Source organism: Fundulus heteroclitus, chromosome 16 (genome assembly GCF_011125445.2).
Source record: "Fundulus heteroclitus isolate FHET01 chromosome 16, MU-UCD_Fhet_4.1, whole genome shotgun sequence".
NCBI lineage: Eukaryota > Metazoa > Chordata > Actinopteri > Cyprinodontiformes > Fundulidae > Fundulus > Fundulus heteroclitus.
Genome location: NC_046376.1, coordinates 16,163,336 through 16,305,789, shown reverse-complemented (window position 1 = coordinate 16,305,789; position 142,454 = coordinate 16,163,336). Strand labels below are relative to the sequence as shown.

The 142,454-nt window shown below is 40.9% G+C and overlaps 8 protein-coding genes across 14 annotated transcripts in view; 3 read left to right on the top strand and 5 right to left on the bottom strand.

Moving 5' to 3' along the window:
- Positions 1-23,323: 23,323 nt before the first annotated feature.
- Positions 23,324-52,541, bottom strand: trip10a (thyroid hormone receptor interactor 10a). 4 transcript variants are annotated; one of them, XM_012878584.3, is made up of 16 exons: positions 52,378-52,541; positions 44,229-44,344; positions 43,565-43,621; positions 43,142-43,289; positions 37,770-37,832; positions 35,722-35,826; positions 35,502-35,630; positions 34,371-34,517; positions 34,070-34,255; positions 28,218-28,382; positions 27,929-27,952; positions 27,188-27,297; positions 26,810-26,942; positions 26,581-26,669; positions 26,352-26,485; positions 23,324-24,692 (listed from the first exon to the last, which is right to left on the bottom strand). In XM_012878584.3, exons 1-16 carry the CDS (start codon positions 52,399-52,401, stop codon positions 24,541-24,543), a joined length of 1,782 nt encoding a protein of 593 aa, XP_012734038.2. In that variant the 5' UTR covers positions 52,402-52,541; the 3' UTR covers positions 23,324-24,540. The 4 variants fall into 4 exon arrangements, with proteins under 4 accessions (XP_012734038.2, XP_012734039.2, XP_012734040.2 ...); XM_012878585.3 differs by lacking the exon at positions 27,929-27,952 and having other exon boundaries at positions 52,378-52,540; XM_012878586.3 differs by lacking the exon at positions 28,218-28,382 and having other exon boundaries at positions 52,378-52,538.
- A 426-nt stretch (positions 52,542-52,967) lies between these two features.
- On the bottom strand, positions 52,968-57,633 carry icam5 (intercellular adhesion molecule 5). The gene is made up of 10 exons (XM_012878630.3): positions 57,378-57,633; positions 56,229-56,576; positions 55,836-56,126; positions 55,432-55,737; positions 55,091-55,342; positions 54,546-54,887; positions 54,233-54,469; positions 53,918-54,142; positions 53,522-53,785; positions 52,968-53,342 (listed from the first exon to the last, which is right to left on the bottom strand). The coding sequence occupies exons 1-10, from the start codon at positions 57,427-57,429 to the stop codon at positions 53,164-53,166; spliced, it is 2,496 nt and encodes an 831-aa protein (XP_012734084.2). The 5' UTR covers positions 57,430-57,633; the 3' UTR covers positions 52,968-53,163.
- A 1,759-nt stretch (positions 57,634-59,392) lies between these two features.
- On the bottom strand, positions 59,393-66,008 carry angptl6 (angiopoietin-like 6). 3 transcript variants are annotated; one of them, XM_036148692.1, is made up of 8 exons: positions 65,928-65,946; positions 65,667-65,735; positions 63,061-63,545; positions 62,828-62,965; positions 62,523-62,715; positions 60,277-60,470; positions 59,798-60,068; positions 59,393-59,707 (listed from the first exon to the last, which is right to left on the bottom strand). In XM_036148692.1, the coding sequence occupies exons 3-8, from the start codon at positions 63,517-63,519 to the stop codon at positions 59,520-59,522; spliced, it is 1,443 nt and encodes a 480-aa protein (XP_036004585.1). In that variant the 5' UTR covers positions 63,520-63,545; positions 65,667-65,735; positions 65,928-65,946; the 3' UTR covers positions 59,393-59,519. The 3 variants fall into 3 exon arrangements, with proteins under 3 accessions (XP_036004585.1, XP_021180221.2, XP_012734045.2); XM_021324546.2 differs by having other exon boundaries at positions 63,061-63,465; positions 65,667-66,008; XM_012878591.3 differs by having other exon boundaries at positions 59,393-59,704; positions 65,667-66,006.
- Positions 66,009-79,208: 13,200 nt separating this feature from the next.
- ppan (peter pan homolog) lies at positions 79,209-85,896 on the top strand. Its single transcript, XM_021324552.2, has 12 exons — positions 79,209-79,445; positions 79,676-79,846; positions 81,300-81,401; positions 81,482-81,532; positions 81,714-81,884; positions 82,084-82,160; positions 82,380-82,487; positions 82,601-82,724; positions 84,600-84,678; positions 84,873-85,002; positions 85,112-85,269; positions 85,355-85,896. The coding sequence occupies exons 1-12, from the start codon at positions 79,431-79,433 to the stop codon at positions 85,765-85,767; spliced, it is 1,599 nt and encodes a 532-aa protein (XP_021180227.2). The 5' UTR covers positions 79,209-79,430; the 3' UTR covers positions 85,768-85,896.
- A 3,840-nt stretch (positions 85,897-89,736) lies between these two features.
- On the top strand, positions 89,737-90,996 carry p2ry11 (purinergic receptor P2Y11). Its single transcript, XM_036147883.1, has 2 exons — positions 89,737-89,818; positions 89,909-90,996. The coding sequence occupies exon 2, from the start codon at positions 89,933-89,935 to the stop codon at positions 90,851-90,853; it is 921 nt and encodes a 306-aa protein (XP_036003776.1). The 5' UTR covers positions 89,737-89,818; positions 89,909-89,932; the 3' UTR covers positions 90,854-90,996.
- A 4,231-nt stretch (positions 90,997-95,227) lies between these two features.
- On the top strand, positions 95,228-100,713 carry eif3g (eukaryotic translation initiation factor 3, subunit G). The gene is made up of 10 exons (XM_012878627.3): positions 95,228-95,345; positions 95,437-95,483; positions 96,601-96,692; positions 97,568-97,627; positions 97,709-97,813; positions 98,536-98,731; positions 98,828-98,938; positions 99,027-99,163; positions 100,438-100,544; positions 100,617-100,713. Exons 1-10 carry the CDS (start codon positions 95,323-95,325, stop codon positions 100,630-100,632), a joined length of 894 nt encoding a protein of 297 aa, XP_012734081.2. The 5' UTR covers positions 95,228-95,322; the 3' UTR covers positions 100,633-100,713.
- A 2,424-nt stretch (positions 100,714-103,137) lies between these two features.
- dnmt1 (DNA (cytosine-5-)-methyltransferase 1) lies at positions 103,138-131,370 on the bottom strand. The gene is made up of 34 exons (XM_012878588.3): positions 131,145-131,370; positions 130,677-130,716; positions 130,383-130,490; positions 128,980-129,220; positions 128,773-128,845; positions 128,115-128,196; positions 127,981-128,021; positions 127,846-127,900; positions 127,684-127,767; positions 127,481-127,590; positions 127,277-127,395; positions 127,100-127,192; positions 126,855-127,006; positions 126,580-126,767; positions 125,151-125,331; positions 124,965-125,062; positions 124,703-124,850; positions 123,969-124,084; positions 123,685-123,886; positions 122,830-122,963; positions 122,560-122,739; positions 121,092-121,316; positions 120,815-121,007; positions 120,641-120,731; positions 120,416-120,550; positions 120,046-120,328; positions 119,814-119,955; positions 119,559-119,725; positions 104,477-104,654; positions 104,202-104,397; positions 103,961-104,124; positions 103,691-103,807; positions 103,481-103,577; positions 103,138-103,393 (listed from the first exon to the last, which is right to left on the bottom strand). The coding sequence occupies exons 1-34, from the start codon at positions 131,189-131,191 to the stop codon at positions 103,359-103,361; spliced, it is 4,515 nt and encodes a 1,504-aa protein (XP_012734042.2). The 5' UTR covers positions 131,192-131,370; the 3' UTR covers positions 103,138-103,358.
- Positions 131,371-137,330: 5,960 nt separating this feature from the next.
- The window catches only part of s1pr2 (sphingosine-1-phosphate receptor 2), an 18,833-nt gene continuing 13,709 nt past the window's right edge, over positions 137,331-142,454 (bottom strand). Inside the window, exons 1-2 of one of the 2 annotated variants that reach the window (XM_036147882.1) lie at positions 141,290-141,513; positions 137,331-140,598 (exon numbers count right to left, since the gene is read on the bottom strand). In XM_036147882.1, coding sequence (XP_036003775.1) covers positions 139,323-140,483 — 1,161 coding nt within the window. In that variant the 5' untranslated portion in view covers positions 140,484-140,598; positions 141,290-141,513 and the 3' untranslated portion in view covers positions 137,331-139,322. Of the gene's footprint in view, positions 140,599-141,289; positions 141,514-142,454 lie in introns of those variants that run through there. The other variant, XM_012878598.3, reaches the window with a different exon arrangement.

Below are 142,454 nucleotides of genomic sequence, written 5' to 3'. Positions count from 1 at the left end.
TCGCCACACAAAGTCGTCTGTAAATGGTATTGACTCGCATGGTAAATTGATGAAAGGTTTTACACACTGTGCTCTTCCTGACTCAAGCCTCTGCATTTGTTCAGGCTTTGGACCGGCACAAAATAGGACACAGGACTTCTTGATAGCAATCAGTTATGTATATTATAGTCTGTGCATTGGCCTGAGGGAACAATGGTCAAACTCTGGCTTTGTTCTTTAGATGCCAAAACAAATTATTATGCTTTTAATGTGGGTTTAAAAAAAATCTGATTTTGTTTGAATTAAACACCTAGAACTTCCTTTAAATTGAGCCAAAGAGTTCATCACTGTAACCGAAGTTGCTCTGTGAGTTTAACACCCTGACGTTCTGCAGCACTAACAATAACAAGAATGTTAAAGCATTTCTTTGTTGTTGTTGCTGCACAAAAATACATATTAAAAAACAAATCTAACTGATGAACATTAAAAAAGTCCATGGTTAAGGCTAAAATTTGCAATTTCATAATTCTATTTTTCATTGATAAAACACTTTCCTCTGCATTGATAGACCCAGGTAAGAGGGTGACCACCTATATGAAACTAACAACCTTAAACTTAACTTTTTCAGACACTAGAAGTCAGCCAATGATCTTGTAAATCAGACAGTGATATTGTTTTAATAATCTGTTGTTCATTTCACACATTGTCTTAATTCTCCTTTGTGTTCTTTGTTCAGTGCATGATCCTTGTTGCTATCAGTCATCATTGTTGCTGTTATTATTTTTTCCCCTTTCTGCATGAAGTTAAGTCCTGTTATTGCCACCTTTCTATTCCAGCTTTCTGTTATGAAAGTTGCATTCCTGTTTCTGTAATTAGGTTCTGCCTTTACTTTGGATTTGTCATCTCAAAATAAATGAAAGAACACAGAATCATGCTCATGATCAGTAATTAGTTCTCACAACAGGCTTGGATTTTCTTGTTCTCGTAAAATACTGACTGAAGTAATATCTCTGCATAATGTAACATAGGTTTTATCAATACTATGGGTCGAGTCATATAGTCAGAACTCATTTTATCATTAAAAGATTACCGACTGAATTGCAGACTCTTTTTCTAATCATCTAAACATACTCTCTGGGCCTTGAACCTTTTCGAAAAGAATCATGTCCTGTCAGTTCATATCCTTTTTAACAGGGATTAGAGTTAGGACAAGAAAAGAACAGACAAGTCATTCAGGAATTTGCTATTCTATTTCTGAAAGGAATTTAAACAAACATGTTTTAATGGAAGGGTGTGTGCGTTTTCTCAGTTGTATAAATTAGAGTAGAAATTCTAAGGTGAACCTTAGAGTCTTCTGGAAATGATGCAACTCAAGTAAAGCCCTCTGGATCTTGAAGGAGGAGAGAATGAAAAATAGGAATTTTGATCACCAGCTTATATGATCTGGCTCATGCATTATGTATGATGTAGAAGAAAAGACTGTGCTGCTCGCTACACCAGGCAAAAAAAAAAAAATAACAGGAAACCGAACAGACGAAAAGAAAATATTTCATTACGGTTTAAGGTTTAATTCATGACACAAGTAGGAGTAACTTTCGATAGAGGGTTGTTTAATTAATGTCAAGATGCTTTTCAGATGTGCTACAATGATTCACATGATTTCAGAAGGACCATTGAGGCAGGAGTCCCACTCTTTCGGGCTTCACGGCCCGCCTTGCCTCTGTGTTCATCATTATCCGGAGTATTTCTGCATGAACAGGATAAAAACAGAAGCCAAAGTTAGCTCAAATGTTAAAATAAATACTAATGACGAAGAAAATTATATAAGGTTGAAAATTTACAACACTTTTTTTATATGCTCACAAAGTACAGATTCCAGGCATGCTTTTCAGTGTTTTTTTTTCTCCCAATATTATTTCTTGGTGACTTTCGTGGAACAAATGGCAGAAGGTAATGTAAATGACGCATGCCATAAGGAATATGGAGACAGAAACTAGAGGAGCAGGCCTGTGCAAATTCTCAGGTATTCGGGTCATCGCAACAGCAAACAAGCTTGAATCGGAAGCAACGGGACGTTCGTTCAGTTCTTTCTGAAAATGTTTCGACACCTATCCAGGAGTCTTTTTCTAGACTCCTTTGACTGTCAAAGACTCCTGGATAGGTGTCGAAACGTTTTCAGAAAGAACTGAACGAAAGTCCGGTCGCCTCCGATTTAAGTCTGTTTGCTGTAGAGAAGCGTGTGTGTGTGTGTGTGTGTGTGTGTGTGTGTGTGTGTGTGTGTGTGTGTGTGTGTGTGTGTGTGTGTGTGTGTGTGTGTGTGTGTGTGTAAGCGTTTCATGTAAAGTACATTTCTCACACGTTCTGTCACAGCATGATGGACTTTACTGGAAACACAAACTGACAGGCATATTTAATTTTCCTCCAATAACCGAAAAGTGAATGTAGTAGATAAACACTGACACCGTGTTTCATCAACGCTAAGTGCTTATGATTAACCATCGGCCACGGCAGAAACATTAACTTATGCTCGGTTCAATATAGAGAAAAGAGAAATGTATATGCTTATAACAGTGCAATACACCAGAACTATAATTATGATCAACGTCCCGCCCAATTTATCCATGACCCACCTATTTATGTTGAGATTCCAGTTGGTAGTGCTTGAAAAATGCTGTTAAGGGTTACTTGTACGGTAAGGTAAACTGTCAGCCAATCACAAGACTAAGTCAAAGAGATGGACAGTATGTAAACTTGCTCATGTTACAAATTCAATCATTTATTAAACCGACATTTATGAATTTTGATGAGAAAATCCCATCCAGTCAAAATGCAAATTGTGGATAGAAAAGGTCAAGTTAAACAGCTGGCTTAACCAATGCTTTGACATACCAATGTATTGCAAAAAAAAAAAAAAAAAAAAAATCACAAATTATAAACTAGAATACATTGTGATTGAGATGGAGCCAAATGCAGAATGGAGGATGGCAATCTCATACTGAAACTAAAGATTCCTTTAAATAAGGGCTTACAATGTGGAGGTGAAACAACCATCATGATTTATTTATTTTTTTTTGTCTTTAAAAACCAAAGTTCTGTATGGGTACATATAACTAAAAGAAAGATAAAAGTAATAGAGCAATAAGCTAACAAATACAATGTTGACAGTTTAAGTAATAAAATCAGCAATAAAAGGCAAGGGCTTTTTTTTTAAAAAAAAAAAAAAAAAGGCTGGCTTAATGGTTGTGCTCTCTGGAATTAAAAGCCTGTTTAAAAAATTTTTTTTAAAGAGACTTAAAATAATTTAATATTCCAGCAAACCTCAAAGAAAAAGAGAAAGAGGGAGACTGTTTCAAAGCCTAGGATCTGCTATCTAAAAAAGGTCTGTCACCCCTGGTCATGAGCCAAGTCCTAGGAACAACTAAGAGCGTTTGAACCTCAGTAGATACCTTAGAGATCTACTGGGCATACGTGGCTGTCAAAGCTCCTTCAGATAAAGAGGTACCAAACCGTTAGACATTTAAAAACTAAAAGCAAAAATCTTAAAAACATTTCTGAAAGAAACAGGCAGCCAATGGAGGGAATACAAAATCAGTGTGATGTGTTCAATGTCCCCGAAACTGAGCTGAGTTCTGAACCAGCTGTAAACAGCAAAGAAGAGACTAGTCCATCCTACAATAGAGGAAGTTGCAGCAGTCCAGTCTAGAAGTAATAAAAGCATGAATAACCTTCACATTATGAGGAATATAATTCAATTCGATTTTATTTATATAGCGCCCATTTACAACACATGTCATCTCAAGGCACTTTACAAAGTCAGTTCAATCAAATTATCCAGACAGATTGGTCAAAAAAGTTTCCTATCTAAGGGAACCCAGCAGATTGCATCAAGGCTACTGAATTCATTAATTCCTACTGAAAGAACGTATGGCCACAGTGGATAGTCATCTGCATTGTGGATGGCTTTGCAGCAATCCCTCATACTGAGCGTGCATGAAGTGACAGTGGCGAGAAAAAACTCTGCTTTAACAAGGAGGAAAACCTCCAGCAGAACCAGGCTCAGAGTGAACAACATCTGCCTTGACTGACTGAGGGTTAGAGAAGACAGAGCAGAGACACAGAAGAGCACAGAAGCACACACTGATCCATGAGTACCTTTTATGTTATATGGCAATTATGAATGATCTGCCTTACCCTGGATGGTGTCGCAGATTATCTTTGACTTTACCAATAAGCATCAGATTATAAAAGATAGACTGGACTAAAGCACTGATCTGTTAATTGAATTTAAAATCAGAGTCAAGAAAAGCCCAAGATTCCTGGCAGACACACAGCCAGAAGAGTCTAGTGATCCAACAGCTCTACTGCGTCCTATAAGCAGGTTAGATTTACCAAACAAAATGACCTATGTGTTTTTATCACTTAGAAGTTCAGCTCCATTCATGCTCTCACATCCGCTAAACATTTCAGCAGCCACTCTGCTGACTGGGATCTGCTGGATTTTAATGAACAATGGAATAATTAGACCAAAGGCAATGGTCTAACAATGGCATTGGTGAGGTAAGCAAGAATGGAAGAAGATGGGCAACAGAAGGATCTGAAGAGGAGATATTAAAACTGCCTGGCTTTTAATTGCTGGGGAGGTGATCAGTGACATTGCAACCAGGTGAGACTAGCAGAATGCAGAAGAGAGGAGTGAGGAACCAAAGTGGGCATCAGAAGGAAGAAGAGCAAATATATAAACATAAAAAATGAGATTACTACACAAAAGGATATGACATAAGAAAAAAGTTAAAGATCATCATCAAAGTAAAACCTTGGTTTAAGTTATTTTTTTGTTGTATAGAAAATAAGAAGGAACTAAAAATCTCAAAACAAAGGAATAAACTAAGTAGAGACCAAAAAGAATGACAAAAACTATCTGAAAATGATCTAAAAAAAAAAAACTGACAAAACACACACGCACACACACAAAGACCTATTGATAATAAAAAAAATTTGTAAACCTAAAGCATTACTTGGTATATAGAATCAGTCTAGTTTTGGATCTTAAACGATTGGCTTGAATTACCTAATTTAAAATTACTTTACAAATGTACTAGTAGACCTTTTTCTTGGTTAGATGCTGTTCTTCAAGATAATTTCATAGCAACATCGCTTTTTGCTGCATGTGTCGTTGCAGATGTCACATTTTGTACATATTGTAACTGTGAAGCAATATTAAGCTACATTTAGCATTCAGTAGGCAATCAGTGACATAATAACATTTCCTTCTCCACTGAGAGATTAAGACCAGCATTCTCTGCACTCATCACACTGTGGACATGTATGTTTGTATGTGTATGTGCACCTATACATCACTTCCATAATGGTAATAATATTTCACTCCTGTATCCTCTGCTCATTGCAAAACTGCAATATTGTCTCAATCTGTCAGTTTTGTTTATTGTGTGTTTATAGGTGTTCTCTAAATTGTAGACTGCGTTGGATTTTATTACTGCCTCATTGTGTTATTGCATTATTGTACAAGAAAGCACATTGTGAACATTGTTCAATCCAGAGTAAAATTCCTCGTATCTGTACACATACCTGGCAAATAGGGCTGATTCTGGTACATCCATCCGTCAATTCATTGCCTGCTGCTGGTGCCTGCAAGGTCACGAGGGAACTGGTGCCCATCATTAGACGGGAAGCAGGGTTCACCCTGAGCAGGTCGCCTGTCCATCACAGGGCAAGGCAGAGAGACAGGACAAGTAAACCATGCACGCACACACTCATTACCAAAGACAATTTAGAGTAGAAAAATACATAAAACAATCAAACTGAATTAGAATGTGAAAATTACCTGGGGGTTTTCAGTGCATCAGAAGCCTAAAAGAAAGAGTTTTATAGCCTACTTCTTTTCTAAAATGTCTAACCACCAAATCAAATCGTCCCACTGAGCAGGACTCAGTGGGAGGATCTAGAATAAGTATTAATTTTCTGAGTTTTAACACAATAATCTGGTTTCTTTCATATTGCAGACTAGATAGATTAATTTTGTTGCTATTCTTAGATATTAAAAGCCCCCCCCCCCCCCATCACTAAATACGTTTACGTTTTAAAACTTCAAAATATTACAGACATTCACGGCTTTTAGGTTGCATCTCGGATACATTTGTCATCACTTTTATATGAAGCAATACAATATTTATTTCAGATATCAGTGTCATCCTTAAAGCAATAATCTCATTATAGTATATTGCAGCAAAATTAAAAGTTAACCGTGCTATTGCGCTTGCGTGTACAACCCTGACCCATTTTCTGAACATGCATATGAGTCGCACATTTGTGCTACGACAGGGATTTAGCAGTCGAAACACCGAGGTAGATAAATGTTTATACTGAGGTGCCTGTGGGAGGGTTTGAGCAGAGCCTCCTAAACCCAAAAATGGAGCCAACTCTGCCTTCTTCTGTCAGTTCAAACAGTCCTTCAATCAATTATCAGCGCACGGGAAAAAAAAAATGAAACACCCCCATTTCCTCCTCTTCTGTGCACTGCATGTCCTATCCATGCATCAGAAATAAAACACCCACTTCAAGTATACACTCGAACATTTCGGAGAGGCCAAAAAAGGCTGCCCGTTGCAAGCGTGCGTGTGTGTGTGTTTTATTTCGTGTGATCAGAGGAAATTCGCAGCTAGCCATTTGTCCTCAGACAAAAGCGCTGGGCAGACTAAAAGCAAAATTGGAGAGTTTTCTGAAGCTGTCGACAAGGACCCAAGCTGAGACACAAATTGCTTTCCTCTTTTGCTCTGCTCACCCCTAAGATGGCTGGAGTCATATATCAATTACCAGCCACCTCAATGGAACATCTCTGCCACTGCAGTACCTTTTCTGGTCTAATGCCAAATGAGTGCAGCGTGCACTCCACATCAGAGACATCAAGCGGGCCCGCATGGAGAGGGCAAGTGTATAATAAATCCCCTGCCCATCCAGGGGAACTAAGTAGCTGCTGACTGCCCCCATCTCACATTATGACAGAGAAAGCTGACAAAGGTCTGAAAGCTCGAGCAGGAAGCGGCTTACAGATTTTACACTCTGCCCTTTACCAATAGGTTTTCAGGTTTTTCAGCGTCCTGCTTTCCGAGCAGTGGGTGTTTTACGACTGCTCTGTGTCCTCAGACAGAAGAGGCCTCCAACCTCACTTTGCTTTGAACAAGTGTTGTGCTTTTTACTTCAAACCCTCACTGACTTGAATGATTTAGTTCTGGGCAGTTGTCCATCAGAAAAGAGCCATTTTGTCCTGCTTGCTTCTTCCAAAGCCCTTATCGCATGCCTGGTTTCTTGCCAGGCAAACCAACAACCCCCCCCCCCCCCCCTTAGACACATGCTACTCTGTCCTCTACAGCACTTAAATAAAGTCTGAGAGCACCATCTTTTTTCATCATGTCAGTAAACTATGTTTTAGTAAATATTGTCGGTGCCGCAAAACATTTGAGATACATCCAATCAGAGCGTAAACATGAGAAATTGGAGTTATTATAACTTTGCAATGTAAGAGGAAAGTAGAACTAAGAAGAAAGTAAATGATTGATGACTCATGGGTCGCTTTATATTCGTCCAGGAGCATTGTAACGGAAGAGCAGTCGGCCTGAGGGGTTTAACCAAATGTTTATAATACATGCGGACAGAAAAGCCAGTTATCAGTTTCAGCCGTTGCTTGTTGAAGCGGCACGGTCCTGAAGCCTGTGTGAAAATACAAATGTGAGGGTGTCAGATGCAGTGTGCTTATAAATTCCTTCATGCTTGCTTTTCAGGACAACCACAGATACACATTAGTAAAGATTTTACAAGGTGGAACAAAAGACAAATGCTTCCTCAAGAGGCACCTGGAGATTGAGCCATAGGTTTCAAAATGAGACACCATTTAAACGCAGAGTATAATGCGACGTCTCCACAAGAGGCTTGTGTTTAATTGCTGTTCGCATGGGAGCAAGCTCAGCCCTTTGGCAAATCGAAAGTCTTCACAAAATTTGCCAGACACACACAAATTCAATTCCTCGTTCTATGATTAATTGAGCTTGCCAGCTGTCTAGGGGCACCTCAGTTTCAGAAAAAAAAAAAATCCAAAGAGAAACTTTTTTCTTGTAATCTAAGCAGTGATTGATATAAATGCTGTTGCCTTTCTTCACTTCAACGGTGTGCAGTCGGTGCATGGTAGAGAGGCGTCGAGAAAACGAATTGTGTTAGAAAATACAGTGAAAGGCGCAAACAGAGAAAACAGGAGGTTAATGCAAGTTAGGAAGCCCGAGAGCGGCGATCAGAAGGGTGCTTGAGTACTGTTAGTCTGCTGGGAACTCCTAATCTCTTCACGCCGGGGGAAAAAAAAAAATCCTTTCCATCTGGGACTTTTTGCACCAAACAGTAGCTTTATCACAATTTCACTCAGTGGAGTTTCTGTTGTGAAGGTTTAATAAAGTTTTCAGATTATCCTCATACTAAAGGTCCTTTTTCAGGCTGCGCGAGATAAAATAAAGCGTCAGTGGCTGAAAGTCTCAGCTGGGAGATCCAATGCCCCAAGCTTGTCTTAACTCGACCGTGTAGTATTATCCCTGGCTTGTGGCTCCGTCAGTCACTGCGTCTGTTAAATCGTCTTCCAATACCAAAACATGATGTTCTTCTGAGCGTGGAGCTTGCACTAATTTGTCTGACCATTTCTGACATGAGTAGATTCACCATTGCCTCAGTGAGAGTGAATTTGCTCTAGTGCCGACATCTAATCCATGACAATTTATCCTTAATACGTTCCACCTCGGCGCTATATTGCTTCAGAGCAAACCAGAGGCGCAGAAAGAACAAATCATCGTATTTTCTTTTTTTTTTTCCTCGTAATGGTTTTGTTTTTCTGTGCATGGGTTGCTGTTTGTGCTGCATACAGCCGTGATGTGAAAATCCTCTGACTTGCATAAAGAAAGAAATATGGACGTAAAAGGAGACCACTGTTCTCACCTTATAACGGTTGCGCGGAAGCCATCCAGTTTTACTGTTATGCAGAGACCCAATAATGGATCCTTCAATAGTCCCAGGGAGCTAACATTCTTTACAAAGTTTGTCGAGAGGTTTATTACTGTGTTGGGTGCACTGTGAGGATATTAGATGATCACATAAGGCCAGGGCAGGACATGTATTTTCTTTTTTTTATGATTCAGCTCACACTTACTGGCCAAGGCATTTGCATCTACAGTGCTAAACCTGTCGGACAGAATGTTCAACGAATATCATGATGTACATTTAAAAACATCCTTTGTGTCTCTTGTGATATAACAAAAATACAACGTGTATAATTTTACTGTGGGTTCGTTCGTGCTGCCTGTGCTTCTCTGTGATTGATTCCGCAGTTCATTCACTGCGGGAGGATCATCCCGTATGTGTCCCACAAGGCAGCATGAGACTTTTATTTATTTTTTTAGCACAAGATTATTGCAGGTCAAGACAGCTTCCAGGCTGTCACAAACTAATAACTACACTGACATTATTTCATTGAATCTAAGGACACCTGAAAAGAAATAAAAAACATGTCACCTAAGAGACAGACAATATCGAAGCTCCTCTGTTGGATCCGTCATTTAGGCTTATATGAAGCCATTTCCCCCATTCATCCACAGGCTAGTGCTAATCATAGAAATGGTTAAAGATACATGGCTTTGGTTAAAGGCTGTGTTCATCTAATCTGCTAATATGGAGATTTTAGCCAGGACAAAAACTCTGCTTTCAGATTCAAGACAGGAATAATAGGAATGTTGCATCATTTTCAATGCGAAAATATCAAATGTAATATTTATAAAAATCGCACATAGCCTGTTTTGGCCAGCAAAAATATGTGGTATTATGCCCTTAAGGAGAGAAATACAGGTCATGAGACATATTTAGCTCTTCCTTAAACTGTATCTCTGGTCTCTGTATTACTCCCTCCTGGATCTGTCACTTCACTCCCCCTCATAGCTTTGGGCTCATTCAGGTCCGTGACCCATCAGTCCCGCCAAGACCTCTAAGGGGCTATCCATCACCAAAGCAGCATTGCAACCTGGGGATAGATTTCCTCTGCCCTTGCCCAATCATCAATCACCAGGGGCCACTGTGCATACCCAAGGAGGCTGCGGGCAGTGAGAAAGGCCAAGCAACGTTATCCCCTCACCTCAGAAGTAAGTTGCACAATCGAAGGAAAAGAAAGTGTTTAAAGCTTTTTGTGAAACGACAAAAATGCTGCACAAACTTTTTAGTAAGGTTTAATGCACATCTGTCTCCAGGTGTGTTCACAAAGAGACCAATTGCTTTTTATCGTGATTTAAACAAAAAAAGGAATATATATATATATATATATATATATATATATATATATATATATATATATATATATATATATATATATATATTCATTCATACTGTATTAATTTAGTTTCTGCATTAATTAAGAAATTAAGATAAGAGTTGACACCAAATTTTCAGGAAATTTGCTTGATGCATTAACTGCATGACAAGTATTTGTTGCTGAACAATCAATTATATTGTGTAATTATTATTCATATCATATGACTGCAACTTTTAAGTGCCAAGGAACTCATTACGGGACCCATTTTTGTCTTTTCCGCAGACTTTTTTTCTTCAGGAGCCACAAATAATAGAAAATATATTGGGTACAAAATAATCCAGTAGGTCCAGACTGTCCAGTTCTTATTTCAATACTAAAACTTACTTTTGTCATTCTTTGTATACTATGAGGATAAACACATTTATCTCCTGACCTTAGTATAACTGACATTGGCCCTTTTTGCCACAAGGAAATCCAGTCATTTCCTTGTGGCAATGGTGGAAAACTCCACTTTATTTTTTCTTTCCACCAGTCAAATCAAATAAATATCCAAATGAATACATAAATAAATAGACACATACATACTTGTAAAGTTTTGGATAGTGGACTCGCTGCATACCAGAACACAGGATAAACAAAGCAGGAAGCAGATCTATAAATGATCAGCTTTGATCTTTTATTTATTGTTCAAGTGAATACTTAAAAGTCACATTTAGCTGACGCTACTAATAAAAATGTTGGGAAGCTGTGCAGGCTATATATTGTGTTTATGGTCTTTTAGATGTCTGACCATTTGTGTTCCACAAAGCAAAGCTCGTTCACATGTTGGGGATTATGAGATAACAGAGGCTAGAGCAGCAGAAAGCAGTAAACGGAAACAACAGATAAACCACGAACACTGGAGAATGACAGATTAGGGGTAAATGGGTCATCTTGGTTACATCTACATTATAGTATGATATTCTCCACCAATGTGATGCAAGGCACACTGGTGTCCTACTGTACACACCCTTGTAGAGGTGTACACAATTGGTCCTACGCTCTCTCGCATCCAGAAATATACCTGTCTGACATTGTTGTGTATGAGAGTCTTGTTAGATTAAATATGTTAACGTATGGTTTCTGTTTCGTATAGTTTCTGTTTCAAGAGTCTTTTTATTACTACAGAAGTCTCAGAAGTCTACAATAGGAGAATACCGCTTCTCTCGGGGTGAAGAACCTGGGGGGACAGCAACAGAGTACGGTTCTTATGACACAGGCAGCACACTCTGCTCCAACTGGAAATGCCAGTAAAATATCATGGTCTTTTAAATTTAAACATGATTGGAGTTCCTGTTATATTTGGTCAAAGTTACAAAGTTCAACAGAAGAACTAAAGATTTACTTTGAAAAACTGCTGGTTCTGGTGCTGGATGTTTTTCTCACAGCAAAGATAAGGAAACTGGTTTTGCTATTCCACTAGTTTTGCAGAAAGATATTGAAATGGCATAGATGTTTGGGAATTTCCTCAGATACCAAGCCAACACAGCTACCCATAATCTATAAGGACATCCAACCCCTGGCCAATCAGATGAAATCCTGTCTTTTGAAGGATGTCAGCAGTTATTTCTGACAAAAAAAAAATAATAATCCCACATGTGACACAAAATGATTCATTTCTGTTCTGGCTTTGTAAATTATGAAAAATAAATGTATTAAAATGTTTTAGATTGATCAAAGGAAACATATGACGTCACTCGATGTTGAGATCTAGCTCGAAACAAGAAACAACTCATCGTTTTAACAGTCCCTGTTCTCTAGAAGCTAAAACAAGGCCTTTTAATCCTGTGAACTAGAAACCAGCAATTTGTGGTGCGAACCTTGAGATGAAGGAGACAGGAATCATTCATAAATTTTGTAAGAGGCCGTATAACGGGGAACTTCCACAGTGATGCAAAACCGTGTAAGGAACAATGACACAGACCCGGCAGAGTTGGGAATAAATATGGTGCCAATTCTTCAACCTACAGAAGAAAAAAAGCGATGATGCAACTGAGCAGAAAGAGCAGCAAAGGAGAGAAATTGAAAGAAAAGATAAACTACAATTTTGAAGGGTGGGGGGGGGGGTCGGCTGGCATCAACAGGATAACATGTCCTCTGTCATTGACACCTGCAAGGAGCAGATGCAGAAGAGGAAAAAGCTCTCTGCTGTATCACATTGAAACAGCAGAGGCTGAGCGGCTGGTGGTACTGAGTCAGACAGCAGCGGGTGTCCTTTAGACATCTGCACACCCATCAGCGACCCGCTGAGAGAGCGTCGCGCTGCCACCAACACCCTTCCAATTACAACCAACAATTAAACAGTGCTATTTAAAGATGCCCATCCATCCCCGGCTGCAAGAAGCACAGTAATGGGGGAGAAAACAAACTGCACAGAGTCCCACTAATTTACCTGTTCTCTGTACAACCTTTTGCCACTGCTGCTGGTTTCTACAATATATTCTGCAGTTGTCAGATGAGAAAAGTATATCCCAAAATAAATGCAACTAATGTGCACAATATCCACTTTTCTTTTTTTTTTTTTTTGTTGGGAGGAGTGAGTGTTCATGCGGGATAAAACTTTTTCTTTTTAGAAAGTAGCATCTCTTCTTTTTTTCCGAACATTGGTGTATTAGTTCTTAATGTTTGTGTGTTTGTGAGTACGGTTAGGTTAGAGTGGCTGTCTTTTAAAAGAGGTTTGAGTGTTATGTCCATATACCATTTCTCATTAACCCTGGTAAGACTCCTTTTAAGTTATCTTAATGCAGCAGAGCAACCTCTCACCACTAGGCATGGGTCGGTATGAGATTCTCAGAACATGATAACTTTGAGTGAAAATACCCCGATTTCATGGTATTTAGACAAGAAGTTAAAATAAAGATCAATAGCATGAGCTAATTGCTTTTATTAGAAGAAAAAGGCTACAATTTCCCCTGCTGCTGCTAAGTAATGCAACCTATTGATTATTAAGGTTGCATAAGGTTATCTACAACATTTATTGTCTGTTAGACTTTAGTAAAAATAGAACATGAGCACGAGATTAATTCAGTAGCAGTTTCCTGCTCTGCTTTTCTAAGCTAACAATATAACAAGCAAATATTAGCTTGGGAATTAGTCAAGCTATCTGTTTAGTTAGAGCATACATGCCGCTTGTAGCTTGCCAATTGTAGTTTTGAATCAGCCTTTCCAAACTACAACTCTCCAAGCTGTTTGTGAATGGAACAATCATGCTAAAGCTAAATATCTCTTTCTTATAAGCGAGTAGTAGCCTTCTTTCAGCCAGTTGACCAGCAGTGCTCAGGAACTGGCGGAGGAGGGTGTAGCTCTGTACAGCCGGAAGGAAAAGGGAGGGGCTTAACACAAGGAACGCTGCAGTTGGAGCCCCTCTCCTGGACACGTCTTTGTGGAGGCTCTGTGTGCCCTGACTCTAGCCAGTGTCCACGTCTTAAAAAATTCCCCTAAACACCCATATGTACTATGTTTTACCATCTTGTCAAGGCTGCCGTTACCCATTTTGCTTGTGCACCTTCTTATACTACACCTAACAATTTCCTTGTACACAACTTTCCATTGTTAATCTTTTGGATCTCACCCTGCTTGGGCCCTGACTGTCTGCTGGACCGTTGTCAGTCAGGAGTGTTCCCCATGATCGTGTGGGAGATGGTCATGATATTACATTTATCTATTATTTTTTTTTTTAAATAACCCTATATAATATTACATTTCTAAGAACAAAATTTTCATTAGCTGTGAGTCATAATCGTCAATATAGATTTACTTTTTTCCTGTTTTCTAATTTGTTGAGATCCAAGCGCAATGCATTCTGTTTATTCTTAGGGAAGCTTCAGTCTTATCTGTATATCTATCTGTCTAAATTAAAATAAAAAAAATCTATATGTATCCAATATGTCTCCACTAGAATGGAAGAAAAACAGGATTTGGCTCAAAACTGATGGAAAATGGGATGCTGCTTGTGTTTAAATATAAAAGAAACAAATGTGAGAATATGAATAATGTGAAGGCAGACTGGCTAAGAGGATGATGAATCTGACTTAAAGGAAAAAATCTGCAAAGTCTAGCATCAAGATAGGGGTAACTAACATATGCATATTAATAGAGAGCAAAGACTACTCATAAAATACAATTAAAGAAATTCACTCACACACTAATCTTGCATTTAAAAAGTGAAGAAAACTCAACCATAAGAGGCAAAAGCGCGGGCTCAACAAAATAAAAAGTCCAATGAGGATTAACTTCAACAAAATACAAAGGCCTCAAGCAACTAGAACAACTGCTGTTTTAATACAAAGGAATGACTTTTTGATGTAACAGTTTTGCAATATGTGAAATTAAAGTTGCATGGCTTAGTCAGCTCAGTCCAGGATTTGAATTGTGTAACCATTGTCTATTTTAACATAATGGGCAGTCCAGAAAAACGCTTAATGTTTCTTTCATTTAGGCTTTTTGCTTATTACCATTATTTGTCTGGCAAACTCAAGTCTTTCTCAGCTATTCTACTTTTAGGAATAAACCTTTGTAAAGTATCTAAGTTAAGCAGCAGTAAAATGTGCCCCAGGATTTTGAAGGAGAGATAGAAACTTGACAACAACCCAACTATCTCTTTGTTCTGACCCCTGAAATTGCATGTTTAATTGCATGTTTTTTGTTTGGTTTTTTTTACTATCATTCTGTTCCTACCTATTTTTATTAATTTAAAGAATTATATATGTATGTTAGTAAAAGTTTATTTATTTAGCACCTTTCACAGACCTTGAGTGTCACAAAGTGCTCAATTAGACAATAAGATAAAACAATAAAACATCAGAGGAAAAATAAAACATCACTAAAACCATCACTACAGAAATAGAGTTAAATGTAATCGTCACAGTGGAAGAGCTGACACACTGGAGTTGTTAAAAATATTTGTGGATAAAAAAAAAGTTTTAAGTTTGCTCTTCAAAAGATTCAAAAGAACGTAGAGAAAGCGGGAGCTCATTCCAGAGCCTTGGTGAAACATCCTGGAAGGAGCGATCGCCTCGCGTCTTAAAACGGGGGTGAGGGACCATGAGAAGATTCTGATCTGATGACCTTAGCCTTCAAGAAGGGATATTTTGAATTTGCTGCAGAAGAGACAGCTCCTACTTGTTAAGACTAGAAAAAGACTGTTAGATTACACAAAAGCATGAATGATCAACTCTAGATCATCTTTGGAAACAAATCTTCTAAGTTTCGGTATATTCCTGAGCTGGGGGATAAAAACAGTTCCTAGTGAGCTGCTTTGAATGATGTTCAAGTGATATCTTTCTATCAGAAATCACACCCAGATTTCTAAGGCTTGATGTAGCAGATTAGCTCAAGTCACCCAAATACTGGATGATTCCCGGAATGACATTGTCAGGAACAATCACCAGCACCTCAGTCTGGTGATTGAGTTTAACTGCAGAGAGTTAACACCAAGCCATTGTTTAATTTTCATAAGGCAGTTCTTTAAAGAGTCCAATTTATGGATCTCAGTGGACCTAAAGGAGCAATACAGCTGAATATCGTCTGCAAAAAGAGGATAGGAGGTATCAGCAAACTCCTGAAAAATATTACCCAGGGGAAGAACATATAGGAAAAATGGAATAGGTCCCAACACAGAGCCCTGGGGCACCCCAAAACAACAAATCTGCAGAGTCAGAAATTAACTGGTTAGCTGAGACGCTAAAACTCCTACCAGACAAATATGACGAAAACCATGCGAGTACATATCCTGTCAGACCACCCAGTCCCTACTGTCATCCCAACAGGATTTCATGAATGATAGCGTCAAATGCTGAAGATAGATCCAGCAGGACCAAAACAATGCATTTCACTTGACACTTTGATCAGGGAAGTTTACTGTAAATATACTGTAAATTCTTTGGAAAACCACCTTCTCTAAAGGTTTGGACAAGAACAGAAGTTTTGAAATAGGCAAGAAATTATTTAACACAGTTGGGTCCAAATTAGATTTTTTAAGAAGTGGTTTGACGAAGGCAATGCTTAAGAGAGCTGGGAAATACGCCAGAAGACAGTGACAAATTTATTAACTTGGTAACCCTGGATCCAATGACATCAAATACTTTTAAAAACATTGTAAACAGGTTTTTCTTTTTACTTTCTGCTTTACCTATTTGCATTATCTGCCATGTTTGTTTTGTACATTTTAAAACTCCCTCTTTATATTTGGTTTTCACTCCCTGTGGGTTGTTTGCCTGATGTGAGGGGCAATAAAACCAAAATGTTATTTATATTCAACAAGCCACACACCAACAGTGTTTTCTGTATTTGCACATTCAGCACAGTGTGTGACAAGTAGGAAAGGGTTTTTTTTAAAAAAGGAGTAAAATAAAAATGTAAAACATTATTTTCACTGTGCCCACTGTCTGATATCAGGCAAAAGGCTGAGGATCCCAGTGTATATATATATATCCACATGCTCACATGTGTACCTCATCCCGCTCTAAACTTTCTGGTGTGGCAGCCTGCATTTTCTCCCGGTGAAAAGAGCTCATTAGCATCTCTTGCCCTCAATTGAGCTTCCCAGACAGAACCTCCCCTCAAGCTGAATACAAATTCTACCTCTTTATTTCTAACTGAGGCACCCAGGACCCAACATGTGAATCTCAAACCCTGTTCAAAAATAGAACCATCTAATTAAGTCCAATGTTTAGGGAAAGCTGCATAGAGAGACAAATATAATTTTATTCAGTATTTTATGTCTATTTTGGTTTAAACACAATTACAAATCCCTGATAGTAAGAGTCATATACTCAGATCTCTCATTAGCCAAATTGGCTCTGTCGTTTATTCAAACCCACAGTATTTGTGTTTAAAATCTGCTCAGTCTTCTCTTTCGATTCAAATAAAACCTGTCGTCCAGCATGCAATTATGAAAAAAAAAAAATGGGAGAACCTTTTCTGGATGCTCTGTTATTAATTTAAAAGGAGCAATTCACACAACTTGGTGTAACTTCTTGAATCTGAAGACTCACCCATCTTCAGTTTAATGGCAGTTAATTACCTCTGTCTTGATGTTCAAATACAATGATAGAAATCTGTACTTTAAGGGAAGAAAAGGCTTCTAGAAACCAGTAATTTGAATTTGATAATGGTCACTTCACAATAGTACCCCGTTTTTACATGCAATGAACCAAACAGGTGGACATTCATTATGTAACTTAATAATATCTTGTTCCATGTTGTTGTCATATAAGCCTTTTGATAAGAAGAAAGACCTCTAACAATCATAATACCATAATCATGGTGTTATTAAGTAAAGTCTACCCTTGCTTTCTTCCTTTGTGGAATAATTAGAATAGTCAGAGAGCTTTGTTAGATCACAATTCGGATGATTGAGGAATGGTTGGTCAGAAATGTACTAGTTTCTGTTTAGAAACTAGGGCATATCAGTGATTGGTGGTTTCAGTAATATTACTCAAATGAAAAAATATTTTGCAACTGATTGTCATATATTGCCATATCTGAGTAAATAATTCATAAGGGAAATAATACAATTTCCAGTTCCTATTTAGTCTTTACTTTATGACAGTTATGTGTAATGACTAATTTTCATGTGTACGTGTAAATTAATTTCCCTGAAAAATGGTTTTCACTTGGAGAATTAAGGAATCAATGATGTCAGAACATTTTTTCCAGCTCAGATCTGTGGTATTAGTAGTCATTCCAAAACTATCTTAACATAATATGCCCCCCTTGATCCTATGCGATGAGATTCTCTCTTAATACAAAACAGATTTTATCAGGATAAAAAGCCTTTCTGCAGAAATGGCAGAAAAAGGAAGCAGCTGTATGACGCATCAGTTCAGTTTTTTTGTTTTTTCATTTTGCTGTTCGTATGAGAATGACAGGCCATGTCACCACTGGGTCAGCCATCGCTTGGAGAATGTGTGTCCTGAAAAGGAAAAGACTGAAGAAAAGAAGAAGAAAAAACAACAATCGAACCATCCCTGTTCTTGTCAAATACCATTTAAGCAGCTCTGATCACAGCAGAAAAACAATGTGACATCTCATCTGAAACCAACAGGAATTTAAAGATCCAGTGAGAGATGACGGATGTGTTTATATTCCTTAGATTCCCAGCGGAACAAGGGCTATTCTCTCCCAGAGAAGCAGGGTTAAAGTTAAATTCTGGCATATTGTTTTCTTTTCCTTGTTTGCTTGATTTTTTTTATCTATGTATTACCGAAAAACAGGCGTTGTGTCTTGTTGCTACAGGGTAAAATAGGTTCCACCTTAAATCCTTTGACAACATGAAACTCATGCCATCTTCTACTTTTTATTCCCTGCATTGCTTTCAGTAAAACCCAGAGGGGACTGTTGGTGCAAATGTATCTACAAAATAAATTTTAAAAGAAATCCATTTGTCTTGATTTCTAAAATGTATTCTAAAATAACAAATAATTCCCTCAAATGTGCTGTGACGGCTTTAGAACTTTCAGTGGGCCCATTTGTTTTTTCTTCTCTGTGGTGATTGGTTTTGCTCGTTCCGGACCCAGTGGCACCTGTGTGGTCCTCTTTGTCTCCTTCATGGAGATTGGTTTGAAAAATGGGGCAATGTTTTTGGTTACAGTTCTTTGGTCCTACTTTCTTATACTTCAGACAGCAAGATATTGTTTTCTATTTGACCTAGCCCTCTTTTTCTTTCACAGTGAACCTTTTTAGTTAAATAAGATTGAACAAGCTAAGTTTTGTCTGTGGAGTCTCCTCTTTTGTTGCCAACTATGAGCCAGATTGGTAACAGTGAGCTTGGTGTAGTCTTGCCTCAAGGATTAAATTACAGTCCAAAAAATAAAATAAAAACTTTTTTCCGAAGTCTTCAAACTTCGGAAAAAAGTCCAGTTGTTTTGTTTGCTTTATTTTTACTTTTTTTGATCATGACCTAGATGACTGAGATTCTACACCAGCATTAAATGACAGTCTCACAGATTTTTATCAACCACAAACAGAGGACACTCCTAAAATCAATGATCGTGCTCAATTAAATAAATAAATAAAAGCTCAATGTTTACTGATTACCTCCGTTTTGGTTAAAACTGAAAAAGCAATTGTTATAAGGCAATGATCAGTGGTAGTTCTTACATGAATCCTACCCTGGATAAGCTCCACCTTCTGCACCATCTACTTAGGTTTTCCGAAGCACAAGGCTGTGTTTTCACATGTAAACAACACGAAACATTATAGTCTAGGTTAAACCAGGCTATATGTTGCAGTTTTCACACTGGTCTTAATCTAAGGTTCCCAAAAACATTGGAGATGCTCTTTTTGTGTATTTTAAAAACATAATGTAAGTTTCTTGAATTATAAACTATGTTTTAACACAGCTTCTTTTCTCTGTAAGAACAACGCAGTTATGATTTTATGAGGATAAATATTATATATTCTAAAAAAAAAATGCAATCCAGATTTCTTGGGGGGAGAAAGACTTAAAAAAAGTGGACAAATTCAGCACCATATGGGAATCTAATCAAACACCAACTTTGACAGCACTAAAATAGACATTTATAAAAATGAGATTTGAAAGATTGAGAACTTTAGGGCACAGCTGATATCTGACTTTTCCTTCCAAACCAATCTATCATGGAATTATTTCACAGATTGTTCTGGTAAGATTTGAAGAGTTGTTCTCTTCTTTATGGACAGGTCCAGTTAATTCTCTTCTAGACTCCACTGAGGCACAAAGAAACCTAAAGGCTACACTCACAATCCTTCAGCAACAGCTGGAAGATTGATTTCTAAGCTATTCAATCACCTGTGGTGCAGTAGGCAGAGAAATAATTGCTTGTTTTGTAACATCACCCACCTCAATAAAAGGGTTCTGATACTTAGTGTCTTATAAAGATGGAGTTGGTGACTTTTCGCCTGAAGATTGTTTATAGTAGCTTCTAGGTGTATATTACCACAACATCAAACTGGAAGGTGATGACCAGTTGTTGTTGATTCATGCATGTTTTGTGATGAAAGCAAATGAGCAAACATGTTTCATTACATGTTTCATGTTTCAAAACCAACCTGATAAAACCTGCTTCAAATGTCATATTTATCCACCAGAGACCATTACAATTAATAGAATCATGAAATGAATTATTTAAATGTTATATTTTATGATTTATGCAAGGCCAAATCTGATCATTCACAAGAATATACAATAACGTAAAATTCACCTCATTCACCAGTAGCATATTCAGATTTTTCTTAAATGTATTATTTTACCTGACTATGTATTCCGAAGACTATCATCCTCAATTTGGGCTAATTTGGCCTTTTTGTTTAAACAATTAAAAAGTGAATGACGGGAACAAGAAAAAGCCTACGCTACACTTAAAAAAGCAGCTCATTTTGTTATTGTAATATGCATCAAATATGAAGCCACATGTAGCACTAAAAACACTCTGTTGTTAATTTCTGCATGATCATTGTGAAGTTCCTCACTGATACCCCCACACGGGTGGGCTAGGGTGCCAGGATGTCGCATTGCCTCCCAGCTGCAGGCAGGTGCCAGATATCAGCTTAGGGAAAAGCTGACCTTTAAAGCATCTAAAGGGTTAAGGCTTTGCATGCAAATGTTGATCTGATTCCTCAGTCATCTGCCCAGAAATTCACTGTCACAGAATGTCACTGCTGGACTCTCCTCTTTGTTTAGTAGAGCATATCAATGTTCAGTTCTCTTTGAAAATATGGAGGAATATTTCATTTACGTTTTGTTAATATTCATGTTTGCGCTTGTTGTCATTTTGTTAACTTGCATGTTGCTGTGAATTAGATAATAATAGTGTGCAAATTCTAGGTTATTTAATCAGTCTTTGCAAACAGTATGGATCCGAAGGCAGTGCAATGTAATTACAAATGTAAATGCATGGAACTAGCAACAGGAGAGAAAAGAAAAAAAAACATTTTAGAAACTATGCAACATTGCCACCTACTGGCAATAAATTCTAAGAACCAAATATGGAGTCTGCAGATTTTTTACTACACTGAAACGATTACAGTCTGCAGAGATAAGAACAGAAAACAGAAAAACTGCACTTCTGTATTCATGGATAGAAAGCAGGCCCACAAAATCTCTCACCCTATGTAGACTCAAACAGCTTGAATTGCACAAGAAAAGCCAAACTATTTCTCTTTTTCATGATTAAAAGATAAAATGGGTGGTGATGTATTTTCAGCCCCGAACATAATTAGCGATAGCAAATTTACAAAACATAGTGTTTTGCAAAAGCAACAATACCCTTGAAGTTTTCCACATTTTGTCACATTACAACCAAAAACCTTTATGTATTTTATGGGGATTTTGTATATGGTAGACAAATACAAGGTAACACATCATTGTGAAGTAGGTAGAAAGAGTTGCACAAATATGTATTATGACCTCTTTACTCTACTACCACCAAATAAAATGCAAGCAATTGTCTTAAAAAGTCAACTCATTAGTTAATAGAGCAATCCTGTGTGTAACTTAATTCAAGTATAAAAAACAGGACTCGGTGGTTTGTTAGAGAACATCCATCCCATCCACTGTTTATACCTATTTGCCCGTGGGTGAGAGGTGAGGTACACACTGGACAGGTCGCCAGTTGTGAGACAACATTAATTAGCTAGTTAACTGTAAATAGTGAGGCACAACTGCAAGACTCCTAAGATATGGCCGTCCTGCTAAACGCACTGGCCAGGCATGGATGACATTAATCTAGGAACCGGCCAAGGACCAAAAGGTAATTCTGGAGGAGCTGCAGAAATCCATAGCTCAGGCAGGAGAAGCTGTTGACAGCTCCACTATTAGATGTGCCTTTAACAAATCTGATCTTTATGTAAGAGTGGAAAGATTGTAGAAAGAAATCCAGAAGAAGTCCCCTCTGCATGTTTGTCACAAACAATATACAGAACACAGCAAACATGTGGGAAAAGGTGCCCTGGTCACAGGAAATTGCCTGTGTAAAATGCACTGTGTTGCAGAAAAACAGAAACCTCCAAATACCACCCTGATGGCATAACACGGTGAAAGCAGCATCATATTGTGGGGATGCTTTTCTACACCAGAGACAGAGAAGCCACCCTTCAGAGGTGAAGGGTGGAGCTACAGTAGATGCAGGGTAATGCAGGACTGGGGAGGAGAGTTGGCTTCCAGCCAGACTACACCACCAAAACCCCCTCAAATATCTGTTGAGGATATTTGGCAATTTTAAAAAAAATGCTTTTTACCAAAACTGCCTCCAATCTGATCGAGCTTGAGCTATTTTGCTCTGAAAATAAAGTAAAAGGTTTAAGCTGGTGGAGTTACGCTTGAAATTGTCATGATTTGTCTTGAATGAACCCAGACACAGCACACACACACACACACACACACACACACACACACACACACACAGAGCTGGTCCTTGAAAGTTTATTTCAAACGGTGGATGATGAGAACCAGAGACAGTTACCAGACGGGAGTTAAAGGGCGCAGGAGCTGGCTGACAGGAACGGAGCGGAGATGATCGTCAGGATTCGGAGGAACTGGGCTGCTGCAGAACCAGGAGTGTAGACCAGAGAACATGAAGACGGAGACGAAGGAGCAGAACCCAGCATCGCAGCTAACAGGTACTTAACTGAACGGACGGGTAGCAAGACGTATAGGACGAGTACTGGAAATGACTGGCGAGGTGTTGGATTGACTGAATACGAAGCCGGCAACGAGGAACAGACTGAGGTGAGCTAAATAGTGGAGTGAACAGGTGGAGCCAGTCCAAGTTAATTGCAGCCTGACAGGTGCTCCCAATCAGAGCTGCACTGGGACAGGAGGAGGCAGGAAACGCCCAGAGTGCAGCCATCCAGGCTGCATCATGACAGAAATGACTTAGAACTGTAATTATGGGAAAACATGATAAAATGGGCACAAAGTTCAAGGATGAATTATTTCTTGCAGGGCACTGTAAATAACACACTTCACAACATTAGCACAGGCTTCACTAATTTATTTTTCAAGTTTAAAGTGAACAGAATGGCTTCTACTGTTGAAATGTGCTTTACAATAGGTATTTAAAAAGGGACAAAAGTAACTTAAAGGTATATACACATAATGCTTTAACCAGAAAGGCACCAAAAACACAGAAGTATTTAGCAGAAAGGTAGTAATCCTCGCTACAGGGGAAAAAAAATAAAGAAAAAAAATGTGAATCATCTTGTGAACTTTTATGTACTAAACACTATAAACTTCAAACTTTGCTGTTTTTCTTTTAAAACAAAATTTTATTAGAATAGTTTGAATGCTAATAAGACAATAGTGGTGTTATGATAGCTAAAATATATATATTATAAATACAATATTCTTAATGAAACATGGTTTGTGCAACTTTTCCTCCCTTATGTGGCTACTGTGTGTCCCACTCTTTGTGCAAGGAGAAAAAAGCAACATCAGAACATCCAAAATACATAGTAATTTTTTTTTCAAATATAAACATTTTTATTCATACAGACTTGAAATAAATTATGTCTAATACAATATCTATTAAAAAAACAGCAGCGGGTTTCTATCAGCTGTTGTAAGAAAATGACATCTGCTGCATTTTCTTTGCTGCTGAGGAGTATCTGAAAAATAAATGAAGATACGGATGTGATTGTCTGAACGTTTAACAGTTTGTGTATAGTCATGTTTTTTTGTTTTTTTTACCCAAGCAGGAGAATAATTGCTGAAAGCCAAATGTGAAACATTCTTGCACCAAAATTGTGAGTGAGCACACTTTTGAATCAACACGACACTCTTGCAGCAAATGAGAAATGAAAGAGGTAATACCTGATCTTGACTCTGGAGCATGAGTGGTTGGCAAAAAGTTACAACAGGTCAGGTCAGTTTTTCACACAAAATAGAAAAAAAAAAAAAAACTAAATCTTTCTCCTAACCAACACGAGCGTTAATGAGGAATATCTGCCCAAAGATGTGAGCAAAAATGGTATTGTGAATTTATACAAAAGGAAAAAGTGAGATAACCTTGTTGTTTATGTAGTGGGTAAATGGGATCACAGCGATGTGATCGACATGTATATGGTGCCTCTCTTGTAAAAGTTAAAAAATAGCACTTTTGGATAGTCCTGCCCCTTAATAACATGGCTTCATGATTGTTCCAACCGGCGGAGACAACAGCTTTGCAATCAGAACCTGGTTTTCTCTTTCTCCCTCATTTGTTTAGTGTGATGGCGACATAAGACGTAGGTATGTAGCCCTCATCTCCATTGTGTCTTCGGACCCGGGTCCAGCCGTCCCCTTTATCTTCTTCCACTACAGCCAGCTCCTCCCCTTCCTCCATCGAAATGGTCCCTTCACTGGCACCTAAAAAGACAAAAACGAACTTTTAATGCGATAGTAGATACATTTGAAATCAGATGTTTACATGCGCTTATTACTCACTGCCTAATATCAAATCAGACTAAGAGTTTCCCATTTAGAACAGTTAGGATTTGCTTGTTTTTTTTCTATTTGCTAAAAGGCATTAACAATAAGAGAATATCTTTTGCCACTTTTTCAAAATAGTAAGATTACAAAATAATCAATTGTGTAAACATTTACATGGTGATTATCTGTTCTAAGGGTTTCCGTAAGGTTTCAGAGTCCATTATAGTAATAAAACAGCCTTGGTGAAAGTCATTAATGGAATTGTGTATGTGCATGTCCTGTTAGATCTCAGGGCTGCATTTTTCAAAATATTCTCTTTAAAAGCCAGAGCATGCTTTAGGGATCAAGGAAAATGCACTAGGCTGGTGTAGATCGTATTTGTCCAACAGGTTTCAGTTTTTACATGTCAATGCGTTACACACCAGGGCTAGCAGGTGGGCTAATTCACTTTACTCAACATATGTGTCCACTTGGTAAAAGTAGCAGGGAGCACTGAATCCAAAATTAAATGGGTTTGTTGGACATCCTTCTTTGATCTCCACAACACCGACAAAAGTAATAAATGTCCAGAATTGTGAACCTGCACATTACCCCCGGGTAAAATTGTTTGATGAAATGTCCAGGAGCATGGGAGGTGCCACTTTCCTCTACTCAAGCAGTTGTATGCAAATGCCTGGGAATGTCAAGCCCTGATGTCGTACAGGTAGAACCCAGGTTCCGTCTCTGAGATGAACATGTTTAGCTGATAATGGGCTTTTTAAAACCCTCAACAAATGCAAAGGATGCTGGTTAATGCTGCTGAGGGAGTGTCAGTCTCCACAGTGAAATAAGATCTGTACAAATGCTGGCTGAAAGGCCACTCAGAGAAAGATGGCATTACTAATAAAGCAATGGAGTTTGAAAAAGCCCTCAGGGACAAGACCTTAATTTTCAGACAAAGGTCCAGTGGTCTGAAGACAGAAAAAAAATGTAATGTTTGGCCATAATAACCATTGTTACGTCTGGAAGAAAAAGGGAAAAGCTTGCATATGAAGTATAGGAGCGGCAGCATCCCATTTTGAAGGTCTTTTGCAGAAGGAAGGAATGATGCACTTTACAAAATATATGGTGTAGTGAGAAAATAACTTTATGTGAAGATATTAAAGAAACATCTGAAGACATCAACCGGAAGGTTAAAGCTTGGATACAAATGGATTTTCCCCCAAATGGAAAAGTTTTGTGGTTAGAGCCATAAAAGATGGCCAACAACCCTGACTCTGTTACAGCTGTTCTGTCGAGAGGAATGGGCAAAAATTTTCAGCAAACGATTGTCTGAAGCTTGTGGAAGAATATGAAACACTTCTCACCCAAGTCAGACATTCTAAGGCACTTTCACGAAACACTACGGATATGCATCTCTGAAATTTACTCTGGTGAATTCAAGATAAATAAAATTTTATTCATCTGTGTATACAGTATTTGCCATTACAATAAAATATGTATTTAAATTAAAAAAATTATTCTAAAGCGGATTTAATAAAACATTTATATTGAAAACATATAAAAAAATATCAACATTAAATATCATTTAAAAAACTAAATAAAAACAGGACATACCAGGGAAATTATACATTGCTGTGCATTTCCCAATAGGAGTTACTGGCTCTTCATCCTCAAAGTCGTCATCAAACTCGGCATAAATAGCTTGGGAAGAATCAGGAGTGCTTTCATCAGAATGAGCACCATCAGTGCTGCAAAGGGAAAATAAAATATATATTTTGGCAACAGAAGGATTAAACTTTGATTTAAATCCACCTCTAATGGAATAAAAAAAAAAAAACCTTACCTTAGCACTTCATGAGCTCCATTGTTGTTAATTGCGTGAGCTCTATATCGCAGTGTTTCGCCCCGAACACCTGCTTCAGACAGCCAAGTCTAATAAAAACGAGAAACCTGCTTAGTGTTGAGTCAGTTTCACCTGTATGACGGGTTTACACTGTCAGCAAGCTAAATATATATATTATAATTGAAACAAGGCCCTCCTCCTATGAATAGCGAACAGAGCAGAGAATTACCTCATACTTGTTAAGTTCTCCTTTGAGCCGCTCTATATTCTGAGATGTCTGACTGATCTGGGTTGCAAGACTAGCCGGATCTCCCATTTGAGGATTTTTCTCATAAACATCTTTCATCTTTCCGAGCGCTTCGCTGCAAAGGAAAAACAACGAAGACGACAGAAACGAGGGGGGGAGAAAAGGCAAAGTGACTTTCGTTGAAAATTTGATCCCCCAGAGCTCGGGGGTAGGTAAACAAATCACTCACGCACTGAAAACACAGACTTGTTTACACTGCATGAATACTGTATTCATGCTTCCAGCAGAGGGGTTCTAACACATTGTTACCATTGGGCAGGAAGTCGTCATGTATATATGCAGATGCACACACACACACACCTCTGATCTGCTTCTTTCTGCAGCTCTTTAGAAATTTCCTCTAATTTCTGTTGTAACCTCTTCCTGCGCTGCTCTGGGGGGAGATGGCCAAAGTCCTCCGTCACTGTAGGCTGCAAGACGTGGTCACAGGAAGGGTGGGTTAGCGCTAAACTCAAGACTCGCATTCGTCACCTTCATAAAAACGTGCCGCCACCGTGCATAGAGGAACAGACAAGTGAGAAGAAACGCCATGCCTGTGGTTTGAGATCAGCTCAAAGTTTAGCCCAGTTATGTGGGAGGTTTTAGACTTCAAATCGAAATTAGAAATTAGAAAAAGATGAGCTCATTAGTGAGCTGAAATCAAAGCCACTACCCATTCGCCGACAATTACAATGTAGCACCGGATTTAATTTGTTGCAATTCTTTTTATTGTATTTTTTGACAAAAGAAAACTTGATTTAAAAGGAGGTGACACACAGAAGTGACAAGACCAGAATGTAAAACTGGATTCCTGATTGTCGTGTATCTCCCTGAGCTAACAAGCGTCACCACTTTCCTCCACCAGATGGCCACCTTTTCAACACGTCAAGCAAACATAATATGGGTCATCATTGAGCACAGATACACTTGATGATTGTTGGGGGGAGAGAAAACAAAAAAAAATTAAAAATTAAAAGAGTTGCTGTGCAGAAAATGTGGCCACTTTTTTACAGGTTAAACTTAGACCCCCCCACACCAGCTTTGATGACATTGTTACAGTACCAGGATCTTGTCTGGGGTAAATTTCTGGGGGAGAAGAAAAACAGCACAAATGCAGTAAAAACCTCACAGTACACTTAGTTGTTTTCTTGCTTGAATAGCCTCAAAAGATGGTTGCATGATGTCAGAAATATGCTAATAAGAAATACAAACAGTATACTCTAGGATGCATGCCTAAACCTTTTTGTTAAAGATGACGGATCTCTTAGAGAGACAAAGAGCACAGGATGACGTCTATGTCAATAAAAATGTTGTTGGCCATGCACCCGAATCCTCTCCTCATATCACTCACCGATCTCCTGAGTGTCCGGAAGGAAGAGATTCTGGGTTTGACTGTCTTATTGATCTCCTTCAAACAGTACGACAGAGGGTCCCGGCCAAACTTGGGGGAGGGGGCTCCATTAGGGGGTGAAGGGGCAGGGGGTGTGGAGAAAGGAGTGTGTGTGGAGGAGGAGAGCTGGGGATCAGGCAAGACCAAATGCACCGGCACCCAAAAATGAGGTGTGCGGGTATAAGAGGGTGTAAAAAAGGGGGGGTAGATATGGGAGGGGGGGACAGAGAGGACAAAAACAAAACAAAAAAAACATGGTGACACAGGAAAGAAAAAGACACCGTCAACACCTTAAAGCGCACCACAATGCATGGACGACAACACAAACCCAGCACACAAGCCCAAAGAGCATGAAAGCACAAACATACTGTACATCTTTGGCTCTAATCAAATAGGACATTCCATGCCAACTCACAATCTTTTTAGCAGGTCAAACATTCATGTAAACTTTAGAAACTGGAAAAAATTGACTGGATCTGTCGAGTCTTGGTCTGGGCCAAATCTTGAAGGTTCAGAGCTTGTTCAGGTTTAAGTTGCTCTGTAGTATTCAAAAGTGACTGTGAGCTCCCAGTCACTTCAAACCCCAAATTTATATGTGCCTTTTCGTTCCCAGATGCTGTAATTTTTTTTTCCTTCTACTTTCATTTCATACTTGTAAACAAACATTCTTAACCATGTACTTAACCAGTGTGTATCAGTATGTATGTTTCTGGTTTTCAAGTATTTTCTTGAAAATTATCTTAAAAACAGCCAAATCTCATGCATATTTAAATGGCTGAATTTTGCAATACATCGCATTGCTTTTACTTTACACCCCTTTTTTCCATTGTTTGTGGTTCTGATCCCAGTTGATTCTTGTGGAATAAAACAGATCACGGCCCTAATTAAACCGAAAAACAGCAATGCTTTTTAGTCATAGACCCACATTTTCTTAAAGTAGTGTGCCATGGCTACATTATTTAAAGCTGTTGGCTGTCAAACCGGGTAAGAAACGTTCCCAAGACGGGTACAAACTGATATAGGGTCGTTAAGGATTGTCCCAGTGGAAGATCGCTTGCTTTGGTACCCAAAAAGGCAGCAAAATAGCGACTGAAACTGCAAAGGAAGGGTGTGGTGGAGGGGTGAAACGACAGATATTCGACTTTGTCTCCAATGCTTAATCCTCCATGTTGCTTAAGAAACAATAATAATACAAATCCAAAAAAACCTCTAGAAATTAAGGAATTACATACAATCTACAAAATGTCAAGCCCCGCTCACAAAAGTGAAAACTAAGGAACATATTGACCACTGTTGGGGACATTTGATACCACCTGTACTAGATGTCTGATTGTTATTTGCTGTAGGACATTTAATGATGATGCCTGGGAATGCCTGAATGTTTTGTAAATGTTATTTTACTGAATCCGGTCAAAAAAGAGGGGCAGGACTATCACTTTTCTCCATGCTTCGAATCCAACTACATTTAAGAATCAAGAATCAACAGATAAAGTGTACCTGACTTATTTTCAAGCCTCAAGTATGGATTTGGAGAGTTGCACGAATTTGCATGGAATGACCATAAGCACAAAAAACTGACACAGTGAGAAACCAGCCACAGTCTCCACACTGGCGCTGCACCAGGCCGCCACAAAACTCAGGTAAAGTCGAAGGGCGGAGCGAGTCCCAGTGAGGATCGTGGGGAAGGCCGCCAAGACTAAACATCTGTATTGCTTCTAATTTCAAACTAAATGTTTCACAGAAGCTCTCTCTTATCTTATGATTTCTTCTTTACAATCTCTTTACAGCTTTTACAGCCGTCATTTACCTGTTCGTGATTAAACTGCTTACAATTGCTTACTTACATAACGGATTGCTTAGAGTTTACAAGGCTGTACATTCGGTCATTCAGTGCAGCATTCTTCAATGAAAACGCTCAATAGTACTCTAAAAGCAAACAGTTACAGCAATTAACAAGGTTCAGTGTGACAAAAAAAAAAAAAACATGTATACATGCTGCAGATTCCAGAAACTGACCTACATAAACAACACCAGCTTGTCGCTACAAATAGCTGGCTTAATTACCACAGTGGGATTGTGCGTATAGATTTTTCTGAGTCAGGGCAAATGCCCTTTATTAGAAAGAGGTTAAATTGGCAACATGGCGGGAGTGAACTACAAACTTCTACATCTATGCTGAAAGGCGGCAGGATGGGGTCCATTAGCTAAATTACACACCAGGCTGAAGGCGTCCAGTCTTCAATACAGAAGGTCTAAACTGCCCTGCAACAAGGTCCGGTGTGTAAACACAAAGACCCAGTCGTACCGGACTGTTATTATGTGAATGTCTGCTGCTTTGGTGCAACACTTCTCAAGAGTTATGGGGCTCTAACTACAGGAGCGTAGTTAATGGGAACGCTTAAGGGCCAGACATAAACCAAGAGCTTACTCTAACCCGTGCAGCCCGTCTCCTATTCACACTTCTAAGGTCTAATTGGGAGAGCATGACGGATGACAAAGAGCTCTGTGCGACACACATACACAGAACAGGAAGAGTGCACAGCAGAGCACAGCCGCTAAGACATGCAGAGAAAAGAAGAGGTGCTGAACAAGCAAAACGCAGCAGGGAAGAAGGAAGGGATCGTTTAGTTCTGGGACTGGAGGAGGGGATCATTAGCTGGTTAGCAGTCAGCCAACCGTAGCACCAGTGTGGGATTTTAAAGTAGTTTACAGTTTCATAGCAGTGTAACGTGTTCTGTGCCCCCAAAAAAAGACACTAAAAGGACCAATAAAAATATGTAACAATGGACAAAGACTGAGTTTTTCTATCTTAGGGAACCCAGTGTTATTCTGATATTGGCACAAAGAATTTGTTGTGATGCACATAATGGCAGGTTCTGGGCCGGATAATAGAGGCAGTGTGTTTGCGGAGGCCCGGGGAGGAAAATTCAATGTAGTTTGGGTCCCGTGCTTATGAAACCACAAGCACAGCAAAACGCTGACTGCAAGTTGACCTATTGGAAGCCAGGATGCAGACTTACATGCGCGAGCATGTGTGGGCTTGGAGGGTCGAGGTGTATTCACTTGCAGCCAGGGACAGAATCATGCAAAAGTCCTTTTTTTTCTAGAAGTGCTAGAGTGTATACGCATATTTATAATAAAACAAAAGAGGCTCATGCATTATCATGCTGAGCTGTAGAGTTGAGAAAGTCTCCACACTGTTTGCATGTTTTGTGTGTGCGCGTTGCCATAACTACAGGTTCACCACATATGCTGTTGTTTCCTGGCCCTGCCGAGCAAGGAGTCAACTATTATCCTTAAATAGCAATATTAACATTTTAAGCTTGTTAATTATTGTTCCCAATGAATACTCTGGCTCAAGAGTTGAAACCCTGCAAAAAAAAAAATAAATAAATAAAGATTTTGCTTTGCTGTGAAAACCTACGTGCCAGTAGAACTGAGTTCAAAGGACTTCCATTTGTAAAGACCAAGAGGGTACAATAGTTAAGTCAATATTTGTTCTCATATACCAAGTCAGAAAAGCGTTTGTGAAACTCCAGTCAGAAGTCTGAAATCTGTAATTTTCTACCTCAAACAAACTTGATGGTAACAACTCAGTCACAAATTAACCCGTCCTGTCCACTCATTACAAAAGAGGCTGCCTGCTGCTGCCTTTACCTCTAAAGAGTTCAACTGCAAACCACACATTGCGAGCTCCCACATATCCACCTAGTTAGATTTGAGCATTAGTAGATGAAACAGACTAAACATTCCACCTTTTTTTTTTCCTCCACAATGTCGTTCAAACTTGGTTTCTGTAGAAAATGGGGTTGGGTTGAGAGGGAAGTAATGCGGCTGCTGTTCTTGTGCGTGTTAAACATCTAAGGCCTCGTTAGAAATTCTGGGTATGCTTCTTCATAAACGTGGCCCTTTTCATAGTTACAGAAGTTAACTACAATAACAAAGCACTTAATAGATTACATGTTACCGCATATCCATGCAAAACAAAGAGACTCATACAAAAACTATTTCATGTATTTTATGAGGATTTTTGTGCTGGACCAACATAAGGTAATGCATAATTGTGAAGTGGAAGGAAAAGCATACATGGCTCTCAATTCTTTGTCTTGCAGATAAAAAAAAAAAAACAGTATCCTAAACTTTCTTAAAACGTATGCAATGCCTATGTATTCTCATCCCCTGATATATTAGTATGTTAAACCTCCTTTTACTGCAATTACAGCAACACGTCTGTAGGGGACTGTTTTTTTTTGTTTTTTTTAGTAGCTTTACAGTTGGTTTTGTGCCAAGCTCTGACTGGAAGTAAGATTTCTCTGAACATCAGTTCTCGCTGCAAACTCTCAATTGGATTTAGAGCTGGATTTTCACCCGGCTATTTTAACATAGCAAAACACTTTAGGGTTGTTGTCCACCTGAAAGGTGAATCTCATCCCCAGTTTCAAATCTTTTGCAGCCACTACAGAGGTTCTCTGTATTTAGCTTCATTAATTGTCTCCGTCTCTGCTAAAGGAACAAATCCCCACAGCATGATGCTGCCACCACCATGTGGTGTGTAAGGTATTCCACCGAATTGTGTTTTGATTATTTACCTTTGTGGCTTGTGGGAAACTGAAGAGGAAACTTTTTAAGGCTTTTTTTTTTTCTAAAACGGCAGCTTTCTTCTTGCCACTAGCCTGTAAACACCTAATCTGCAGAACTAACAGTTGTGCTCTTAACAGGTTCTCTCATATGAGGTGCGGATTTCTGTGGCGCTCTCAAAGTGAGCGAGAGGTTTTATCAACTCACACAGACAGATAGTGCTGACAAAGCAGACTGTCCTGAAGCCTGAGCATAAATCCAGCCTCTACATAAAAAGGGGAAAAGCAAAGTGGAGAACAAAAATGGAGCAGCAAACTAAAACATGATACCAGCTGTAAATCCCACAGGGAACAAAGGAACAATATGCTCATAATATGTGGTGAGTAAGTGAAAACACAAGTGATGACACAGCAATAAGGAGTCATGGGTAACTGATGGCAATTCCGGTAAATGACGGCAATCAGAGAAGAACGCTAGACGCCCACGGACTCAAACCCTTCTTAATTCACGAGGAAAACAAGATGAAGAATTTGGAAAAGTAAGGCAAATTCAATTAGTGTAATAAACAAATGGAGGAACTAAACTAAAATCATCTAAAATGCTGCAAGGCATCTGAGAAAAAGCCTTGCCAAATTTTAGATTAGGTTCAACATGGTTAAGCATAAATAAAGGATAAGACACCACCTAACCGATTTCATGTCACAACTTTCCACACACCAACCTTGAAAGAAAGTTGAGGTTTAATGAGTGAATGTTTATTTCGTTCATGCAGGGGAAGTTCCCTTCCTCAGATCAGAAATCTCTACAATCCTGTGCCCAAAAGCTGAGATCAGCCGTTGATCCCTTTTATAGTAGTTTCATCTCTGCCCTCTGATTGGACACCTGGAGCTGTGATTGAGTTGTTATTAGTCCCATCAGCTTGAGGTATAGAAACACGCCGCTACACAATGCGGAACAAAAAAAAAAAAAAAAAAGTCTCAAACTTTGTGTTCTGCAAAAGTTCACAAAAACTCAGATTCTCTTGGCATCTCTGTAAATTTTAAGTTATTCTCAGGCACGTTTATTTCACAGCAAAACAAAGTTTCGATGACAAAAACAAACCCTGGAATAAGGAGAATTTATCACTGACTTACATGTCAGTAAAAGATCATTTTCTTTAAATAATAAATTGAGGGGAATAGTAAACTAATTCAAATATCTGTCAATGTCAGATCTGTAACAATGAAATGTCCTACCTTACTCCTCTTGAAAAGCCAAAAGTTTTTACTCCTGTTCTTCCCCAGAAGGTCTATAGGGCCTTTCGGTGTACTCAGGCTGCTGTCAGAAGAGGCTCGATTAATGCCCTGGCTGTAGTCCTCAAACTCCAGGTCTCCAGGACGCTCAAATCCAGACTTATTCTGCTCTATTATAACCATGGTATCCTGCGATAAAATTGGTTATGGGAGAAAGGTTAATTCCTGGTAATTTCCAAAGAAATTACTATTGCATGGCTCCCATCCTGTAGACTAAAATGATCGGTGTCTGAAAGCAACTCACATTTTTCTCATTAACATTAGTGCCAGCTTTAGTAATGCCTTCCAGGCACTTGCCAATGATGGGCATCACGTGCTTTTCTGTGTCCGAGAACAACATGTACCCTTGTGCTAACTTCTGTATTCGCCTCTCATCCAAACCCTGCAATTTCTAGAAAATACAAGACAGTTGAAAAAAAAAAAAACAACAACTCTGCTGTTACTTGAAACAGACAAAAGGATAATACGAAATATAAACAATGGAACAGAAAAGTTCAATCTTAGCTCTTCCTAAACATGAAATACTTTTACAATAAAAAGAAAAAAAAAAAAAGATCTAGGCTGATATTTCATAGTGCATTTTCTTTTAGATACCAGAAACATTGACCTTTCATTAAGCAGCTGGACAAAATAACATGCCATCCAATAAAGCAATATTTTAAATTTTAGGAGGTGATATGCACGACAACAAATCATAAGAGAAAAACTGCTTTTTTTAAAACAACAATATAGCTTGATAGCTTAGTCTGTATCATAATAGTGAATAAAACGGATAACGCCACTATGACATCACTCCTATTTTCAAGCCTGTAGATGAGCATTTTGATACTTCCTGTTTTTTTGGGGCGTTTTTTTTGCAAAGAAGGTCTAGATCTCACCACAAATGATCAAAGCAACTTCTGTCCAAACTGACATTTTTTATTTACTGTTACTTTTCATATAGTTAATCATAGGTTATGAAAGCAAACCCTGCGCTCCATTACATAAGATGTAAAACTAGCGATTCCAATCTTTACCTTCAAAAATCTTTCTTAAAACGATAAATCAGTGAGAGCTGCATTATTTGTTTCTGGAACCATAGATAACGCCCCCTGTTAAGTTTTGAAGAGAATCTGGTCTATTTTTTTTCCACTGCATCCATCTTTTGAGTTCAGCCTATGGATATTACAGGAAACACATAAATGTCTAAAAAAAAAAAAAAGTTAGACATAGTAATTCTAAGTTAATGGGACGGTTGTTTTATTTGTCTGGTATACATGTAATGCAGTTCCATGTTTTCCAAGATGTGGATACTGAATCGTCACTTATTCCATTGGTATGCTAAACCCTCAGAGCCACTAATGGCAGGTTTGTGGGCTGCAGCAGGTTCACTTACATTGAAAATAATTGGCATGTCGTTAAAATAGAACTGGCTCTGCTCTTTGTTGTACTTTTGAAGGTGAGCGGCGTAGTCATTCTTGCACTCCTCGGCTACGCGTGCTCTCATATGAGCCTGCTGTTTGGCCTAAAACCACAGGTGAAGCAGACCGGTTGAAAAGTGCCACTTTAAATGTTAAACGTCTTAATTTCCGTGTCAATTTTACACAGTGCGTTACTTTTTCAACATCAGCTTTCGTGGCGTTGATGTCTTGATCCGTCTTCTCTGCATTCTGTGCAGCACGCTCTGCTTCTCTCCATTCCCTCTCAAAGCGCTTTTTACTCTGGAGAGGAGAAAAAAAAACACTTTACTACTTTCTCCACTAAGGTTTGGTAACATCACCTTCCTGTTTGCACTGTATAATAAATTAGGACCAATTTACTGCACGTAATTAGACCTAAATGGGGTGTTTTCGATTAGTGTATCAGAATGAACTTGGTTGAACCAAATGGATTCTGTGAGATAATATTTAACATAAATTCATTATCAGTCATTCTTGAATTGAAGCTGGGCAGGCTGCACATTGTTCTACAGGCAAAAAACAAAAACTGCGTTACTACATACTTAAAATATATTGCCGTTAAGAATTTTCTTGTACGCCTTCACACACACAGGCGTCAGTGACGTCATATTAATATGTGAGTTTTATGTCAGCCCACCAAATGCCAGCTTCAGTTCTTCTGAGAAAGCATTCCACGTGGTTCAGTTAAAAATGAAGTTCTTCCCGACCCAAGTCACTCATTCAGGTCTTTATGGTTGATGCGTTGTGCGCTAATAAGGCTTCTTAAAAAGAGGAAGAGGTCATCCCTTCCCTCTTCGCACAACGTTGGGAGCATAAAATTGCCCAAAAAATGTGTTAGAATTGGGAAGCATTAGGCATTAGTTTTACTGGAACAGATGGTCTGAACACAACTCTCAAAGATCAGCGTCACGCCGTCATGCCCTCTTTACCAAATTTTACAGGTTTAGCAATACAGTTGCGCAAGAACCACTCTCCCAGAAAATGCCAAGCCCAAACTTGACTGCCTGACAGGGGAGCGGGATTTGTCACTCCAGTGAACATGTCTCCACTGCTCTAGAGTCCACTGGCAAATGTGCTTTTGAGCAGAGCGTCTGTGATATTTGTGAATGTTGCAATAACGAGTATTACTTTGGGTTTACAGCAAAACAAGACCCCAGATAATGAGTAGTTTATACAACTACTGTAAAAAAAATTATTATCGTTTCCTCCTCAAAGACAAGGTCCAATCCAACTGAAAACAAAATCTTGTGGCTGACATCTGCTGTTTAGGCAAAGAAACAGCTTACCTGCAGTTTTTTATTGTCTTATATACCAAATGATATAGTTACCTCCTGAAACTTTTTGTGTTGCATTAAACGACAAGTGTCACCTAATATATGAGAGAGCTAAAAGTATGATACTGAGTTTTGGGTGAGCATCTTTGATGCTGTGGACCTTTCTCTTCCAACGGCGCTGAAAACCTTTTTAGCGTGCAAAGCAAGATGAACTCTTTGAGATACCGAAAGAATTTAAATGAGAAGCTGGTGGCGTCATGGGACTATGGCTCTAAAACAGATCGCAAAATCAAAACAGAAACCGTTTACGAGAGACAAAATTAACCTTCTTCCACAGGGAGGCGACCGGAAGTGTAAGAACGGAACTGGATGATCTAGAGAGACTGTGCAAAGAGCAAGAGACAAAGATCCTTCTCTTAATTTGCTCCTTTTAAGAAATTACAGGAGAAAACCAAGCGCTCTCCAATAGGCAAAACGGGATTGTACAAAGAAGCGACAGCATGGGTGCCAAAGATTGTGGCAGCAGTGATTTAATGTTAAAAAAAAAGAAGAGGTTTTTGTTTTGTTTTTTTTGACACTACTGAATAATATTACTATAATTAAAACGTTTGGATTTTTAATTGTAACGCACTGTTTCACAATAACATAATGGTGCTCTGGTAAAGATAATTCTATTTAAGGCTTTTGCACATCTTTACCAGAGATGTAGATTAATTCGAAGGGGGCTCTAAGCAGGGATTCATAGTGCAGATGAAGCTTTGGAATGAAGCTGCTTCCCACCCTGTTCATCTATTTTGACTATAAACAAATAAAGTCAACAGCCTGACCACACTGCTTGGGATGCCACTCACTCATAGATTACTTTTCTTTAATCTGGAGTGTTATGAGACCATCATAAGAAGGTTTTTCCAATAGTAAAACTAGACTTACACTGTCGAGCTGCTTGTAGGTGCTCTCCAAGCTCTGCTGGGCCTTCTTGGCCTCCAATAGATACTGCAGACATTTGTAAAAAATAGAGACAGAAAGAGAGAGAGAGAGAGACGTGTGGAGAAGAGCACAGAATAAACAATGACCTCAAAAAGCCACGTAGCAAAACAGACAAGAAAACAAATACCAGCATGTCTGTGGAGGCGTCTTCAGTGAGTCTGAGTGTGGCTGTACGGTGCAGTCCACACTGCAAAAACGGAACTAAAAATGAGTAAGATTTTCTTAAAATAAGTGTATCTGTTTTTGATTTGAGCGGGTAAATAAGATTATCTGCAAATGGAAGGAGATTTTTGCACTTATAATAGGAACAACTCATTTCCATCATCTTATTTCAAGTGTAGAACGTCTGATTATCTTATTTTAGGGGTCAAAACACTCATTCCATTGGCAGATAATCTTATTTACCTGCTCAAATCTAGGACAAAAACACTAATTTTAAGAACATTTTACTTATAGGTCCGTTTTTGCAGTCCAACAGGACAAAGACGGAGGATTTCTCATTGAGAAATGGAACACCACGGCTCAGACCATATCCCCCTCAGGAGACACTTAAACCTCTTTCCTGTTGCAGCAATCAAATCTACACACATCGACTCCCCCATACTCTCTAGTCCTGCCTAACAGTGTGTGTTGTAAAAACAAAAAAACAAAACCAGCTGGCATTTTGTCAAACTACTTCTTAATATGGTGATGCAGGCACACACCAGAATGCTAGTATATAGTAAACACAACTCTAAGCTCCAGGCAAAAGAGTTTAGCGTTCTGATTAAGGCACCGCAAAACCTGCAAAAACTGTACTAAATGAAAGTTGCACATGGAAATAAGACGACTAAAGTAAGTTCTAAGTGAGCTGTACGAGAAGGGATCTGTGCCGGTGAAACAAAGCTGAATTCAATGTATTAGGACTCAACTGGCTGCAACAAACATGCACTAGATTTTTGTGCAATAAAAAATAATCCACGAGAAATCATTTCCATCTTTAATGTTAGACATATCCATTAAATCTTTAGTAAGAAGAAGTCGGTTAACCTGCAGTCACCTGGTTGTATATGAAAGTAATTGTGGAACACCAAAGTGTTCAAAATGAAATAAATAAATAAATAAATAAAACAATAATCTACTTGAACAAATAAGAAATAAATATTTAAAGTGACAATGCTTGTAAAATTTTCAGCTCATTATGAAAAAATATTTTTCATTCTTCCTTAAAAATGTGTATAATTAAAATAATTATTTCTTATTAATATTTTTCACAATAAGCTAAAATTATTGTATAGGCATTTGTTATTTAACCCCATCAGGTTTTATTTCAAAATGTAATTTTTAAAAAAGTCTTCTTTTATTTCACAATGATTTTTTTACCCAATGACCTTTTTATTTCATAATGACACTTTTCAGCAGAAACAGGGCAAGTTGGCTAGAAGAACAGGGTAACATAAAATTACAGAGCGTAGGTGGTAAAATTGATTATAAGTTTATTAATAAAGGTTTTTAAACAAAAAGAGACAACGAAGATAACCATCTTACAATAAATAAAACAGCTTCTCAGCAAAACAAACCCAACAACAAGAAAAAACACTAAAAGGGAGAAGCACTAAACTCAAAAATTTCACGTTTGCATAAAATAACCTAACCAAAACTAATATCCAAGTTGAGTCAACTTGAGTCAACCAGTCAAATGGCAGAAGTTAGAGCATTCACAAGGTTCCCAAACCAATAAAGATTCCCAAAATGAGCAAACAGCACATGGGAGCAAACAGTGTTGACTGGTCAAATGCAGCTCCCAGTGTGATTGGCTGCTTCTTTACCCAGACCAAAGCAATCCGACACTGAGTTTCAAGTCAGGCCTGAGGCTCCTAATTCAGGGCTGCATCCTTTGAAGGACCAGGTCTTCGTGCACAGCGTCTTGCTGCTATACTGCATCTGACTGAATTGAACGCGCTTTTGTGTAAAAATAAATAAATAAAAATATTCAAACCCACATAAGTTTCCAACTATTCAAATTCTCCGACTGCGGACGGCCATGAAGCTTGATAACGGGGTTTGCAGCCAGGACGAGGCAGAGCAGCTGTCTGTGAGACTGACTGAGGAGGTGGAAACAGAATCACGGCTCCCCCAAGTAACTGGAGAAATGCTTTCACGTGAAGTCGCCAATAACACAGAAAATAGACGAGAAGCTGATTTTTTGGGACTGAATAAAAATCGCTGGTTCAGGGGTCTGAAAAGTCGCCGACAGAGACAGAGAGTGTCAGCCTCCTCAGAAAATGAATGAGGGGGGGGTGTCTATCTTTTCCCTCTCGCCAGTGCAGTCTGTGGGAGCGAGCCAGCCGCATGAACGACATGATTTGTTTGTGTTATCGAGAGCAATCCGAACATTTGCGATTGCTGAGTGGACCAGGCCAGGCAATCGGGGCGGTCCACCGTCCGGGCCGGCGGGAAAACTCCCGGTGCTCCCGATGGCTTGCCAGTCCGCCCCTGACTGTACACGGTCATCATTTTTACCCGTTACATATTCATTATGGATCCCATTTTTTTTATGCTATTTTATCATCTTTCCTTTTAGTCTCATTCATTAAATCAGCCAAATGTTTATTTTCATGTTGATATAGAAATATACCACCAAAAAAAAATTAATTGACGACAAATATTAACTACCTAAATAACTTAGGTAACTTAAACAACTTAAACACTTTCTAAGCAAAGTTTAAATCCATTTATTTGTAGGGAATATTAATAATAATAATGAACTAACTGAACAATTTGATATCTGAGTTACTTCTCGCAGCAGAAAGCTAATTCTCCCGGAATTGTGCCGGGAGAATGCCGTTCTCTCTCGGGATTGCGAGCATCCACCCGCTTAGCTGACAGCCAACGGGAGTCTGAAAGGAATCGGCGGGGAGAGAGGTGTTCTCTCTTGGCTTGGAGAGCCTCTGCCGCCAGGTCAGCTGGATGCTGATGAGGCGAGCCGCGGGCTGCAGTCCTAGCACGTCCGAGCATTTTCTGAATCAAGCCGTATGTCAACACACCAAGCAGATATTTTGGGTTAACATAGCTAATTTCTCAACTAAAACCTTTATTAAAGTTAATTTTATGTCACATAAATATCCACTTTTATTCACAGCTTTTCACTCCTCTCCATTATTGCTGTTTCCAGTCAAAAATTCTCTTCAACCCGCAGAGACATATTAACATCATCGGCCTACGAATAAGGCCCTTGAAAGATGCAGCCCAGGACACACTAGATAGTAAGCTGTTTATGGAGCAGCCAGGAAAAATTAATTATGTTTTAAGGATCAGCCAATGGAGACACAGGTCCAACCCACGGACGCTGATTGGCAGGTGAAGCGATTCTGCTGAAAAGTGTCAATATGAAATAAAAGAGGACTTTTTTTAAAGATTACATTTTGAAATCAAAGTGCTAGTATTAAACCATAATGCCTCAATAATTATTTATTTTATTGCGAAAAATATTGATGTGAAATAAATGTTTTATTATGCAGATTTTTAAAGAACACTGAAAAATATTTGAGAATTGAGAGAATTTTATAAGCATTTAGTTATTTCACAATTTCATTATCATTTTCAATATGTATATCTTATTTATTCAAGTAGATAATTATTTCATAATGTTTTAACTATTTAATTCATTTTGAACACTTTGGTGTCCCATACTTAATACCTTTTTGAAGCAGTTTAAAAAAAATAAAAAAATAAATAAAAATAACTGTCTTATTGAGTTCACACAGGCATCACTTATAGAGAAGCCAACTAACCTGAAACAAAATTCAGCAGTTCTACAAGGATTTTCTTGAAATTTCTTGAAATTTGTTATTTTTAGCTAAAGCCATACAGATTATAAAAAGGTCAAAATTATTTTGTATAAAAAAGGTATCAGTCAGGAGAAGGGTACCCCAACATATCACAGCATTTTATGGTAAACGGTAAGTATTTGTACAGCACTTTAACTAGTCCAACGACCCCAAAGTGCCTCACACTACAATCAGTCATTCACCCAGTCACACCCTGACGGTGGTGAGCCACAGCTGCCCTGGGGCAGACTGACAGAGGCGAGGCTGCCGTACACTGCCGCCACCAGGCCCTCTGACCACCGCCAGCTGGCAACTCGGATGAAGTGCCTTGCCCAGGGACGCAACAACAGAGACAGTTGGAGCAGGTGATCAAACCAGCACTCCCTAACTGTGCCTCCATTGGCACGATAAAAAATAGAAGTTGATAATTGGAGAAAGTATGGACCTATAGTAACGTTACTAAAACTTTCTCCATAATTGATAAAAAAGACACAATGGAAGCTCACCAGCAAGGCTAGAGCCCAACAGTAACGCTGAAGAAGCTGTAGCTCTTATTAGCACTGGTTGTGTTTTATATGTGGAAACCATTTTCTGCATTCGCTGTGTCTGGACTGGAGAAGCAGAGTTGCAGACTGAGCAAAAGAACACAATAACCACAGAGAAACATGGCGCTGGCAGCATCATGGTCTGGGGTTACTTTTCATTGGATGAAAGGTGGAGGAAATTACAAACCAGTCGGTTTTGACCAAAACCTTTAAAGAATAACATCTTTACCAAAAGAACAACATTTTGGAATGTCAGATCACCTTAAGAGGACTGAGGACAAGAAATGTCATCACAGTCTGATAGAGTTGTCAAACCTTTGCAAGGCGAGGTTGACAAATTTTCCAGAGTCGAGGGGGAAAATAAAAGAGTCCGAAATATTGCCAGCTGTCACTGAGCAAGAGACGGGGTATACCCTGAACGGCTTTCCAGTCCATCAAAGGAAAACGCAGAGACGCAGGACAAACAACCACCCACACAATCAATGCTGCGGGGCAATTAAGAGTGACTAGTTAACCTAACATGCATGTTTTTGGGCACTGGGAAGATGTTGGAGTACCAGAAGAGGAAGCCACACATGCAGGGTTGAGAATGTGCAAACTTGATGCAGACAGAACCCAGGTCTGAAATTAAACCCTGGACTTTCTTGCTTCCAGGCAACAGTGCTAACAAATGTGCCATCTTGTAGCCCAGCAAGGAAGAGTAACGGCAAAAAATTAAATCAAACCGGAGGTTAAGAGAGTTAGTTTAAAGGTACTGGAAATTATGCATCCAGCAGATGTTTATTCTCTCCATTTTAGCTGAATTGTACAGGAGCAATGCCAAATTACAGGTGGACAATATACTCAGATTCTACCTGGCACACTCAACCATTCCCCTCACAAAAAAAAAAAAAACATTTTAACAGGGCTGTGCAGACTTTTTATATTTGTGCATTCTTGTTACGCTGCATATCAAGCTCACCGACTTTCGCTCCTGCTTGAGCTCCTGCAGGTACTTTGTGAGATCGATGCAAATGTTCATGATCATGTTCTCGGCAATCAGCTCCCTCTGGCCCGCATAGTCGTTCATCTCATTCAGGATGTCCAAAAAAGACTGGTAGCTGGATAGCCTGTCATTTACCAGGAGAAAGGAAAGGGTGGAGAGATGAGGACATGGCAGATGGGACCACTGATAAAGTGATAATTGCACAAAACTCTGCCGCAAGTTAGGCTGTGATAAGGAGCCTGTGACTTCCTCATTCCCGTTTCCTTCCCAGGGCATTTAACAAGTCACCATCAGCGGTCCCAAAACAACCTCACGAACAACACCGGTAACAGAACAACTCCTCTGAAAAGTTTCAACAGGAAGGGGGAGGACTTTGAATCGAAGCATGCGGCTGCTCACCTGCAGTCTGGCTCGTCTTTGCTGCTTCGTTTTTGGTTATACTTCTTTGAAAGATTCCTGTGGACGTGGACACAAAGCGAAACCTCAATATTCAGCAAACCTAATGGGAAACGGCATTTTTTTTTTTTTTTTTTTTTTTTTTTTTTACATGGACACTCTTAGGGAACCACTGCAGCTTTTTAACACCAATGGATTCAAAACAACTGCCTGTTAAGAACATATTTTAATTGCAGCTCTTCCCCCTTTTTACTCTCCCTTTGACCACATCCACTATATCATGCGCCAGTCTGCTCCCACTTCCTCTCCTCTCCAGCGGAGCTCAGCACTGCAACAGATGTGGGCTTTTGTGTGCGGGGAAACAACTGGGTGAGAAAGCGCATAGGATAAGGAGAGAAAGAGCGAGAGAGAGCGAGAGAGAGAGAGAGAGAGAGAAATGGGAGGCAGCAAGCATGCAGCAGCTGGAGAATCGGGCTAGTGTTTCAGACACAAGCTACAATCTGTCCCAGAGCAGTCATAAGATCGACGAGCATTTCATAAACAACCTTCTAACATGCAAACATTCAAACACAAACACGAGCTGCTTTGAGCTGAACACACACACACACACACAGACACACACACAGACGAATGTGAGACGGTCAATACGGGAGAAAAGAGGGGGTACCTCAGCTGTTTGGCATAGCTCTGCTCGATCTCGGTCCTCTCCTTCACAAACTTCACATACTTCTCCACCAGCTCCAGGCCGGACTGCGTGTGCTTCTCTATGATGTCGTATTGATCCTAAGGGAAGGAGCGGGAGGACAAATAAGGAAAAGGACGTTTGAGAGTCGAGGTTGACCTCCAGGCCACAGCCCGTTGATGCTTTCCCAGATTTAGAGCACCTAGAAGAATCCCGAACGGGCGGCAATAAACTAAACCCAGCATGTGTTTTACGGCACGTCACATTCCTTCAATGCTCGTCGCGTGGCGAAAAATGTGTAGATTTTGGTCTCCAAACTGCCCCTATAAACCATTTTCTTATTGGTTTTCTTATTTACAGCAGAGAGTCTTCATTTGCTCCATTCTACAAAATTCTCTTTTCTTTTTGCATGTCTCCGTTTTCTTAAGAGATTCTATGACACCTTCAAGCTCAGACAAGTCTGGAAGTGTTGAGAGGCAATAGTCTTTTCTCACTGTACATAAAAACTAACCCTGCAGGTGACTTTTGGGTGAACTTTAACATAAAAAAAAGGGATTCCTTACATGTCGCGCCTTGTTCTTCAGCACCTTTTATGTTCTTTGGGTAAAAAATAAAAGAGACCAGGATTTAAATGAATGAGACATCTGAACTAATCATAGGACGCAGTTAAGAAGGGCGGAAATCTAGTTTTCAGTTCAAGCTCTGGAATAAGAACAGACATCACTGTGTCCTTCACACACAGTCTTTAATTGTGCAACAGGGGTGTTGAAAGTCATTTTCCAAACTCAGCAGATCTTTGATTTGAGATTACCCGACCTAAAAAAAAAAAGGAACCTGCATATAAGATGACTGATACAAAATGTGAAAGTGTTACTAATAATTATCAGGAGGTTAAAACGTTAAAAAAACAAAACAACTGGACTTTTTTCCGAAGTTTGAAGACGTTTCGCTTCCCATCCAGAAAGCTTTCCCAATTCAAATGGCTGGGGTAGTGCGGAGTTGCAAGCTTTATATTATTGCCCAAAAGGCCTTGTTATGGCTTAGATAACATGCAAATTAACATGCAAATTTAATTAATGAAATTCGGAAAAAAGTCCAGTTGATTTGTTTTTTTTACTTTTTTTGGAATCAGTAGGAAGGACAAAGTATTAGCAGGGCTGTAAAGCTAATTATAAAGTAATAAAATTGCAGTGCCATGGATATGAGACCATGCACAATAAGTGATAAAAGTCGCCCTTTCATTATGAAACTTTGTGTTCTCAACATTCTTTTGGTTGTATTTCTGCTTTGTCTTCTGATGATCACACATTTAGGCAACGTTTGCTCTGTAAGAAAATGTCCACACTAGCATGTAGTACCATGATCCTGGAGCATCTCATTTGGTTCATTTGACTCTGCACTTTATCACCAGCATATTTTTTAAATGGTAAATACAGCACCTTTCTCAATGCTTTGGGCTTTTAAAATGTATATAGCTGCCTGTCTTAACATTCTAATATATAAAGCTTATAATATATAAAAGGAAAAAGACATTTCTTTACTTGTCCCAATTATTTCCTTTTCTTTGCATACCATCTTCTGATGCCTTTGATTTTAAATTTGCATTATTGCAACCAATGCTCATTGCTTACCATAATCTCAATAGGATATCTGCAGAATTTTAATAAAACATTTTAATAAAATATGACAAAATACGTTTACCAGACTTCCTAAATTTAGACAAAAGGAAAACAAATATTAAACTTGAATCTAGATATAAAAGAGTTAATCCTGAGCATCTGTGAGATATAAAACCATGAGTGCTTTTGATAGTCAGTGTGGCACTTTGGGTTGGATGAACTTCGGAAATTTTATTTCTTAGACATGAACTCCCAAAATCTTGACGGTTCGATTTGTATTAAGAACAAAAACATTTTCCCTAAACATTTCCTTTATGCCTACATGGGGAATGACCTGTGTGAGTGAGCATTTTGATCTTATTTTAAGTAGGTAAACTTTATTTTTATAGCACCTTTTACAGGATAAAAAAAAACACAAAGTGCTACACAATAAAAGGACCATAAAACACAGAAAATAAAAATATAAAAACAGCATACATGCAACATGAGGATGTGCTTTTTTTTTTAAACTAGCATCAAACTAGTTATAAAGCCAATCTGAATAAATTAACCTTCAGCTGTTTCTTAAAAGAATCAACAAAGTCAAGACAGTGCATGGATCTATCCCCACGGTCCTAAAACGAGAATGTGTAACCATCAAGACTCAGCCCTGGGGTACCCAACACAGCAGGCTCTTGGGAGACTGACAACAACTGTTTGCAAAAACACTACATGTTCTACCAGAGAGGTTAAAACACTGTAGAGCCACACCTGACAGACCAACCACATCACAGAGCCTGTTAATCAAAATAGAGAGCCATTACAGTGGATGCTCCAGAGTCAGCTTACATTAAAATGTCACTAGAAACTTTAAATAAAAGGCAGTTTCTGTGGGATGGAGCTCCCCAAAGCCAGACTGAAATTTGATCTCACAAGAGAGATAACATAAGAAATTCCTTTGTTGTCCAACAAAGGGGAAATGTGGGCGGAAAACAGTGGCAAAGACACAGAGTTTATAGGAATGAAATAAAAAAACTAGCTAATTAATCTAAAGAAATCCTTTCAAATTTAAATAAAACAGTTCTAAAACAACCGAGGATGAGCTTATCAGATAGGCCAAAATAAAAACAGAAAAAAATGCCAGAGTAAGTATTGCATTTTTATTTATTTATTTATTTTTTTAATAAATCGGGGATAATAATAATATATAAGAAATATTCAAGTTAAACAGTGGGAAAACTGTTTTTTTCACCAGCCAATTAACAGAACGATATGAGCTAATATGCCTGGTAGTACGGCAGCATCTTGTAGTAGCTAGGAAGTGTCTCTTAGCATCTGAAAGACTCATGATCAGCTCAGAACCCGTTCAACCATTGGCATGTTGTAAACACTTATTGAGTCTGCTGTGAGCAGCAGAGATTATAAAGTCACGACCTGCGGAAGTGCTCCTTTGAGCATCTAGGCTGCAGCAGTCACTAAAAGAGCTCTCCAGCTCAGCAACAGCTCCATGTACGAGGTGGAGACATTGTCCATCAGTGATGTCATTTTTCTTACAGTCCTGTAAGGGACGGAATACCTGCACTGGATCCAGGGGGCATCCCAGGACAGAGCTGGCCCTCCTAATAAGTTTATTCAGCCGCTTCTTCTCAGCTACAGATAAGCGGCTGCTCCAACAGACCACAACAGAGAAGATGGTTGATGCCACCAGAGTTTAAGAAAGTCTTCAGCAGTGCTCCTTGCAAAACATCTAATCTCCTCAGCAGGGAGACTCTGCTCTGACTAGGGATGCATGTTATCGATTAATGAGTTAATCTAAAGTAGATTGATTTTATCGATCGACTAACGATTAATTGATAAGGAAAATTTTTCTCTTGCATGATCAAATTATTATATCTTTACAGTTTATTGTGCCATCTGCATTAAATACAGTCTGCATAAACACATTATTAAACTTTTTATATTTTTATACAAAAACAGGATTCTATTAGGTTACTGCATAGAAACAAATAAGTTGAATGGAATAAAATGTATGAAACCCTAATAATCCCCACAAAATCCCTCTCCATCAGCTGTGCTTCTGGCATCATGACTTTTTCTATCACGTTACCATATTTTGCATAATGCCCGCCACTTTTCTTACATCACATGCTTGCCTTCTGAGCACATCAGTGAGTTCTGGTTGAGAAACTGATTCTGCTCCGCCAAGCAGCTTGGCTGAATGGGAATTATTTAGCTGACAAGCTAAGGAGCTTGTTGAGTGTTTATATTTAAAAACAACTGTATAAAGAGCAGTTTTGCATCCTTGTTGTCATTAAACAGCGCAAAGATAATCCCACACTGGACTCCGTTCGGAATGCCTCACGTTGCGTCCGCCATCAATCAATCAAGTTTATTTGTATAGCCCTTTACAATAGCCTAACGTTACCCAAAGTGCTTTACAATAGAGCCATAAAACAATACATATAACATACAAAACATACAGATACAATAAAAAGGTGCTGTAGTGGTACAGCGCTGCTGGACGTTAAAAGCCTTTCAAAAATTTATAGAAAGGAGCAGACAGTAGGAGGAACACCTAAGAGACCGTATTACCCAGGTCAGAATTAAATGCTAATTTAAAAAAAAAGTGGGTCTTAAGCTGCCAAGTCTTAAGATTTTAAAACGAAAGACCATGACGGTTTGGCTCTGCTTCAAAATTACCGGCAGGACCCTCTTCTGAATGGCGGCCATACTACAACACTGAAAGAAGGTCCGTCTAAGTGGACATTATCAGTTAATCGGATGGAATAAACTTTAATCTAATTAACCATTAATCGACAATTAATCGTAAGTTGATTATTTGTTGACATCCCAGGCTCTGACCCTTCCTGTGCAGAGCATCCGTGTTGTGACTCCAGTCCAGTCTATTGTTCAGGTGAACATTAAGGTACTTATAAGAGTCCACTATCTCAATATCAGTCCCCTGGATGTTCACCTGTGTCAGTGAGGTGGGACTGCACCAGTGAAACTCCACCACCAGCTCCTTTGTTTTCCCTGCATTTAACATGAGATGGTTCTGCCTGTACTATTCAACAAACCTCTCTATCCACTGTATCCACTATCCACTGCATTCAAATTAGACTTTTGTGTATTTCAGATGGTTGTTTTTCAGCTGTTATCTACAGCCGTTTGATAAAAACTGCACCCATAAGACATTTGGGATGAAACTTTGATTCAGGGATGCCTTTTTAGAATTACTTTATGAAGAGAAAAACATATCGAGTTAAACATCATATATCCGCATTCAGCCAAAAAATATCAGGATATTGTTTTTGGTCCACATCGCCCAGACCTACCCACGAAAGAAATTAGCTGTTGTGCTGCTACTTTTTCCGAGAAGCTTTTTAAGGGATCTTGAAAATAGGCCTGTGATTTTTAGCTGTGTAGCAGATTTATTGCAAGACTAAATCTGCTGATTTAGGTGCTTCGTTGGAGGTCACTGAGAACAGTTAACAGGGAAACATACCAGCCGGGAGGCTTGAACACGTGTTGAAATAATATTATTCCCACTTCCAACTCTCACATGAGGGATATGGGACTTATGCGATTCAAATTTAACAGGTGTATGTGCCCCTAATTTCCCTGTCAAAGTATCTAGTGATGTTTGCAACACTCACGCTTTACGACATCAGCAAATCTATAGTATCAAGGAATAAATGATAACGGTTCAGATTTTTCTTCTACAGTTGTTTAGGTTCATTTAATCTGTTTTTAAACGTTTTGGTTTTTTTTATTTGATTCTTAGGCAGGTATACATAATTTCCAAAAAAAAAAAAAAAAAACTGTTATCCTTGCAGTCACCACAACATGCGAGTGCAGATAAAAAGCTGTATTCTGTTGGTGGCTCCCTGACATAAGCATTTTGCATGACTTAGCAAAGTGTTTGCATATCCCGTTTTTGGACTGGAGTTCAGTTTGTACTACAACATAACAAATCTGATACTGAGAGGGAAGCCTGGTCCTACCTCAGAAGATGAATGGCGCGGGTCTACAGAGCTTAAACCCTGTCTGCATTTTTAAAGCTTCACACACAAAAAACAGCTTCACGATGCCAACCTGGCCAGAGTAATCGGACTCAGGGAAGCTAGATAAACAGGCACTTCAGCATGCAGATAAAACCTCTTACTCAAAAGCTGTGAAAAAGCTGGCGTGAGCATTTGTAGCTGGGACCGTTTTTATTGTTTTTTTTTCTTGTCTTTTTGTTTGTTTTGTCTTGATTTTTTCGCCTTTTTTTTTTAAATTCACTCATAATTTTTACCATTTGGCACTTCGTAATCCCACATAAATAACGGCAAACGTATGCTCCAACAAATAATTTCAGGATGTTTAGTTTCAGGGTAGCACAAAGGAGGCGTTCTCTTGTTGTTTATTGGATACGTTCACATTATGGAAGAAAACAGCGGTTTTACTGGATGTTTTCCACTCCCCTTTGTTGGCCCCAACAGCATAAACAGCATTCTCAAAAGATTTCAAAAGGACTCCAAACAATAAAAGTGGCCTTCCAATTAGAAGTACAAGTAAAGTCCTGGATATTCTCCAACACAACAGGGACACGGTCACTGTATTTACAACGATCTATTCTTTTGCTACTTCTTCTATTCTTTTTTAGGAGGGAAGACATTTTCTGGAAGAAACTGGATTAATCCAAACTGTGAAAAATGTAATTATACCCACTTCATTTAAAATGCTATCGCTATATTTAAAAAAGGCAAGCTATTCTAAAGCACTAAAGAGAATATGCATTTGATCATTGTCCTGTGAAACCACATCACTGGTCAGACTGTTGTCGCACATCATCCTCCCGAAGCCGCAGTCAAAGCTAACTATAAAAGGGTTTTATTTAGGCGGTTACAGCATTTTAGAGTATTTTCATAAATCAGAAATAGTCGTGCATAGCAACTGCACATATTCCTTGTGTTTTGTGCAGGGGAAATTAAAGATTTGTGTTTGCATTTTATTATACAAGCAGCTACTCTTTGTACATCTGCAGATATTGCTGGACCTTTTTTTATTGTTATTATAATGCTACAACAATTAGCAACAGGTGCTCACCTCTTATTTCACTGTTTACACAGAGCATCTGAACCCAAAACAAGTCTCCAACTTGCTTCAAAGCATGGCAACGCTGGAAGGAGCCACCCAGGTCATCGCTTTCCTGTATAGCTTCCACGAATGTTTCAGTGCTGAATCACTCATTCCTGCAGAGACTCAGTGGCATGGCCCTGCTAGACCTGATGCACAGGAGCTGCACTCGCTATCACAACTAAAGCACAGAACCCTGCAATCTTGCACTGCACCAACCAGTGCCTTAAAATAGCCACCGGATTAACAACAATCAGGAGGACAGATGCCAAAGGGCTGATTCGGCCTGCGCTTTGACTCTGCAGCCAGACATTAACAAAACCAATTATGCGAACAGGAATCTGAATGATCAGGCAGGCGAGATCGTATCGCAACACACGCGCAAAAACAAAAACAAAAAAAACTCTGTGGTTAGATATTTCTCAGCGTGTGCATGAAACAATAAACTTCGGATACTATGTGCAAAACTTATTTCGAAGCCACTGCAGAAACTCTGTGCAGTGTAACAGGAGCTTCTCTGAATTTGTCAATGTAGGGCAAAACTAATTAGGTTGTTGCACCATTTCATAGGATGAAAGAAGGGGACCGAGTACACACCCAGGGGGAAGACAGTAATGAGGCCAAAACCTCGTTTTCCCTCCTCTTTGCAATGCTCCACTTTAGGCATTAGGCTCCCTGAGAACACACAAGTGTCAAAGCGGGTTTTGTTTAGGTTCAGGACAGTGCCAATCCTTTCACTTCTCCTTCCAAGAAAACGGCTTAAATGCCCCCACTACATTAATTTTGGTTTAACCCTCTGATGTGCATTCAGCTCCCCAAAAAAACCCCATCAGAACATGGAACTTTGTTGAAGAAGAAAGCATGTCACTCAGGTGGAGGGACCTTATCAGTGATGAGGCTGGTTGCCAAGCCCCATCACAGCAGCTGATTTCATCTCTATGGAAGCCAAGTGTGACAAAATGTAAACAGAGGAGGAAAAAAAAGACACAACTCTTAACACAGCTTAAGCACCCGCATGCAGAACAAATTGACACAGCAGGAAGAAAAAAAAATCCCCACACTTTTTCCTGAACCGTGAACACGACCTCAAATGTCCAATGACTTACCATACCATCTTTATTTATAAAACACTTCATAAAAACAAAAAGGTCGTCAAAGCGCTGTACACAAACAAACCGAAAACAACGGCAAGGGATTACACTTAAATTAGATTTAACTTAAATTATTAGTCAGATATAGAGAGGGTGCCTTTATTGAAGAGCTGCAAATGAAAGGGGGAAAAAAATGCGCTCAGATGGGCTTCGTTTTGCAAAGTTAAACGCTGCAACCACATCATCGGGGTGCAGAGAGAGAGAGAGAAAAACATAGCGCATTGCCGTCATCCCGATTTACATTTCTTTGCGTGATGGACTCACCCAAAGTTCTGTGCCCCAGTCCATGTTCTTTGCCGAGCCGTTTCCTGAATACAAAGAACTTCTTCCAAAAAGTTATCCCAGCCGCCGCCGCCGCAGCAGCAGCTCGGAGGACGGGAGGGACGGCCCGCACGCAAACACAATCCCGACCTGATCAGTCAGTAACTTAAAAAAAAAAAAAAAAAAAAAAAAAAACCCGGAGCGATCCGCTGCCGGCCGCTTTTTCGCTCTTTAACAAAGGCTAAGGGCCGGCTTCATGATCAACCAATCAACTTTTACTGAACCCTGTAGTTCTAGTTAGTCCAAATATTTTTTCATAGCGAAGGAAACAGAGGGGCAAAGTAGCTCTCCTATCCGCGTCACTCCCAAATCCCAGTGTTAGTGCGCTGTCTTAAAGGGCCAGCACCCACATAAAGCCCACCCGGCCTGGAGACTGCGTTACATCCACGTTTCCTTGGCAAATACCAGCATTTTGAAAGTCTCTTTTTAACAGTCAGTAATTCAAGTCAAACATAACAGGGAACGTTTCGAAACTGCATACACTGTCCACAGTAAAAAAAAAAAAAAAAAAAAAAAAAAAAAAGTAGGCTTAATCAGTTACTCTTGTATTTTTTAATAAAATCGACAAATGTTTAGTAGCTATAACGCTGCTCCCGCATACCGTTTTAACACAATGAACTGACACTGCAAGAACAAAAATATACAAAATGGCAATTATGATCTGAGTGAAAAGAAAAGGTTTCATGATAAATGAGGTTAACAATGTTTATCTAAAGGCTGCGTTTGACTTCAACTTGTCCCATTCTTTACGCTTTCCAGGGGGATGTTTTTGTCGTTGTTTGCGACAACGTCGTACTGTCCAAGTTTTTTCTGGCGCTTTACGAGGAGAAAGACAATGACGAGTAGGAAAAGTAGACCCACTAAAAGGAGAAGCCACCACAGGTCCACGAAAGAGTGGTGGTGATCCGCTGCAAAAGAAGAAAAATAAAATAGCTGAAAACTTGCAACCTTTAATGTGGTGTTTTTTCCCCCTTACTTTTTTTGACCTACAGTTTGTATTTACGTGCATACATGCTTGACATTACAGTGTATATTTGCATTCATCTTTTGCACAGAAAAATAAAGAAAAAAAAAACCAGAATAATACCTCTTTCCTCCAGAGTCACAGTTCCTGTCACCTTTCCAACTTTATTCGTGGCAATACATTTGTAAGAGCCAGTATTAGCAGACGTGGCTCTTGAGATGGTTATGGTCTCCTGGCGCCCCATAGTGGTCCAATCCCCATTGTCTGCAAATCGGTACTCCCATTGGATCTCAGGCTCAGGGTTGCCGCCAGCTTGGCAAACTAAACTCACATTTTTGTCTGCACGGAAAAAGACTTGGCGTTTCAGCCCTGTGAACTCCGGGGGGTCTGTTGAAGGAAGAGAGGAGGAAGAAAAAAGACAAAATACTGTTAGGTTTCTTATCTTTGATCCTAAATTGTTTGCAGCTACAGCGAGAGCACAATAAAGAGTAAGAGTGTGGCTGTAAAGTTACGACTCACACAAAACGTCCAGATAAAACTCGTGTTCAGCGGTTCCATATTGGTTGGACGCTTTTATTGAGTAGTTTCCACTCTCGTGCTTCTTCCACCTCTGTGGCATGATCGGTTTTCCATTTTGCAACCAACGAATATCAGGGCGAGGTAAACCCTCCGGTTCACACAACGTTTTCACCGTGTCGTTGACTTTAACCTCATACCGCATCTGACAAGTAAAACTGGGACGGTCTGTAAAGAGACATCAAGATTATTTTTCAGGATAATCAACAGCTATTGGCTTTTTTGGAACAAAATTTGAAAGATGTGTTGTAGACCCACATCCAACTGTGATGTGAACGTCACGTTCGATTTGGCCTACTGAGTTAACCGCTCTAGCTTTGTAGGTGCCAGAATCATTCCTCTGAAGGGGTGTTGACGGATTGACCTCAGCGCCATTGCGGTACCAAGTAATAGCAGGAGGAGGGTTCCCATCAGCTTCACACGGCACATTACGCAGACGGAGATTGTTTTCCTCTTCAAGGTAACTAGCAGGGCAAGCTTTCATGGTCGGCTTATCTACATGAGAAAATTAGGATTCAGGTATTTTCAACATTATGTGGTTGGTAGAAACTTTAAAAGCGGGAAAACCTACAGTGTACAACAGCAGTGTGCGGTTCTGAGGCCATGGACGGGGGGACCGGCGGCCCTGCAGGTCCAAACTGAAACTCGGCCTTGCATGTGAAATTTGCTCCATTGTCACTTTTCTTGGCAGTGAAGTTGTAGACAGACGTTACATCGTACAGGCCACCATCGAGTGCCGTCACACTAAAGCCGTTCTGATCGTCCGTGAGGACAAGTTCTTCGTCTTTATACCACTTCACCAAGAGCCTATCCACAGGGGCCACTCCGTTCATGTTACACCGCAGCTGATGCTCTTTGCCTTCTGTCACTGAACCATCACCCGCTGCATGGACCTCCACCAAATCTGGAAGCTCTATACACAAAACAGAAAGTTGGATTAAAAGCTTCCATCCAGCCCGCTTAAATGCCCTTGTAAGGTTACAGCCAAAGACAAAACAACAAAAGGAACTTCACATGTATGTAAGATAAGTATGTAATCAAAACTAATATTTCTGTCAATGTATGACATTTCCAGGTGAAGGATATTAAAGAGCAGAAAGTGTGATGATTACTTACTATAAAGAGTGATATCTGGTTTTATGATGCACTGATGGTTATTAAGCAGAGTGACAAAACAGAAAGGCTTCACAGTGAAGTCTTCTAGTTTCTCAACTTTCCAAGTCACAGTGGTGGGTGTTTTATTTTTCGTGCCGACTGCATTCTCCCAGTCAATTTTACCAATTTCTTTGATGGTTGTGCTGCAGATCATCGAAGCTGGATCTCCATATTTCACGTAAAGCACAGAGGGCGTCAAGGTTATGCCACAATCTGTCATTCAGAAGCAAACGTTTTGGATCAAAACTTTGATCCGGTGCACAGTGACGCATTTAAACTGTAACATTAACATGAACGTATACTTTCAGGCTCCTCTGCTTCGGTGACGGGCTGGGCTGTAGGGCCTGTTGTTGTGGTCGCTTCTTCCACATCAACATGAATTTGCACTGTTATGTTCCCCAGAATGTTAGTTGCTGTGCAGCTGTAGGTTGATCTGCTGTTAACCCCAGTGATTTCAAGCTTCTCTGTGGTTTCCAACTGTGGCTTCTCATCAATGGTCCACCGGTACTCAGGAGGAGGGTTCCCCTCCACATCGCAGAGCAGGGTTGCATTGCCACCCTTTGGCAGGATGATGCTCATGCTGGAATTTGTCCTGAGCTCGGGAGCATCTAAAAAAAAAGGCAAGCGAAGACTTTTTATTCATTAAAATTCAAATTAAAGTTTTAGCTGTAACATGATATTATTTCAAGGCAACAGGTTTGCTCACAGCGTGCTGAGACATTGTGAGTTGCAGAAACCAGAGGATGTTGTGGGCTTTTCTGCCCAAGGTTCAGTTGAACTTCGCATCTAAACTCGGCAGAAATCTCTTCCCTGCTGATGTTGACGGGCAGCATGGAGGAAATGCCGCCCGCTTCGATGCAGGCCTCCGTCATACATTCTTCATTGTTTTTGTACCATGTGACACTGAGGTTTTGAACAGTGGCCACACTGAAGACGTCACACTGCAGTTCGTAATCTGCCTGCCCGACGTCTCCAGTCTTCACAGAGAGCAAAATCTCTTTTATCACACAAAAGGAACATAAACATAATATTGTTAATTCGTGTTCAGAATTAGATATTTCTCCACAACGCCTTAGTCTTCTTCTGAAAATAAACTTACTGTATACGGTTATTTCAACCTTTTTGCTGCATTCCAAGGTGTCACTTAGCTTTATTTTGCACACTGCCGTCATCTCAGAGCCTAACACTGGTGCAACGCAGGAGACGGTAGCATTCGGTTGTGAACTTTCACAGGTTTTGTTTCCAAGCTGTAGGGTCATCTCTTCAAATTCTCCTTCTGTGGTGAAGCAGTTTGCACTGACGTCTGTTCCATATTGTATGATTTCAGGAGCATCCAGGATCAGAGAGTCACGCATCTGGGTGCATGTTAGGTCAGCACCCGTTGACACATAGACAGTGGCGTTGCCACTTCCCTCTGGTGGTGGAATAGCATTACATGTTGGCATGTCTGTTTGGGGAAATAAGTGTAAATTCTGTTAATTGCTGTTGTCTAAATAACACAGACAGGCATATTTTATGCATATTATGTCTACAATAAGTGACAAAATGTATATTCTCAAATTAAATAGGCAGGAAACAATAAAAGGGTGATTAACATGTTTCTAAAACAGTGCACTTCACCCTTATTTGTCTATAATTTAAAACTGAGAATATTGGGCAGACCTTCACAAAATTAGATAACAGAAATCAGGCCAATTTTTATTTTTTTATTTGATCACATATTTCAATCTAATTTAAAACATTTGCTCAAGCTTTCAAGCAGTAGTTAGAGGTATAGGACATGTCTTTGTGGTGCTATGAACTATAAATAAAATGTTATTGCGCACTTCCAGAAAAATAAACAGTTTCACCGCACCCAGCTTTTGCACACAGCCCAAGCGACATCTCTAGCTATAAATGATGTGGGAGTATTATAACACCTACCCCTCCCATTAAGAATCATACGATCTCACTCCTGATGAAATCTAATTTTTTGATTGACCTTCTTTTTGTAAAAAACTTCATTCAAATCCTGAACTCACATAAATTATCGCCTCGTACAAAACATTAAATACATTTAAGCTTCAATTTCTCACAAAGAATTTTCCACTTGAAATCAGTTTAGCGTTGCCTCGCAAGGAGTAACAAATCATAGCAACAAGAAAAAGTAAGAAACTACCTTAACATTAAATTTTGATCCCCCAAAATCACTATAAACAGAACACTAAAGCAAGAAAAAAAAAAGTAGTCACGCAGCATCACTACTCACCGTATGTTAACGATGAGAACAGCATGAGGCCCAACATCTTTAGAGGCAGCATGCTGGACCGGCATGTAAGTGAAAGGAGCCTCAAGTAAAAGGTGAGAAGTATTTCAAGAGGACTCAGAGGATGGTGGGCTTCCCAACTGGATGAAATTATTCCTGACCAAAAGATGGCCCGTACGTGCTGACTCGTGGCTGACCGTTGAACAGATAAAGGTGGAAAAAGAAAGTACTCTACAATATAAACCAAACGCCCTCGTGTACAGGAAACAGGAAGCCATGTGGTGCAACCGTTGTTGTTTATTTCCTACACCCATTTTTGCAGCTACTCGTCATTTCTTTTGTTAAGCCATTGTAGATGAGATAATGTTGCGCACAATTAAACATGAAAGTGGGAAACAGCATGTTTGTAGAACAAGCCGGTTGAGTTGCTGACCTCTGAGTGGAGCTGCGAGTCCATTTTTTTTCTTATTTTTGTTCAAGGCAGATTTTAATCACCATGAAAGCATCTGAACAAGCTGGCAAGTTGCTTTACCAGTGAGGTCTTCCGAGGATGCCTCAAGTGCTAAAGTGTCCTCTAAACACTAAACTAATGACGGTGTTAGCACACATTAAGCATTGATGACATCATCCTGAAATTTTCAGATATAACTGTAGTGAATCGCTGATCACTGATAGAGGCAAGCGGAAGTAAGAGGTGTGCGCATGCGTAACAATCTTTCTCTATGCACGAGTTCTAAAACAAAAGAGATAGCAAAGAGTACAACATGTATGTCATGATGCAATTAAAGGACTAAAGAAAAGAGGATCAGCAGTGTTACAGTTGCATGATCCAGAGCAACCTGACCAGCTGAACCTCAGTGGAGAGCGGATGCAGCGCTACCAAAGACATTAAACTACTGCAGAGTGATAAGTGAGATTTATCTGAACAGAGTGAGTGGAAACATCTTAGTCCCACTCCAGAAGAGAGACTCATTCATAATCCAGAACTCAATGTTTTATTTGAATTATGGCATTCGATTCATTTCCATACAAAAAACATCTATTTTTATCTTCAGCTGCCACATTATGCATGTCGTATCAAATAATACTACATATACTTCAGTGATGGTATCAAGGTGTTACTTCATTGTATCTGTAATACTGTGTCCGTTGACTGTGCTGTTCTTTTTACATCTCTCTTTGCAGCTGATGAAGCAGATGGAAGACGTTTTATGATTCTCTCCCATCCCCATCGCCCATCCTCACGACCTTCTACAGAAGCACCATAGAGAGCATTCTGACCAGCTGTCTCTCTGTGTGGTGTAGAGGCTGCAGTGCCTCCGACTGGAAGAATGTGAGGAGAGTGGTGAGGACAGCAGAAGGGATCATCGGGGCTCCCTTTCCCTCCATAGAAGACATTTCATCTCAGCGCTGCGTGTCCCGAGCCCGTAACATCATCAGGGACCCCTCACACTCCCACCGTGGACTGTTCTCCCTGCTGCCTTCTAGGAAGAGGTTCCGCAGCATCCGCTGCAGGTCCACCAGGTTCTGCAAAAGCTTTTTCCCTGCTGCCATCAGACTGTTGAACTGCTGAACTATAACCCATAAACTCTGCACAACATTCGCATATTTGCACATTTTGCATCATTGCAAACTCTTAGTTTCTAAATGCATTCTTGCACAAATGCCCTTTGCACAATCAAATTCTGTACATACAAATGGTTTTTAAAAATACCTGTACACTGTGACTTCTCCTGCATTGTCTACATTTAAATTGTTTACTTTTAAATCACTACCGCACCTTATACTGTAATTTAATTTTACTGCAATTTACAAGCTGTATGCAACGAAATTTCGTTCTGTACGCACTCTGTGCATACAAAATGACAAATAAAATTGTCTAAGTCTAAGTCTTTTATCTCCTCTTGCTTACACCTTTTTTACCTTTTTTCTTTTCTTGTTTTTCTTTTCCTATTCTACTTTCTCATTGTAAAAAAAAAGAAGAAAAAAAACAACAAAAAAGAGAATTATGGCATTCCTGTAAATTTTAGTTTTATTTTTTACAATGGCACATTTTATTCATCATGTGTAACTTTCTCTGCGTCTCCTCCGTCCTTTTTTCCGTGTCATCCTCTGTGAGTTCCTGCCCTCCCCGCAGCGACGCAGCTAACTGGGTTTGATCATCATGGAAACTCTTTTCAGGGAGTAGGAGCCGCCATGGAACTCGGCCCAGTAGACCCCATCCTGGTAGCGGCTCCGATAGTGTCCGCCCCGATACCACACGCCGTTCAGGTTGGAGTGTGCACACACGTGATACCACCAGCCTCCCTTCTGGTAGTGGGCGCAGTTGCCTGCTGACGCAATGGGAGGGGAGAGACAGTTATTGACGCATGGAGTCAAGTCTTGTCATGAAAGCGCTGAGCAGAGGCAGGGCGGGAGCAGACCTGCGTAGCCGTCCTTGTCTCGATCCAGAGTGGTGAAGGCTTTGTTGTTGTGCCATGACAGGGAGTCTCCTGCGTTGCCGTGGTACTGTCCCAAGCGCAGGCGGTACCAGTCGCTCTCCGGCTCCAGGTGGAAGCTGTCATATTCGGCGAACACCTGACGGCCCTGCCAGTCCTCTAGGACCACCCGCAGTTTGTGCTTGGCCTGCTGGGTCAACCAGTAGAGGTGTTCCAAGCCGAGCCAGTACTCGCCATTGAGGTTTCCAAAGCCTTGCTGTAACGATGCAACGCAAACATTTTGGCTGTTATAAAAGTAAGCCATCTAAAGCAATTACTGGATTGCTTACTTTTTGCATATATTGAGATATTATAACTGAAAACTGTCATCACTGACATTTATTTGAGATGTTTACTGCTTGTCCTACATTCTAACACTTTCTCGGACTCAGTGGGTTTCAGACTTTAAAGTTGCTTGATTTCACCTTGTACTGCTCCCAAGTCCTGAAGAAGTTGACTGACCCGTCTTGTCTCCTCTGAATGACAGTCCACCCTCCCTGAGCCTGACTCTGCTCACACCAGGCCTGGAAGAGCCTGTTGGCACTCTGGAGGCGAAGCAGGTAAATCCCACTGGTGGTCTCACCTGAATCCAGAACATGCTGGCAGTCCCGCCACGGCCCTGGACCACAGGGACATAGTATCAAACAAAATGGTATCCTGTACGCTTATTACAGGGCTTTGCTAAAGTATTCATAATATGTTTTACTGGGATTGTGTGTGAAAGCACAAAAAGCAGCGTGTGATTGTGAAACAGAAAAATGATGCATTGTTTTCAAACCAGTTTACAGGTGCTGAATTGAATATGTATATTCAGCCACCTTGAGCTAATACTTTGTAGAACCACCCAGTTACATATGAAAGTCTTTTAGAGTATGCACAGGGGGAGTGGTGGCCTAGTGGTTATAGCAGTGTGCTTGCCTGCACTCTGGGTCCCTGAGCAAGACCCTTAACCCCTGATTGCTCCCCAGGCACCCCACAGTGGCAGCCCACTGCTGCCCAAGGAAATGGGTTAAATGCAGAAGTGAATTTCTCCATTGTGAGATCAATGGGATCTCACAAAGGAGGTCATGGCCGAGTGGTTAGAGCAGCGCGCTTGCACTCAGAGAAGGATGCAAGTACCCGGTTCGATCCCCAGTGCCGGCACTCTGGGTCCCTGAGCAAGACCCTTAACCCCAGATTGCTCCCCGGGCGCCGCACATGGCAGCCCACTGCTCCCTAAGGGTGATGGGTTAAAAGCAGAGAACAAATTTCGTTGTAATGTATGTTTCAATGACAATAAAGATGATATTACTATATTATTATTATTAATATAAATGGTCTCTCTTGAAGAGAGACCAGTTCTCAGGGACACGAGATAAAGACTAAAAGAAAGAACAAGCAACTCAGAGATGTTGGGTGAAATGGGCTGGTCAGCGTTAACATCCTTCTGCTCTTTCTCTTCCCACGTTGGGAAAATAGATGTATGATTGCAAAAGGAAAGATAAACAAGCCTGATGTTCTTCATCACAGGCCGTCAGAATTTAAACCTCTAATGTAGAGCCCTCTACCCCTCCGTCTGACGGCAGAGATGAGCGCACATCTCCACAGAGAAGAGAAGAGAAGCTGAAGGCGAATGGCTTCAGAGAAAGCTACAAACCGGGGCTGAAGCAAACTCCCCCAAAAACCTGAGATGTGAAGAAACTGTTTTGTCCTTTAAATCAGGAGAAATGGGAAAACTGCAGTTTCCCCATTGAAGTCAAAGATTTTCTTTATTGACTCATTTTCAACATGTCTTACTGTAGTTATTTATTTGTTATCAGTTTGCATTGTATCATTTCTCATTCTTGATATGTATATCTTGTCTTTGTGTGTTTTTTTTCTTTTATTTGAACAGCGGCTCACAAATAAACCTGCATCGCCTTTGACATTTTTATTTGTAAAAAAAAATAAAATAAAATAAACATGTATTTCTTTCACTTTCATTGGTTATGATGTACCTCTAAAAATCAGTATTTTAAGAAAGCTTAGTCGTAGGCTCTGATGAATTTGAACCATGCGTGACATTAAACTTTTGAACGCTCTTTAAATTAGTTGTCCTGGTTTCTGTACAGTGGACTCAAACACGAGCGTGGTATTGGGAAAGACCAAAAGAAGCTCTCCAGCTTCGATTTATCTTATCGGACGTAAAGCATTTCAAAAAGGTCAACACAGGAATCTGCCTGGACTAAGTGTATGAACGGGCGGACGTCTCCCACACAGCGGTAAATACCAACGGGCTGCCACGACGAGCATTTTTGCGCCCGCTGGATGTAGTAACCAACGTCCTTTAATCACACACCAGATTTAAAAAAAAAGTGCTGCTGTCACTTTGTCTCAGCTATCGGCTTAAATCCTCAATTTTTGCATAGTGCTTGCGCAAGCATCTGCAAGACGCGTAAGTTAAAAGCTCAGCAAATGTCGGGCAACAAGCGTGCGTCTGTTACCGGGAGGCTTGTTTTGAGCGACACTCGCTTTGTTTGACACTGTTTGGGTTTTCCCAAGAAGATAAGGCCTCTATCAGCGGGTCACTGACTCCACGAGCTCCTGCTATGTGTCTGAGAAAATAAATAACTCTGACAGAAATATGATCTGTTTACACACAGAGTCTGGAGTCTAATCAGATGCGCCCCAAACGTTGTTTACGTTGCTCTACCTGGGGATTTAGTGACGGGGAAGCCAACGAAAGGCAGCTCAGTGGGAGGACCGGTCGTAGAGGGAAGGAGGGACGGATCTCCGTGGGTTTTTTCTTGAGGTTGGTGCGAAGGAGCACTCTGGTCCCTCTGAACGTCTTTAATGCTGTCGTTGTGGCGCTGGTCATTATGGCTTTTTGGGGGTTCAGTCATCGCCTGTTGAGACCAACACAAAACAACGCATTAATATTTGCTGACCGCAGTTAGCATCCATGTCAAATTTAAAAATAAATGGAAGAAAGAAAAAAAAAAGCTGTGTCCTGCCTACCAGAGAAGGCTGGCTGGAGTCCCTGCACTGGCACTGCTTCTCCAGTTTGGCAATAAACTGGTTCTGGGAGCTCATCATGGAGGTGAGCTCTCCATATTTCTTCTCCAGATCCCTGTAACTACTGGTCACCTGCAAAGCCTGTGTAGCTCCCCATCACAAGCGGGAAACATAAAGTTGAGCTCGATGCCTCAACAGATTGTAAGGTGCTGCTTTCTGAGCGACTCTAAGCCCACCTGTGTCGTAGCGTTCAGGAGGAGGCCCTCCAACCGTTGGTTCTCCAGAGCCTGCTCTTTCTTGTGGGTGACTTCGCGCAGCAGCTGGGCATAAAGTTGGGCAACACGGGAATTCGTGCCGTCACTGTCTTCGCGCAGGGCTCTTACCTCCGTGGCGAGAGACCCTTCGTAATCCAGCTGCCTCTGGAGCTTCTCCAGCTGTTCCTGCTGCCGTTGGAGCTCGGACCGCAGAGCTGCCACGTCTGATTGGTTGGCCGTCGGGGGTTGCGTGTTCGAACACAGAGCTCCTGCGATTTTTTGCTGCGGCACAATGAAGGTGTAGGAGCAGCGGCCGGCTTTGAGAGCCGAGGGATGCGGCGATTGCTTGCGTTCTCCGTCGGCTCGCGCCATCTGTCCTCCAGCTTTCTGAGCGGCCACACAAAGGAGGAGGGTCAGAGCCGCAGCCAGTGGCCTGTCCATTAATCAGTCAAACATGTGAGGGCAACCTAGTGGTGGAAGAGAAGGCTTGATGAAAAAAAAAAAATGAACTGGGTATCTTTGACTGGACAGTTTAAACTGTTCAGCTCTGGAAAACACAGTGTGTGATCAAGGATTTTTAAAATGTTTATTGCAAATGACTGTAGTTAGACCTTTCTCCAGAGTAAAATACTTAGCTTTTATAGAGGTTTTTTTTAATACAATCACCTAAAGTACAGATTATTTTCCCAGAGGCAATCTCCATTCATTTTCTGAGAGAAAAAGTTGTGTTCCGTTAGACCAAGACACAACAAGAGAATTTCTAAACGTTCGCATTTCTAAACGTGCACATTTCATCTCAAGCACCATCAATTTAAACGTGGTGTGAAGTGAGTGTGTGTGTCAAGCAACACCAATTTGATTGTGATGTGTGGGAATGGAAATTACTTTAAAATGTTATGTAATAACATTTTAAAGTTTTAAACTGCAATGGTGACAGTGGGATGCAGAGAAGTCTTAAATGTTAATATTATAAAGGGGATATTGGTTGAGCTGTGGTGACTAATGGCAGGAGGTCCCAAAATCAAATTATCCCATCAGAGGAAGATTTTGATACTGGAAACTTGGCTAACTGCCCATGGCACCATAAGGCCTGGGCAATATTTGGAAACACCCCACAAAGTTTTATCTTAAATCGGAGGCAACCGAACTTTCGTCTGTGTTTTTTCTGCATAACATTTCGACGCCTATCCAGGAGTCTTTGTCCTGGTGGCTCGCACTTGAGCAACCTGTAGTCGGAGCGCTGCTGTTTTTAATCATCCTCCTAGGTGCATTAGAAGTCAGATGCAAATCTCTTCTTTTTGTCCAAAATCTGGACCTTGTGCTTGTGAATCTTGCCCAAAGCTGCTGGCCCTCCTGTGCTGCACCATGCGTTTATGTAGTTGTTGTTTGGTTTCGCTGATGCGGGAGTCTGAGCGCTCCTTGCTACATCCTCCTCTGTGTTGGACCCAGTACTGTTTTTTTTCTCCTAGTTTTTTTCCGGCCGATGACAAACACCCTGTTAGGGTTACCTCAGGCTTGAAGGGATTTCCTGATGTGTTTGTGTTATTTTTGTTACTCCTTTGTGTCAGAGGGAATGTCTGCCAGAAATAGCTCACAGTTCTGACAACAGAGAGTTTGTGCCCCAGCGGGTGATGTGAATCAAAATGCAGATATTGGTCTTATTGAGTGGGCTCCCGGTGAAACTCGGTTTTGAGACTCCCATCTTCCTGGATGTTCACAGTCCAGAAACGGCAACATTTTGTTCTTAGTGTCTTCTCCGGTAAGCTTGATGCTGCTGTCCACTTAGTTGAAGTGGATCGGGGAATGGCTCAACTTCTCTGGATGCGATTTTAATCCACAAATCTAAACCAGTGAGTTTGTGGTGTTCCCTTTTTAAGCACTGAGTGCTCTGCTCCCCATCTCCTCCACGGTCACATTGGCCACAATGGGTGAAACTGCGAAAAACTGCGCCAAGGAGGATGGGCCTCCAAGAGCAGCTCTCCAACTGCAGGTTGCTCACATTTGTCAAAATCGACAAAGACTCCTGGAAAGGTGTCAAAATGCTTTCAGAATACTGGTAAGAAAAAGACCTGGATTCAACTCCATGTTGGCGTCAGGGAGGGCATGCGCCGTGGGATCTCTGTGTGTGTTGTGCCGCCTTGCTGTGGCGGGCCCTGAAAAAGGGAGCAGCTGAAAGGACTTCCATGTTTTATGCTGCAGAAGCAGAGGGTCCCCTAGGGTGCCGTAAGCGCAAGAAAAGCCACTGTTCTTGCATTCCTCACGGGGATGAAACTTGGCACGTCAACAATAAAATGACGGCAGTCAACACCAACCAGCCAGAATCAACACCCTTCCATCTTTGGATCAACAGCACAGTTAACTTGACTTTACCGTGAGCAAAGCAAGCAGGGCATCACTGACACATGATCTTAAAATGCACAAGTGTCCAAACACAAAAATGTCAAGCGCGACGTTTTATTTGAAATTTAGACAATTATTACTCTTTTATTCTCTTTAATCTAAATCAGAGGCACAATATATGCGAAGTTAAAACAGTTTTATTCTTTATAGATTATTTTCCAGCAAGGTTGAAAGGGGTAATAACTCACCTTTGCAGATCAAATTTTGTTTCCAAGGTTGGTGGTTTTTTTCTGTTGTGTTGCAGCAGCTCCCAGAAACTGAAGGTGCAAAATCAAGAAGCTTTAAAAAAAAAATAATAATGTTGCATAGGCCACACACTTTGAATGAAAAGCTGTACGATGTCCACAAATCAAAAGTGGGTCAGAACAGCAATCAGGTTTGTCAGAAGCTCTTGATTTACTGAGTTCCTGTGTCAGGGTCTCTAAAGAAAAAGATAGCTGATTCCAAACCATCCCAGTGTTAGCGCCTCCCCGCACTGCTTCAGCTCTGTACTCAGAGCAGGAATCTGGATGTCTCCTCCTCCCCTGCCATCAGCCTGTGATTCCCGGGTGCCCTGAACTCACTATCATAACAGACTTAAGCACCAAGGCGTTGTGTTGAAGCCGTGGCTTCCTTATCTTACCTACACCTCACTGAGGATAAGGATCCTCTGTGATGATGACTGGCTCCATGTGAGAAAACAGATAACTGAATTCTCAGACCGCAGCAGAAAAACTTTGCTCGTGTTCACATCTTGACTTTTTGCTCTGCATTTATTGCCAGTAATACTTAGCAGTTTGTGCTTAAATACTCAGTATTTTTATAGTTTTGGATCTCACTAGTCTGAAAGGGGATTAGAAAACAACACAATCCAAGCGACTGCCCACTGTCGCTACATGCTTATCCAGAGGGGTGAATGCTCCAAGTCAATGACTCGTGCGATCTATTGGGTTTCCTTAGATAGAAAACTTTTTAAACAATCTGTCCATAGGATTCAATGCAAATGATAGCCTTGTAAACTGCCTTCAGATGACATAGGTTGTGAATTTGTTCTACACAAATGAATTGAATAGAAGACAAAAATCACTCATGCTGCTCATGCGCTACTTCCCTATCAAAGAGGGAGGTGAAATTCTGGTTTTAAGGGCCTTGCTCTATTTCCCCGAAAGTAGTCTGTGAATCAGTATATTGCATCAACTGGAGCAAAGCAACACATACGACACAGACTTTTTTCAAGTTCTTCCTCATTTGAGGTAAGATGCCAATTTTAGTAAGGACCCCTCCTAGATACATAAGAAGGAGGGAGAGAGAGAGAGAGAGAGAGAGAGAGAGAGAGAAAGAGAAGCCTGTTTCACAACTGACCATATTTGTTCTGCAAATTAGAATAAAGTGTTCTCTTCTCACACAATCTGTTTGGTTTCCTTAGATAAAAAACCTTTAGACTAATCTGTCTATAGGATTTGATAAAATTGGAATTGCAAACTGCCTTAAGATTGCATAGGCTGTGAAATTGACGCTATACAAATGATCTGAATTGAATTGGTGACAAAACTCACTGATGCTGCTCATACATTCCCTCCATGCAAAGCTTGAGGGGAGATTCTCTACCGACTTGCTCTGTGTTGATTTATTCTTTATGTGCTTGTCCTTTTTCCACTGCCAATTATTTATGTTAACTGCTTGCCTATCGTACTGTTAGAGCAATACATGAAGTTACGTTTATAAATTATTCGGCATTTTTTTATTATTATTGTTTCAGCTAGAGCCTGAATTAATTTCTGTTTTTTTTTTTTCCTAATCAAAATTTTACAAACAAAAAAAAAATGGATTCAGAGTAATTAATTCTTTAAAATATATAGATTGCCTTGTGTTTCTCCGTGTTGCCCTATGATAGATGGCCACTTGTTCAGTGTGTACCCCACCCATTGATGAGATAAACACCAGCGTGCAGGACCACAGACATCATATACGTAGATGCGACATAGGGCGCAGGTTCGCACGTCAACCTCACCGCCATATTGTATGTGGCAGAAAAAAGTTGAGTTCTGTCATTGTGAACGTGGATCAGAGAAGATGCCTCATTCCTGTGCTGCATGGAAATGTATTCTGGCTGATTTCACTACTTGTGTCTGCCTTCTATAAACTAAGGCTGCACCATGTTGCGAAACTGGACACACTAAAGCTGCAGAGTGGCAACACAGGCTATTGTTACTGTTTCACCGTGCCGTGTCTAAGGTGAAACACCCTCGGTGGACCCAGTTCGTTTTACCCAGTCAGGCGACCCCCACTTACTTATTACCTTGAATGTAGGAAGCATAAAACAGACAAGTATGCTTTTAGTTATATTTTATCTAGGTAAAGACAGAGAAATAGTTACAGTCACACCAGCGCTGATGGGCCCCTGATCGGCAGGAGGCCTCGAGTGCTCATCACGCAAACATTATAAAGGGATCTCGGGACACACCCATACAAGGGCGGTACACATCCAAACTGTGACATCAGCAGGGAAGCTGCGTCACCTCCAGGGTGGTATCTGATAGATATGTGCCAATCTTTTGGGTCAGTGCCATCTAAGTGTGCCATGCAGTTCTGGGATAAACAGCTCGTTCCACTTGACCTTGTTGATATCCTAACAGTCCCCCTGATGATGTGTCATTATGGCACATCACCAAAGATGATCAACCAGTGGAACGACAGCTCTCAGTCTGTCCCTCTCCCAGAACAGTCGGTCATTCCGTCCAGTCCAAGCAATCCAATCACGTCAGCTTCCGGCTTCCAGAGTCCATCCATCTGTGATCTCCATGGCAGTCGATAGTGCGGTTCAGTCTCTGGGGTCACACAGTCTCTGCTGGTGTGACTGAAAAGCACTTTGTAAAAACAGTCCAGTTGTCCGTTAGCCCCCCCTGTTGGTGTGCCCCAAAGGCACATCACAACGAAAATAGTTCCAAGAAAAGGGCCGGACAAACCACAATGGAAACATCTTAGCATCAATCAGCATGAATACTTCATAATTTTTTACTCAAGCCCACAGTCCAAGCCTTTTATCTACAATTTAGGGTTCAACTATTTGTGCTAGGCCTGTTTTAGGTTCCTATGCGCACATTATTTTAAGTTTACTTTAGACTAAATAAGCTAAAGATGTACATTAATCAAGGCCAAATTTGTCTACTCTACCTCCACCCCGAAAAACCTCCTACTTGGTCCTCCACTCTCCATTCCTATGGACAACGATCCATCACCTTCACACCTCACAAATCCAAGAGTACCAGTAGGGGGCATCATAGGGCAGGCTGAGTCTTCATCACAAAAAACCATCTCTAAGAAATGGCAAAAAAGTGATGGAGCCCCAGTCAAGGGCACTCCCACTCTGGGCCAATCTGAGCGAGAAGACACCCTGTATTGAATCTAGAAATTAGCCTTACCGAGTAACTTATGGATCTGTGATAGCCATCAGATCCTGGTTCTCTATATAACAAAGCAAAAAGATTGCAAGAACTGTAGGTCTTGGTGTGTGTGTCTGTAACAGAGAGTTTCCATTCTTAGTCATAAAGCCATAGTGATCAATCATAATGCAACATCACAGTATAAACACCATAACACATAAAATCAAACATGGTGATGGAAGTCAGTGGAGAAGAGAAAGGAAAAAATCAGTTTTTGTGATATAAAAAGAGTCTGTACGTCAATAACGCAAGTAAAAAACGTCAGGCCAGTCTGAGCACGTGGCAGACATGAATCTATTCGCGCATAAGTGGTCAGCTCAGTGTTCTCAGGCAACTGCTCCTTCATGGCAAATCCATAGGTCTCTGGCATGTACTCCCAAACTTCTTAAGTCCTCTTCTTATTCCTCAGCATGGACAAAAACGATTTAGTTGGATGGTAATGAGTGTCCTGTCCTTTTTCAGGCAATAAGCATTTTATCCCCAGGAAAATGCTCTGTTGAGATGGTTGGCAGACACCAGGCCTTGTTTACTGTTGGATAACAGAAACAAGGTGTAATTAGTGTTCTTATCAAGACTCCCAATCCTTCTTTCATTTACCTTCTTCAAACACTTTCACATCCAGATATTTCCGTTCACAATTATTATGCTCTTAGCTTAACCTCCTTTACTGTAATCATTAGATCTTGCATTACCCTTATATAAAAGAGAAATCTGAAAGTTCAACGTTATCTGCAGCAGCATTTCTCTATAATTCTTTCCCATGTGTGTCTCACCTTACAATTGTCCAACAGTTGAAAAGATCTCTGCAATAGAAATTTATCATCATATGTTTCATGGCTACTGTGACACGGTTCATCTCAATTTATCTAGCACACAAGGAATTGTATTAAAACCTTTCAGAAACTTCTTACTGAACCAGCTCCAAAATACTTCACATTTTTCTAAAAAGTCCAACAGAAAAACCCTTAAGTTTGTAAAAGAAAGCTCCACTATATATATTTGCAGAATAATGTTGTGATGTTAATAAGAAGCAGCCCTATGTACTTCTTGTCTTATTTTGAAAAGCTCAGCTAAGAGAAAGGAAGTGTGTGCATGCCCCTCGCCCACACGGAGTTGTGATTGGTTGCTATTCAGGAAGTGGGTGTAGCCCAGGGCGGAGACAGGAAGTAGTTCTGTGAATCACTTTCAGCTTGACGTGCATCAACCCAAAAGACTTGTAGTTGAATGCGCCCTCCACCTGAAGCGAAGAGCAATTCTAACCCCATTAATTCTTGATTTTTTAATCCCTTCTGCTTGTTTTAACAGACAGCTTTTGTAAGCGACCCTGGTTTTTATCTTATGTCCCCCTGTTTGAATCTTGTTTGAAACAAACCTTTAAACTGTAGTATGCTGTGAGCAGTAACTCATTGTTGCTTATTAAACACATCGCCCCCTGACCATGTAAGTAGCTCCATACTGCTCTAGGTCTTTAAACCTTTTTCAGTCATTCAACATTAGTTTAATTGATAATACATCCAAGCATAATTATATCCCCAAGTAAATCAACCCTTTAACAAGTATCTAGTTCTTGTTCTCATGTGTTTAGTTTATCCTTGAAAAACTTTAAGCAGACATTACTCCGAGTGATTTTCTTACATTCTCATACATTTATTATTATTACCTTTGTGATCTTATATCACCCAGTGATCTATAAATCCTTATTTTATGTTTGCACCGTCTTGTCCCAGCAGATTAAAAATTCCCATTTTAGAATTTGCTTTTTTGTTTCATCAATCACTGTCTGTTGTGATTATTGAAGAAATTGTGCAGTTCCTTTAAACCCTCTTAAATATTGACCACCCGTTGGTAAATGATCAGCTTTAAGTTTTGCCCTTCTTCTAATTCTTTGTTTAGCCTTAGTATCTGCACCTTAAATTGACGAATAGTGGAATTCTTTGTATAAACACTTCTCTATGTCCGTATTTGTTTTGGCCTCTATAATTTTGTTCTTTGCATTTTAAGTGTGAACCTGGTCAGGATAGAGAAAGTCATCTCCGATGCTCCTTTTGGCAACCCCAGCAAACCCAAACATAAAATTGTTCACAGTCAGTGTTAGGTTACAGGTAATCCCTGTGGGAACACGACGTCGTCTCCTCTGTTCAACCTGGTTTCAAGCGCCTGGGTCATCGAAACACTCCACCACCTGCGACAAATCTCTGACATTTTCAAACCACAGCAGCAATTCCTGGGTGTCCACACCCCCTGTCTGAAATGTCTCTCGTCGTAAGCCCAGGCTTTCAGTTTCTCTCCTGTTAAGTGTCCCCCTTTAGAGCCCATTTACCCCAAAGAGTCCAAGAGTGTGTTTTAGGTGCGTTTCCTGAACGCCAACCTCTCCATGTCATGTTCGTGAAACCTTGTAGTTGAATTCCATCACCTGTGAAGCAAAGCAGTCATGCATAGTTCTTTTCAAGATTTTCTTTATCACAGCAGTAGTGTCACTGTTTGATGCCATTGCAGCTCTGATGTTCCTCAGAGCCAACCTTCATGCATTGATATCATGTTGGAGCTGTTATCCTCATCTTGTGTCCAGGAGTGCTTCTGCTGTCCTGACCAGATTCCAAATGTCCAACTAATCTAATTGACCTCATTACTTTTCTGCATGTACAAGAGGACGATCGTTAGATTATCCTGGTCTAAAAGACCACTAGGTTAATAGATGGCTAAACTATGTTTATGTGGTTCTTTTCTTCTGGATGTTTTAACATTTAGTTAAAGAACAATTATTGTGCTATTTTGTGTTCAAACAGATAGTTGTTAAGTCTCCTCACACCTTTTAGGTAACTGCGTACAATTCCAAACTATTTACATTGGTGCTTTAATCCTAATTTACCCAAGTTATTTATTAGAATAAGGCATTATTCTAAACCTGCAGTTATTCTGCTTATATTGAAAAATTAGCTTGCTCACTCGTTCGTTCAGTCGGTTATGCTATTAACTGTTGCTGTAATGCCTACTTTAACTTTTTCGCCCACTAGTTTTGTCATGATCATAATTATCGCCCATTGATGTAATAGCATACATTGTTCTTATCCACTTTCCTTTTACGTTTAAACGGCCCCTCTATGTAATCCCCAATATAAGTTGTCAAACCTTTTAGGTTTAGCATAATTACTTAAGCTGCTCTATGCTCTCATCCCGTAACTTAATATTTTGGTGCAAAATGGATGTCTTTTAGCGGTTCCCCCTATTTCTTCTCATGCATGATGTATTTTATGAAGCTTATTGTATCTTAAAGGTGCCTCTTTGAATCTACTTCAAAACCCCTTGTGGGGTTAATAAAATTCCAAAACATATCTATATGTATTTTAAATGATTTAAATAAAAACCTTGTTAGAAAAGTAAAAGAAAATCCTTCTTATCAGCGGCCCAAAATCTCTACCAGCTTTGTTTCCAGACCAGTACCACTTGTCCGAATGCGTTTGACCCTCTTATCGCTCGCTAATAACAGCTCTGACTTAAAACAATTAACATCCTAGGGGTTTAATTATAATCCTGATTGCTTTTAATCTGAAAGTTTTCTTCTAAGCGCATCCGCCAATGTGTATGTTTCTAATGTGTGTTTTGTGTTTTAATTATGTGCAGGAAAATCTGATGTGAAATGCAGAAGGGGTGTCTGCCAACTCATCTTTGTTTCGTGTTGCGGTCCATTGAAGGTTATCCGATGCCTCTGTCTTTGCCCCCGCAATTAGTTGTCCATTTTCAGTCCTCATGTCTCAGTTCAACAGCACAACATCGTTCCAGGACAAGCGTTGTCCATGAATATTCTTTCTCCAATCGTTGTGTCTGAAACCACAAGGAATTCTGCCAGCATTTTGCCAATATGGATTTTGTCCAAAATCAAATTGTCTAATACAAGAATTGTCCATCTTCATCCGTAGTGTAGTGTAAATAAGTTGAAAAGAAAAAAATCAAAACAAAAATTACAAGAAAACTGTCTCAAAACAAAATCAACCACATCGTTCCCTCTAAAACAAAATTATTCTTGAAGTTTTTCACCTTTACCCCAGATCTTGATCCCTTAAAAATTTATCCAAGCAAAATATTTTACAGACAGTTCAACCTCTTTGTATAAGTTCATTAATAAAAAGCATTTCTCTTAACCTTGTAGCATCACATTCCCCATTAAACCTCTATGCAGCTTCTGCAAAAATTACTGATTTTTTTTTTTTTTTTTTTTTTTTTTAAATTTGATTAAAAACTGGATTAGGCAGGAGTCAAGTACATCACCTTTTTCTCCGTCCTCTGGACCACTGTGGCACCGCTTGGTACTAACTTGTCTCTGAGAATGCCTAAAAAGAGACTAAAATCTCTCCGTTAGCACATTCCAATTATATATGACCAGGTTTCCTTGCAAGAAAAAAGCAGAAAACAGGATAGAAATGTTAATGTGAGTCAGTGGAGAGGGGAACAGTGGGAAGGGGTACATGAACAATTTCCAAAGCCACCTTCTTACCTCTAGAAGGATACTGAATACTGAATTGTACTTTATAAATAAATTTGCCTTGCCTTGCCTAGAAGGTCTCGATATTACCTGCCATAAGTTTGTTAAAACTTAGCATAATTTGGTCACTTTTGTCAATCCCTGCACGTCCATTTTAGATCATGACTTCTTACCATACGGCCTGAAAGAGCTCACTTTCCAGAGACTTCTGTTGGAACAAGGTGGCTTTACAGTTTCATCTCACATCATCTGAAAGAAGTAACTCAGAGAAAAACAATTCTGTTAGTGTATTAGGTGACAAAAGAAAACCTGGTCTTTTTTTTAGTGTCTTGGTTCTTAACGTGATGTGTCTAAGTTCTTGGTTGGTCCAGGGGAGGTAGGAATCTCTTGTTCCTTTTCTTTCAGCGTTTTTGTATTAATACTTCTCCTTTTCTTAAATTATCTGCCGAACAACCTTAAATGTTGTCACTTTTTTGCCGCTGGTGATGTAAAAATTAAAGCAAAGGAATCATTTAACAAAGAAATAATCAAAAATGCACAAAACAATAAAAACCCGAAAGTAAAAAGTCTCCCCAGGAGTGCATTATGTGTGTTCCAATATCTTATAGCATTCTTTTGATTTCTTTCTAGCTCTTTCGATCATGCAAACTTAGTTATTAATGCTTTTCAATCTTAATTGGTCAAGGGTGAAACTTTAAAGCAACCATTTTCTCTTTCAGGCTTTTGAGCTTCTAGTGTTTTTCTATACATGATAAGAGTTTTCCCCGTAATTCAGCACATTGAGAAAGCTACCCAAAAACAAAGAGATTAGAAGTAGAATCTAACTCTTCACAAGCTGGCTTTATTTCATTCTTTCCCTCTGACATAGTTTTCGTGCCCCCAGGCTAGAACACACAGACCCAGCCTTGCCATAACATTCAGATGTTTACATCATGGTCAGATTTGTTTATCATATCTTTTGTCCTGCTTCAGGTTAAACTGACCCTCTGAGGCTTGCCTCAGCTCAGCATAACTAATAACATCAGATGCTTTTGTAACCGATGACATGCTTAATGTGGCCTTGTGATATCTTAACACTTCTCAAAATTTCTCATTAGCTGCATTCAAATCCCCAGTAAAAAGAAATAAAATAAATTAATACAGAACCCTTAGAAAAGCAACCATATTTAGTCCCATACAGTTTGTTTAAAGCACAGTTTGTCTCATCTATTTAAATCAAAAATCATGTATATCTTAATGCTCTTAAATTCTTCTTTTTAGGCAGCTGTAAAATCCTTAGTTAAAAATCTCCCCTTTAAACATATCCCATCCAGTTCCATTTCTCCCAAACATTCTCCCATATGCTCCCCATATGCTGTTTGCCATTTTATCAATGTTCTAAAATTACAATATAAAAGCTTTTACTCTGTTATTATTTCAGCTGTCATGAATTCATTGACAAACACAAGCCAAACGCAATCTAATAGCATAACTGAATACAGCCCTAACGCCTCTGGTTGCTGTACTGCATATTTAAGCTCCAAACAACAAAAAACTTTATCCCCAGTCCCAAGTATTTCCTACAGCCCTGGGATATTTTCTGTTTAAGACACGTTAACATCTCTCAGTGTAACAATTTAATTTGGCCGGATGTTTAATGTGGGAAGAAAACAAACTGTTATTGAAATCTCTCTTTACCTTTCTTCAGCTTTTAGTTAACGTAGTTCATGATTAAAAACGTCATTTGAATTACGGAGCTGCAGTTCTCCCAAAACAAATGAACATTCTGAAACCATGAACATCACACAGACGAACGTTTAGTTACATACGATACACAAATACATACATTTACATACAAAGATGACATTCAGACAGACAAACACGTGCAGGCCTGCTTTTTCTGACTGTCTTAAATAGTTCTATGTTTTTCATAGTTTTTAAACGTCTATAGCAACGCCGAAAGATGTATTTTCAACGTGTTAAGTTCCCGCTTAGTTTAAAAGTGGAGAGCTTGCGCTGGCTACGACCCCCGAATGTTTCGTCCAAACACGGTTTTACTCTTCAGCCCCGCAAGGATACAACTCTGTGTCTCGCAGACACCTGGACGCTTACCCCTTTTTGAAAGTTATACGTTGCATTTAATAGTTACGAACAATTTTATCCACAACGGAAGTCCCAGTCGGTCCCCACGTAAACGCTTCCCCGGTGCAACGCCCTTTTAGTTCCGTTTCCGTTTCCTTTTTATTTTTTATTTTATTAAAAACTTTCGCTTTTCTTTTTCTTATTAATCCAACTGCCCCGACCAACTGGTTGCACTTTGAACACCCCCCTGCGCCAAAAACCCCCAAAACAAAACAAAACACAAATACATTTATCTGTAACCTCACTTACACACAAAGACCTATTTGCACACACACACACAGACACACTCAATATCCGCGGATCCAAGCAGTCTCTCCCCCACTCACTCTGACTCAATAATCTCATTTCAACAGACACAATATATTGTACAAGACATGACGAAGGCAACAATATCAGACAGACAGCTTGCGCGCAAACTTTCAACATTCTGTTCACATATGCTGAAGCCGTCTCCCCTGCCCAACGTGTAGTGTCATTTAAAAAGGCCAGAATCCGTACTTACTGGATAAAAATGTCCTCAATGTGCTCCAAAGTTGCCGTGCCACTGGGGCCAAAGGAGCAGCTGTTCCTAGTACGTCAGTTCCAGCAGAGACTTCAACCGCATGTACCTCTTGTGGTTCCAGGTATGCTGATAAGCCAGTCCTCACATCACCAATAGCCAATACATACCCGCTTAAAGTCTCCACGAATGCTTTGATCCAAAGGTGCGCCCCTTTTCTGGGATCAGGGAACATGTGCCTCAGATGAACGTTGTCAGCACATGAAAGAGGGCTGTAAACAGCTGCATTCACCTGTCCTGTAGCACTGTGAGTCTGAAACAATGGCAGTTGCACACTTTGTTTTGTTGCAGGTAAAGAAAGATCAGTTTCGCTAGAATGCAGGTTACATCTGGGTCTTACGTCACAGCTTATCTGTCCCCCACATAATCACCATACCAGGCACCTGCACCGAAGGGTCTGATGAAGTCACCACACTCCTGGCCTTGGATAACAGTTCTCCCTTATCACCATGCAGATTGTTTTGCATAGTTGTGTACTTACCTTCTTGTTTGAAAGAAGATGATTCCCTTACCCCCTGCAGATTTTCACTCTCTTGTTGTTTGTCGAGGCCTGAGAAGCACATGCTGAAATACAGTTCAGTTAGTTTTATCAAGCCTGCTATTTTGATTTCCTCTTTTTGGTATTTTTCTCGAGCAAACTCACCTGCATCACCCGTTTCTACTTGTGCTAGGGCTAATCTATTTTTTAACATCTGCAAATAGTAAGTGCACATTTGTGCCTCTGGTGGTGACCCTTCTGTATCACCAAAAACCCCGTCTCTCCTCATTTTTTCACACCACTCCTCAAATTGTTTTAAATGGTTTTCAGCATCTTTGTGTGGGAAGTTTGCCATTATGCTCCTTTTTCCTGTCTCCAGCAGTGTTCCTAAAGAACCCCCCTGGAGCTCATTTTCTGCCTGATTCTCAGCCATTCCAGCACTCACACGTCTTGGCCAACCTGCTGGGACAGCGTCCTGACCCCGGTCCAATGAGAGCTTATTTTTTATCTCTCAGACACCAAAACTTATTATGTTCCTATATGCCTTATTATTGTGTTTTTACACGGCAATTTCAATGAGCCAGTGTACTCAGGATGAGAAGGCCCTTACCCTTCACTTCACTTCCACGGCTCAATGACAATAACGTGTCTCACACACACACACACACACACACTCACACTCACACTCTCTGGCCAATCTTTTAGTTAACTCTGTACGTACCTTCGGTCTTGCTGGTTGTGTGTGCGTCCAGCTCACGGGTATATCTCGGCATTGCTGTCTCTACGACAGGTTCTCGGCTTCTCAAACTAGATATCTTGAACTCACTGGCTGATTTTCTATATTTGTCTGTAATCGGGGTTTTAACAGAGCCACCCTCCGTCAAACCTCCGCATTCATACTATTGTGTATTTGCCAGGTCTTGTTCTCAATCTCATACGCGCTCGTTTTTCGAAAAAGGCCGCTTTTATATTACCGCAAAAACGAAGATTTTTTTTTTTTTTTTTTTTTTTTTTTCGTCCTTGCGGAAAATACGGGACTCTAAACCCACATTTTCTAGGCTACACGATGTTTTAGAAGCCACGCGTAATGGCGTGTCTTGTCAGAATGGCGGCTTTTATGTTACACACAGAGGAACACGTATTTTCCTCTGTGTCTAACACGAGGACCTCTAAACCCCAAATTCTCAAGGTTCACAATATTTTCAGAAGCCTGGCCAAGGCTTCCCGGACTCTCACCTCTGTGACCGCACGCAAATCCCAAGTTCTTATCGATTATCGACCCGTTTGCAAACAATTATCCTCAACTTTTCTCTGCCTTTAGGAGTACAAAAAGTCGGCCCTCCAGGAAGAAAAAGACACTGGGAGATAAATGGAATCTCCTTACCTTTTGTGCGGCCGCACGCTGTGTGTTTTTCTTCCGGAATGGCGTCCTGACCGGAAAACGGAAGGTGGTACGTCGTCCTTTGGGTCCGGGCGGAAACACCAATTTGTTACTGTTTCACCGTGCCGTGTCTAAGGTGAAACACCCTCGGTGGACCCAGTTCGTTTTACCCAGTCAGGCGACCCCCACTTACTTATTACCTTGAATGTAGGAAGCATAAAACAGACAAGTATGCTTTTAGTTATATTTTATCTAGGTAAAGACAGAGAAATAGTTACAGTCACACCAGCGCTGATGGGCCCCTGATCGGCAGGAGGCCTCGAGTGCTCATCACGCAAACATTATAAAGGGATCTCGGGACACACCCATACAAGGGCGGTACACATCCAAACTGTGACATCAGCAGGGAAGCTGCGTCACCTCCAGGGTGGTATCTGATAGATATGTGCCAATCTTTTGGGTCAGTGCCATCTAAGTGTGCCATGCAGTTCTGGGATAAACAGCTCGTTCCACTTGACCTTGTTGATATCCTAACACTATATATATATATATATATGTGTGTGTGTGTTGTGAATATAAGGATCAATTTGTTAAATCTAAACATTGTGGTCTTCATTATTTCATAAAACCGTGTCACATGTGACCCTTTAGGAACAGACTTTTTGGGGGAGGATTAAAGAGGTAAAATGAATAATATGAGAAAAAAAAGTCCTAGGTCAATAAAGTAAAAAAAAAAACAAAAAAACAACGTGATAATATTATGAGAAAAACGTCATATAATGAGAATTAAGAGGGAACGTTTCCAGAATAGTCACAGTTTGCAGAATTATTTCACTCCTGGAGTAATAGGGCCAGGTTAGATTATTTTAATTATTTTTATTCTTTAGGAAAATAAATTCAGGAGAATGAAGCTAAAGGGATACGAAAATAAACTTGTAATATTACAAAAACAAAAATACTACGAATACAAAGTATATTCAGAGATTAAAGTCCCTCTGATACTGTTTAAGTGACTGAGTAACTGCAGTTTGCCACATTTAAGATGGCGGACGCTCTGACGCATCGCAGCATAGGCAGAACCCGCCCAGTGACGCGTCTACGTATATAATGTCTATGTGCAGGACAAGCGAGATGGGTAAATGGATGCGCGCCTGTCTGTTGCCCTCTAGCGGTAAAAAGGAATTAAAATCTTTCATTGCGTTGTTCTCTTCTGACCCCTTGTGGTCAAAACAAAACCTACAGTTAAAAAACCCAAACTGCTGCGTTAGCTAGGAACTAACAGGCGCAAGCGAGGAAGTGGAACACGGACGTATTAGCGTGTTGCACGCAGGGAGAAAACCATGTGGAAAGAGCGGAGTCGACTTCGAAGCTAACTATTTCTACTTTAGTGGTCTGATACATTTTTTTTGCCGAGACAGTTGTAATTATCGGTATGGCTAGTTTAAATAGACTTTAGTAACATTTATCGAGTTTTTTTGTTGGAAGGCGTTCGGTCGGTTTCGAGTTAAATCATGGGGAAACCAAAGGTAAGTGCCTGGCCTAGCATGCGAGCTAATGATTAAGGCACGTTATGATTCGCTTTTTGATAATAGGGCCTTATTTTACAACGTCAAGTTGGTGCTGAGAAACATTTCTAGCTTTGTAGGAAATGTGTTCCACGGTTATAAAACTCTGTTGTCTTAACCGCTAGTCGAAAATGTGCTGTTTAAATTATTTACCCACACGTGATTATGTATGTATGTATGTTTTTTTTAAGACCAAAAACCAGAAGAAGTCCCGAGCCCAAGCCGTCCATGTGGCCGAGGAAGCCTACCGATCTGTGCCCCACTCCTTCGTGTTTCAGCGGGGGCAGGTTGGGAAAAACGTGGGCCAGCTCGTCCAGGACATGAGGAAAGTCATGCAGCCCTACACCGCCGAGTCTCTGAAGGTCGGTGATGTTTAGATGCAATAGAAAGTGTAGGAACTTCTAGTTATGAGCAAATTCGTTGATTGCAATTTAGAACAATTTCCAAGCAAAGGAAATTGTACTTGACGCCAAAACCTTTTTGTGGCTCTAAGCTACTCAAAGGTTTGACAGTAAAGCACGATAAGCCTTCCAGGTTTTTTTTACAAAAAATTTAACTCAAATGTCGTCAACTTCGTTTTTTTTTTCTGTATTTAAAAAGCAAAATACACCGCATTTACAGTACAACAGGTCATTGGAAGATCCCTATCACTGAGATACAACTTAAGAGATACCCAGACAGTTATATTGCAAGGCACCTACAGTGGAAAATGGCAGGGTTTGCTCCACAAGAGCTGCCTAAACCAAGGAATCGCTTGGTTTTTGGTTTTTGCTCCCCCAATTTTCTTTTTTAAGTTTCTATAAATGCTCATTCTTTAATCCTAAGAAGTATCTAATGATGTGGTTGTTGTTTTTTAAAAGGCTTTGATGCTTAAATAGAAAATAAATGCAAGTTCAGGGGCAACAATAATTTCAGAAACCTGTGCAGCTGTCACTTATCTAAAAATGTTGTTTTAATAAAAAGCAATGTGGTTCAAATGAAATAGAAACAGTTAAAAGCTCTCCACATATAAGTCTAAGATTCACGTTTATTAAATAGTTTACAGTGATATTAAGATGGCTTTACCTAACCCACAGCGATCACTGGGTGTTAAAATACCCGCCGTAATCATCTAACAGTACTTCCCCGAATACAGGCGTAGCTTTGTCCTTTATCTCCAAAGGATTATCATTTATTTTCAGGTCATTTTCTTTAAAAAAAAAAAAAAATGAGGTGCAACTTTGAGAATCGAACCATTAAACTCACCCCGCCTCCAGACAGGGCTGGATGATAATTCAATAACAATATGTATCTGTCTATAGATGTGTGATTCAAATGCAAAAAAAAAAAAAAAAGATGTAAATAAAAAGTTCAATAGAACAGCTTCCCTTATGCATTTTAGCTTATCGTGTCGGTTAATACTGGTCATTATAAGTAACTTAATTACAAATGCAGACCGAGGAATGCTCCTTCGCCAAGCTTCAGAGAGCATGTTTTCTTTTTGGTTTTTTAAAAGACAGTTTTGGTAAAAAAAAAAGTTGGTTGAATGAAAGGTTGTGTTTGAATTCAATGTTCTTTTGTCTTTTTTTTTTTTTTTTTTTTTTTTTTTTTTTAAAGGACCTTAAGCAACTGCATAAAATGGCCTGGGCTGCACTTAAAATGTTTTTTTTAAAAAAAATTATATTTATCGATCAATATGGCTTCTAATTTATCTATTTACTTTTTTCTATATCGACCAGCCGTACCTCCAGATATTAGTTTCCCTATATGGAAATACTTTGTTTCAAGAATGCAGTCACCCGCCCATCTTGACTGTGCCTTTCTTCTGTTAACCAGGTACGGAAAAAGAATCTCCTGAAGGATTTTGTATCCATAGCCGGGCCGCTGGGAGTGACCCACTTCATTATTTTTGGCAAAACTCCCGACACCGTCAACATGGTGAGACCCAAAGCCAATCTGCGCATACAGCAATCCTGAATGCGTCACCGTTGATTCAACTTTCTCTTTTCTCCTTACAGAGACTCGCTCGGCTTCCCAAAGGCCCCATGCTTTATTTTAGGGTCCTCAAGGTGAGCTCCGGAGCCCGCGAGTCAAATGCGTCGGGCTCATGTGATGATGGCTTAAAAATTTGATTGTACAGTGATGTTTTTCAAAGTAAACGCACTGATGAGCCCAAAACTACCAAAGTCATACACCAACCTCTTCTGTCCACCTGTGTAAGGCCTTTTATGTTTTATTTTTCTCCTCCAGTATTCCCTTATTAAAGATGTGGTTTCATCTTTGAAGAAGCACAGGATGCACGAGCAGCAGTTCACCCATCATCCACTTCTCATCCTCAGTAACTTTGGGGTGCAGGGCATGCACGTGAAACTCATGGCCACCATGTTCCAGAACATGTTTCCCTCCATTAACGTCCAAAAGGTGCGCTTAGTAAAGCCAGACTCGTCTTTTAGCTTTAGTTGAAAACACTGCTGAAATGATGAAAGTATAGTCTTCAGAGTGTACATGAAGATCTCTCAAAAGTAAACGCTTTCTGATTTGTCGTTGAAGTCCGTTTTTAGCATAAATGTTTATGCCTTGGGTCTAATTAAAACGTTTTCTTGTTTGTTTGTTTTTTAAGGTGAACCTGAACAGCATCAAGAGGTGTGTGCTGTTTAGTTTTGACCCAGAGTCCCAGGAAATTCAGTTTCGACACTAGTAAGTAATCAGAATTGATATAAGATTGCGATATAATGGAGTCTTTTGGCGCGACGGGCTCAGATGATGACAGATTATGACTTGACTCACTCGTGATGCATGTCCAAAGTAAACGCGCTGATGGGCCTTCACATTTTGAAACATGTCTGTTGGTTTTTGTTGGGCTTTTTTCTGTCGTTTATTCAGTCTATATGTGTTTTTGTCCTTCCAAACCTGCAGCAGCCTCAAAGTCGTCCCCGTGGGCATGAGCCGAGGAGTAAAGAAGCTGATGCAGGAAAAGTTCCCCAACATGAGCAAGTTCGAGGACATCACCGAGCTGCTGGTGAAGTAAGGCTCCGTGTTCAGATCTCACCGGACGGACAAAAATCAATCGCTTTTGTCTTACAGACGTTGAAAAGGTGACGTGGCTGAAAGCTTTCTGTTTTCTAAAATCTCCCCAGGGGAGCGAACTTGTCCGAAAGCGAAGCCGAGCAGGACGGCGAGCACAACATAACCGAACTGCCCCAGAATTATTCCGGAAGAGGCAACATGCCGTCCCAACAGAGCGCTGTCCGTTTGACTGAGGTAAGAAGCTGCTGTGACACTTTAAAGTGATGTAGGTCCTTCTTTAAGCTTTGTCTGCATCCTCCATGCCAGGACCCGGGTTTGAATCCTCGGTGTCAGGAAGGGCTTCTGGTGTGAAAACGATGCCGTGTGTGTGCAGGTTGGAAGGACTTGCTGTCGTGACTTAAAAGAACGCCAGAGGGAGAGTGATGCTGTTGTGGTTAGAGTAGAACTGTGACATCCTGGGGTGGCTGCAAGTTCCCCTGTTTGAATCCCACAGAATGCTGGGTCCCTGAGCAAGAAAGTTTCACTGGTTGGTAACGGACACGCACGGCTCCGCCCACTTTCAAATGTTTCAGGAACCTTTTTTTTTTAGGGCCAGTCCGGGTGTTTGCGGCACTGCTGAAGAGTCGGGTGAAACTGGCTCAAGAGAAGTTTTGAGTGAACGACCCTTTTTTCAGTGATTGGCCGCAGCGCGAAGAGAAATGAGGTTTTCTCTGAGGAAGTCCAAAAAAAAAATACAAAGACCGACATTAATATTAAAGACCACTATGAACAGAGAACCGGAACAGATTTTTATTATATTCAAACCATGAACCACGCCTGAAGGGGAAAAACACAAAAAGGACACTTCAGCTTTCCCAGACATGCTGTATCAGATCCGTAGAAATACTGAGGCTTTCTCTCATTTCACCCTGAAGGCTGCTACTGAAGTGTCCATCCATCCTCCTCTTAGGTACAAGGCAGCATTCTGCCGTTCCCTGCTGCCGGTCTCTTTCTAATTGTAATAGTAATATCATCTTTATTGTCATTGAAACTAAATATGTTCTCTGCATTTAACCCATCCCCCTTGGGGAGCAGTGGGCTGCCATGTGCGGCGCCCGGGGAGCAACCTGGAGTTAAGGGTCTTGCTCAGGGACCCAGAGTGCCGGGACTGGGGATGGACCCGGGTACTTGCATCCTTCTCTGACTGCAAGCGCGCTGCTCTAACCACTCGGCCACAACCCCCACCCAAAAGCTGCTGAAGATGAACACTCTGATCTACCTGGATGTTCTCTGGAGGACTGAAACGCCTCAGTGAGTGACGTCAGTCTGTGGGTCTGTATAACGACTCGGAGCACCCGGGAGGAGCTTCAGAGTTGCCCCACTGACGGAGCAGCCCGCTGCCTGGAATTAAGCACGCAATCAAATTGATAAATAATATCACTGCTATTAAAAATTGTGAATCGTAAAACGTGTTCCTTCGCTCCCGTCACGGGGGAGTGCTGGCCGAGTGGTTAGAGCAGTGTGCTTGCACTCTGAGAAGGGTGCAAGTACCCGGTTCGATCCCCGGTGCCGGCACTCTGGGTCCCTGAGCAAGACCCTTAACCCCAGGTTGCTCCCCGGGCGCCGCACATGGCAGCCTGCTGCTCTTCAAGGGGTGATGGGTTAAAAGCAGAAAACAAATTTAGTTGTAATGTATGTTTCAATGACAATAAATATAATATTCCTTTTTTTACAGCTGACTCAAAAGATCTAATATAAAGCTTTAAATATTAGCTACTTGTCTAAAATCCCCCGGGCGAAACAGCGGTGTTCTTCATGAGCTCTGCCCGCTCTACAGACCCTCGATCTGGGGCAAGGCTCCCCTGGTTCAGCCGGGGATTAAACCCAAAAGTCAAACCAATATAAATATATTCATTGCGGCTAAGAATCTTTTTTTATTACATGTTCTCCCCGCCTCGCAATGGCTGAGGTAAGTTGAACTGGGTGCCTGAACACAAAATTCCTCCCAGGCAGCCCACTGCCTTCAAAGAGATGAGAGGAATATAGAGGACAGGTTTTAGTGGAACGTACATAACTTGCAAAGACAATGATGATTATATATCAGCTAACCTGTTTCACTTCTCTCTTCAGATCGGTCCTCGCCTGACTCTGCAGCTGGTGAAGATTCAGGAGGGGATGGGCGACGGGAACATTCTTTACCACTCCATGGGTGAGCCAATGTTATTCCTACCGTGTTTCTGCTTGGTGCCCTCAGATGGACGTGATGACAAAAGCATTTATGAACTCTGTGATTTCTCTAAAAGTAAACGCTTGCTGATTTGTTCTGAGCTCCGTGTTGATTCGACTGCACGCGCATAGCACAAGCCGTTTCTCAGTTGGGGAATCTTTGTGCCAATCTTGCAGTTTCCAAGACGGAGGAGGAAATACAGGAGATCCTGAAGAGGAAGGAGGCCAAGATGAAAGAAAAGGAGAACCGCAGGAAAGCACAGGAGCAAAACGTGGCGAAGAAGAAAGAGATGCGAGAAGAGAACAAGTAAGTTGGACCTAAAATCCTTGGGCAGTTCTTTTTTTTTTTTTTTTTTTTTTTTTTTTTTTTTTTTTTTTAAAGGTATGAAGTAGTTAAAGCGTTTTCATCTTTCCAGGAAAAAGAGTCTGGAAGGCATAAAGAAAAAACGGGCTGAAGCCGAGGAGGACAGTGAGGTGGAAGATCCAGGCATGCAGGAAGATAAGCCAGCTGCTGTGGAATCTGACGACGATGTGGAGTACTACAGACAGGCCGTGGGGCAAGAACCGGATGAAGGTGAATATTAGTTAAACACCTTTGGTTGCACCAGTGATGCTCTGAAATCCTCTAAACGTTTTTTTCCTCCTCTTCTGAAATTCAGATATGTTCCCGGGTGCCAAGAAGAGGCGGCGGTCTGAAAAATCTCAGGAACGAGGCAAGAAGAGAAAGCTGTCCCCTGGTAAAAACTCAAAAGACTCACATTCCAAATCGCCGAAAAGAAAAGGAACGGCAGGACAACACAGAGAGAAAACGGGAAACACTCCGCAGGGGAAAGGATGGAAGAAGTCTAAAGATGCAGAGAAAGCGTTTGGGAAGAAGAAATGGCCGCCGGGAAAAGCGTTCGGCTCCAAGAAATCCGGAGAGAGAGAAAATAAATTTGGGCGAAAAAACTTTGACGGAAAGAAAAACAAGAACAGATCGTTTCCTTCAAAAGGTCACAAAGGTAAGCCTGACTTCAAGAAGAAAGGTGCGGGCGGAAAGCAAGGTGTGACACGGAGTAAAGGGAAACGCTGAGCTGTCGCGCAGCGCTTGGACTTGGCAGAGGCAGCAGATGCGTTTGTTCTGGCTGCTTCCACTTTGGATCACTTAATCTGAGTGAATCTTGTAGGACAATGTAAAGTGAACAAACTGTAAAAAAAAAAAGCTACTAATAACTTTTTGTTTCATTTCTTTTCCCCTGGACAATTTTTTTTTTTTTAATAAACATGCTTTAAAGTTTATTGTGTACGCTGTCATTTATTTGCACATTAATCCTAAATGTCTATCAAATAATTTTTTTAAATGAATAAAATTGATTGGTACGGTTGATGGGATTTACACTTGGCTTTTAGCTTAGCTTTATTGTTTGTAAATATAAAGAACGGGGAATTAAAGGTAATTACAAAGGTAAAAAGTCATGTTCAGTGATGCTGTTGCACAAGGCAGGGTTTTGTTTTTTTCTAAAATGTGAATTGACAGCTATGGTGCATTCAGTGACCTGAAGCCATTTTATAAAGTTCTCTAATGTGATTAGTTAACTAAAGTAAAAATGTTCTCGCATAGCTGAGATAAGAAATGTGCTGCAGATTTGGGTTGGCATGTTGGGGTTTGTCTTAAATCTTCAACCACGTTGGGTGATGGAACTAATTCAGTGACGAACTGGCATGCATGTATTAAGAGTGGAAATTAAAAACCCCTTTTAACAGGAAGAGACCTGTGTCAGTGTCAGGCTCTGAATGGCCATCTATCTGGACCGACAGGGGTTTTGAGAAGACAGCACAGACAAAAAAAAAACACAGAAGCACTGATCAAGGAGTACTTTCTACAGGACTGTCTCAGAAAATTTGAATATCGTGAAAAAGTATACTAGTAGGCTATTTAACTAATCACTTGAATCGTCTAATTAACTCAAAACACCTGCAAGGGTTTCCTGAGCCTTGAAAAACACTCAGCTTGGTTCAGTAAACTAAATCACAAGCATGGGGAAGGCTGCTGATCTGACTGCTGTCCAGAAGACCATCATTGACACCCTCCATCAGGAGGGTAAGACACAAAAAGAAATTTCTCAAAGAGCAGGCTGTTCACAGAGCGCAGTTTCAAAGCACATTGACGAAAAGTGTGTTGGAAGGGGGAAATGTGGCAGGAAACGCTGCACAACCAAGATTTGGCACCTGCCCACAGTGCCAAAACCACCAGTAACTGGTGTACTGACCATGGCATTACTGTCCTTGATTGGCCTGCCAATTCCCCTGACCTGAACCCCATAGAGAATTTGTGGGGTATTGTGAAGAAGAAGCTGAAAGACACCAGAGCCAACAATGCAAATGAGCTAAAGACCGCTATTGAAGCATCCTGGGCATCCATAACACCTCAGCAATGCCACAGGCTGATTGCCTCCATGCCACGCCGCATTGATGCAGTAATCTGTGCAAAAGGATTCCCAACCAAGTACTGAGTGCATCAACGGACATTTTCAAATGTTTGATTTTGTTTTGCTGTTATAATTTTTTTTTACTTGGTCTGAGGAAATATTCTAATATTTTGAAATAGGATTTTTGAGTTTTCTTCAGCTGTACGCCATAATCAGCGATATTAAAACAATAAAAGGCTTGCGATATTTCAGTTGATTTGTAATGAATCCAGAATGTATGACATTTCATGTTTTTTAATTGCATTACAGAAAATAAATAACTTTATCACAATAGTCTAATTTTCTGAGACAGTCCTGTATGTAAAAAGTTCATGGAAATTGTAGCTCCTTTACTGGGTTTATCCACAACTAAAACCCAGCTAAGTAGATAAACTCCAAGTCAGTTCTGAAGCTGAGGATAAAAGAGATGAAATTGTTGGCTGCATTAGCTTAGCCGATGCCCCCACCAGGATGTTGTCCCAGCTGACCAGAGCGTCAGGTCAAATGTTGTGAAGAGGAAAAAAAAACGAGAGACAGAAAAGGTTAAAGATTAAATTAAAGCAAATAATGCAAAACCGGAGAGTAGTAGGAGAATGTATCGGAGTGGGAAAGAGGTCATATGTCCTACAACAATTTAGGCTTTATGGCAGCATAAATACAGAGCTCAGGCTAACCTCTAACTATGATATCAAAAAGGAAAGCTTTTTGATAGTAGGTACACCTGATCTGGCGTTCTGTTAGCTGTGACATAATCCAGGGAAGACAGATCATCTGCTATTACCATATAACGTAGAAAAGATTCCTGGATCAATGTGTGCTTCTCGGCTTTTTTGTCTCTTTTTGTGTCTGCCTTCTCTAACCCCCAGTCAGTCAATGCAGATGACCATTCACTTTGAGCCTGGTTCTGCTGAAGGTTCTTCATTCCCATTAAAGGGTATTTTTCTTCTCCACGGTTGCTTCATGCTTGCTCAGTATGAGGGATTGCTGCAACATCATGGACAATGCAGATGACTGTACCTGTGGCTTTACACTCTTCCATGAGGAGTGAATGCTGCTTGTCAAGACTTGACACAATCTGATGGGTTTCCTTAGGAAATATTTTGACCAATCTGTATAATCTGATTGAATTTGACTTTGGAAAGTGCCTTGAGATGACATGTATCATGAATTGGTGCTATGTAAATAAAATTGAATTTCACTGAATTAAACCTAGTCTTGATGACAGTGTGTCTGCCTCACGGACCAAAACTGGGAGTTGGTTGCACAGGAGAGGAGCCTGATAGCTAAAGGATCTGCCTCCCGTTCTACTTTTAGAGACTCTAGGAACCACCAGCAGACCTGCAGTCTGAGAGCGAAGTGCTCTGTTAGGAACATACGGGGTAATTAGAGCTCTGATGTAAGGTGGAGCCGGATTATTATGGGCTTTAAAGGTGAAAAGGAGAATTTAAAACTGTATTCTTGATTTAACAGGAAGCCAATGAAGGGAAGCTAATTTAACTTGTCATCAGAACCGCAGTGTTTTTGACTGAACTGGAGGCTTTGAACTACATTTTGTGGACTTCCTGATAGTAAAGAATTACAATAGTCCAGCCTTGAAGGAACAAATGCACGGACTATATTTTTAGTGTCAATCCTGAACCTAATATTTCTTATTTTCACAACATTTCACAAAATGGAAACCCTTAGAAACCTGGTTAGTATGGGATTTAAATGACATGTATTGGTCAAAAATAACACCCAAGTTGTTTAGATCCAGATTAAGTGATTGATTGATAAGTTTTAGATTTAATGACAGCTCCTGTTTTTTTCTGAATTTAAAAGCAGAAAATGTAAAGTCATTCAGGTTTTTATATCTTTAAACATGCCTGTAGTCTAAGTAACTGATTGGATTCATCAGTATTTATGGGTAGTTTGCCCACTGTAATTCTTACTCTCATCTATTACTGTAATCACCAAAAATATTCTGTTATAACTTTGCAAAGGGTCTGTTCTAACAACAGCAAAGTATTTATCCGGAATTAAATAAAATCATACAGGTCTAAATTACAGTAAACCAGGGAGCCAGCTTCCCTTGAATAATTTCCTTCCTTTCAAAGGTGCTATGTTGTCTGATGCAAAATGTAATGGGGAAGCAAAACTATAAACCAGACCATGCATTTGTTAAAGGGTAGAACTGAGATGTCTGGCCTCTGTGGTGTTTTTTCTGTTATATTGAGGAAACAATAAATGGGACAGTTTCTTAAAATGTTGCTGATAGTGCTCTACCATAGGGAGATTTCATCTCAAGGGCAGAGAATTCGGTCAGACAGGACAGGGTTATGAAGACATACTGTTATTTGTTCACACTCAAAGACAACCCTGTTTGTTGATGCAGAGCGGTTTCCAGGATGTGATTGGAAATAAGCCGTATCCGCCCTTTCTTTTAGTGTTTTGTGCACAGTCTCCTTCTAAGAATTAAAGTGCTGCTTGGTGTCGTCACAGCCCAGTTTTCTTACTTTGCATTATGCAACACAAGAGGGGGGGGCGTGAGGAAGTGACTCTCATGTGTTTCTGAGCTTCTCGTCTCTCACTTAGATCAGCGGAGGAATGGTTGACGAGCGACTCCTTCCTGGAACCTTTTCATCCACAAAATAATGTTAAAGTTTTACTTTAAAGTATTTGCACGCCTACCTACAGGTAAGCTGAACCTTTTTTTATTTATTTTTTTTATTTCTAGCAGATAGCAAATGAAGTGAGTACTTTTTTTTTAAAATCTTTAATTTTTAGAGTAAGGTTTGAGTGGAAAGCGGGATGGCGGGCAACTTCTCTGAATGTGAGAGGTTTCAGATCGGCCTGCTCCCCACCCTGTATGGGGTTGAGTTTGCTGTGGCCTTGGCAGGAAACCTGTTTGCCCTCCGGCTGCTGCTGGTCAGAGAAAGGCGAAACTGGCACACCGGCGTTGTCCTCTCCTGCAACCTGGCCGTCAGCGACCTGTTGTACATCCTCACCCTGCCTCTGCTGATCGTCTACTACGCTCTGGAGAAACAGTGGCTGTTCGGCGAGGCCGTGTGTAAAATCGAGAGGTTTCTTTTCAACCTCAACTTGTACGTCAGCATCTTCTTCATCATGGCAATAAGCGTGAACCGCTGTGTGGGCATCATGTGGCCCTTCTTCGCCCGCTCCCACGTGGAACCGTCCCATGTCAAAGTCATCAGCGTCGTCATATGGCTTGTTGTTGGAGTCATCTCCTGCCCCGTGCTCAAGTTTGCTTCTCTTTGCACACCCAGTTACAATAACAACACTTTATGTGTGTCCTACTGTCACCAGACGTCCGACGCGAGGTCTCACTTTACATACAAAGTATTCCTTGCTGTGTTTGGCTGTCTTGTTCCTTTCATAGTAACTTTTACTTCTTACTGTGTGGTAATCCGGGTTGTGTGGAAAAATGTCAACATAACAACACTTGAAAAGCGCAAAGTGGCGTTGTTGGTCATATCAGCGATTGTCCTATATGCTGTTTCCTTTGTGCCCTATCATGTCTACCAAGTCCATCATCTGTATTTGAGGATGTATCTCGCGGACACGAACTGCTGGGTCTACCGCATGTACCAAGTGTCCAAGGGTCTGGCGACACTGAACATGTGTATCCATCCGATACTCTACATGGCTCTGTTTGACAGTATAAGGGTGGCATGCTGTGGAAAGAGCTCAGAAGACAACATGGTTGGATGAGGAAGTAGAGCTGCTGCTGGGTGCCCTTTTGCATGAAGTACATCCTTGTTTCAGGCTAAACATAACTTTGCTGCACGTATCTTTGAAAGGACTCCTATGTGTTACAGCTCTGTACTAAAGACATTTGATCAGACCTGTTTGTAATAAAGACTTTCTTTTTTTTCAAGTTTTCCTCTTTTTTTTTTACCATCCTGACTAATTTATGCAAGCAATGTAATTTGAGTTTTTTTTTTGTCAAACTTAAATGTTTCAGTGCATCAAGCAAGTTTATATATGAGAAAAAACCCGAGTAAACACAGAAAGCAGTTTCCAAATGATGACTTCAGTTGTTAGGGGGTGGGGTGGGGTATGGAGGTTATTGAAACCAACCTGCTCTGTGTGAAAAAAAATAATTTTTTCAAATCATGAGCATGTTTTTCAAAGCTGAAATTAATTTTGCAAGCCATGCCAAGGCCTGATTGCTCTACTGGCAGAATAATAAACACTTCATTAGAATCTGTCTAAAAAATGATGTGGATTTAAAAGATATTGAAAATCAACCCAGTATGCCCAGAGCTATAGATATTCAAGGACTGATGAGAAAGTGATTGACATATTTCAGTCTGGAGTGGGTTGTTCGGCCATTTTTTAAAGCTCGGGGACTCCAGCGAACCACAATCGATTCACCCACTAGCATTCACCTGAGATCAGGAAGCGCAGGCAACAAATGTTATTTATTTACTTTTACTTAGATTGAGGAGGGAAACTCAGACTTCCCTCCCTCTCCAGCTCATTCTGGGCCAATGGGTTTTCCCCAGTGAGCCGTGCCCAGAAAACCTCCAGACAGGCGCCCAGGATGCCTCCTGATCAGATGCCCGAAAACAGACTTCGTGTTGTATTTAATTCAGTTTTATTTATATAGCACATATTCACAAAAGAAAATCTTATAAGGTGCTATCATTAATGAAAGGCACACAACATGTTTGTTTGTTTTGGTTATATATATATTATATTGGTTTATATTTGCTTTGGGTATATATTTATAATATTTATTTCCATTAATTTCTTATAGTGGCAATACCCGCTCTGCTATGCCCAATCCTCTCAAATTTCTGTTTCTGCATTTTATTCCCCTCAAAACAATTGCCTGTTGCATATTTAATCATTTTTAACAGTAAAGATTGCAAAAACAGTGATGGTTGCATAATTTTTGGTGACATAGAGGTGAATGTCAATGACATAACCCTTAGTGTCCCAATTCTCCAATTTTGGTTGCTTGTAACCTGTGCACTTGAACACTTATGTGCACTTCCACAAGGTACACACTTAATAGAAGTGCATAGGGTTCAGTGTGAGTACTGCAACAGGTTAGGAGTGGACAATAATATATATATAATATATATAATATATTGCTATATATATTATTCAATTATGGTGAAATGACATTTCTGATATTTCAACATACATTGCAGTGTATGATTACAGCATCTGTAACTGACTGATGCTCCGGGTTTTATGTAGTTTTATGTGTTTTGTTTTCTAAAGCAAATATTTCTAAAATGCTATATTGGAGGAGTTTTATAAAGATGGCTAGATAAGTGTTATATGTTTGTACAGGCATCTGTTGAGGGCATTCTTGGCAGTCTTTCTGAGGCTTTTATTTAGTTTATATCGATATCATAATTATATTGTACCAACAAAAAAAAATCCAGAAATATATTGTGATAAGTTTTAGTCATATCTTCCAGCCCTACTGGAGACTCAAGCATTCTCCCAGTTAGAAAGTTGCGAAAGAAAATGCCACAGGGGTAGGTTAGAGGTGGAAATATTTCAGTGTGTCAAAATTAAAAGGATGATAAAATAATTAGGTAAAAAATTATAATGATTTTGAGGACAATACATGTGTTTTAAATATATTTGGGTGTAAATAAATCTAAAAGAATAAAATAGCAGAGGAAAAAATTACTTGTAATAAACATACAAAGAATAAATAAAGGTTTCAATAAAAACGAATGATTGAAAATGAGTGGTTTAAATAAAAAAGGGGTAGGGGAAATCACACATAATAAATACACCAAGCGTAAATAAAGAGTTCAAGAAAAACAGATGATTGAAAATTTGTAGTTTAAAATAAAAAAGGTGTGGGGAAAATCACTTGTAAGTAGAAAAATTTGCATTTCCTGCGAAAATGCACTGTGAATGCAGATGGCTGAATGATTGAGCAAAAGATGCAGAAGTTCTTTGAAGAAGAAAAAAAATAGCTGAAAAGCATTGAAGAAGTTGAAAAAGTGGAAGAAGTTGAAGAAGTTGAAGAATTTGAAAGAGTTGAAGAATTTGAACATGAAAGAACAATAGCTGAATGATTAGAAGAAGAAAAAACTGAGGGAAAGGCACCAAACATTTCCTAACTCATTCTAAACACTGAATCGTTTAACAAAGCAGAAGTAGAAAAGTGACACATGGCTGAAAGTCTCTTGAAAATTTTAAAATATCAAGAGGAAGTGACTGTGCGAATTTTAGATTCCTAAATTAATCACAGCAACTGCGGTGAGCGTCGAAAGTTGCCCTTCTATCTCAATGGAGCCTCTCCCTCTGGCCCTCAGAGTTCCGTCGTCATGGAAACTCACTGACACACCTGCAGCTAGCCAGTCTACAGAAGTGCAGACACTTTGCTCAAAATATGTCCCATTGGGTTATAATGGAGAACTTTGCCTCGCACAACGCTCCATATCTCCTGATCCGTAAATGGTAGAGACGTAATTTTTTCTGCGTTTATTTCGTAACGGATAGGGGAAGAAGACTTGGTATCGGTTTTTGCTGGAAATATTTTAATAAAGGCGTAAAGAATTATGATCTAAAGGGGATTTTTGAGGAATTTCCAAAATCCTCTAAAAACGGTCCCGAACAAATCGCTCTAGCTGAAAAAGTATAAGAGATATCAAATTAATTCTTTCACTGTGAGTATCAGCAGGCTTTTGAGGACTATGTTGCTCATTTTTATGTTTGTACAAAAATCGGTGTAGGCACAGCGACGATGTAAAAAAGTGGATCATGTGGAAAAATGCAGCTCTTAAGCATTTTCAGGATTTTGCACATTCGCTACTCCCGAACAAATTGTTCCTGCGGAAAAACCGTAACAGTTATCCACAAAAATCCTTTTTTGTGAGTGCCAGAAGGGTTGGGACATTCATATGTGGAAGTCTCATGCCTGTACATCAAACGGTTTAGGAGTAGCGACGATGCGAAAACATGTGATGTTTTGGATTTTCAGACGTCATTTTTCAAAACCGCTCCATAGGAAATGAATGGGGGAGGTTTCGGGTTTGTGTCGCTCTGAGGTGATTTGCGAAAAATCTATAAATGCTACACGAATGAGGGTTACATTTTCTGAATCCAGACAAAAATTCCTATGTTTTGATGTATAATTTATGTGGATAGGTTGAAAATTGAGCGAGTGAGAAGAAGTTGTTCGGAGAAGAAGAATTTGTTGAATTTCTAGAGTGCGCACTCTATAACTGCCTCCTTGACGACCATAGCAACGCATGTTATTTGCTGAATTTCTTGAAAAGCCAAAATTATTTTAAGGAGGTACTATATGAAAATGGTAAAAGATATGAAAAAGCTGAAATATATCATAATAGCTGAAAGATATCACTACATTTTGAAAGTTGAATGACATTTCTAGCTGAAAGTAGGCTGAAGCAGTAAGCTGTGAAAAAGCAGCTAAAATGAGTGGAATTTTAGTGAATTACATTCATTTCCTATGGGAGAAAAAAAGCTGAAAATTTGCAGAAAAAGCTGAATAGTTTAAAAGTTGAATGGTTAAAATCAGAGAAAAATTGTAGGAGGAGAAGCGAATCAAACTTTAAACAGTAAAAATGCATTAGGAAGAATAAACACTAAGAAGAAGAAGAAGAAGAAGAATAAAGAATAAAGAGAAACAGGATCTCAAGAACTGTGAATGCCTACTGCATTCACAGTAATAAATTCACAAAGAGAAAACAGAGTTCAAGAAAATCAGACGATTGATAATGAGTGGTTTAAATAAACAACATGCAATAAAGAGATAAAATACTGGCATTAAATATTGACAAAACTACATATTTGTAGCTGAATATTGATCAGTTGTTGAATAAATGCCCCCTTTTACTCATTTATTTATTTGCATTTAATGGAACATAATTTTATATTAGCTACTTTTTGGCCCTGCATTTATTTTATCAAGTAATTTCTTTATTTCTATATCCATTGTAAATTATGGCAGGGCTGGTCCTCCGTACGCCCATGGCAATGATATGGTGCTAATTTTCACTGTGATTTTTTTGTTTATTGTACAAAGAACTATACTGGCCCAAAACTATAAGACAAAAACTTTTATTATGAAAAAAAAAATGTCAGACTCTTATTGCGAAGTTTAATACCGGAAGTGCGCGCTTCTTTTTCTTCCCGGTGAACCTCTCGAGCCTCTCGGAGCTAAGCTAACGGAGAGGATGCCGTCGATTGAATACGACGAGTAAGTGTCATTAGAAACTTTTGGATGTCTCTGTCCGTGTTTGCTTTATTCTACGAACATAAAGCCGAATTTCTATCGCTCTCTCTTCTAGCTCCAAGCCCAGCTGGGCCGACCAGGTCGAGGAGGAAGGAGATGAAGGTAAGGAGTGTTTTAGCTTAAGGAGCTAATGTTAGCACAGCCCTGCTAGACCGCAGTCCGCGGGAGGAGGAGGACGAGGCCCGGCTAGGCGGCTTCCACTTCCACGTGGTTGTATGGAGTTAAACGCGATATAAAGCTACCCACTGATTAATCGGAATTAGTTGCTTTATAACCACATTTGTCATAAATTATAGTAACTGATATATATGGCTGGTTTATTATCGGATGGTTAGAAAAGCGGCCCCGTTGACAGCCACGGAGGCAGCGTTTTCCGGCACGGGAAATACAAGATGATGACGTTTATAACAATATCAGAAAAATTAATCAAACTTCATTATTAAAGACATTCGTTAAGGAATAGCTCTACTTCAGGTTGTGGATAAAGTAAGAGCCAAGAGCCAAGAGCTGTGACAACAGATGGTAAAATTTGGCTTTTTTTTATTGGCAGCGGGACCCCGATTTGTAATAACTGTAGATATATAGATTTTTATTTATTACTAGCGTTTCAACATTAACAGAAAGATATACAAGAAACAGAAAAGAGATGAATGGACATGTACATTTATACAAGCAACAACAATAACAAAATAATGCAAGAATAAAAAAGGTCTTGAAAAGGAGCAGGCAGAATACAAACTTCCTGCGTCTTTCATTTTTTTAATCTACTATAAACTATTTACACATAAGAAGATATAAAATTAAAGGTGAAACAAAATGTTGCTGTGCAACTCTTATTTCATTTAATTAACATTGGTTCTATTTTTGGGTTTTGATTGTAAGCCATGAGTTTTTTTTCTTGTATCGTTTTTTTAAATGATTTATGTGATTGCATTGTTTTAAACCACTATCCGTTCTGTTACACCGATCTAAATACTTTGTTTTTAAAAAAAATCTATGAAAATTATATAACCCCCTTTTCTGTCACTAAACTTTTTTGTATTTGGAAGTAAGTTATTTTTATTTTTTTTTACCTTGGACATGATCTGTGCTGTAAATTCTATTTGTTAGTTATTTGACACAATAAGTTCTTCAAGGTTTGCATTCAACAGAGATGTATTGTGGACCTTGACCCTGAATCTGCAAACTTTGAACACCTTTGGTATTCCCTTCTCCGCAGGCACGCTACCGTCTCCGAAGGAAACCATAAAAGGAAACATAAAAACCGTCACCGAATATAAAATAGATGAGGAAGATGGGAAAAAATATAAGGTATTTATTTGATCACAATATGAGAAATGCTTAGATATGTCGTTGTGTTGGGTTCATGGTAGATGAAATGAAAACTACTATTTGGCCATGGAGGAGTATTTTATTTTTTATACAAATAAACTTAATTTTACATATTTACAGAAGGAAACGTGGATGTTCTGATGTTAAAATCGCATACATTTGCAAAGACATTTTAACGTTTTCCACAATTAAATGCATAAGTGTACACTTTTTGAAAGTGGGCTGTTCTCTGACATAAAGTTTGACATTTGTCGACACAAAATGCTAGAAGGCTGCTAAAGTTTAATTGGTAAATTTAGGAGCTGCACATCTGGATGTTTTCCAAAGTGTAAATGGTGCGTCTGGGCTCCTTTCCTGTGTATCAGAACCACGTGTCCCGGGTGCAGGCTCTTCCTCACCGTCTCAGGGATTTAGTCCTGATCCCGTTCGAGGCGAGTCCGGATCCACAGCTAACACTGGACAATATACAGATGTGCATCAAAGAAATGCATCACTTTAATCTCAAAAGGCCTTCTATCCAATTTTTGTTGCAATAGTCTAATTTTCATAATCTCATACCTTTTGGAGTTTATTTTTAATGAAAATTTCTGACTTTGCAATGCCAGAGAATATGTTTTAACATTGTAAATCAATGCCTTTAGCCATGAAACTTATCTTCATTGTTTTTATATCCCAGGTGCTCTTAGACCTACAGTGATTTTTATTTTTTTATATTCTTCACAAATGCAACACATCCATGATTGTTAATGTAGTATTCATTACATTAGTACTTTGTGGATAACAAATGAAACTGATCTCTCTGTAAATTATATCTAGCGTAATCTTTTTTGGGGGTGATGGATTTTGTTCTCTAGATTGTGCGGACCTTCAAGATCGAGAACAGGAAAGCATCAAAGGCTGTTGCCAAAAGAAAGGTTTGTGCTTATGAAGTAAAAAGTTCATGCACTTACTGAATGATCAACTGTTGGAATAATATTTTTCACTCTATTTTGCAGAACTGGAAGAAATTTGGCAACTCGGAGCGTGATCAACCCGGCCCCAATGTTGCCACCACTACAGTCAGCGACGACGTCTTCATGACTTTTATCTCCAGCAAAGATGTGAGAATCTCTTGCATTATTTTTTTCTCTCTTCAAATGTGTGAAGCCATTGAGAACCAGTGATGGTCCGGTCACAGGTTGAATAAAGGATGACGCAAACCATCCAGAAAATTAAACCCACCGTCATTTGATTAACAGTTTTCTGTGGTTTGGATGAAATGTTTTTGAAATCTGCATTGGCTGTCCTTTGACTTTAAAAACCATACAAGCTTTCTCAGCTGACTCACTAATTAAAGTACCGTATTTTTCAGAGTATAAGTCACACTTTTGGTCGATCTTGAGACTTGTAGTCAGGTGCAACTTATATATAAATTTTAAATGAGTCAACATGAACAAAGTAGTAAACATTACCGTCTATAGCCGCAAGAGGGCGCTCTAGACCTGTGAAAACTATCCTGCTCCTGTACCACTTAAAAATGAAGTTAATTTGCCCCATTCAGACTCCCAGGGATGATTCATATAATACAGCGGATTGTGGATGCAGCCGTGCAATTGCCATACCAGATTAAATGTCAGTTTTTAGTCTTGGATTGTGTGAAATACATTTCTAAAAAAAATGCAATTTATAGTTTTTCTTTTCCCTCATTATGATGTAGTTTTTGACGCAACTTATAGTCCGAAAAATACGGTTTTAAGAAAAATGGAGTCCCATTTTAAAGGCAGAATGTATCCTTTTTGAATTGTGTAGTCTGTGCCTGAAGTGCTAATTTGGCTTTTTGCAGGACCTGAATGCCCAAGATCAGGAAGAAGATCCCATGAACAAACTTAAAGGACAGAAGATTGTGTCCTGTCGTATTTGCAAAGGCGACCATTGGACAACCCGCTGCCCGTACAAGGACACCCTGGGCCCTATGCAGAAGGAACTGGCTGAACAGCTCGGCCTGACCACTGGAGACAAGGAGAAGACTCCTGGTTCCGGTAACGGTTTTTAATTATCGGGTCACCTTCAATGGTAGTTTTTCCCATTTTTAAGTTGTATTGTCATTTAAAATGGCTCGCTCTTGCTTTTACCAGCTGAACCAGAACCTGCGCAGCCTGCACAGGCAAAGACTGGAAAGTATGTGCCCCCGAGCCTGAGGGATGGAGGCACTCGAAGAGGGGAGTCCATGCAGCCCAACCGCAGAGGTGAGTATCAGCGAAGGTGCCGAACAAACGCGTTCTGCATTTCAGTTCTTGTGCAGCGTCTAAGCGTTCCTCTGACTGAACCTTACAGCTGATGACAATGCTACGATCCGTGTGACCAACCTGTCTGAGGACACCCGTGAGACCGACTTGCAGGAGCTTTTCAGACCATTCGGGTCCATCTCAAGGATTTATCTGGCAAAGGACAAGAACACAGGACAGTCCAAGGTTGGCACTGCATGCTTTTTCTGTCCCAACACAATATGCACCCCTGTGCTGATTACCAGGGTTTCCGCCACATGAATTTGATTGTGGCGCACCGCCACGGAAAAATAAAAGTCAACACACTTTCAGAATGAAGGTTTTTCTTTTTTAATATATGGTAAAAACATTACGCATATGAGATATATTCACCCTATATTATGTACAGCCTATATTTGCCCACTCATACTAACCATAATGTGAGGTTGAACTGAATTTAAATATCATGTAATGTTAAACCGGACTTTATTTTGAAAAACCAACACCACTGGCTCCTTCCTGTCTGGCTGCAAAGCTGGCTAGTGGCAGCTTCTGCTGTCAGGGGGGAAGGAAAAGTGGGGACAACAGTCCAGTGTTGCTCATTTAGCGTCTTTGTTGTTGTATTTAGTGACTTTTCAGACACGTCTAGCAATTTTCTTTAAAAAAGCAACTTGGTGACTTTTTTTTCTGTTTTAATGGCAACTTTTACCAAAAGCACCAGTAGTTTTGTTCTGTGGGGAGTGGTTAGAGCATTGTGCTTGTGTCCTAGAGGTTCTGGGTTCAATTCCCACATAATGCCACTCTGCAAGACCCCAGATTGCTCCCTGGGTGCTGCACAGTGGCAGCCCACTGCTCCCCAAGCAGATGGGTTAAATGCAGTGAACAAATTTTGTTGGAATGTAGGTTGCAATGATAATAATGTTTATTATATTATTATTCTGGAGTCGCTGTATTGAGGCAGCAGTGAGAGCTGCCACATGAGTTCCCACTTCCTTCATCTCTGTCTACCCGGCAAACCACAGCTGCTGCTACCTCGTCACGTAAATGTTGTTTTTATAGTCTCATTTGTCTCTGAAACTGTTTCACTAAAACAATGCTCTGAATTTGAGTTTCACTTATTCAACACTATCACTTTGTTCGCCTCTGATATGTCTTCTTGGTACAGTTTGTTTTATGTAGTGTGGATTCAGCCAATGTATAAAAATTCATAAATCATTTTGCAAAGGCAATTTTTAGTTCCAAACACACTTAATCACTATTTTAATAACTTTTCTTTTAGTCTTAGCAAAAACCTTCCTGCAGCCTGTGTCAGAAATGTATGAACAAATATGCAAATTAGATTATATCCATCCAGAAAACACACCACCAAGGTTAAAACTAAAGTCCTAGAGGAAACCCTAATTACCACTTTGCCTTTCAGTTTTAAGGTTATATAAACATTCAGAAACAACAACCTTCAGTTTTAATTTTTCTCTGCGCAGGGATTTGCTTTCATCAGTTTCCACCGGCGAGAGGATGCAGCCAGAGCCATTGCAGGAGTGTCAGGATTCGGATACGATCATCTTATTCTCAATGTTGAATGGGCCAAGTGAGTTTGTCATTCTGTTAAATAAGTTAGCATTATGCTTTCCATTTGCCAACCTTACTTTTCTCTTTCCAGACCGTCAAACAACTGAGGAAGTTGTCAGACTTTCAAGATGCCAGATTTTCTCGCTGGAAAATGTGGCTGTTACCTAAATAAAGATCATAAATTGTCATTTGTGTTGCATTTTTCTTCAGTTCAGTTTTACTAAGTTGTTGTCATAGTGACCAGGACTCAATTTATTGATTAGTCTTAGAAATTATGGCTGGAGTGATCATGGGAAGCCCGTCATCTGGAGTTAAGGAGAAATACCAAACTGGACTTGTTCAGTGGTCCACTGTTAGGTTTTCACAAAAAAATTATCTGATGAAATGAGTCAGGAAAAATGGGAACAGAATCCCAAGTTACTAGAGCTCCACCTGGTACCAGTTTAATCCTGAGACCCTGTGTCCTCCTGCAAGGACTTTACATCTTTGTCTCTCGGAACCACAGTACTTCATTATTTTAACTTTGACCCCTTGGTCTCATTAGTAAACACTAAAAGCGCCATCTAGAGGTCTCATGGCGACGTTACACCTATTTCAGTAAAAGCAAAATGGCGGGATCTCAGTCAACCACTTCTACAACACAGAACAAAGGGCCAGGTAAAAATCCCAATTTAATTTCGTGGTTGAAACTGGTGTGTTTATGCAGTTCTTTAGCTTCATAAGGCATTCAATGTGGAATATATTTTGAGGACATTTGGACAATTGTTAGTAAAGTTGGATAAAGCTGGGTATTTTTAGATCAGTTTACAAAGTTACTGATATGCAATAATTCTGGTTAGATAAATGATGGAAATCAACAGTTCACAAGCGTAAATAGTTCCTGCAAGTGGTACATTTGCTTAATTCAAATATTCCCATTCCCTGGAGCCTGCGTGCGCTGACAGCATGTTTTCTTTTTTCACTTTATTTTTAGTAAATTATCCAACATTAAACACAGGAAACAGTAAAAAAAAAAAAAAAAAAAAGATAAACAAACCCACAATTTACCAAAAAAAAGGAATAGGCTGAAGCAAAGCTTATTCTTGCCTATCCTGTTTTATACTTACAACCTACCAGGTTCTTTACCGTACATATATATTCAAATCTCTTTTGCACATTCAAATATAAACCTCGCAAATTATATTTCTCTTAACATAAATTTCTGTATACCAGAAGACTTTTGTTCACTGCTTTGTACATTTCCAGTATTTTTATATAAACGTCTTTGAATTTTAATGTGTTGCTTTGAAGAGTTTCAGTTGGTTCACGGTATCCCACCTTATTTATAAGCCTTATAGCTTTTTTTTGCAACTTAACTCAATTGTTTTATTTGCATTTCCCCATACTTCTGAACAATAAGACAAATAAGGCATGACCAAAGAGGAATATATAATATGCAGGCCTTTGATATTTAAATCTTTTTTAAATATTCCAAATATATTCTACGTGTGGCTTCCAACTAAGTTTGTCTATAATAATCCCTAAAAATTGTCTCAAACTCTTTAAATTTCAACTCCATTTTTTACATAACTTTACATCATTATGAACCCGATTACCAGAGAATACCATAAACTTAGTTTTTCCTTCATGTGCCACTGAAGTCCAATCCAGTTGGCATGAGAACTCTGTTCCGACATCAGTTCATGGGATTGTACCGGACTTCGAGGTCTGTTAAGATGCAAAGGCACTGAACTTACAAATTCAGGACTGAGGGGAAGGGTTTAGGGGCCTTGGTGATCAACGGTTTGTGTGAATCTGTATTGTGATCAGTTCTTCACTACCGTACCAGCTGTAGATCGCATGCTGAGAAACCAGGTGCACCTGACTGGCAAAGTGATGAAGAACCTGGTCCCCAAAGCAATAAATAAGCAATCATGAAAAGGCAAGGAAGAGGGCTGCAAAAACAGAACTAGAAACAAGTAAAATGTTAAAAAGAGTATTTGTCCTTGATTTGAGCAAGTAAATAAGACTATTTGCCAATGGAATAAGATTTTTGCACTTAAAATAGGAACAATTCATCTCCATCTATTTTAAAGTGCAGGATATCCAATTATCTTATTTTAGGGGTAAAAATATCCATTCCATTGGAAGATAATCCACTTTACCTACTCAAATCAAGGATAAATACACTAACTTTAAGAACATTTTACTTATTTTTAGATCCATTTTTGCAGTGAGGTGCTTCAGCCACAGTTACAAGGGCAGATCAGAAGCTTTGTGTTAAGTGGTGTGACAATAAGCCCATTGTTATGGCTTATGCAGAAGAGCCTACATCTGCCTGTCCTGAGGCAAACCTATGAAAGTGAACCTGTAACCATGTGACACGCATCCCTGCCTCAGGTCAGGAACATTATGCCAAATTTATCGCACCTCCGGGTGCAATTAATGTAGGATTCAAACCCAGGACCTTAATGCTGCAGGGCAACAGTGCTTACTATACAACCCACTGTTCAAACACCGTTTATCTTCATCAAAGTGAACCACAAACAGAACGTCTCCAAATCAGAGATCAATTTACTTTGATTTTCAGAAGTTTAGTTTCAAGTAAAAAGCTGCAAGCCTCAAATCACAAATACAATTTCAGGAGAACTTTATTTGAAATATTACATATAAAATCTACATACAATTTACTCCACATTGAACATTTAACAGCATGAATAAAAACCATTAAGACGCAATATGGAATGATTACTACATAGTACATAGTGGCCACTTGGTGACAGCTGAAAGTCAAATCACTTAAAAAGTATTCCAGCATTAAAACCTTTAAAACATGGAAAAAAAAAAGAAGGAGTTAGTCAGAGACCTCCATCTTTTCTTGTTTGATGTCTGCAAAAAAAAAAAAAAAAAAAAAGATATGAGAAGTTTAAATGGTAAATATGAAATTGAAAAAAGAGGAAACAGAAGTCTAAGCACCTGCTGTAGCTTGTTCCTCCTTCATCCGATCTGCGACACATTTCTTAATCTCCAGTCCGATGGCTCTAGAGAGCGGGGGAGGAACAGCATTTCCAACCTAGAAATAAAAGCAAAGCAGATAAATCCTCCATAAATTCACCTCCTGATGTTTATAGAGTGGGAAAACGCTTCTGCTCGTGTCGGTGGGAAGCTCGGAGAACAGGATCGGACCTGTCTGTGTTTGTCCAGGACGTTCCCGAAGAAGCGGTAGGTGTCGGGGAAGCCCTGAGAGCGAGCGCACTCCCTCACGCTGACCACTCTGTGCTGCTCGGGATGCAGGACCCGGCCCTGTAAGCAATTACACGCATCGGTTAGGATGAAAACGCAGGAAATCTTAAGGTCATTTGCTGAATTTTTTACACGTTACTCATGAAAAACAGCAATGCTCCAGACTAAATGTGAGGTATCCCTTCACTATTGTGGCTTTTCAAACACTCGGACCTGCTTTCCCATGGGTTCGGGGTTGGTGACGGTCGTGCTGAAGAAGCCGTCCCACTCCAGCCTGCCGTACAGCCCGGCCCAGTGATTGTGGCGGTTGCCGGTGTGGGGCAGGCACCAGGGAATCAGGGTGTTGAACTGCCTGTCGGCCGAGTCGCAGGTTTTCCCTGGAACGACAAACGGAAGCTCCTTCAGCCGGCGGTTCAGGTCCCTCTGATCAGAAACCAAACGACCGGCCGCGTACCTCCTGCACAGGTGCAGACGCCTCGGAGCGCGCCGGTGCTGCTGCGGCCGTTCTTCTTGTCGTGGTGCGTGTAGCGCAGTTTCTTCGTCATGGTGCCGTCTTTTAACCGCACCTCGATGTTGGGCAGATCCCTCCAGTCGGAGCCCGGAGCGAGGGGGATGTGACGCATCCTGGCCTCCACCAGCGCGCTCATGTCCTGAGAACGGCAATCGTCAAACCGTGCAGAAGGAGAACACCGGGAATTTGGGACGAAGCCGTATGAAAACACAGCTCACCTTGCAGATGTGGTCTCTGAGAATGGGCTGATACTGCGTGCCTCTGATCTGCCTCTGGAACCAAGACTGAGGCTCTCCGTTGTAGGAAATCTCCAGGGCGGCGGCGCCGTTGCGAATCTCAGGCAGATCGGACATGGTGTCCCTGACAGTGATGGTTCTGTAGATGCCACCGTTGCCGCTGTGGGAGGACAGGGAATTAAATCTAAAGACAGGGTTCCTACAGCATAAGGCAAGTTAAATTCAAGACTTTTTAAGACTTTTTAATGCCACTTGAAATAAAAAGTTAAGACCAATTTCACGATAAACAAGAAAAACCTGGTTGCGACAACTTCACCCAAATGTTTATTTTAACATAAACCAATACTTTCTGGCCCAGTAGACATGTTTAAAATTTTGAAAAACATTTCATATAGGAAGAAAGCTGAAAAAAACACAAATTACAGATATATTTTTAACAACTACTGAACTGAATTCACAAACTTTGTTTTGTTCCCTACTAAAATAAACTATAAAATCAGTTTTAAAAACCACAACATAACCAGTGCCAACTCTTTTTCCCAGTTATGGTCCGGTTTTTATTGGTTCCGCTATTGGGACGGAACCCATAATGGTTACATTGAGCCGTTCAGTATATTTAAAAAAATATATAATTGTGTCAATTATTTTACTGTTTGGTAATGATTACAAAAATAAAATCCTATTTATGACCTGGTAACAATTTTAAGACTTAAGAAAAACTGATTTAAGACATTTTAATGCCAATTAAGGCCTTAGTTTTAAGTTACAGAATTTAATGCCTTTTAAGACTTTTTAAGGATCCGCGGGAACTCTGAAAGAGGCTCGGGGGGAGAGGTTTATACACAGGGCCGGATTATCCATAAGGGCCAGTGCCCAGGGGCACCAACCATGGAGGGGCACCACATGACATGCTTTAAAAATATATTTTTCATAAATTGTTGAAAGACCATGCATTATTCGTTTTGTGAACACTGATGTCACAATAATAATAATAAATTAAAACCGCAAGCGGTGATGAGCGGCCCTCGCAGCAAAGCGCCGCTCTGGCCTATTGGCCACCGCTGGGATTTGTGCACCGCCGGCCGCCCGCCACCGCAGATGCTGTCACGCATTTTGCCCGCCCGTCCACTGGGCGATTCACACGAACGTGTTTCAGCAGCGCTCCCCCACGACTCACAAAAAATCTGGTGTAGATCGCTCGATGCAGCGAGGAGATACAGCCGTTGAATAATGATAATGCATTTGGCCATCGGACCGGACTAAATCGTTCGGCGGGCTGAATTCGGCCCACGGGCCGTAGCTTTGACACCCCTGGTTTAAACATTAGTATACCAATTTAATCAAAGGTATCTTACTAGCTGTTAATCCAGCTTAATGTGAAAAGTTAACAAAACCTTTTTAGTTATTTAAAGTTAATTATTTCATGTGTTTAAGGGTTTCATTTCTTGCATTAAGACAGCTTTTATGAAAGTTTGACAGTTAAATTGGTGGATACACACCCAAAAGTAATAATGTAAAAGTAACACTTTAGCAATTGGAATATTGCTAAAGTAACACGTTAGCAATATTCCACATGTGTATGTTGTGTACAAACTTTAGTAATTTCTAACAGACCACTTCACTCTCAGAAAGCAGGTCTGCTGGTGGTTCCTAAAGTCTGTAAAACCAGAATGGTAGGCAGATCCTTTAGCTATCATGCTCCTCTCCAGTGGAACCAACTCCCAGTTTTGGTCCGTCACGCAGACACCCTGTCTACTTTTAAGACTAATCCTAAAACTTTCCTTTTTCCATCCATCCATCGTCTTCCGCTTATCCGGGGTCGGGTCGCGGGTGTAGCAGCTTCAAGAGGGAGGCCCAGACCTTCCTCTCCCCAGCCACTTGGGCCACCTCCTCCGGGGGAATCCCAAAGCGTTCCCAGGCCAGCAGAGTCTCTCCAGCGTGTCCTGGGTCTTCCCCTGGGCCTCCTCCCGGTGGGACGTGCCCAGAACACCTCACCAGGGATGCGTCCAGGAGGCATCCTAACCAGATGCCCGAGCCACCTCAACTGGCTCCTCTCGACGTGGAGGAGCAGCGGCTCTACTCTGAGTCCTCCCCGGATGACTGAGCTCCTCACCCTATGTCTAAGGGAGAGCCCAGACACACTATGGAGAAAACTCATTTTGGCCGCTTGTATCCGGGATCTCGTTCTTTCGGTCACGACCCAAAGCTCGTGACCATCGATGAGGGTACGAACATAGATCGACTGGTAAATCGAGAGCTTGGCCTTTTGGCTCAGCTCTCTCTTCACCACAACGGATCGGTACAGTGCCCGCTTCACAGCAGACGTCGCACCAATCCGCCTGTCGATCTCCCGCTCCATCTTCCCCTCATTCGTGAACAAGACACCAAGATACTTGAACTCCTCCACTAGAAGCTGGCTCTTGGGACTTTCCTTTTTGACAAAGCTTATAGTTAGAGTGGTTCATGTTACCTTGAGCTACCTCTATAGTTATGCTGCTATAGGCTTAGGCTGCTGGAGGACATCAGGGTCTATTGTTCTTCAATTTTGCATGACTGTTGTGATTTCAACTTTTAACTTTTTGTTTTTTCTATTTTTTCTTCATAGTAGGTACACCTGGTCTGGCGTTCTGTTAGCTGTGACATCATTCAGGGAAGACAGATCACCTGTTATTACCATCTAATGTAAAACAGATTACTGGATCAATGTGTGCTTCTGTGCTTTTTTGTCTGTCTTGTTGTGTCTCTTCTCTCCCTTTTGTAACCCCCAGTCGGTCAAGGCAGATTATGGTGGTGGTGGTGGTGGTGGTTGTAATCAGTGACGTGTGGTAGGGTTCATAGCTGGTGAGGTACTGACGTCATCAGAGTCAGATTTACAAATATATACACTCTACAGAGTAGACTCGTTGCAAAGTGCTGAAGGAGACTGATTGAGCCAAATTAATTCACCAAGAGACATGGAAAAATATTGATTATTTGATGAAAAAATAAAAATAAATTATTTGTCATTTGACTGTAACAGTTTATGAGTTATGATGGATTTCTGCATTTGTAACACATTCTAAAACTATAACCCACATTACGCACATTTTATCACAAAAACAAAACATGAATAAGTATCGCTGTCTTACCTCTACTTATAATTTAAGTCCCTGCGGCGCTCTTTCTGAACAAAAATATCATCATTTTCCGGTAAAAGTTCTCTTTATCTTCTTCAGTTTTAAAAGTCTCTCAGTCTCAGTGGAGCTCACTGCCAGGGAGGAAAGCCTTCCCTTATCAGTCCTGTTCCAGCTCTATGTTTAGAGTCTTTTTAGTGCTTTACTTGTTTAGCAAAACTCGCTAATAATACATCCATAACTTGTTTTGACTCTACTATTTGGGGATCACGAGCGGTGCACCTTGAGCGCCCCCTGCCTAGCGGCCAAGGAACTGCCGACCTCACCTACAACCAGTTCTTTGCTGTTTATGATCAGCCAGCACCACGAAAACATGTTATCTGCACACAGTTTGATGACCAAAACACAATTCGTAATCCACATATATTAAATTGTGGAAAATCTGTTCATAACTGTTTGAACAATTGAATTTATGATCTAGAGACAGGAAGATGCATTCACAGAATGGAAGTCAGCGCAGTTAACATGGGATTGCACAATCCCAGGGGAGGCCAAGCTTGCTGCGGCCTCACCGGCTTCGCTATGAAGCGCCACCAAGGATTTACATGAAAAATAGCAAAAAGTCTGCGATTTTAAAGAAAATATGATCAAAAATTAGGAAATTAGATAAATAAAATACTTATTACAAATGACTGAGTAAATCAAAATTTATATTATGTTATTATATATTTTCTTTCTTTCCATGATAAGTGAGGCCTTTCTCTGGTTCATTTTGTCATTGGCATCCTTTTTTACACAGTGAGTGCACATTAGTCCAATGTTACCCTACAGTATCTGGAAGACTAAATAGATCTGATGAGCAACTTACAATAACTTCTTATAATGATGTAACGTGATAATATGTGTGATTGACCCTGACACCTCTCTTTCTCTCTCTCTCTCTCTGATCTAAGAATAGTTGCTGTGCTGTGATGGAGTTTACATTTTACCGTGTTAATAAATTAAGATTTTAGAAGTATTTTAAGTGTCCACTCTCACTAATTTCCATTAACCTGACCTCAAGGTATTGTACAGTTGGTATACACATTCAGTACACAACAAAATGTGGTGGGCCAGTCTAATCCAAAATGCCAGGGCCGATTTTTTTGTCCCAGTACACCCCTGATGACATGTTTCATGATTTGGCGCTATATAAATAAAAACTGAAATGTATTGAACAAGAGTAAGTTTGTCAGTTTTCAAGCAGGATTTGTATATCTGTTCAACTTAAATATATAAGGAAACCAAAGAGTTAAGATCAGTTACTTACCAAGAAAAATTCCTTTGGGGTTTATTTGTGGTCTCTTGCTGCCCCCTGCTGGACAAGTTTGATCAAATATGATCAAACTTGATGATGATGGTATTTGATACCATGTCAACATGGTGTCAAAATTCAGATTTCAATCTAAAATGGCTTACTTCCTGTGATACTTGCACTATGACATTAATTGTAAATTCTGAGCGTCTTGCAAAGATCTACAACTGTACAAAATTTCATTACTCTACGATGAACTAAGTGAATAGCAAAGGGTCCTTTGAAAATTGCTTGGTGGCGCTATGGAGAAACTAAGTCCTGCTCACTAAAGTTTGTTATGGATTCCTGTTGGGGGGTGGATAAGGATGCATCCAAATGAGTTTTAAGCAGCTTGGCCCAAAACTGTGGAATTCAGAGCCAAACGTATGACAGCAGCGTTTGAGGTGAATATGCCACGCCGCCACGCCCCCCTGCTCCATCGAATCCAGTTGGGCCTGAAATCCACAACACATCAACATGTGTTCTGTCTGTGGACACAGTTTCATGTTGATTAGCTTAAAGGGGTAACATAGCGACCGCTTACAACAAAACATAACACTTCCTGTTGTAAGAGGGCGTGGCCTAAGCAATGTCATCATTTGACCATTGGATATTGTAGAAGACCCGATGATGATCAATCACAGAAAGTTTGGTGCCTCTGTGTGTTTCTGTGTAGGAGATATAACAGTTTTATGTTTTGTGGCGAGTAGGTGAACTTTGACCCCTGCTAACTACCCTTCAACATGCTCAAAAACTCACCGTTTTGATAACTTTTAATTGGCCATGCCTTATGATCAGACTGACCGAGTTTCAAGCCGCTCGCTCGAAATCCCTAGGAGGAGTTCGATCAAGTACCAATGCTGTAAACGTCAAAATTGAGGTCAAAATCAGACCTTCAATCTAAAATGGCCGACTTCCTGTGATATTTTCACTATGACATTAATTGTAAATTCTGAGCGTCTTGGTGAGCTCTACCACTGTACCAAATTTCATGTCTCTACGATGAAGTAAGTGAATAGCAAAGGGTCTTTTGAAAATTGCTAGGTGGCGCCGTTGAGGCATTTTTGTTTTGATTTTTGTGACGACCTTAAAATACAAAATTTTTAAACAGTCTTCTTGCATCCGCCAAGTTTGGTGAGTTTTTGAGTATGATAAAGCCCCCAAAAAGGCCCCTCTTTGGGGTGGCAGATTAATAATAATAATAATTAAAACCGCAAGCGGTGATGAGCGGCCCTCGCAGCAAAGCGCTGCTCTGGCCTATTGGCCACCGCTGGGATTTGCGCACCGCCGCCCGCCCGCCACTGCAGATGCTGTCACGCATTTTGCCCGCCCGTCCACTGGGCGATTCACACGAACGTGTTCGGCAGCGCTCCCCCACGACTCAAAAAAAATCTGGTGCAGATCGCGCGATGCAGCGAGGAGATACAGCCGTTGAATAATGATAATGCATTTGGCCACCGGACCGGACTAAATCGTTCGGCGGGCCGTAGCTTTGACACCCCTGGTTTAAACATTAGTATACCAATTTAATCAAAGGTATCTTACTAGCTGTTAATCCAGTTTAATGTGAAAAGTTAACAAAACCATTTTAGTTTTTTAAAGTTACTTGCTATTTCATGTGCCTAAGGGTTTTGTTTCTTGCATTAAGACAGCTTTTATGAAGGTTTAACATCTAAATTGGTGGATACACACCCAAAAGTAATGTAAAAGTAACACTTTAGCAATTGGACTATTGCCAAAGGAACACTTTAGCAATATCGCGGGGGTAGCAGCTTTATAAAGGAGGCCCAGACATTCCTCTCCCCAGCCACTTGGGCCAGCTCCTCAGGAGGAATCCCAAGGCGTTCCCAGCAGAGAGACATAGTCCCTCCAGCGTGTCCTGGGTCTTCCCCTGGGCCTCCTCCCGGTGGGACGTGCCCGGAACACCTCACCAGGGAGGCGTCCAGGAGGCATCCTAACCAGATGCACAAGCCACCTCAACTGGCTCCTCTCGGCGTGGAGGAGCAGCGGCTCTACTCTGAGTCCTCCCCGGATGACTGAGCTCCTCACCCTATCTCTAAGGGAGAGCACAGACACACTTCGGAGAAAACTCATTTCAGCCGCTTGTATCCGGGATCTCGTTCTTTCGGTCACGACCCAAAGCTCGTGACCATAGATGAGGGTAGGAACGTAGATCGACCGGTAAATCGAGAGCTTCGCCTTTTGGCTCAGCTCTCTCTTCACCACAACGGACCGGTACAGCGCCCGCTTCACAGCAGACGCTGCACCAATCCGCCTGTCGATCTCCCGCTCCATCTTCCCCTCATTCGTGAACAAGACCCCAAGATACTTGAACTTCTCCACTAGAAGCTGGCTCTTTGGACTTTCCTTTTTTAAAAAGCTTATAGTTAGAGTGGCTCATGTTACCCTGAGCTACCTCTATAGTTATGCTGCTATACGTTTAGGCTACTGCAGGACATCAGGGTCTATTGTTCTTCAATTTTGAATGACTGTTGTCATTTCAGCTTTTAACTTTTTGATTTTCCTTTTTTCTTCATAGTAGGTACACCTGGTCTGGCGTTCTGTTAGCTGTGGCATCATCCAGGGAAGACAGATCACCCGCTACTACCATCTAATGTAGAACTTCTGTGCTTTTTTGTCTCTCTTGTTGTGTCTCTGCTCTGTCTTCTGTAACCCCAGTCGGTCGAGGCAGATGACCGTTCATACTGAGCCCGGTTCTGCTGGAGGTTTTCCTTCCCGTTAATGGGGAGTTTTTTTCCCGCTGTTGCTTCATGCTTGCTCAGTAGGTAGGATTGCTGCAAAGCCATGTACAATGCAGACGACTCTCCCTGTAGCTCTACGCTTCTTCAAGAGAGAATGCTACTTGTCAAGACTTTGATGCAATGAACTGGTTCCCTTATATAGGAATTTTTTTGACCAATGTGTATAATCTGACCCAATCTGTATAATCTGATTGATTTTGACTTTGTAAAGTGCCTTGAGATGATATATTTCATGAATTGGCGCTATATAAATAACATTTAATTGAATCATCTCTTTAGACCAAGTAAACTATCACATTTTATGAGACAGTTATCTCATTTTAAAGATATAATCATCTAACGTTATTACTCTTAGCAAGTTAAAGCTCCATAAAAAATTTAGACCAGCTTTTAGTTCCACTCTTTTATTATGCACATCTAGGCTACCTATAAATATAAAGTATGGCATGCCAAAAAACATTTTCAAGAAACGGCCATTTTAGTAATTGCCTTGCAATTTTATATCTAAGCATTAAAAATGATAATATTTCACCAATTTTCACAGCAAGATGGAAATAACAACTATCCAACATTTTAAGATTTTGTAAAAACTTTTTTCCTCTTTTACCTACCTTTTGAAATTAATACTTGTTTCTACTTCTCCAAAATTATACTTCAAGAAAACTATTGTGCTGTCCTGGGGCCATATGCAGCTAGACAGCTAGGACAAAAGTTCCCCACACAAAGCTTCCTTTTCTTGCGTTGTCTGAATAACCTTTATCCACAAATCTGGCTTTAAACATTCTTTTTGTAAAAAGACGAATATTTTCCTAGGCAGAAGCGTGTAGAACAAATTCAACTTCAACATTAGCAGTTTCCCTAGCTTCATCGCTGAAAAGCAGCTTTTCCCAGAGCAAAATACGTCAAAGATCTTTTATTTAAAGTGAGAGCACTCACTATCTCATGTAATTCACATAGAGATCTAACAAAGTTTTGATGTCTCACTCTGATTAAATATGAACCCAAAACGTTTCTAACTGTTTTTACCATGGATTTCCTCTGACTAATAATTAATTTATATCTTATTTATGTAATGTATTCACGACATGAATTCCTTGCTGTCTTAACAAAAGGCAGAACAACTATAACGTTACTTTCTATAATTATTACAGGTCCTGCTGAGATGTCAAATTCTGGAGAGTGCTTAGACACCCTGACACACAAATATGGATTAACTTAATTTCATGTGCACTCGTGAACTTGTTTTAGTTGATTTAGTTTTCTTGATGTACTGTAGAGCGTGATGAGGTCTGTTGTGGTATTGTGTGCACTGGATTGAGGGGACAGTTGGTGTTGTCTGTCAAACCCAATCTTCTTAAGCTGCAAATTCAGTAAAGTTACAAGTTTTCTTGCAACCTCTCATATGGAACTAGTCTAAAAAATAAATAAACTGATAATTAGAAGATCAGTTTGTACATCCACACCAACTCTAGAACCAAAGCCGTATTCAGCTGGAACTTATCCTGAGAAAATGTCCCAATTCAGCCAAATAAACTCCAAAAGCTTAGAGGAGATCATTCAGCAGCTAAGTTCCTCCTCATGCTGTTTTGATGCTCTACCCACAGTTTTCCTTAAGAAAGTTTTGCCTGTCATAGCGTCTGATTTGACTCAGATAATAAACACATCCCTTCTGTCAGGTGTTTTCCCCCCAGTCCCTAAAAACAGCAATTATGAAACCACTGTTAAAAAAGAACAATTTAGACAAACTACTACTCCAGAACTACAGACCCATCTCAAACCTCCCCTTTATCAGTAAGATTATTGAAAAAGCTGTGTTTCAACAATTAAACACCTTCTTAACAACGACCAGCCGCTTTGACGTTTTCCAGTCTGGCTTCCGTGCTCACCACAGTACAGAGACCGCCCTTATCAAGGTGTTTGATGACATCCATAGAAATACAGACTGTGGAAGAACCACAGTGCTGGTTCTATTGGACCTCAGTGCAGCATTTGATACTGTTGATCACTCCATTCTGTTAGAGCGCCTGGAGAACTGGGTCGGCCTCTGTGGTACAGCTCTCCATTGGTTTAAATCCTACTTAAAGGACAGGGACTTTTTTGTATCAGTAGGTAACTTTACATCGAAGATTACAAAAATCACATGTGGGGTTCCCCAAGGGTCCATCTTGGGTCCCCTCCTATTCAATATCTACATGCTCCTCTAGCTCAGATCATAAGGAACAACAACATCAGCTACCATAACTATGCAGACGACACACAGCTCTACATCACCATGTCACCAGGTGACTATGAACCAGTTCAAGCACTGAGTAAATGCCTAGAAGAAATCAATGCATGGATGTGCCAAAATTTTCTTCAGTTGAATAAAAACGAAACAGAAGTAATAATATTTGGACCAATAGAGGAGAGATCAAAAGTTAACACACAGCTTCAGTCGCTTCAGCTAGGAACCACTGATCAGGCCCGAAATCTTGGAGTAGTAATGGTCTCAGACCTGAACCTCCAAAAGCATCTAAAGAAAGTTACAAGGTCAGCTTTCTATCACCTGAAAAACATTTCCAGGATTAAAGGACTAATGTCTCAGCAGGATCTGGAAAAACTAATCCATGCGTTTATATTTGCAACGGTGCAACGGTGTTTTCACAGGCCTGCCTAAAAAGTGGATCAGACAGCTGCAGCTGATCCAGAACGCTCCTGCCCGCGTCCTCACTAAGACTAAGAAAGTACAGCACATCACCCCAGTTCTAAAGTCCTTCCATGGCTCCCTGTATATCAGAGAATAGACTTTAAAAACTTCTGTTCGTCTATAAATCCCTGAATGGCTTAGCACCTAAATACATCAGACTTGTTATCAGTGTATTAACCATCCAGACCATTAAGGTCTTCTGGCTCTAGCCTACTCTGCATACCTAGAACCAGAACTAAACAAGGAGAAGCAGCATTTAGTTCCTATGCTCCACTGATCTGGAACAAACTTCCAGAAAATTGTAAAGGTGCGTAAAGCCTGAGTTCCTTTAAATCAAGATTAAAAACACATTTGTTTAGGATTGCCTTCAACTGTTCTAGTTAACTGAATCACCACTTTTTTGTTCTTTTTTCTATCTACATTTTATTCCTACCTACTTACTTTTATTCTGTTTTATTTTGCTATATTTTAATCATGTAAAGCACTTTGCATTGTCTTTGTACTGAATTGTGCTATATAAATAAATTTGCCTTGCCTTGCCTTACTGAACAAGACAACTTGGTTTGTGGTTTATTTGTGGTCTCTTGCTGCCACCTGGTGGACAGGTTTGAGCAAATAATGCTGTCAAAAGATTAAAAATATATGGTTTGATGTGACTTCCCCACGCCACCACGCCGCCCTGCTCCATGGAATCCACTTGGGGCTGGAATCCACAACACACCAATATGTCTGGAATCCACAACACACCAATATGTCTTCTGTCTCTTGACACAGTTTCATGTTGATTAGCTCAGAGGGGTAACATAGCGACCGCTTACAACAAAACATGACACTTCCTGTTGTCAGGGGGCGTGGCCTAAGCAATGTCATCATTTGACCATTGGATATTAAAGAAGACCTAGTGGTGATCAACTACTGAAAGTTTGGTGGCTCTGTGAGTTTTTGTGTATGAAATATAACAGTTTTGTGTTTCATGGCGAGTTGGTGAACTTTGACCCCTGCCAACGCCCCTTCAGCATGCTCAAAAACTCACCGTTTTGATAACTTTTAATTGGCCATGCCTTATGATCAGACTGACCGAGTTTCAAGCCGCTCGCTCAAAATCCCTAGGAGGAGTTCGATCAAATACCAATGCTGTAAACGTCAAAAATCAGGTCAAAATCAGACCTTCAATCTAAAATGGCCGACTTCCTGTGATATTTGCACTATGACATTAATTGTAAATTCTGAGCGTCTTGGTGAGCTCTACCACTGTACCAAATCTCATGTCTCTACGATGAAGTAAGTGAATAGCAAAGGGTCCTTTGAAAATTTCTAGGTGGCGCCGTTGAGGCATTTTTCTTTTGATTTTTGTGATGACCTTAAAATACAAAATTTTTAAACAGTCACCATGCATCTGCAAAGTTTGGTGAGTTTTTGAAAAAGGTAAGGCCCCCAAAAAGGCCCCTCTTTAGGGGGGCAGAATAATAATAATAATAATTAACACTACAGATACAATAGGCCTTCGCAGCGCTTCGCTGCTCGGGCCTAATTAAAACCGCAAGCGGTGATGAGCGGCCCTCGCAGCAAAGCGCCGCTCCGGCCTTGGCCACCGCTGGGATTTGCGCACCGCCGGCCGCCCGCCACCGCAGATGCTGTCACGCATTTTGCCCGCCCGTCCACTGGGCGATTTACACGAACGTGTTCGGCAGCGCTCCCCCACGACTCACAAAAAATCTGGTGCAGATTCACCACAACGGACCGGTATAGCGCCCGCTTCACAGCAGACGCCGCACCAATCCGCCTGTCGATCTCCCGCTCCATCTTCCCCTCATTCGTGAACAAGACCCCAAGATACTTGAACTTCTCCACTAGAAGCTGGACTTTCCTTTTTTAAAAAGCTTATAGTTAGAGTGGCTCATGTTACCCTGAGCTACCTCTATAGTTATGCTGCTCTAGGTTTAGGCTACTGCAGGACATCAGGGTCTATTGTTCTTCAATTTTGAATGACTGTTGTAATTTCAGCTTTTAACTTTTTGATTTTTCTTTTTTCTTCATAGTAGGCACACCTGGTCTGGCGTTCTGTTAGCTGTGGCTTCATCCAGGGAAGACAGATCACCCGCTACTACCATCTAATGTAGAACTTCTGTGCTTTTTTTGTCTCTCTTGTTGTGTCTCTGCTCTGTCTTCTGTAACCCCCAGTCTGTCGAGGCAGATGACCGTTCATACTGAGCCCGGTTCTGCTGGAGGTTTTTCCTTCCCGTTAATGGGGAGTTTTTTTTCCTGCTGTCGCTTCATGCTTGCTCAGTAGGTAGGATTGCTGCAAAGCCATGGACAATGCAGACGACTCTCCCTGTGGCTCTACGCTTCTTCAAGAGAGAATGCTACATGTCAAGACTTTGATGCAATGAACTGGTTCCCTTATATAGGAATTTTTGTGTATAATCTGACCCAATCTGTATAATCTGATTGATTTTGACGTTGTAAAGTGCCTTGAGATGACATATTTCATGAATTGTCGCTATATAAATAACATTGAATTGCATCATCTCTTCAGACCAAATAAACTATCACATTTTTTGAGACAGTTATCTCATTTTAAAGATATAATCATCTAACAGTATTACTCTTAGCAAGTTAAAGCTCCATAATAATTTTAGACCAGGTTTTAGTTCCACTCTTTTATTATGCACATCTAGGCTACCTATAAATATAAAGTATGGTATGCCAAAAAACATTTTCAACAAAAGGCAATTTTAGTAATGGCCTTGCGATTTTATATCTAAGCATTAAAAATGATAATATTTCACCAATTTTCACAGCAAGATGGAAATAACAACTATCCAACATTTTAAGATTTTGTAAAAACTTTTTTCCTTTTTTACCTACCTTTTGAAATTAATACTTGTTTCTACTTCTCCAAAATTAAACTTCAAGAAAACTATTGTGCTGTCCTGGGGCCATATGCAGCTAGACAGCTAGGACAAAAGTTCCCCACAAAAGCTTCCTTTTCTTGCATTCTCTGAATGACCTTTGTTCCCAAATCTGGCTTTAAACATTGTTTTTGTAAAAAGACGAATATTTTTCCAAGGCAGAAGCGTGTAGAACAAATTCAACTTCAACATTAGCAGTTTCCCTAGCTTCATCGCTGAAAAGCAGCTTTTAACCGGAGCAAAATACGTCAAAGATCTTTTTTTAAGGTGAGAGCACTCACTATCTCACGTAATTCACATAGAGATCTAACAAAGTTGTGATGTCTCACTCTGATTAAATATGAACCCAAAACTTTTCTAACTGTTTTTGCCTTGGATTTCCTCTGACTAAGAATTATTATCTTATTTATGTAATGTATTCACGACATGAATTGCCTGTAAAAGCCATGGACAATAAAACATGACACTTCCTGTTGTCAGGGGGCGTGGCCTAAGTGATGTCATCATTTGACCATTGGATATTGTAGAAGACCCGATGATGATCAATCACAGAAAGTTTGGTGCCTCTGTGTGTTTCTGTGTAGGAGATATAGCAGTTTTTCCTGTTGTCAGGGGGCGTGGCCTAAGTGATGTCATCATTTGACCATTGGATATTGTAGAAGACCCGATGATGATCAATCACAGAAAGTTTGGTGCCTCTGTGTGTTTCTGTGTAGGAGATATAGCAGTTTTTCCTGTTGTCAGGGGGCGTGGCCTAAGTGATGTCATCATTTGTCCATTGGATATTGTAGAAGACCCGATGATGATCAATCACAGAAAGTTTGGTGCCTCTGTGTGTTTCTGTGTAGGAGATATAACAGTTTTTCCTGTTGTCAGGGGGCGTGGCCTAAGTGATGTCATCATTTGACTATTGGATATTGTAGAAGACCCGATGATGATCAATCACAGAAAGTTTGGTGCCTCTGTGTGTTTCTGTGTAGGAGATAAAACAGTTTTTCCTGTTGTCAGGGGGCGTGGCCTAAGTGATGTCATCATTTGACCATTGGATACTGTAGAAGACCCGATGATGATCAATCACAGAAAGTTTGGTGCCTCTGTGTGTTTCTGTGTAGGAGATATAGCAGTTTTTCCTGTTGTCAGGGGGCGTGGCCTAAGTGATGTCATCATTTGACTATTGGATATTGTAGAGGACCCGATGATGATCAATCACAGAAAGTTTGGTGCCTCTGTGTGTTTCTGTGTAGGAGATATAACAGTTTTTCCTATTGTCAGGGGGCGTGGCCAAAGTGATGTCATCATTTGACCATTGGATATTGTAGAAGACCCGATGATGATCAATCACAGAAAGTTTGGTGCCTCTGTGTGTTTCTGTGTAGGAGATATAACAGTTTTCTGTTTTGTGGCGAGTAGGTGAACTTTGACCCCTGCTAACGCCCCTTCAACATGCTCAAAAACTCACCGTTTTGATAACTTTTAATTGGCCATGCCTTATGATCAGACTGACCGAGTTTCAAGCCGCTCGCTCGAAATCCCTAGGACGAGTTCGATCAAATACCAATGCTGTAAACGTAAAAAATGAGGTAAAATTACGACCTTCAATCTAAAATGGCCGACTTCCTGTGATATTTGCACTATGACGTTTATTGTAAATTCTGAGCGTCTTGCTTAGATCTACAACTGTACAAAATTTCATTAATCTACGATGAAGTAAGTGAATAGCAAAGGGTCCTTTGAAAATTTCTAGGTGGCGCCGTTGAGGCATTTTTCTTTAGATTTTTGTGACGACCTTAAAATACAAAATTTTTAAACAGTCACCATGCATCTGCAAAGTTTGGTGAGTTTTTGAATATGATAAAGCCCCCAAAAAGGCCCCTCTTTAGGGGGGCAGAATAAAAATAATAATAATAATAATAATAATAAGAAACAACACAGAAACAATAGGCCTTCGCAGCGCTTCGCTGCTCGGGCCTAATGATGAATGAATCAAGATTTTTTTCAACATTTTAAAATGAGATATTTGAATATTGCTCACTGCTCATATGCCTACATGTAGTTGTGTAAGTTAGTAAATAGTAAATTACATTACAGAAATCCCCTTGATTATGTCTGATGTTTTTGACCGGAGGACAGCACGGGTAAGGGGGGCGGGGTGGGGGGGCTTTGAGTTATAGTGCCCAGGGGCACCACATTGTCTTAATACGGGCCTGTTATAGACCATTAAAATTGGCGCCGCGGAAGGGTCAAAGGTGTTCCGGTACCGTGTGACGTTGCTGACGTATTTCTTCTCGTCCACCGCCACGGTGAGCGAGCAGGCCCTGGGAGCGAACACGTGCAGCGGCTCCGGATAGCGAGGCAGCTTCTCCCCGGGAGCGGCGGCCAGGATGATCGCCCGGCGCCGGGTCTGGGCCACGCCGTACTGACCGGCCTGCAGGGCGGGACACGACAGAGCTCGCTCAGGGATCTGGTTTTCGGCGGGACATTTGCGCCGCGAAAGAAACCGGCGCGGTACCCACCTGAAGGACTCCGAACGTGCACTGGTAGCCCATCCGCACCAGGCAGCGCAGCGTCAGCTTCAGGACCATGGAGTTCTTGAACGACACGAAGTTCCTCACGTTCTCCAGCAGGAAGAACTTCGGCCGGTAGTAGTCGCAGTAACTGCAAGGAGGAGCAGTCCCCAACTGGGTCAGCGGTCCGAAGCGCCCGGCGGCGTCAGAAACGGCGACTCACGGACGGAGAGACACCCACCTCAGATAGGACACCACGAGCGAGTTCTTGAACTTGGAGTAGGTGCGAGAGTTGAAGCGGTTCATCCCGCTGAAGCCTTGGCAGGGGGGGCCGCCGCAGAGCATCTCCACGTCCCCCTTCTGGGGCAGCTTCTGGCCGAGGGAGTTGGTCTTTTCTCCGGACATGACCAGCTTCAGGAGGACGTTGCAGTCCTCGGTGAACACCGTGGTGCCGGGGTTGTTGAGCCTGAACGCCTGGGCCGCCGGCTCCCACATCTCGATGGCCCACAGGGTCTCGGAGATACCTGGAGGCGACAGGTGGGGGGGGGGACGTTTGAGCGACGCGCTCGATCGCGTGTCGCGGGCGACTGAAAACGCGAGGGGCCGCTTACCAGCCTGGTGGAAGCCCTCGGAGAGCCCGCCGCAGCCGGAGAACACGTCCAGAGTCCGATACTTGGGTACTTTCAGAGTCTGGGGTTCTGTGCGGGACTCCTGAGAGTCTTGTGACGCCTTTCCTTTGCCTTTACCTGATGAGCGGCAAGTCAGATTTCTGTCAGCAACGGGTTTAAGAAGACACAAACACCGGCGTGTGGGCTCTTAATGTTCTGAGAACCAACCTTTTCCTTTGCCCTTCCCCTTCCCTTTATGCACAGAGGAGCGGGCGTGGTTGGGAGGATCTTCAAAACTCTTCGATTTAGCGCTGTAAGCCTGCAAGAGAGCAAAGTTTAGACACGAGATGCTCAACTCAACACAAAATCATCAGCAGAAAAAACTAAGAAGTAGTTTACTACCTCCAGGAAGTAGAAGCGGTCGGGTCCACCGCTGGAGTAATCGTGGACCGACTCGTTCAGGTCTTCGGCGTACTCCACCTGACAGCGTCCCAGTACCTCCGACATGTTCACCGTCACTTCCTCGTCGCTCCAGTAGAGCTGATTGACGTCCGTGTGGTAGCTGGCTTTGACGCCTCTGTGCGTGTTCTCCGGCCTGGTTGGCGACACAAATATCTTCAAACGCTCTGAACTCCCAACCCCTTAAAAAAAAGTTCCTGAAAATGAAGGAAACGTCTACCTGTAGAACTTGTAGAGTCTCAGCTTGACCTCTGAGGTGTCGGCTTTGCCGTTACTGCGGCGGTGGTAGAAGATCTCTTTGATGCGACCGACACGGAAAGGCTCCGGAGCGTCCAGGTTGGACCCCTTGATGTAGTCTGAGGACTTCCTGTAATACTCTGGATACAGATCTTCATCCACGTCCTCTTTCCTGTGGGAGCGTTTCACTGGGCTGGCTGGTTTCACGCTGAAAACCAGAAACAGGCATCAGATCACGTGATTTTTTTTTTTTTTTTTTTTAGTCGTTAATAGTCTAAATCTCAGAATAATTCATTGTTTTCAGGAGCATTCACTAAGAACACGTATAATTCCCTGAGTAAAAATCAGGACTATGTAGGGCCGGATGATAATTCAACAACAATATATATCGATCCATAGACGTATATCAACAATATATATATATATATATATATATATATATATAAAAAAAAAAGGGCCAATAAAAAGTTCAATAAAATAATAGTTTTCCATCCTTTTGCGTTCTAGCCATGTAGGTTAATATTACGGTCATTACATCCTCCCAACCAATCACAACGCAGACCCAGGCTGGCACCAAGTTGCACCTCCTTCAAAAAATTCAGAGGCGTTTTTTTTCTTTTTTTTTAAAAAACATGCCGTTTGAATTCAGTGTTTGTGTGTCCTTCACCAAAAAATAGGTCACTAAGCAACAGCGTAAAATGGCCAAGGCTGCACTTAAGATATACGTTTTGAATTTGTTGACAATTATCAATCGATCAATAGGATTTCTATTTTATCAAAAATGCTTTTTTCCCCCCCAATATCGTCCAGCCCTAGGGACAGTGGATCACATCACAACAGTCCTTAAATCACTGCACAGGCTCCCTGTTTGTAAAAAGGAGACATTTTAATGTCTTGTTTTTGGCTGAATCGTCTAGAACCCCCAGGTCACCAGAAACCAGTTTACTCAGTTTCCTTGGATCAGAACGGAGCTCTGCAGAAAGTGTTGGCTTCTTAAAAAGTCGGCACTGAATACATTCATTGCAGCAGGTTTAACATTTGTCATTTGTTTTAAATTTGCATAAATGTTTCCTTTTTTAATTTGGTGCTTAAATTTTCTAGAATTCTTTTAGAGTCTTTCTCGTACTTTTCTTCATCTTTGTATGACCTGGTGCATGAATAGTGCTGTACAAATTAGCCCCATCATTAGTGTACAAAGACAGGTCGAGACTCAATTTAATGATTATTTGGCTCATAATCATTGTTTGCATCTGTTCCTTTTTATCCAGGACAAAATCGATTGAGCGGCGGTCCCAATTTTTTAAGAAGGGAACCAGTGTTACCATTACAAGGGATCAGATTTCTAAGCCTCCATGGGAGTCTTCTCTATACTATAGTCAGATTTACATAAATCCAATTTTCCACTATGTAAATCTAAATAAGAAGGAAAAATAAATAATCCCCTCCCTCACCTAAAGCTAAAGGCTTCAGGGGGCAGGTAGACGCTGTCTCCGACCCTGAACTGCTCTCCTTTGAAGCAGGCCATCGCATACAGAGCCTTGTTGTCGCTGTCCTCGTTCTCCAGCGGCTCAAACGCACGGGGCACTCCCTTCTCGTCTCGCTCCTTGATGCGGGTGCAGCTGCCACAGAATCTGAAGGAAAAAATACGGCCGAGTTGATGCAGCGGCTTCATAAAAACTAGAGAAATAAAAATCAATAAACGCCGTTTTAAAAGTTTTCACCTGAACTTGCAGTCTTCCGACTGTTCGGTCTTGGGAGGCGTCTCAAATCGGGCAAACTCCGTATCATACCAGAACTGATAGAAGAAACTCTTCCCATCGTCCTCGATTACCTTCAGGTCAACATCGATGCCTCCCTGAAACAGACAAACGGACTTCTAAATAGGGCTGAACGATTTTTGGAAAATAATCTAATTGCCATTTTTTTTATCTTAATATTGCGATTTAATGCAATTATTTATTTTCAGTTTAATTTATCATGTCTTTTTAAACATATTAGGGCTGTACGATTTTGGCAAAAATCTATACTGCGATATATTTTAACCATAATTGCGCTTTAATTTTGACTTTTCTCCGCATTAACCACAAGCAACAAAAATGGCCTGTAGGTAAAGATGTTCGTAAACAAGGACTATTTAAAACAAGTAATTTAACAGTTTTTATTAATCTGAATATTATCATTCAAGAAAATAGCTTGTTGAATTGGACATCAATCCTTGTGAAACCAACAAACAAGTCTATGTATTAATCAGTTTCATCGTACTTAATGCTATGGTGAGATTCCTGAAAGTTTCTGGTAAAACAGTATGATTATATAAACTCTAAAACAAATAATAAAATTAGATTATCTCACTGCTGCAACTCTCTTCCCTTCCATGTGGAGCAAACCCACTTTAAACATATTAACAACAGCAAAAGGACGTGTCTGATCCATTAATTGTTACACTGCCAAAAAAATTGCAGACCTCTGCGATTTGAAAATTGTGTTATTTAAATTGCGATTAATTGTTCAGCCCTACTTCTAAACAAACCAAATTCAACACAAACGGGCAACACGAGGGGCGGCGGCGCCGTTACCTCCATGCACCAGTTGTCTGACGGGGCTTTGTACATAACGTTCACTTTTCCCTGCACATAGTTGAGCAGCATGTCTTCGCATTCGTCGACGATGACGAGCTCCAGAGGATCGGAGGACTCTCCGAGCACCGTGTGAATCCCACGGAGGAACCAGTGGGCGTGAAACATCTTCCCGTTGTTGTCCTCCCACAACGACGTGATCCTGGAGAGGAACGTCTCGTCAGAGATGCACAGATTTAGAAGACGGACTTAAATGTTACAGATGCGTCGAAGAAACGCCAAACCTTGCTAGATAGATAGGCATGGAGGGATCGTCTGATGAGACGGAGACGCAGTCGCCCACTTCCAGCACTTCGTCGTTCAAGGAGACCTTCTTGTAGTACTGCCTCTTCCCCGCGGTCTGAAGAGAAGCAGCCGGAAATTACAAGTACGTTTAGTAATAACGCAGATTTTTTGCTCCAGTTGGTACCCGTCATCCACACACAAACTATGTCTTATTATTTAAAAAAAAAGCTTTTAGAGTTAGCTTTGTTTTTAAAATGTTTGTTTTGTATACAAGTGGACTGGATACCCTGAAATTTAAAAAGAAAGATGGACAATTTGCAAACAACCGCTCTGGCTTTCTGTGCTAGAATCCTCAACATGCGACAACTAAAGCGTTTCAAATTAATCTGTTTCACTTCATGATTTTTTCTATCAAACGTCAAAAACATAAGCTGCAGATGTTGATGACAGAGAGAAAACCACAAGCTGTGTCAAAGGAAAAATTTTTTGGGACAATCCTCCGTCTGCAGCTGCTGTTGCTGCGTTTTGAGTCGATTACCGCCACCTGCTGGCAGAGCACCAGCACCACAGCATTTTTAGAGGCAGATTTCCCCCAAGAATGAGAAAAGAAAAGGTTTCTCTTATAAAAATTATTTTAAATAGTGGACCCATCAATGGTCCAAAAGCCCAAAGTTGCAGGTTTTGCCAGAAAATTCAACCTTGTTCTGCTACAAAAGGGAAAGAGAGAGCCTACCTCGACAGGCTCGCCGATCCATGCCAGTTTGGACTGGGTCTGCCTCTTTTTCTTGGTTTGAAGAACCTTTTTGGCCTTCTCTGCTGGAACGTCTTCCTCCTCAATGTTCTCATCATCTTCAGCCTCCTTTACAGCAAGATTTGGACATCTAAAAAAAAACAAAAAAAAAAAAACAAGTATAAAACACAAAGTTAGCAGAAGCCCAATGAGACCAAAACCAGAAAAACTAATAAAACGTGCTTCTTGCTTTAAACATCCTCACCTTCTCTGCTTACAAGCTTGCTTGCTTTTACCGCTGCCTCCAAACTTGATCATGTCCTTGCAGGCTGCGCACTTGCCACAGTCAGGAGATTGGCACACCTAGGGACGGTAAGAAAACCAGAATGCGTTTAGATAGAGAGAAGGCCCATCGTAGCTAGTCTTTAAAACAGAAGCGTCATCGACTCACTTCACAGACTCCACAGCGCTGACGTTTGGCCCCGCCCTCTTTATCGTTCTGCTCTATCTGATCGGCGAAGAAGGCGTCGAAAATCTGGTAGACCAGCTTGGTGGTGGTGGCCTTGGTCGGCCCCTTACTGTCCTTCTCTATCTTGGTTGGGTGGCGGATGGCCTGTCTTCTGGCGGCTCGCCTGCAAACAGAAGGGAGGCTTTTAATTTGAAGGGTCATCACGCGTGGAGCGATGGCGTTATGGAGCCTCTGGCCGTTTAAACCACAGCGTCGGGTCATGCAACGCGCCAAGCAAAACAAAAATGCTGAACAAATACACTCAGGATGGGGAAAAAATAAGAAAATAAAAAATAAAGCACTTTATTGTGAAAGTAGCCGACATCCCAGCCTTTCAGTTGAACCTTTAATAAGTCATCTGCCCGTTTCCTACTCTAGAGACACCCAACTCTAACGCACGTCAGTTTTTCATTACTTCAACCAAAAGGAAACATAATGTACATTTTTACAGCGGGTAAAACTAGACTGCTCTAAAAACATGCGACTACAACCTGGAACCAGTGATGCATCTTACTGGCACCGAGTCACACGCCTACCTACTAGGGCTGGTCGATACAGAAAAAAAAAAGCATATTGATAAAATAGAAATCCTATTGATCGATATCGATAATTAGCAATAATTAATTTAAAATATATGTTTTAAGTGCAGCACTGACCATTTTATCCTGTTGCTTAGCAACCAATTTTTAGATACAAAATACACTAACACTGAATTCAAACTCAAACCTTTATTCATCCAACTTTTTAAACCAAACCTGGAAGTTTTTAAAAAATAAAAAAAGAACCTGTGCTCTCTGAACTCTGAAGGGGGCGGGGCTTAGTGACAGAGCTTGGTTCCTGGGTCTGCGTAGTGATTGGTTGAGAGGATTTAATGACTGTAATATTAACCTACATGACTAGAATGCAAAATGAAGGAAAACTTTTATTCTATTGAACTTTTTACTGACTCTTTTTTCCCCCATCATTGATATACGATGATCGATATATATTGTTATTGAACTATCGTCCAGCCCTACTACCTACTACTTTAAATAGCCATAGTTCCAGCTAAAAATCCGGAAAATTAGAATGTGAAACAAAATCCTGGTTCAAAAAAAGAAATAAAAAGATGTTTGCATGAATCTCACTTTGAGCTTTGAAACTGGATATGCGTCACACAAACACACCAACCAACAAGCTAAAAGTGTAATCACAGCAAGGCCTACCTACCAGTACAGCTGCATGCTGCATTAGGAAATGTTAAAGGAGTATTAGACATCTGGGAGACGGGGGGGCGAAGAGTATAAATACAGGAATATCAACGTTAAAGAAGAAAATAAATAAAAAGAGAAGCTTTTTTTGTAGCCGACAGTCAAACCATCTTGAGCCGTACCTCTTTCCCAGCGTGACTCCGGCCAGTTTGATCAGATCTCTCATGCAGGGTGTGACGATGATGGGCTGCTCGTCCGAGTCGCCGGCCTCGTCGTAGCTCTCCACCTGCTCCACCACGAACTGGGCGTGGCGCAGCAGCGTGTCTTCGGTGAAGCAGTTGAAGTTCAGCCCCGCCGGGGGGACGGTGGTCTGCGGGCGGCGGGGGGGAAAGAGGCTGGTCAGCATCGTGCGGCGGCGCGAGGCGCGCGCTGAGGAACGCGGCGGACGAAGGCTCACCTCGATCTTGTTGAGAAGGTCCTCGTAGGAGACGTCTGGGTTTTTCTGCAGGAACTCCACCACGATCTTGCTCATGTAGATCTTCTCCTGCATCAGGGCGAAGATGGGCGCGTACTCCTCGCTGGGCTCCATCAGGATGTAGTCGGCGAAAGCTGCACAGATGGCGCAGAGGACATTAGCGGGGGGGGGGGGGGGGGGGGCGCAGACACGGGCGAGCATTTGGCGATAGCAGAAGCGTCACCTACACGTCGTGAACCCGATCAAAGCCTTCTCCCCGCCGTCGAAGCCGGTTATCCACCAGGCGTTGATGGGCCCGAGCTTCCTGGCAAAAACGCCACCTGAGAGACAGCAGAGAGGAGATTAGCCCACGCCGCGCGGAGGCTAACGAACGTGACCGCGCCGAATGGAGGCGGCAGCCCTACTGGTCAGGCCCGGGCTGTCGTCATAGATGGGTTTCACGTAGCAGCTGAAGTACAGCTCCACGTTCTTCTCGATCAGCCCGGAGTCGAACGGGCAGAGGTGGCCGCGCTTGTCGTACACGCTGCAAAGACACGACACGCCGCCGTTAGCCCGCCGCTCCCAGGAGCCGCCCGTCGGCGAGAGCGAAGCCGGGCGGGAGCACCTACCTGAAGTTTGTGATGCGGTGTTGGGGCAGATTCTCGTAGCTCTCAAAGCCGTCCTCGTTGGATTCGAACAGAGACAAACTCTCGTGAGTCAGCATCTCTGGCTCTTCAAGCTGAGGATGCAAAGAAAGAACGTTGGGGATTAAAACCGGTTAAACGAGCTCTACCCGACAGCGAAAACCCCCCGAAAAATGCGAAGGTCTCACCGCGTTGTCCGGATCGCCCTGAAACAGCTTCAGATCGGGGTCGTCCAGATACTGCCTGCAGTCAGGACATTTGGGCGGTGGCGTCTGGTGAGAAGAAAAAGAAAATTAAAAGCCGCCACCTGCCACCGCTTCGTCGACGTTTAAAAAGGACCGTGCCGATACCTTCGCAGCGGGTCCTGGCTTCGCAATTTTGGATTTCGACTCATCTGCAGCAGGTCTGCAAAAAAAAGAAAAAGAAGGTCTGTAAAGCAAACATTGGGTCCAGGATGAGAAAGCTTCCGGGTGGATGTTACCTACGTTTCATCAGACTCCACCTTGAGGCGCTTCTCCTCCTGAGTCTGCGACAACGTGGAAAACGATTGTTAGCGAAACCCTGAAAGTGCCAACCTGAGCAGACATTCAGACTTCCCACTGGCCGATAAGAACGTCACCTCTTCGGCGTCCTCCTCCGTCTTCGGCTCGTTTGCTCCGTTGACGGCCTCTCCGTTCAGGTCCTCAGATTTACGCTTCTGACTGCAAAAAAGGCACATCTATTTAAAAATCCCGCCACTTCCCAAGTGGGCCTGTCACGATAAATTTTGCTGGACGATAAATCTTCCCCAAAAAAATATCACGATAAACCATAATATTGACATCTGGAGACCTTTTTCAACCAATATGATAATGAAATAATAACCCAAGCACATCCTCTTGAGAACGACTCAGATAGATTAAGCGGTTGGCCGCCGTCATTTGGCTTAAATCCAAAAAACTCCCACAATGCAGCAGTTCCACTTTCTTTACCAACTGTCGTTTCTCTGGCTCTCCTCACGAGGCTCTTAGAACACGTGCCTAACTAAAACAAGATTTAACTCCTTATACAGAGGTAACACAGATGTGGCGAGTAGACGCTGATGCATCACATTGAAACCTTTTGTTATAGAGTCTCAGAGAGGAGAAAAAAAAAATACATGTGCAAATTATCGCAATTGTTTTAATTAATCATGATCGAAATTTATCGTGAGATCAACTCATTATCATGACAGCCCTTTCCCAAGAGAAACATTTAGCCTCCCGGTGGAGAACATAAGCAATAAAGCCAATACGTACACTTTAGAGAACATGGACAGGATGGTCGGCTGCTTCCCGCTGTTTCTCGTCACTCTTGTACTGGTCGGCGATTCTACAAAAAGAATTGTGGGGGGAAAAAAATTACTTATTTGAACTTTTTTTTTTGTTTTGTTTTTTAAAAATGCACCGATTTTGTGAATCCTTCTCTCGAAAACCAGGATTTGCGGGATGAACGCCAAGACTAACTTTTCGTTTCAGAGTTTGCCTTGCTCCTGCGCCCGCCCTTCCCCCTGAGAGCCGCCGGCGACTTGGTCTCCGCCTCCTCTCGCTCCGCCGCCATCTCCACGTCTTCCTCCTCCTTGTCTTTGTGGGAGCCGTTGGCGAAGCCGTTGGCCTTCCCGTTCTGCTCCGCGCCGTCCACCAGCGAGCCGTTTTCCAGGTGAAGCTCCTTACCCAGCAGCACCTTCACTTTCGAGATGTAAACCTCCTGAGGGGAAAAAAGGTTACAGGAAGTTGACGGGTGCGTCTCAACAAATTAGAATATCATCAAGAAAATATTAAAAAAAGAAAAAGGTAAAATTACTCCAAAACGGAATAATTTAGTAAAATTTCTTATATACAGAATGATACATTTCAGGCCTTCTGCTCATTAAAACCCATAAACCAATTAAAGACAACTTACAATGTCACACAAGACCAATAAAAAGGGATTCTTACTACAAATATGTTACGTTACGGCCTACACCATCGAGACTAAGACTGCTGACTTGACAGATTCCCAGCAGAGAGGCAAGAGAAGTCCCAAAAGGAAGCTGGCTGTTCGCAGAGTCATACCCAAGAATATTAACGGAAAGTTTAGTGGAAGGAAAAAGGTGCACAAGCCACTGGGTTAACCGCGGCCTTAGGTGGACTGAAGAAAAGCCAGACTCAGAGCTTTGCACAAGCAGCAGACTGCAGCTGGAGTCCGAGCTTCAAAGGCTTCCACGCTCAGACGCATCCAGGCGATAAGCTAGAACTGTGCTGAGCCAGAGACAATGACAAGTGTCTCACCTAGACACAGGGAGAAAGAGTGTTTTGACTTTTACTCAGAGGTCCAAAGTCCTCGTTTTAGATGAGAGCGCCATGGAGTGTTGTCGAGAACGGTAAGCACGTCTGAGCAAACGACGCAGATTAGCCGAAGGCTGCGATCACAGCAACACGGGACTTCCTCGGCCCATCAGTCGTACCACAGGCTGTTCGCCTCTGTGCCATGCCCCAAGAATTACATCAGCTGAAAGCCCTGACCAAGTCCTGGGTGCATACACAGTACATGTGCAGATTTTTTTTTTTTTTTGTTTTTTTAAATAAATAGGTTGACATCTCTGCACTGACCCTGGAATATAAAGAAATCACATTTCTAAGATTCTACTCCCAGAATCTGCACCTTAATCATACGTTGGAAGCCATCCTTAAAGTTCCCATTCAACAAAACATTAGATTTGAGGTTCTCTTTCTGGAACTTAATCGTGGGAATTTATTTTTTTTCTCCTTTTCCAAAACAGTATAATCTATTTACTGTAACTTAATAGTCAGCTGAAGGACAACAAAAATAAAAACATTTTTTCTCCTCCCTTTTTTTTTGGGGGGGGGGGGGGGGGGGGATTTCTGACCTTTGAGATTTCTGATTTCTTCATTTTTTCCTCCAGGCTGGTCAACTGGTCCTGGGCGTCATCATGCAGGAAGTCCAGCACCAACTTCAGCTTCTCCTTCACCTGATCCTGAGATGATGCGTTGACAGGGATGAGAATTTCAGGTTAAAAAAACAAAAAAAAAACAAAAAACATTTTCAATTCAACTTGTCTAGTTAATTTAATGTTTAAAAATCGGAAACCAATCTTGATCAATTCATTAGATTCTAGCAAAGTAGCGAGAGCAATATTATTATTTTTTTATGTTGCACTTACCTCCTCTGGAGATCCATCATCATCATCCAGCATCTGCAGCCTATAACCACAACACATCAAAACATTACAGATATAATGCAGCAACAGTCTTTTTGTTTAAAGAAGCACGCTGGCTTTTATGTTATAATATTAAAACGAAAATGAGAGAAAAAACACACATACACGCGCGCGAACATAAATAAGAAAACTTCCTGAGTGGCGCCAAATCACACACACACGACCTCATCCATTGTGAGGCTAACCATGCTAGCGGGCTAACACCGACTGGGAGGAAAACTACCAGCTGAAGCGGATCATTGGCAACAAGCTAACGCTAGCTGCAGATGCTACAGCGAGCAACGCGGCGAGGTTCAGCCGCCGCACGCAGAGAGGGGCCGGGGACACGTTATCAGGCACGCGCCTGCGACTTTAGAGTTGATGCAGACAAATAACGTCCACGGCGCTAGCATGTCTTTAACAATACCGTACCTCTTTCTCACGTCGTCGGGCAAAGACAAGGACGTTTTTGACGGCATCGTAAACAGGCAACTTGAAAGCACAAGGACGCACACGATAAAACTGCGTTGAGATAAAAGTGTTAAAACAAGTCGTTCGGCCCGCTGTCATTAAACACAGCACGGCTCCACAGTGACCCGCCAGTCTGTGGGCGCTTCCTAACGCGGATGCTATATCCAGTTCGGGCGCGCAGGCCGTGTTTTCGCGCGGAATCTGGTGGTGGGGTTTCCGTTCCATTTCCGGGAGCCGGACGTTTTGGCTCAGAACGCCTGCAAGAACCGATTCGTTCTTCTCCCGAACAACTTCACTTCGTTCGCTTAGAATCAAAATTACTTTTAATATTTAACTCATAGCTGTGTAAGTGCAATCCTAACTGAACGCATTACTAAATGCATATTTTTTTGTTAATACAGTAATTTTACTTCAATTGATATGAACAACATATTGAATGTTAGTGTAAGAAGAATGTATTATTATGAACATTAATTAGATAAATCTTCTCTTTCTACCCCCCCCCCCCCCCCCCCCGCTACAGATATAAATGTACTACTGTAACTCACTTTTAGACTAGTCCAAGCAATAGTCTACAACGCATTCTGCACTCCTCAGTTTGCATTAGGACTGATATGACATGTAGTCATTGAAAGTCATGTAGGTACATGTAACACGTCACTGTTTTTCCCAATATCTGGAGAAACCTAATAGGGGAGATATATTAGCAGATTTATCATAACCCTATCCTTTAAAAAAGGCCTGTGTCTTAATACTGTGTCACTATATTTTTCAGTGGGAGGCAATGATCTTGGCACATTATTTATATTGTGTCTCGGTACAAATGGGTTGAAATGTTTATCTCTTTTTATTATACCGTGGTGTGTTTATATTAAACAGGTGTGTTTATATTAAACACACCATGTTTAATATCAAAAAGACCAAGAATAGTCTGTCGGAGTCGACTGTTCATGTAAATGAGCTGGCACATCGACTCGGCTCGGTCGCGGCCGACACATCAGTAACGGAAACCCCGGCGCTGCAAACGCTACCACCACAGCGAGATATGGGTAAAATACCCCCTGCATGTAATTTACAGTCTCTGTTAAATAAACGAGCTAGGGTCGCAAATCCATTTAATTTATCATATATAGGACCTGTAAATAGAACAAGGATTATAAAGGGCTTACAATTGCCCAAACTATACATGTTTAGAAATTAACCATAACATTTGATTCCCCCCTACTGTTTCGCACTTGTTGAAGTCCGCTGACCAGGCGGAAGCAATGAGAATGTTGTTTACTACTGGGCAATAACAGCAACATGCATCTCTGCATTTGAGAGGTGATTGTTTGTAAGACCCTTGGTGTTTCACAGCTAAGCTTAATTTTTTATAGGCTTTCATTACTGTGGGTATATGTCAAAAGCCAGATTTTAATGTTGGGAAACCCCCCCCCCCCCAAAAAAAAAATAAATAAAAATAAAAATAAATAAATAAATTAGGGTAAAACAGGGAAATATCAAAATGGAATTTAAATGCAGCTATTTCTCACCAAAGTATAATCATATAGTGAAAATAACCCCGACAATGATTACTGATTGAGGGTAGGCCTACATGTGAAAGCAAGTGACTCTGCATTGAGGCAGACGTCGACTTCTTAGGAACCTACAACCACATTTGAACATCGGATTTTCCCTTTTGTAGTCTGGGACTAGATAAAAGACCCAGAAGGGAGGTATTGGTACATTTATTGGGCCTAGGTACAGAACGCTTAGATTCTGAAACTCTTTTCTGCCAAACCCATCTGCGCTAACAACCTGATTACCCAGAGGCTTTAAGTAGTAGCTGGTTTTCCATCAGGAACCAGGAATTCATAAAGAATTCTGATGAAATTTTGTGGCATTTTAAGTTTCCATCTGGTTATATTTCAGTAAAATGGTTTTCATACCTATTACTTCAGTTCAACCATTCTTCACACTGCCTTTTGCTTTTCTGAGTTTGGGTTCCAGCAGTGACAGGTCCAGGGGGGATACCCAAACGTTCCTCTCTTCAGAAACACTCTAGATCCAATCACTGACACCAACATACCGGAACACATGGACTTGTCCTCAGACTTTCATTCGCCAGGTCAGTGGCTCTGTCCCAATACTCACACTACAGCCTACGCCCCTCTATGAAGTGTGTACCTGGTGGAAATGCACATGAGGGTCTTAGTGCGCAGGTTACCAGTGTGCAAAACTGGAGAATTGGGACACTACGGGTTATGTCATTAACTTGCTGTGTCATAACTAGGACGCGAAAAATGACAGGACCATCACTGTTTTTGCTTTCTTTACTACTAAAAATTCTTCCAATTTTAACAAGCAATCGTTTTGAGGGGAATAAAGTTCAGAAACCGAAATTTGAGAGGATTGGGCATAGCAGAGCGAGTATTGCCACGAATGAATAATGAATGGAAAATTATATATATATATATATATATATATATATATATATATATATATATATATATATATAATTTTCCATAAATAAATAAATCTAAAATATCAATAATAATGATAATATCTATCAATAGACAGATGCTGTGTGCCTTTAATAATGATAGCACCATGTTAAACAAATAATAATTGAACTTTATTGATCTCACAATTGAGAAATTCACTTCTGCATTTAACCCATCCCCTTGGGGAGCAGTGGGCTGCCACTGTACAGCACCCAGGGAGCAGTCTGGGGTTAAGGGTCTTGCTCAAGGACCCAGAGTGGCAGGCTGTGGGAGTTGAACTCAGAACCTCCAGGACAAAAGTAAAATGCTCTAACCACTAGGCCACCACTTGTGATGTTGCTTTCATTTGTTACAGAAAATAAATGAAAAATAATAAAAGAGACATTTGATATTTTTTATAACTATTTGTTTATTGTATTTTTTACAATTTCAGCTGTTACTGGTTGCTTTCTTTTTCGGACTCAGACACTTTTGGGTAAACTAATGTTTAAATTGTTTACAGCTGTTGATTCACTTCATAGCCTTGGTGAAGACCTAGGCTACTGTGCCCAGTGAACAGAGGGTAATTTTCAGCTTTAGATTGGGAAATGTTAAAGTCATTTCATCCGTCCCAGTAAACTAGAAAAGTTAGTTATGAGTAAAAAACTCTTTCATGTTCATTTTATGAAACGAAAATGGGTGAGCTGTCATTTATTTAAAGTGGCAGCATGATTTTAAATGTAGAGTAGAGGTCTTTTTAAACTCAAAACTAAAATATGTTGATTTATGACTTGTATTCTTAGTATATTTTCCCCTTTTTGCTCAAAACGTTCCACGCAGCAATGAATTGTGGGTAATGCACTTCGGCGAAGTGTGACTCGAGGATGCAAAGGGGGCGGGGCGAAAGACCGCTTCGGAGAATCTGGACACATAACGCGCTCAAACCCTCAGCGGGAACGCGCATCTGAGTGCCACGGGGGTGGAAGTGCGAGTTTTGGGACATGGTCGATGTTTTAGTACTGAATAATTGAGCTGTCTTACAATTTTACTGTAATGTATGATTCAGACCCTAACTAAATTATGTCATCTATGATACAGTGAAAATTAAAAGTCTAAAGACCCCCATGAAATGGTCTTGATTCATGATGTGACAAAAAAGAAAATGAAAATAAAAAAATCAGACCATGACAAATCATTTCAAAAAATGTGTTTCTTAAATGATACATTCAATCTCTCCAACTCAAACTGGAATATTTTAGGGGGGAATGGTGGGTTTGAATAAGTGTGGAAGCCTTTAAACTGATATCTTAAGCTTTGACTCAGCAGCGTTTAGCCACTCCTTCAAAATTGTCAGGTTGAAAGGGCATCTCCTGTAGCCCTCTTCAGATCAGTCAACAAATTCTCAAAATGATTCAGGCCTTTGTTCTAGCTTGGCCATCCTGGAAACTTAATCTTCTGGTGATTAGGTCGTTTTTATGTTGTTTTATATGCATCCGTTGGCTTGTTGCAGTGCTGAAATATGAAGATCCTTTTAATCTTTAGCTTTTTATCAGAAGCTTCAAGTTCATGTGGCAACACTGGCTGGTACTTGAAACTGCTCCTTAACTCCTCCGACCCTGTTCCAGATAATAAGCTGCTGCCTAAAAGCATGATACTGCCACCGCCATGCTTCACAGTGGATATGATGTTGTTGTGGGGATTGGCGGTGCCAAACCTACCCAGAGGTTACTTACATTTTTCTGGACTTGGAGATTTTATGTCTGTAAAATAAGGCTTCTCTTGCCACCCTACTCCATAACTTTGACATGTGAAAAACATATGAGATTTTGACAGTGGAATGGAAAACTTCCCTTTAACAGGAAGAAACCTCCAGCAAAACCAGACTCAGGCTTGATCATAATCTTCTTGGATTACTTATCCAATCCCTTGGAAATTCTTTCTATGCCCCTCTCCTTACCTTAGGCAATGAGATTATGGCTGTAAATCACCAGTTTTGTCACAGTACGATGTGATATCGATTGGTTTGGATGATGATACGATGGTGTTCTGTAACAAAGTGTGTTACGATTTCTGATTGATGCTATCCATATGATCCAATATCACCTTCCCAGCTAACACTATTTATTTACATTGATATTAACTCACAAAAAAATGCAAATATAATTTGACCATTTTATTTCTAAGCAGGCATTTGAATCAAAAACAACATTCTTCTAATTTAATACTACTACTGCTACTAATAATAATAATTATTATTATTAAAACTCACCTGTTCACTTTAGTCTCGTGCCTTGTGCATTTCAAAACAAAGGTGCATCTTAAAAATTATTTAATTGATATTTTCATTTTGCATCGATCTAATTGGATCATTTCTAATTTAATCCATATATGGATGTTCATTGATGAATTGTCACACTCCTAAATCAGATCCCTCCTTGGCTTTGGAAGCTCTTCACAGCAATGGCTTTTGATGTGAGACACAACTAACTAACTAAAAAACATAATAAAAGGCTTCATGGACAACTGAACTTTATTAGGGTTTTTCAGGGACTTCAACATCCTTGTAAGACAGTATGGACCTGATCTTTGCAACTCTTCTGACATGAAAAAAGGCCCATTAAGCCCATACTTCTGTATTTATTAGTCTGATGTAATATTAAATCTTAAATGTTGTTTTAATTGGCTGTAAACAGAATAAATCATCCTAGTTAACAGTAATAAAGGCTTGAAAATATCTCTGTGTATTTAACTTATGTAATGTGTTTCAGTCGAGAACAGAGTGGCTGAAATGATTACCTTTTTAAAGATGTTCTGGTTTCGTAGCGTTTGCAACTGATCTGCTATTTGCCTATTATGCCACAAGATGGCACTGTGTAGCCACCATTCCCAGCGCTTCGTTCTGCTTCAGATTAATGATTAAAACATTTTTAACATGGACACAAATATCAACCCCAGCCTTGATGTGACTGAACCCCTGAGCTGGAACTGGACAGGGTGCTATCAGTACTGGACATGTACAGATTAAAATGAAGCCGATTCTGATTCTTAATACTTTGTGTTGTGTGCTAAAACCTCACCTACAGCTTTCCTAATCTGGTGCAATATCCCTAAAGGCAATGGAAAGATTTGGCAGACTGCCCAACAGCACAGCCTCCTGGGATTGATCCAGCCAGTGTTCCCACCCAGGAATTCTGGATGTCTGACAGGAAACAGGCCCAACTTTCCCCAAGGCCGCTGTAAGTCAGTCTCTCCCTTCACCCCAACACTCCCCCCCCCCCCCCCCCAGAGAAGCCTCAAGACTGCTTTATGTTGTGCTTCTCGCCGACAAACCATCTCACAAACAGACAGCTTTCCTCACCACCGCCCCACCCCTCTTCATCATCCCTGCTTTCTGCCCAGCTTCCCAACTTTGCCCGGTCTTGCTTTAGCCTTTAAGCAACTGAATTATTTTATTAGGCAAGAGAGCCATGATTAATGCCCACGCAGCTTTTGTTCGCACGATTTCAGGCTTTCATGTTGAAGGCAGAACTCCTCTGACCTTGTCAGAGCATGTTTGGATTTAATGCCGCATTTTTAAATGCTTTCAAGATCTAAGCACACTAACCGAACACCTCTGGGCCTGCAGAGACGCTCCGGCGGCATCAGAATTTCTCCACGGACTGAAAACGAAACTCAAGGCACATTATTTTGTTTCAGTATTTATTTTATTTATTTTTTATAAAATTGGAATGCATTTAACAAAAACAGTTTATGTACCTCCATTAGTGTTTAGGATTGTACCAATTTGACACAGGCAGCGTGCTAAAAAAAACACACACACACAAAGCTATTGCACACAAGACATCTCATACCACGAAGAAATCATACATACTGTACAAAGATACACAATCACGGACATATATAGCTACTCAGAATATTTGTCATACAAAACCATTGAGTCATACACAGATTAAAACACTGTTCCACGCAAAAAAGGAAGGGGTCGGTGGGTGGGGGGGAAATTTAAACATCACTGAAGCTGCCAAAGTGCTTTTCACCATTTCTACTTGGCTGTCTAAATGTAAATATGACTCTTAAAAAAATAAAAATAAAAAAAATAAAACACTAACGGTGTGGAAACGTTTTCATCGTCTGTCTACAGGAAGGGTAGTGTAACCCTGAACAACAGGAAACGGACAGTTGAAAACAGGACTTCCTATGAGTGGAGGAAGATGCATGTCTTATGTCAGAGAACGAAGAAGCATTTCTCCCAGGGGGGCAGATGCCTCCTGTGCGTTCGAAACCAGACCTTCTCCCATCGCAGAGAGGCGGTAAGGGAGGAGGGGGGGGAGTAAGGGGTCTTTGGAAACACGAGAGGTGTTTACACTTTTAGTCGCACAAAGCATATGGCTAGCAAGATCAACCGGGATGCTCACAATTAATTTCTTGTTCTCCGCGATACAAAAGTTCACAGTGAGGGTGACCTACCCTGTTCATCGCACTCTCTGTGTGCTCAATGACTTGGAAATTTTAAATCCCGATCAGTAATACTGTCTATAACGGAGGGCAGGCCCCCAACACTTCATTCATACATTCAGCCTTTTCTTTATTTATTTTTTTTTAACTCAGAGGAAGGCCCAAACCGAAGTTGGCACCTGGCCGCTACGTGGCTACAACACTGTCATGGCACCTGTCTCATTAGTCAAAGCGGGTAGAGAGCTGTTGGCGAGTGAAATTCATCAGCGGCAAATAACCCCACGTGCTTTCTGAGTCGGCCTTCCCCAGTGGAAACAATTAGGACTTAGAGGACGACGGTAAAAAGCACGAGAGAGAGAGAGAGAGAGAGAGAGAGAGAGTGTTTAAGAGAGAACACGGGAGAAAGGTTGTTAGTGATGGAAGCTGGACTATATAACAAAAACATTAGCGCTTACAAATGCATTACAGTTTCATCATGCACTATATAAAGCTGATTATGTAGTCTGGTTGGGCTAATTCAATTTGGTTAAGCAAGGTTATACAGAGAATATATATTCCTTGTTTTACTGAAGGATCACTTGGTGCGGTCTCGGTGCTGTGGAGTGCTCATTGTTGCAAACTGCTTCCTCTTGCTCTATTAACACGTGCGCTGAATCTATACCCGTCTGTACAAGGAAGAGTGATGCAATCGAAGGTTAGACAGGAGCGTCTGCAGGCTAACTGACAAAGTGCAGCTTTGCAACCGTTGTATTGACACAGCTCAACGCAACGAAGATATTATGCATGGTTCTGTCCCTTTCGGTTTTTTAATACAAATTTGCATGTTTAAAAAGGAAAAAAAACAACAACAACAGAAGTATTAAAATGGTTTGCTATATAGTCACTGAAAAAAGTACCAAGCTAAAAAGCTTCTTTTTTTTTCACATTTCTCAATACTTTTTTATTTATGTATTCAATTGGTTCCCTCTTTTTTTTGTTTTTGACACCCGTTTCGCAGATGAAACAGAGCAACTCTTAAACGCTGACTGTGAAGCCGCACCGCTTGAATTCGAAAATGCACTCGGCGCGTCGCCAAATGTGTCCCGACAGAACAGCTGGCTCCAAACCGGTCCAGAAGTCCTGTCCCAGCATGTGCTGGCTTCCCTGCCAACATCTGTCCACCTCATCGAGACGCCTCTCCCTCTCGCGTGCACACAGAGCCATCGAGCGTGCCTGTGCCGAGTCAGACACAGGTGGTACACGCTGGCATGATGGGTGTTTTCTGTTGTTCATACTTGTTGGTGCAATGCTCCAGAGAGCTGGAGCTCTTGAGCTGGACCAGGCAGCGTTCGGCCGGCCGGCCGCTCTGCAGCACGCCCCAGCAGCACAGCACGCGGAGGAACTCCCTCCTCATGTCCTTGCTGCGCAACACGTAGATCATCGGGTTGAGAGCAGAGTTCAGAGTGGCGAAGCCAAAAAACATGTCCGCCTTCTCGAGCACGGGGCAGTAGTGCATGCTGCAGAACGAATCCAGGAGCAGCACCGTGAAAGCTGGCAGCCAGCACACGATGAAGACCCCCAGCACGATCGTGACGGTTTTCAAAAGCGAATACGCTTGGGAGTTAGTTGCCTCCTGGTGGCTGGAGCGAACAATCAAATAGATCTTCACGTAGAGGATGACGATAGAGAGCAGTATGAGGGTGAAAATGGAGACCACAAAGAGTATGTATTTCTTGGAGTAGAGTGGCAACACAGCTGAGCAGTCACCCAGGTCGCCGATGCAGTTCCCGCCCAAGATGGGGATTCCTCCGAGCAGAATCGAGGTGACCCAACAGGTTCCGATCAGCAGAAACATGCGACATGTCTTGGAGGAGCCGTACACTTTGACTTTGGTGAGGGCAATGAAGCGCTCTATAGCGATCGCCAACAGGCTGAAGACGGAAGCGGTCAGAGCGATGAACGTGGTGCCTTCTCTGATGAACCACTGCACCGGCAACAGCTGTAAGGTCTTTGATCCGGACAGGGATATGTTGGCTATGTAGGCGGATCCGGCCAGCAAGTCGGAGAACGCCAGGTTGCCGATGAAGAAGAACATGGCAGAGTGGAACTTCTTGTTGCGGAAGACAGCAAGCAGGACCAGGAGATTCTCGAGGATGATGATGGTGCAGAGGATTATAAGGACAATGTCATATACCTCGAGGTGGTTTTTTTTCTTATATTTATTACAGGTGTCATTGGTGGTTTTGTTCTTGGCGTGGGCGTAGTAGCACAAGATGACATCTTCATTATAGTACTGGCCGTACTTGCTCCGCGTGTGGACAAGGCTGCAATTTAACTCATCGCAACGATCCATTTGCATTGTGGAGTTTTGCAGAGCGTCTGGCGCATTAACTACTGCATTCATGGAAAGGACGGGAAACCAGCTGGTTGGGGAAGGGCGCAGGAGGGCAAGGCTGGGGGTTTGTCACATCTACAGCCGACGTTGGGCAGTCACATCTCAGGTGCGTTATGTGGATCACCTGCAAAACACAAAGAAAGAGAGAAGGCCCGGGTTAGCGTCAATGGACTTCAAAGCAGTACCGTATAAAAACGGACGGAGACAAAGCCAGCCTACATTCATACCAGCTGAGGGTCAAAAGTTTACATAAAAAGGTACTATTTACACTGCAAAAAGGGAACTAAAAGTGGGTAAAAGTTTCTTGAAATTAGTGTATTTTTCCTTGATTTGGGCAGGTAAATAAGATTATTTGCCAATAGAATGAGTATTTTGATGCCTAAAATAAGATCATTAGATAAACTGCACTTGAAATAAGATGGTGGAGATCAATTGTTCCTATTTTAAGTGCAAAAATCTTATTCCATTGGCAAATAGTCTTATTTACCTTCTCAAATCAAGGAAAAATACATTCATTTCAAGAAAATTTTTACTTACTTTTAGTTCCCTTTTTGCAGTGTAGGCAACGTGTGGATTATTCTGAACAGTGCAAAATAAGCTTTCAAAAAACAAGACAAAACTAAAAGAGTTTTTTTTTTCTTTTAGCAAACAACAAGGAGATTAGACTAAAAGCAGCTTGAATTTACACGTCCAGCCAAGTAATCAAAAAGACAAACGAAGTGTGCCGTGCAGACAGAAACCCCCGCCCGCTCTACGCACGCTATCACAGCAACATAGTCGTATCACAAAGCAAAACGGAATGATAAGTTATTTACTTTTTTTTTTTTTTACGGTAAACCTGCAGAGGTAGACGACATTCTCCAGGTAAAAGAAAGAATCCTCTGTGAGCGTCGCGACGAAGGGCTGCTCTCCCGGTCAGAAGGGGACATTCCTCTAACCCTGTCCGAGCGCTCGGCTGTCAACACACCGCATTGTTGTGCGGAGTGGGCCATTCCACTCCAGTGAGCTACCTCTTGAAACTTCAGCATAGCTTGTGGATCAGCCAGACCTCCCCGCCCTGACCTGCCCAACCACCCACCCACCCACCCACCGTACGACCCACCCACTTCCAGCCAGCTGGGAGCCAAACAGATACCTGCCAGGCAGAGGTGGGGGCTTCTCCAACTTGCACAGAAAAAGGCCTGTTAAGACTTGATTGTTGTTTTCTACAGTATTACTTCCACTTTTGCATATTACTGGTGCAAAAAAAAAAAAAAAAAAAGACATCCGCTGCAGTGAGATGTGAGATTAAAATGTTAGCCAGACCGACACCTGTGAAAAACCAACGTGGCAAAAAAAACCTTTAACTTTTTGACCATTTAAGAAATGGACAAAACAAAATGCTGTTGCATACCGCTGCCATTGTTTCCCATTACTCTTTTATAGGAGCAGCTTCCTTAAAAATGAAAGAAGAAAAAAAAAATAAACCAGATAGACACTTGAGGACCGAGCACTTAGAGGAAGTTAAAGCTCTGGAAATCTAATTAGAGGTGAAGCCGGTGTCTAAAACCTGTCTAAAGTAACGCGATCCCTCTACAGACCGGCTCCCAAGGTAATTCAAGACTTACGAATCCTTCCACCGCCTGTATTTGCTCTCCTGGACAGCTGCAAAACATTTTTCTCCCCCCACCCCAGTTAAACGGATGGAAACTACGTGTGGACCTCCTCGCTGCTCTGCTGGGCTTCGATTCAGAACCTGGGAGGCTGGGAGCTGAAGACAGAACCAGACAAAGGGCGACGGAGATCAGGCATGTGGAACAGCATCTGGACACAAAGGCAAGAATCCGAGACGCCACTGTGACGTCCGCACTCGTAGAGGAAAAAAAAAAAAAACCCAATAGCAACTTTTACAAAAGCAAAAAAATCTTCATCATGACATCCTGATATTACTGAGGCAACGCATCCCCCTGCTTACAGGCAGGCTGAGCATGGCTGCCAGCT

Coding starts and splice junctions, on each gene's coding strand:
- trip10a (XM_012878584.3), bottom strand. CDS start 52,401: ATGGACTGGGGCACAGAACTTTGG. Junction 37,833..43,141: donor TCAAGCAGGAGCGAAAGTCG/GTGAGCTTGATA, acceptor AAATGTCTGCAG/TATCTATTGGAGGCCAAGAA. Junction 34,518..35,501: donor ACATGCCAATTATTTTCAAT/GTAAGTGAACCT, acceptor TGTATTTTCTAG/AAATTGCAGGGTTTGGATGA.
- angptl6 (XM_036148692.1), bottom strand. CDS start 63,519: ATGGACAGGCCACTGGCTGCGGCTCTGACCCTCCTCCTTTGTGTGGCC. Junction 60,471..62,522: donor CCCCGTCACTAAATCCCCAG/GTAGAGCAACGT, acceptor CCTGTGGTCCAG/GGCCGTGGCGGGACTGCCAG. Junction 59,708..59,797: donor AGACAAGGACGGCTACGCAG/GTCTGCTCCCGC, acceptor CCATTGCGTCAG/CAGGCAACTGCGCCCACTAC.
- dnmt1 (XM_012878588.3), bottom strand. CDS start 131,191: ATGCCGTCAAAAACGTCCTTGTCTTTGCCCGACGACGTGAGAAAGAG. Junction 130,717..131,144: donor CCCGACGACGTGAGAAAGAG/GTACGGTATTGT, acceptor TTGTGGTTATAG/GCTGCAGATGCTGGATGATG. Junction 127,007..127,099: donor TTTGATCGGGTTCACGACGT/GTAGGTGACGCT, acceptor CCATCTGTGCAG/CTTTCGCCGACTACATCCTG.
- eif3g (XM_012878627.3), top strand. CDS start 95,323: ATGCCGTCGATTGAATACGACGA. Junction 97,628..97,708: donor AGGCTGTTGCCAAAAGAAAG/GTTTGTGCTTAT, acceptor TCTATTTTGCAG/AACTGGAAGAAATTTGGCAA. Junction 99,164..100,437: donor AGAACACAGGACAGTCCAAG/GTTGGCACTGCA, acceptor TTCTCTGCGCAG/GGATTTGCTTTCATCAGTTT.
- icam5 (XM_012878630.3), bottom strand. CDS start 57,429: ATGCTGCCTCTAAAGATGTTGGGCCTCATGCTGTTCTCATCGTTAACA. Junction 56,127..56,228: donor GGTTGAAATAACCGTATACA/GTAAGTTTATTT, acceptor GTGTGATAAAAG/AGATTTTGCTCTCTGTGAAG. Junction 55,343..55,431: donor CGAAGCAGAGGAGCCTGAAA/GTATACGTTCAT, acceptor TCTGAATGACAG/ATTGTGGCATAACCTTGACG.
- p2ry11 (XM_036147883.1), top strand. CDS start 89,933: ATGGCGGGCAACTTCTCTGAATGTGAGAGGTTTCAGATCGGCCTGCTC.
- ppan (XM_021324552.2), top strand. Junction 79,847..81,299: donor ACACCGCCGAGTCTCTGAAG/GTCGGTGATGTT, acceptor TCTGTTAACCAG/GTACGGAAAAAGAATCTCCT. Junction 81,402..81,481: donor CTCCCGACACCGTCAACATG/GTGAGACCCAAA, acceptor TTCTCCTTACAG/AGACTCGCTCGGCTTCCCAA.